Source organism: Scatophagus argus, chromosome 1, assembly GCF_020382885.2.
Source record: "Scatophagus argus isolate fScaArg1 chromosome 1, fScaArg1.pri, whole genome shotgun sequence".
Lineage (NCBI taxonomy): Eukaryota > Metazoa > Chordata > Actinopteri > Scatophagidae > Scatophagus > Scatophagus argus.
The window spans coordinates 2,227,058-2,371,236 of record NC_058493.1 but is presented as its reverse complement, the minus strand read 5'-3'; the positions used below and the strand labels follow the sequence as shown (position 1 = coordinate 2,371,236).

General features: G+C 40.1%; 4 protein-coding genes across 6 annotated transcripts; 2 read left to right on the top strand and 2 right to left on the bottom strand.

Moving 5' to 3' along the window:
- Positions 1-23,745: 23,745 nt before the first annotated feature.
- mthfs (5,10-methenyltetrahydrofolate synthetase (5-formyltetrahydrofolate cyclo-ligase)) lies at positions 23,746-30,799 on the bottom strand. 2 transcript variants are annotated; one of them, XM_046389608.1, is made up of 3 exons: positions 30,679-30,799; positions 28,679-28,943; positions 23,746-24,415 (listed from the first exon to the last, which is right to left on the bottom strand). In XM_046389608.1, the coding sequence occupies exons 2-3, from the start codon at positions 28,887-28,889 to the stop codon at positions 24,189-24,191; spliced, it is 438 nt and encodes a 145-aa protein (XP_046245564.1). In that variant the 5' UTR covers positions 28,890-28,943; positions 30,679-30,799; the 3' UTR covers positions 23,746-24,188. The 2 variants fall into 2 exon arrangements, with proteins under 2 accessions (XP_046245564.1, XP_046245475.1); XM_046389519.1 differs by lacking the exon at positions 30,679-30,799 and adding an exon at positions 30,307-30,672.
- A 1,900-nt stretch (positions 30,800-32,699) lies between these two features.
- fah (fumarylacetoacetate hydrolase (fumarylacetoacetase)) lies at positions 32,700-52,842 on the top strand. Its single transcript, XM_046389391.1, has 14 exons — positions 32,700-32,855; positions 33,385-33,495; positions 33,856-33,977; positions 34,897-34,946; positions 35,744-35,834; positions 40,434-40,531; positions 40,952-41,004; positions 41,207-41,306; positions 47,533-47,663; positions 48,765-48,840; positions 49,891-49,937; positions 51,039-51,140; positions 51,642-51,759; positions 52,466-52,842. Exons 1-14 carry the CDS (start codon positions 32,775-32,777, stop codon positions 52,540-52,542), a joined length of 1,257 nt encoding a protein of 418 aa, XP_046245347.1. The 5' UTR covers positions 32,700-32,774; the 3' UTR covers positions 52,543-52,842.
- Positions 52,843-68,057: 15,215 nt separating this feature from the next.
- On the bottom strand, positions 68,058-84,794 carry LOC124059327 (cortexin domain-containing 1-like). The gene is made up of 2 exons (XM_046389264.1): positions 84,532-84,794; positions 68,058-69,078 (listed from the first exon to the last, which is right to left on the bottom strand). Exon 2 carries the CDS (start codon positions 69,007-69,009, stop codon positions 68,827-68,829), a length of 183 nt encoding a protein of 60 aa, XP_046245220.1. The 5' UTR covers positions 69,010-69,078; positions 84,532-84,794; the 3' UTR covers positions 68,058-68,826.
- A 2,256-nt stretch (positions 84,795-87,050) lies between these two features.
- Positions 87,051-142,466, top strand: arnt2 (aryl-hydrocarbon receptor nuclear translocator 2). Of its 2 annotated transcripts, XM_046389063.1 has the most exons (20): positions 87,051-87,573; positions 93,776-93,887; positions 99,556-99,603; positions 101,482-101,529; positions 103,305-103,518; positions 104,501-104,714; positions 108,410-108,512; positions 112,206-112,271; positions 113,380-113,465; positions 119,817-119,893; positions 120,141-120,275; positions 122,012-122,086; positions 126,440-126,591; positions 129,452-129,527; positions 129,985-130,108; positions 130,268-130,370; positions 130,521-130,659; positions 132,561-132,711; positions 140,142-140,287; positions 140,429-142,466. In XM_046389063.1, exons 1-20 carry the CDS (start codon positions 87,543-87,545, stop codon positions 140,525-140,527), a joined length of 2,199 nt encoding a protein of 732 aa, XP_046245019.1. In that variant the 5' UTR covers positions 87,051-87,542; the 3' UTR covers positions 140,528-142,466. The 2 variants fall into 2 exon arrangements, with proteins under 2 accessions (XP_046245019.1, XP_046245096.1); XM_046389140.1 differs by lacking the exon at positions 101,482-101,529 and having other exon boundaries at positions 87,054-87,573.
- Positions 142,467-144,179: the final 1,713 nt, after the last annotated feature.

The following is a 144,179-nucleotide window of genomic DNA, read 5'->3' as shown; positions in this document are numbered from 1 at the left end:
TTACATGGCAATAAAGTCTTTTCTGATTCTGATTCTGTGAGGAGTTTGCATGTTCTACTTGTGCCTCCGTGGGTTTTCTCCAGTCCCAAAAACAGGCCACTCTACATTGCCCAAGGATGTGAGTGCAATCATGTATGGTTGTCTGTCTTTGTGTGTCAGCCCTGCGATTAACTGGTGACCAGTCCAGGGTGTACCCTACCGTAGCATTAATGTGTTAATTTCAAGAACCTAAATGATGCAGTGCTTCTGTGTAATAAACCAAGAATGGCAGAGTCATCTATGACTGTGTCCCAATGCACAAAGGTCCATAAAGACATGGTTGGATGAGTTTGGCGTGGAAGAACTTGGCTGGACTACACAGAGTCCTGACCTCAATCCCATCAAACACCTTTGGAGATTGTGAGCTGGAACAAAAGTTATGATCCAGGCCTTTTGATCCAACATCAGTGCCTGACTTCACAAATACTGTAGTGCATGAATGAAAAGTTCCCACAGAAACACTCCAAAATCTTGTGGAAAGCCTTCCCAGAAGAGTGGAAGCTGTTATAGCTGCAAAGCTGTCTATGTATTTGGAATGCGATGTCATTGAAGTCCCTGTTGGTGCAATGATCAGATGACCTAATACTTTTGTCCATATATGGACAAAAGTACTACATCTAAGAACTACATCTACATCTAAGAAATAACAATGAACATATTATTCTTATATTTTTAGTAAGAAGGTGGTGAGACAAGATAGATGCTGATACAGTTTGGGAACAGATGATTCAGCCACTGAGTTTCTTTTTAGTGTCTCATGTTGCCGTGAAGACTCAAAGCGCTGATCGCCAGACCTCTTTGACACCACCTACGCACATCTCTAGGGTGACTTTAAGTTCTCCTCAATTAAGAGTATTCTTTCTGCTTCAGCTATTTTCATAAATCAAGCATAAAAACAGATGGATGGGGAAGTATAAAGTAAGATCCTATGTAAAGAAAAAAAAATGTAACCCTTTGGAATCCAGCTGTCAATAACAACTGATTTCCATCTGTTTTTGCCACATCAGGAGTGTGTCTTTAGAAAACTGGTCAGTTCGCCTTGGTCCCAAGTGAAAGTTTAAAAATGATATTATTTACTATTATTCATATCATCAACATATTAACATGACATGAGCACTTAATTCAAAGCATTGCTGAGCTGAGTACAGCTTCGCAGAGCCACCAACAAAGATGGTATTTGACACCAAACCTCATGTCAAAATCAGTATGGATAATATTTTAATTATTTTTAACAAAAGAGAAGGTTTCAGATTCACAACACAGATGTTATGTCCATTGACCATCATGGCTGCTTAGTTGTGCGATTTAGTGACAGTGATTTTAAATTAACTTGCTCTTATTTAAAATCATGATTAGGTCAGTATTTTTCCTCTTTCTTTGTAGATCTAAGAGAGCCATTAGTTTGTTTATGTAGTTCATTGTAGAACATCTATAATAAATGTTTTAGTTATCTGGAACTGTTGCCAACAACAAGTACTTTTTGCATGTTTCATGGGACAATCAAAGCATTTTGAAGATTTATTTTGTTTTTTGGCCAAGATTTTTAATTATCACATTTTATTGATATTGACCAGTGTGCTACTTGATAAAACAAAATGCTAAGCGTTAAGAAGCACTTTTTGCGAGCAAAAAGACAATAACTCATGACTGTTAGACCAGTGGAGCCAGAACATTTAATTCTACATAGAACAACACACAGAAAATGCAATCACAAACAGTCAGCCAATCATACAAATGCCGATCATGTTTTTAACTGTACTCACCTTGCCCTTTACTCAAATCCATCATCAAACTACTTTAATAGAATCGATTAACCAGATGAGAATATACATATATTCATATTAGCCTGAATTAGATAAGACACAGGTGAAGAACAGGGACCAGATGACAACGTGATATCAGACCACGATCAGACTGTGTGTTTCGATTAGAAAAAGACGAGGACCCCAGAAGGCAGACGCAGACAACAGGAGTAAAACGGAAAGAGGAATCTTCACTAACAAAATTATTTGCAACTATTTGAACTATTTGCAAATTTAGAGACCAAGCCACGGATCACATTTCTTTTCAAAGTAGAGGCCAACGCAGGAGCCGGACGACAGGTGAATACATGTGGTCTACTTGCAGGTGAGTACAAGAAATCCAAACAGTCCAAACAGAGAATCCAGAACAGGCTGGGTAAGTAAGGCAGAGCTAAGGCAGCAAACCTGAACAGAAGAAAAAGAGATTAGTCCAAAATCCAAAAACACAAACAAAGTAAATGCAGATATCAAGCCTGATGTGTATACCACAAAGACAGCATGGATGGTACAATCCAGCGAAGATGAAATGAGAGGACCAGTCTTTGAGTAGTTATGGGAGACAGTTGTGTTGATTAGGCAGAATGCAGAACAGATGTGCAGGAAGGGAGATGACTGGAGGACAGGAGCCACCCAGCTCTGCTCAGGTAAGGATGGCAGAGGGAGAGCAGGAGAAACACAGGGAAAAGCACATAGACAAAAAACAACAAGATTGGGGTAACATTATGGTTTCAGTCAAATATTGATCATCTCATTGTATTTTGTGATTCAAGTCACTGTGGATTTTTCAGTTTTAAACCAAGACGACAATCTTCCCCTCACCTTAATCAGGTGTCAGTCAGGGGTTGATCAGGGGTAATTGATTACATTTGTCCAGGGAAAGGGGCAGAGTTTTTCAAAGCAGAATTTGTGAGGGCTGGATACAGTTTCCTCCTGTAGTCCAACCTGTTCCCTGATGTCAACTCCAGCAAATGATCAGAGTTTAAAAAGAAAAATGTGACCCTGCAGGACTATGAACTATGAATAACAGACATTTTGGCTTGTTGCCATGGGTTGAAAAGTTAATAGATGGACTGGGCCTCTTCCACTAGTGAGTAACTTTGGATGTGCACATTTTCTTAATTTGTTAATGTTCTGCAGGTTGGATGGTAAGTTTTAGCAGGCCAGATGATGCCTGTGAGCCACCAGTTGATGATGACTGCAGCAGATTTGTGTGTAGCTATGTATGCATTTCCATTTGATTAATTCTGATTTCCTTAGATTTAATGACTGGTTCATGGGTATAATCATGTCTGGATGATTATGATTTTTATAGCATGACTAACCTTCCTAATTGCTTCATGAGTTATGTAATGAAAAGCTGACCATCTACAATTCTATGACAGCTGCTTCCCATATTAATCTTTGAGCCATGGGGGTGTCCAAGCAACACATAATTTAAGTGAGTAGAGGTCAGCATGATGGGCATGTGTTTCTAATCTGACTAGAATTTTTAACCTGTCACAGGCCCACAATTACTGCTATTTTAAAACCATAAATACTACCAAATCCTTTAGTTATCTAGCCATACCTTAACCATATATCACAGTTTCCATGCACTGACATTGCAGAGAGAGCTAATTTCAATTTTTGCAGAATCACACTATATAGACAAAAAAGGCCCCTGACGTCCAGTGAAGGGAGAACTAAATGCTTCTACTTTGGACAACGCTATGCTTCCAACTTTGTGGAAGGGAAGCCCACCCTCCACCCCAGCTCGACTACACCCCCATTCCACTGCATTATGAGCAAACCCCCCCTCACACACAACCACTCCAAAATCCCCCTGAAGGACTTCCCAGGAGAGTGGAAGCTGCCACAGCTGCACAGGGGCGACCAACTCCTCACTAATGTGCATGCACTTAAAATGCAATGTCACAAAAATCCTCATTGATGTAAAGGTCAGGTATCCCAATACTTTTGTCAATATAGTCTTCCTGAATTGACATTCTGACTGGTGATTGGTTTGTTTTTCCGTGTGTACATACTGTGTTTCATGCAGTGACTATATTTGGCAGTACAATTTAATATGTGATGGAACCCCACAGTCATCATCAGTCCCTGTGAGGCAGAGGAATCTACTCAGGGCAGACCTGCAGACAGAGAGTGAACTGGATATACTGTTTAGTCAATACTGCCTTTCAGTGGCTCGAGCGAGAGACCGGTTTGTGTTGAAATGTCCAAGATCATTTCTTAATGTTTAAGTAGAGTTAAATCTGATGATCTTGAGGGAAAATTTTCATGCTTGTACCCTATTTATGTTTTCTGTGGTTAACTAATCCAGGCTCTCCTTCCTACCACAGGATCATCTTAGAGTTTCCTCCAGAGACATTGCATGCATCCCTGCTAAATTATTCACAGGGCTGGTTGTAAAACATATGGCCACAGCAGTTTTTCCCACCTTCCTTCTGTCCTATTTTTCCATTGCTGTTGGAGACATTTCTCTGTGAGTTGGACCTGAGTGTGTTGCTAATTGAAAGAAATGAACCCAGTTTAGCTTGGCCCTCCTGCACCAATTTATGGAGTTGGTGCAGGTGTGTGTGTGTGAGAAGGTGAGAGAGAGAGATGAATAAATGAATCAGAAGGGGCCTGGACAGTTGTTAAGAACCGAGATTGAAAATCACTCCCTCATAAATCATGCAGCTGTTTCATTCTGGTGACAGGCACTGGACGTCTGTTAGCCCACATCACACTCGCACAGCACACCTTAGCTGTTGTTAACTAAACTCAGGAAAAGGTCAGAAAATAAAGGAATTTTGAAGAGTATTCTAAAAACATTTAAAAGAGAAAGAACCAAGACGGAAAACATGTATTCATTTTATGGTTCTCATAGTTTTGGAAAAATTTTGGAGTAAAGAACGAATAAGAAACTCTATGTATATTAATGGAATGGTACCTGGAAAGGACACTTGGTTCTAATTAAGAAAAATGGAATCAGTGTTCAGTTGGCTCTCTTCTAAATAATTAAGTAAGGGAAAATGCCGGACGACGTGTCCATTGTCAGGAATTAATGAACAATGTAGAGGCCAGAACCATCCTGATTATAGACAGCTCGAGGGGCATTATCCTACTTATACCATGGTCACTTAGCAAAGAAAAAAGTAAGACCATTAATTTATATTTCTCTGCATTTTGCAAGCAAAATCTCAAGTTTAACAAAAGTTGTCTCTGATAACACGAATACCTGGAACAATCATTCCCATCCCATGAGGCCAGAAAGCTAACGTTATGCCAACCAGATTTAAAGTCAGTAAATGTAATTTGACAGATATGTTTAACAAAAAGACTATCTGGCTATTCAGCCGCGTCACAGCTGTGCGCAAACAAACGATAGTCCATGTGTACTGTCAGACACAGCCTGAAATAGAGAGCTGAACAGTGAATGGAGTGTGAGATGATTGCTAATGTGGGTCTACAAAGTTCAGAGCGGCAGCGTCGGCCAGTGCAGCTTCTGCGTTACACTCACCATCCTGTGGTGAAGGACTTAACTCAGTGTTGGTAGTCACTTTTTTACTTTCATTTGGACTACTTAGTAGGTGTCTATTATCAAGAATTAATCAACACCCTGCAGCCAATCAGAATCAAGTATTCAGCAGACCATGGTTTAATGCCAGTTAATAGCTAGTATAACCTACAGTCTTTTGGGCAACTTAGAAACACACGCAGCTCTGGTCACATTATTAAACTTTTCATACTGTACTTTTCATCCTCTAAGATTAACCTTAGACCTCAGCACAGACTACTTTAACCGTAACCCTATACTAATTCTAAAGTAAAACTCTGAAGTGCTCGTGCTAACTGTGAAGGAACATCCTCACATGACAGGATTATCCTTTTTTCTAATCCTTGTGATGACATTTTGTCCTCATGAAGAAGAAACTACAAGGACAGACACATATGTTTCCAGAAATTCCTCTACCCTGTGTCTGTCTACCCGCCCACCAGCTACAGTAATTACATCGAGCCAGAGCAAACTCAGAGGGAATCTTGGCTGGGAAAAGAGGAAGCTGTTTGAGTTTTCGATTTCAAGGTCGGCCAGCAAGGTCTGAGTGAAAATCGAGGCAGTCTTGCAGAGAAGTACCATGGAGGAACAAGAGCAGACAATCCTTTGAGCACTGGGACTGCTTCATAATGAAACACTACGTGCCTTTGAGGCCCATTTCAGATGGGAGCCAGCCAAGCTTAGCAGCAGAGGTGTTACATGAAAGGATTTTCTGCATAACTGTCTATATTCTTATTTGCAACAGTTCTGCTGAAGGTGTGAGCGTACAGCAGTGCGCTGTGTGAGTGACCAAGGTCACCTCATATCAGGTGCTCTTGGGACACCGCATGTGAAACTGTGTCATGCATGAAACAGACACCACCGACAGCTGCTGACAATGCAGAAAGGCAGTGCTTTTTTGAAATCACTGAAAAAAATTCAATCGAAATAATTTAGCGGAGGAGAGAATCTGAGTTTGTTTGAGTCAAGAGGTGAGGATGAATCACTGTGTTCGGCTGTTGACGAGCACAAATAACAGTCTGTTTGAACAGTGAGTCTCAGGCTTTGTCAGAGTGCAGAGCAGCAGCTTGCCATCGCAGGCAGCAATTCTCTGCCACCGCATTAAACTGTTGATTCAATACTAGATGCTTTCCACAGAACTGTGCTGCTTTATTGTGCTTAGAGATGGAAATGTGCGCAGCATAAATAAATGAATTTCAAGTAGTGCTTAAGAACTCACTGAAAGCTTTCATTTCTTTTCTATTTGATCACACACATTTTGGGCCCTTCTAGCCTGCAGTCTACTGTAGTCTATTCTAGGTCTGCTGCCATCTTACATCTGGAACTACATCCTTAAAAAAAAAAATATGGGGAATACTGTCTTTGCCATCTGTTTGTGCTGAACTAGGAAAAACAGCATTTAAGTATGCTACTCTCTTTGCTTTCAATCAGCTGCAAAATTGTCTGAATCTTTAGGAGCTGGCTTCACGTTCTAAGTGTTTCGAAATGATTTGGGAGTAGGGACATTTGGCTGTGGATGTTTTGGAAGTCGAAAAATGTTTTTATTTTCTGATCCAGTCATTTTCTTCTTGCCTTCACTTTAATTGCTGCTTGTTTTATGCCTATAACTGTGTAACTATGCTGTTGCCTCTCTTGGCCAGGACTCAACTGAAGATTAATTAATTTGATTGGATCACTACAGAAACAAAGATTCTGATGAACAACGCTAAGGGTTGTTGGACTTTTGTCAACTGTTTTGTTGTGTCCTTTATCATCTCATCCAGACACAGAAGGAACCTTTTAGCATCTGTTTGAAAAGCATCAGGCTTTAGGACGACCCCAGCAATTGCACAGATTATAGATTATAATGCAAGGAAGTCGTTCCAGGTTCGAATCCCGGTCTGGGCCCTTCTATGTGGAGTTTGCATGTTCTCCCTGTGCCTGCGTGGGTTTTCTCTGGGTTCTCCGGCTTCCTCCCACAATACCAAAAACATGCACATTAGATTAATTGGCTACTCTACATTGCCCCTAGGTGAGAGTGTGAGAGTGTGTGGTTGTTTGTCTTTGTGTGTTGGCCCTGCGATTGACTGGCGACCAGTCCAGGGTGAACCCCGCCTCTCGCCCGTAGTCAGCTGGGATAGGCTCCAGCTCCCCCGCGACCCTGACGGATAAGCGGTATAGAAAATGGATGGATGGATGGATGCAAGGAAGTCCTGAATGGGGTTGACTTTCACTCTGCAGACCTGGAGTTTATTTCTTGTGTGGAACGAAACATCATTGATCTTTTCCTAAACCTAACCAAGTTGTTTTTGAGCCACAGCCGCCAGTGTCGAAACGTTGACAGGGTCGTCGCATTTTCAAAAACAGCTTAGGAATGTCTCAGGGATCACAGCAACGGCCTGCAGACTCCTCACGTCCCAACCTGATTGAGAATCTGTGGGATGCACGGGAATAAGCTGAAGCCACCCTCCCACAGGACCCAAAGGATCCTACAAAATATCAAGCAGGTGGCTTTAATGTTGCAGCTGATCAGTGCATGACAACCTGGTATGACAAAGTGTTGATATTTCTGTTTTTCCTGGTGAATTCGAGGCATGCAGCGGTGGGTGGCAGTTGTTGTGCCTACACTACTGGAAACAAAACAATGAGACTGAACAAAAAGCTGTCGCAACATCATTGTTAACTGAAGAAATCTGTCAGCTTTTAATAATTTATCCATCAGACACCGGTTAACAGCAGCGTGATGTAAATGTGCAATATTTAGCCTCAAAGCTAATTTTCATCTGTAGTTCAAAACAAAGCAAAAAACACATAATAACAGGACCAGGCATAAATAAATGTCAACATAATAACAGCTGTGGTATAACAGCACATGCTATGGTCATGATTTCACAACAAATGAAACTAAACTTCACGTATGGGTGCCATTTTAACCTTTATTACATATAAAGGTTAAAATGACATCTCCGACACCTGATTTTCAAAGGTGCAGATTAAAGGGACAGTTCACCCAACAAATCCATGTTTTGCCTCTTAACTGTAGTGCGGTTTATTCATCTAAAGTTGCAGAGTTTTGGAGATATGGCCTGCAGAGATGTCCGCCTCCTCTTGAATATAATGGAACTAGATGTCACTTCACTTGTGTTACTTTAAGTGCTAAAAAAAAATTGAAAATGTCAACAGCAATGTCTTTTTCCACAAATCATGACCTGGTTAGTGAGGATAATCCACAGAATAATAAGTTAATCAGTTACTCATGACTTTGGGAAAATGATTTCAGAGGGATGAAATGAAAAGATTTAGATAGATAAAGATTTATTCATGCTGTATGATGATGCTGGCTTCATCCTTAAATTGATGATCACAAACTGTTTGGTGCTATGTACTATTACTTATCATAATGACATTTAGTGAACTGTCATTGAGAAGTTATCATTTTAGATAAATGATTTACATTCCTGTGATCCTAAGATGATGAAGATTTTGATGATCACCAAGAGAATTTGAGCAAACAGTAATAATAAGATTAATTAAGGATGAATATAGATGAACATGTCTTCCGTTCTCCAGCTCATTATTATTCTCATAGATCTCACTTAACGGTGATTAACATTATTATTCTTACTGGGAGAAATGAAAGTATGACTGTGAAAGTAAGACAAGTGGCTCATTTAGCATTAACATATACTGGACCTTTTTTGAGAGTTTCTATGCTGACGCTGCAGCATTTTCATGTAAATGATTGTTATGGCAGTTCTTGAGCTATGAATCATAATAAAAGGGCCTCAGAAAACATAGAGGCCACCTAAATACTCCAGCGGGAGTTAGATTGTGAGGAGCTCAGAGGTGCTGCTGCTTTCTCAATTTTCTTGCTGTCTGCACAAATTAAACCATTCAGACATGCCTTATTAAAAAGCTATTCCTGTTCCTGCCTGTTCCTGCTCTGACACTTGAAATATTCACTCATTTCATTCCACTCCAAAACAATGGTGAATATAATAGAAATAGAACGGAGAAAAAGAAAGATAGGAATGCAGAAAATGTTGGCTATTTAAACAACAGAGCCACCAGTTGAGTTCTGGCGATATATAGTCACAATGATATATAAGTCTTTAGCATGAACTTTCCCTTGACAGTCAAGACATTCATTGTACAGTATGGTGCAGTGAACAAAGTATTTACAGCAAACAGATAAATTAAATACTCTTCCAGACACCAAGCTTGTCTTCTTGGGATCTTCAGAGACTCTGACATTAAGAGAACTACACAAAGACATGGCATTTTCACTCATTAAGTAATTTATTTACAATATGTACAGATATAATCAAGACAGAACAGCACTCAAATTGGTGTTGGGTGGTTGCTTTATCTGTTGGCATTCACTGCTTAATTTTAAGAGTGGCTTTTATCTGTTTTTGCAAATGTGAACATGGGCACAAAAACACCTACACTTTTATACAGGGTATGCTGGGCTTGAGATTGATTACAAAGCAATTAGAGTTTAAATGAGTGTTTAATGGCACCGTTAATGACACATGATTTATTCAAAATTATTAGGCGATACCTTGTGGCCAGACTGAACTCTTTCTGCACCAGTGCAGCCAGCAGACTGAGGACATTACAAAGCCATACTGCGATGCATTCAGCACTGACTCTGCCATGGTGCAGCTTTCCCCAAAAAGCAACACAAACCATTGAACAGTATTCATAAACACATCTGGACCGTCTCTGTTATATTACTAAGGTGCAATTATATTGCCGGCCTTTGTTAGAATATACTAACATACCAAGTTTCTTCCAGGGAACAAAAATGTCTCCAAAAACGTATATTTATATATTCATATATTGATGAAATTATTTTTTCATTACAAGATTAGACTAAGCTATAAGACCTAACTTTAGTTTTGAATTATCCACTGAAATATCTACACATATCACAAATGGGGTGGGGTGTATTTTGTACAGAATATGAATCCTGCAGGCTTTGATGATTTCCTGATTTTTTTTTTGTTCTTTTACAAAGCAATGTAGCAATGCAGGAAGACTTTCCTCTTTCACGTTCGAGATTTTTGAATTATCAAAAATTGATTCACAAATACATAAGAATGTTTGCCCATAAAAAGTGCAAATTGACTGAATAGATCTCCAGTCTCCAAAAGTATGAAGGGTGGTAAATTTTGGAATTTTATGCCAAAAAATAAATTTTGGGAAATATTTTTATTTTCTACCCTCATACAAATTATTGGAACCAATGGGAAATAGAGCATCTTTAAACATCAGTTTCACACAGATTTATAGTCTTAAATTATACAGTATTACAGACATCTTTATGTTTTTTGAATCGTGGGTAATAAATTGAATGGTAAATGGACTATCCTTATGTAGTGCTCTTCTTGTCCGAGTGACCAGTCAGAGCATTTTACAGCACGAGCCAGCATTCACCCTTTCACTCCCTCATTCATACACTGGTGGCAGGAGATGCCATGCAAGGTATAACCTGCTCATCAGAAGCAATAACCATTTACCATCACTAACACAACAATGGAGCCATCAGGAGCAATTCGTGCTTCGCTGTCTTGCCCAGGGACACTTTGACATGTAGACTGCAGGGGCCAGGAATTCCAATTAAGACAACAACTCTACTTTATAAGCCAGAAAGAATTCTACCTGATTAGTCATTGTGCTGGGAACTCCATGACCTGTGTGTTTTAGATGTTCCTCTCTTCCAGCACACCTGATTCAAAGATCAGCATCATCAAACTGTCATCAAGCTTTTCCTTTGAATCAGGTGTGTTGGAGCAGTGACGCATGTAGAGCAGGAGGTCACAGGACCTGGACTGAGAAACACAGGATTAGAGAAACATGATTTTGATATTTTTTATGTTATGTAATATATTTATGGTCTGGGCTGTCTTGCTGATGGCCCTTCATGTATTTATCATAACCATGAGTGAAGCCACCTCATAATTCTAGCTCAACATGATCACAATGTGCCAACAAACAAGTATACATAAGAAGATTTTAGCATCAAAGATTATGTCTTAGTATAATACAATTTTTATTTTTAATTTTACAATTTTTTTTTTAAATTCTGCAGATAAAGCACAATTCCTTATGATTCTTACTTTTATAAAAAAGAAGTACAATAATATATTTGTGCTTCATTCACTGAGGAAAACTGAAAAATGTGAACTTAAATTGTTTAAATTTTATTCAATTAATTAAAATAAATTAAATTGTATGCGAGTACTGGTGCATTTGTTCATATCCTAATTGTATCATAGCTCAGGGTGTAAAGTTTTCTAAATATTAAGTTACACTGGAGCAACCACATCCTGCACCAAGCCTTCTGTGGCTGTAGCAATATAAATGTGTGTGTGTGTGTGTGTGTGTGTGAGAGAGAGAGAGAGAGAGAGAGAGAGAGTGATGCAGATACATAATCCAGTTCCTCGAGATTTCTTCATTTTTCAAGATCATATCTTGCATTCTCATTATGCCCTTCTACATTTACTGCAGTATAAGTTATTGGAGTAAAGGCTGCAAGCAGGTTGATTGCCCTGCAGAGAGGCAAAAGGGGGAAAATTAAAATTTGTGAAACAAGTTTTCCCCCTCAAGGCTAGATGTGATCACATCAAATACAAAGCTGTACCCCCATTCACTCTGTGGGGGAGTTAAATACACCCTATGAGAAAGGAAGACAGAGAGGCCATAATGAAATAAAGCCACCCAAGGGGAAAAAGTTAATCTGCCAAGATTTCTCTACTATTCTGCTTCCATTAGCTTCCCCTTACTCCCAAGATCCCTTGGGTGTCGCTTTACAGATGTGTATTATTCCATTCAGTGGAGATGCAGATGATGATCCAAGCACTGTTAAGTGCCGATAATACGTCTGCACTGACTTGATTCGAGATGTAAGAGTGTTTTCGGAATAACAGATATGCCTACTGTAGAAATGGCAGAAAGAAAAAAATATTGCAGATAATCCCTCACCTTCTACTTCAGGGTTTCTCAGATGTTTCTTGTTCAAGATCCAAAGGATGTCAAAATTCATGATGATAACACTAAAATGAAAATGTGTCAGTGAATGAATATGTGTCAGTTTTGAATAATTTTAATGGGTACATTGGGTACAGAACATAAAGCATTAGAAATCAATAGCTTATTTGTTGTATCTCCTGGAAATCTTGATTACTGGAATGTTCTTGTGCAAAATATTGAAATACACTTGGTAAAAACTTATGTGCGTCTTGCTTGGGCTAATACGTGGCAACAAAACCCTAAATCAATCAGTATTTGTGAAATAAACAGAAATAAATATGAATGCAGCAACTGAAGTGAAAGGCTGTGAATTATTCAACACGACCCAGATAGCAGTCTTATAATTTGCTTGCCAGGATTGGCCAATATGAGTCAAATATGCAAAAATCAAATGTCCCAGTACCACCTGAGGCCGTGCCAATGCAAATATCCTTATCATCTAGTTAAAGCAGCCATACCTGATGCCTGGATTTCTGATTTCAATAGCACAATAACAGTGTGATGTTAGAATATAAAGCACCATGGCCCCTAAGGCAACCCCCATTTAACATAACTGTGGCAGCAGAGAGGAGACTGGGTTGTGTCATTGCAGGGATTATTTTTTCCTTATCTCATTTTAGGTTCATACTTGTCTTTTATATGAAATCAAACATGCTAAAGTTTGATATTGCAGCAATTTAGTATTGCACTTGCTAAAAGTTGTGGAACTGGAATCAGATTTCAAACGGGAATGATCAAAAGCACCAGAGAACAATGGAATGGAAATATGGGCAGTTTGTGATATGTCAGTCTTGACTAAAGGTTGGACCAATAGACAGATAAACTGATGTGGACTGAAAGGCTAAAACCATCACAGTTGTACATATGGTGTGTTAATTATCAGCCAGTTCTCTGATATTAATTTGTATATTATTCACAATGAGGATACTCAGTCACAGAGGTTCGTGTAAACAGATTAACCTAATTAAGACTGGAACTGGAATATGACCAGTGGTGGGATTAGTCTGCCATGTGTTCACACTCTGTCCTGCTGTGTTTATCCTGTGGTTTCAAACTGGCTTCAGCAAATTGCTGATGCTGCTATCAGTTCTGAGCAACATGGACCACCACACACTGCCATGAATAGGAGGAAGGGAAGGGAGCGAGGCAAGGAGAGACAAACAAAGGGCTGAAAATGACCACAGCCATACTCTGTGAAGGAATACCACTTTGTAAGAAGAATAAAGCCTGAAGTCAAAAGTATGCTTTTGAGTCTTAGCAGTTGTAGTGACTTGGCTAACGTGTTGGTAAACCACCACATATAATATTATTACGATGGAAACATGAATGTGTGTACATTCGTTGATAGCAACTCATTTAGCAGTCATCAGAGGGATTCATTGTAAACTCCATATTGAACCTTACCCTGAAAAATATGAATGCATTTTAGAATTCGTCAGAGTAGACAATATTAGATTCCAGATTGAACCAACTTCCCGTGACATTTGTCTCATCAAAACCATATCTCGATTCACATCCTGCCGTTTAGACATCATTGCATTTGGTCTCACCATCCTGTCCATTGTAAACAACTGCATTGTCTCTGGTTTTGCTCCCTCTTCAGTCAAACATTCTTTAATCCAACACCTTTTAAAGAAACCTGGTCTCGATCCCAGGCTTGTCATGAATTACAGACACTTTTTTTTTTTTTTTTATCCAAAATCCAAAAAAATATTTCCTCACAGCTCTTTGTTCAGTTGAGCAACAACTCCTTATTCAAAACATCCCGGCCTTGTTTTAAAGCCCTCCACAACACTGAAACTGCATTGATTAAGGTCATTAATGACATACTCATGACCTTGGATACTGATGACTCTTTGATCCTAGTCCTGTGTAAGTAAAGCATCTGATACAGTAGATCAGAGTATACTGTTTTAATCAGTAAGAATCTTGAGTAGGTCTTGGCAGCACCACCCTCCAATTCCTTTCTTCCTACATTTTAGATCGAACCTTTTCTGTTGTTGATGGTAACTTCCCCTTTTCGTCAGCCTATCTCACATGTGGTGTTCCCCAAGGGTATATCATTGGCCCTTTATTATTTCCAATCTATATGCTTACTATTGTTATTGTTGTTGTTGTGGACCCCAATAATTGGGACTTTAATTATCTATATATATTAAAGATCAACAATTCACCCAGTTAGTTGTTGAAGAAGTTGTGACTAAAGTCTGGCCAATATTACTATCGTGCTAACATTACTATACCCTTTTTTCAACATGGCTGAAAAGGGAAACAAAAACAACTAAACCCATTTATTATAAACACTGACTAATAGAAAATATGGGAAAGGAGGAATATGAGAAAGAAGAAGATGTGTGGAGAATGAGATGTGGGTGAAGAGAGGTGTAGGAAAAGTGATATGAGGGGATAATATATATATAAGAGTAAGGAAGTAGTTGACAGGAAGTATTGGTATGCTGAGACTGCCAATCAGCAGGGATTCTTCCCTCTCATCAAGATGGAGAGATGAAACTGCATACTACGCACCAACAAAATACTCCACACACACACACACACACACACATCCAAGGTTACAGTAAGTGATTGTGTGTGTTTGTTTGTGTCTGCTTACTAGCTTTTGAATGAACTGATTATTGACCTGCTCTCAGGTCTGGAACAGTTTGTTAGATTAATGATGAGAGAGCTGAAGAGCAGGAATATGACTGTAATAAACAGTTTGATGAACTGGGTTTAATGGTTGAACATGACATGGTGGGTGAGATGCCACTTCCTCAGGGGCGGAGATAGGTGCTGTGATACGGAGGAGGAAGTGTTAATGAAATCACAGCATCCAACAAATGTTATCAACTCCTTTTCCTTTCATGCCAGCTCTCCCGTTCCAGCACCTGAAATGACGCATTGTGACTGTTTTTTCATGTTCTATGCTTATATTATCGCACAGTTTGCATGAATACTCAATTCTGATTAGCTACAGGCTGTCTAATTTCTGATAATGGACATAGAGAATGATTTGAGGACATCATTAGTGCTCCCCAAAAGCGAAGCCAAAACATCTTGATCGCCCCCTGGTGACAAGTTCCAGTACAAGTCATACATCCCTTCCCTTCATGTTAGTATATGGGACATATACTAACAACCAAACTAAAAACTTAGGTCAAATAAATGTTTTCTATAGACACTGTCTATCATTTTAAGTTGTTCTTATCACTATGGCATATGTCAAATGTTGACAAATGACAAACCCTCAGGTGTTACTGGGGAAACCAACTTAATAGCTTAAGACTCTAAAGTTTGATTTCAAAAAGTATGACAATAAAAAAATAAACTATTTAATGGTGTTCTTTTCATAAGTGATCATAGCATGAGCAAGATAGTGCCCTTTCAAAAACCTTTAGTTTTTTATGAATTAGCACTACTTGCTTGTAAGCAAGCTACCTATCTAAATTTCAACATCACCAAAAGCAAAGTGCTGGTGGTGGACTTCCAGAGGAAAATTAGGGACCTTGTCCCAAACTCAACTGGACACCAAATACTGAGGCTGACACTAAAAGGTGGCATTAAATCACAGCAGATCACTTATTGGTCAGTTGGAACAATCAAAGTCATCTTATCATCTGGCCTCTTATGCAGGAGGTCAACTCTTTCGTCAGTCCCTTTTGTCAAACAAAGCTTGTCTCCTTATGGTCATAAACAACCACAAACTGAGGAGACGGGACACGAAATGTGTGTGTGTGTGCACAGTGAGTGTGCAGTTGAGCGAGCGAGAGAGAGAGAGAGAGTAGCAGAAGAGTGGCCGTGAATACAAATTAAGCAGAGGAGAACTTCAGCAGTTTGTATGTTGTCAGCTTGGCAGTAAAGTATCCTGCAGTAGGTGACAGGCATTGTGACTGTTAATAAATACTGCAGCTGTTGGAAAAGTGAACAGGGTTCCCCCAAATCCCCACGAACAAATCTGCCTGCTTTTAAGAGTGCTGTTTGTGGGGGAAATGCAAAATACATCTAGAGTTTAGGTACATTTCTTATGGGTTATGTACAGTCCCCAACAGTACCATACTGAAAGCACTGTGGTGGCAGAACAGCTTAAGGTATCACTAGCAGAGAAGAGCTGTTCTAATGGACAGACACGTCTCTCTAAATGGGACGTCCTCTCTGCCACAGTGCAACAATCTATACAAACTGTCACAACACAGTGAGGTTAGAGGCTGCATTTTTTACTGTGTACAAAGACACGACTTTTAAAGCAAAATGAGCAGACACTGAGATGCATCTGTCCCTCAGGAGTCAAGAAAACCAACCGAATTTACCAAATCTGTGATAGATGCATGGTTGTCACATAATTCCAAAACAAAGTTACCCACATCACTAGATCTAATCAGCACTACACACACATATTTTTTGCTATCAAGACAATTCCAACTGAAACCTGATACCAATATCCATTTCCCACATATCACATCAAAGCCCACAGACGTTGTTTTAATATAACCAACACTCAGTAAGGTCTATAGTAAGCTGTAAGTACTTTCTGATGAACTGTAAACATATTAAACCTTTTAGAAGTCAGGATGCAATGCATTTTACACAACATTTCTCTACAACATACATGCACATATACACACAGAGACATGCAATTGCATGAAAACACACAAAATACAGAAAATCAACAGAGGCAGAGGCAGCTTATCTCAGAAATGACACATGGCCAAATGTATGCAGTGGGAAAACTTGCAAGCTGCATTAGCTTGTTGTCTCATCACTCATGAGCTTTCCAAAAGCTGTCCTGCATACAGAAAGGTGCAACACATTTTCTTTTAGTCTTGGCTGTTGATCCTTGTGATTAATTGCTTTAATTAGATTTTATTTGTCCGTTTAATTTTACCTAAAATTAAAGTGTGTGGATGTCAAGAAATCCTACCCTTTGAGACTACCGCTAGCCAGCTTCCTGTTGGCTTCCAACACAGCTCTTCCAGACCTTCCAAATGTCATTGGACTGAATGGATCAAATTCTGATTATAAAAGTGTTTTTTCCAGACACTGGAATAATGATTTAACTTTTGTACAACTGCATCTTCAACTTGCAGCCAGAGCCAAGGATTGACCCACCAACCTTCCAAATAAGTGGATGACCTGCTCTGCTTCCGGTTGCTGTTGCCTAAACTTAACCTAAATTATTACTAGGCAGATCACATCAACAGAGTGACTTTGTTTTGGGGGAGTGTTATCACCTTTGTTAAACAATGTTCTGAATCCATCTTTGCTTTGAAATATTTCATGCACACACTTAAACTGGTCAACAACCAGCTCCAACACCATTATAACTAAACCCACAATATTATCTTTCAAGTGTTCTTCTTCTAAACACGATTAGTGCCGCTTTGGAGATTATATTAAATATGGAGAAATATGGAGTCCAGTTTCGACCTACATGTATGTTCCATACAGTAAAGGAGCCTTGAGACATGAACTCCTGACTATTGGTCATGTGTAATTTTTTTGTTTTGGTTTTGAAAGTGATAGTAGAATGTCATAGTGTATAAAACATTGCATAAAACATGTAATGTGACATAACCAACATTTGGTTTTACTTTGGAAAAGTGAAAGATGTGATGCTCAGAGAAAAAAATGCTGTAGTGCTGGACAGTGACAGTTGGCACTGTTATAAAATAAAACATTAACAAAATCTGTGATGTATGATAAATATTCATAACACAAAGTTAGCCCCCGCAGCTATGAACTAATAGACATTTATGACTTTAATGGTTGACTGAAACCCTAAGATTGATCACAGAGAGCAGTGTTCAAGCTAAAATTACCTGCAGTAAATAATTCAATGATGGAAATAACTCATGGTTGTGTCATGTGTGCAAAAGCCAGTTAACTCAGTCACGGCTGGAGAGGTTGCTACCAGGTTCTTAATTCATAAACAGTGACTGCAACACTGAAACAAACAAAGCACATTATCAGGTAATTTGTAAATGAAAGTTTTACTGAACTGATCACGACACACACAATAAAATACAATGATGAACAATTAATCAATGAAAGTGTTAGGGTTGTGTTTTGGGGCCTCCTGTTTGGTTCTGCTTGCATGTCCCCGTGTGTTTTCCTGCGTATTCCTGTTTCTCCTGCAGCAGAGCAGGGTGGGAGAGACCTACCTTTCTCTTGCCAACTCCGATATCCAGCTGAGACTCACCACCTGCAATCTACTCCACCCACTCATCAGATACTGAAGTACTGGCTCTTCCACTCCATCCCCGCCAGACTGTACCGTCATGTTGTTCAGTTACCTTCCACGCCAGAATTCAAGAGGTTTTGATTCCATATGTCCGTCTCTAATTTTCGTCTCCTGTGCTCTAGTTTCAATGTGTCCCCCCCAGCCTGCCCTGTCCCACTCTGCACCCCAGCGTCTCATCTGCCTCCCCGGCTTGTGGACTTCATCGATTTCTGCTCTCTCTTTTTTTGCAAACTCTCCGTGGCCACTGGCACTCACCTGCTACCTGGCTTCATCCTCCCAGGACCTACGTATTACCCTGCTGGAGGACCCTATAAAGACTCTCCAAGATAAGATTCTGTGAATTTGTTGGGTTTTTTTTTCTTGGAAAAGACTTCAATCCTAATTTTTGTAAAGACTGAATCCAGAGGAGTCTCTGTGAAAGTAGTTTTTAGTTCTTGTGAGATCTTCAGTTCCCTTTGCTATTTGCCTTGTGTCATGAGTGGCTTTCAGAATCAGAATCAGAATCAGAATTGTCTTTATTGTCATGTAAGTGAACAGAATCAGAATCAGAACTCCTTTATTTATAAAGGAATAAAGGAATATATAAATTCTTTTTCATACAGACATTGCATTTGCAGTTTTCCCGACCAAGAAAGAAAAGTGAAAGATATAAAAATAGGATAAACAAAAAACAAGATAAGTATAAATCTGAAATTACAGCTATTTAAATGTGTTAACAACCTAAAAATACAGCTATTTACATGTGTGAAACAATATATACATTGTATATATAAAAATATGTGTGTCCGTCAGTGCAGAGTTTAACAGTTTGATGGCGACAGGCAGGAATGATTTCCTGTGTCGCTCTGTGGTGCATCGTGGGATTCCACATTACTAGGAATTTGCCTTAGTGATTGGTGCATACATAAAACATAAAGGTGAGGTAGTACAAGAGTGAGGTAGTACAGAGTGGAAGTAGTGCAAGTAAGTGAAATAACAGTGCAGATGGTCAGCAGGTGGATCATGACAGGAGCATAGAACAGTGACTGTACTAAAGTAACTAAAGTGCAGAGCAGCATGTTAATCAGCTGGTGTTCAGCTGTCCAACAGCAGAGGGGAAGAAGCTGTTCTTGTGGCCTGAGGTTCTGGTCCGAATGGACCGTAACCTCCCATCTGAAGGGAGTTTCTCAAAGAGTCCATGTTCAGAGTGAGAAGGGTCAGCTGTGATCTGACCTGCACGCCTCAGAGTCCTGGAGGTGTACAGGTCTCGGAGAGATGGAAGGCTGCAGCCGATCACCTTCTCAGCAGACCTCACAGCACGCTGCAGTCTGTGCTTGTCCCTGGCAGTGGCCCCAGCGTACCACACTGTGATGGAGGAGGTGAGGATGGACTCAATGATGGCCGTGTAGGACTGAACCATCATCTTGACTGGCATCTTGAGTTTCCTCAGCTGCTGAAGGAAGAACATCCTCTGCTGGGCCCTTTTGATGAGGGAGCTGATGGTCAGCTCCCACTTGAGGTCCCGGGTGATGGTGGTACCCAGAAAGCGGAAGGAGTCCACCATGGAGATGGGGGTGTCTGTCAGGGTGAGGGGGAGCGATGGAGTTGGGACTGTCCGAAAATCTTTGATCATCTCTACTGTTTTCTGGGCGTTCAGCTCCAGGTGGTTGTTGCCGCACCAGGACACCAGACAGTCCACCTCCCTCCTGTAGGCAGACCCGTCCGAGATGAGTCCGATGAGGGTGGTGTCGTCTGCAAACTTTATCAGCTTGACAGACTGGTGGCCAGAGGTGCAGCAGATGGTGTAGAGCAGTGCTTCTCAATTATTTTCTGTTGCGCCCCCCCCCAGCAAGTAGAAAACAATTCGCGCCCCCCCCCACTCTCCGCCGCGACTATAAATAATAGTAATAATAATATGTAATAATATTTAATAATATGTAATAATAGGATGCTAACAATTCTCGCTGGTTTACTGAAGTAGCATTCACAAAGCGGGATGATTGTTGGCAATATTCGGCACGTTTTGGCTGAAAAAACTCCAGCGGCTTATCAGCATGATTGGGATGTAATGTCTTCAAGTGGGGCCTTAATTTATTTGGCTTCATGCTGTCCGCTGCCAGCATGTTTAGACACAGTAAACACACCGGTCTGTCGTCTCCCACTGCTGTCACAGTGAAGCCAAGCGCTACATATGCTTCATCATATTTCCTCGTCTTAGCTTTCGGGTGAGTTACTTTTGTCTCATTATCTTCGTCTCTCTCCGCCTTTCTTCTCATCCCTGTTAAAAATTTCTTCATGTTGTCTCTTAAGGGTTCGCTTACTGCACTTCATATCGCCGGCTCGGTGCAAAAAAGCCGCTACACCATAGAGCTAATACTCCCTGCGCACACTCTGACAATGAGAGCGCCACTGCCAACTACTGTAGTGGATGTGCAATTACACTTTATTCTAGTACGGCAAAAAAAGCATGTTCCCCAGGGTCACACGCGCCCCCCCTGGCATCGCACCGCGCCCCCCCAGGGGGGCGCGCCCCACTATTTGAGAAGCACTGGTGTAGAGGTAGAAGAGCAGAGGGGAAAGTACACAGCCCTGGGGGATTCCGGTGCTGATAGTCCCGGTGTCTGAGACATTCTTCCCAAGCCTGTGTGTGTATGTGTGAGTCAGATCAACTTATTTTTGTCCTGTGATGTGTGAATTTCTGTTCGTTGAGTTCCGTTCTCCTGTTCCTCGATCGAAATGCCTAGTTTCATTCCGTCCACAACCATGGAACCAATGATGAATGTGTGCTCTCCTGCGTGTGCCCTTTTAATTTATATTGAAAATTGAAGATGAACTTGTTAAGTGCTCCACTTATGTTACAAGAGTAAAGTCCTCTGTGTGATCTTTGATTAGAAACAGAGGAAACCAAAGAAACGGCAAACCACATGTTGTAGAATACACATAGTACACCTGTAGTCTGTGCCAGTACTGAGGTACTGAGGAAACAATCAGGTACGACTTGATAACTGATGAATCATTAATACTTCCTAATGGAGGACTATATGATGCTGGAGAAAAAACTGACAGATCCTGTTTCAGTGAATGCTTATGTAATGAGGCAGTAACTATGTTCTTGATGAACTCTGAACCAGTAGGTTAATGGCACAGCACTCGATAACCAATGGTTAGCAGTTAGTTCCTTGTTCATTTCTCATATGTTCCCTCCAAAAGTGCTACCCAGGGCAATAAAGGAAGAATGTTGCAGAAAGACTGAATGTAAGACACATGTGAAAGTTAGTCATTCTGTGATCCACAGCTGATTGAGATGGTGAAGGGACACTTCTGTTTCTTCTGACACAGGGCTGTTGATCCATGAGTGGACAGTAAATGTATTTGGAAAGGTCGGCGTTGTAGTTTGTCTGTATTTGTCGCAGCATAATGACTGTTTAACATGACAATACAAAACGTGTGGAGAAGCAAAGCCTTCTGTATCTGTGTATATTTATACACACACACACAGTCATGTTTTCATCAGTACTTGGGATATTACATAGACTTACTTGCCTAGTCATCATTATCATAATGTCTATCATTATCTACAGTTCCAATACTTCTGGTATTATTGCTGTTGCTATGCATCTCTGTTTGTGTGCTCCTTCTCTCACCCTCACCCCCCTCCCCCTTTCTCTCTCTCTCTCTCCCTCAACCTAACCGGTCAAGGCAGATGGCTGTCCATCTTGAGCTGGGGTCTGCTGGGTTTCTGCCTTCAAAAAGGCAATTTTTCCTTGCCACTGTCACCAAGTACTTGCTCATCAGGGAATGTTGGGTTCTCTGTATTACAATTTAATTAAAGAGTTTAGTCTAGACCTGATCTAATTGGAAAGTGTCATGAGATTTTGTTGTGAAATGGTACTATATAAATAAACTGAATTGAAATTGAATTAATCCTAACCCTGATCTTAAAGCAAGTCTTCACTGTAATATTTAATGATATACACTGTGGAGACTTGCATTTTGTCCCCATAAGGTGGGTCCTCATAACCACTGTAATACACATCCACACACACACACCTCACTTGAAGTATGTTCTCTGTGCCAGACAATATTTTTACATATTTATTTATAGTTGAATTTGTGCTTTAAAAAGTTTCATGTGCAAAAATAAACATATGGGTGCGTTAAGAAAACTACAGTATCTCATTCTACAGAAAAATGTATTTTCATTCTTTCTGCATGCTGCCATATTTTGTTCTTTACATTAAAATTTAGTAATTAATCAATGTACATTTTTTGCAGGTATTGCAAAACTTTTAAGCAGCACGACTAAACTTAACAACAAGCTTGTACATGGTTATTAAAAGCAGTCGGTGTTACATCAGTTCATCTAATTATTTAATTCAATACAAAAAAAAAAAGACTTTAAATTTTTGTTTTCTTACTTCACTTGTCTATGTGTATGTTTTCTGAACTTGCAGTGTGCTGAGCTCTCAGGGCTATCATGAAAAACAGCCTTTTTGTCTAGCCTCTACACTCAAGGAGGGAAAGCAGGGCATGGACCAGGCAGTTCAGACAGGGAGAACTGTTGACCAGGGCTGGGGGATACTGTTGAGTGGCAGAGCAAATGAACACATCCTCTGTGGAAGAGGCAGAAAAAGAAGACTCTAGGGGTGAGTGACCAAAGACCCCGAGATAGTCAAGAAGCTCTGTTGTGCTGAAAGGGTCCAGCTGAGGTTATTTGGGCACCTGATTAAGACAATTCTTGGACGTCTCCCTCTGACGTTTTTTTGGAATGACCACCTGTGAGGAGAGCCCAGGGTGGATCCAGAACATGCTGGAGGATAACATTTTGCCTGGAAAAGCATAGAAATCCCCCAGGAGCGGCTGGAAAACACTGCTGTGCGGAAGGATGACTGATACCTTGCTTAATTTGCTGACCCCAAATGAGCAGAAGAAAATGAATAGATGGATAGATAGATAGATGGATGGATACATAGTTTAAAAAATAATCTTCATTCAAGGTCCATTCCCTAGCTTTTTCCCTTCTGCATCTTATTGTACTTATTAGTGGATGGAGTTTGCTCACTTGTCCTCATGTACCCTAATTTAGTCATGTAATGACGGATGTCGAAGTCATTAAAAAGTACATTAAAACACAGTACACTTCCCAATACAACTTTATTTAAACTTCTTTTCAATTTAGTGTTGTAAGGGAATTCTTCATTTTTAAGTATTTGGTGGTTAGCCAAATCTGTCCTTTAACAGTGCAACAAAACAGGCACAAAGCATCAGGTTTCAACATCTTCAAAATAATATTAACAGCACCTGAATTAGTACCTTGACCCGTATAATTACATAATAGATTTTATTTTCACAAGTCATAGCAGAAAAAAATGAAATTAATAATGGAATTGGAAAATGGGCCATTCCAATGCATCACCGCTAGTCTTATTACCATTTACCTGCTACATCAAGACAAAACATGTGCAGTGAATAGAGTTTATCCATATTAAACAGAAAGGGAGGGTTAAACAGCTGGCTGACATTGGCATGTAAATGTAGTCAATTAAGAGTTGTTGGACCACCACTCGTGACTGATAAGCTATTCATCATCCTCATACAGGACTTCATCTATGAGCACATCATTGTCGCCAACAGGAATTTCCTGACACAGCTGCTGCTTGAAGGCCAAGGCGATGGTGTAAGGCTTTCCTTTGGGGTGTCTGATGCAGCGCTCTAAGTAGGTGTCATAGAAGCCCTTCCCTCTTCCCAGACGCTTCCCCAACTTGTCAAAACCCAGGCCTGGCATCAAGATCAGGTCCAAACCTCCTGAATAATGAGAGCAGAAAGTGTAATCAGTAATAAAAGTCTGGAAAATGTCTGTCTTTGCCTGTAAAAACGAACAACCAAACCTTGTCCAAGATGTTGCTGTGTGTATATATTTGTCTACAAATATCTCAGCTAAGGCTTCATAAGACATTCATCTGTAGTGTTTTGAAAATACAAACAGTGTCACGAGTTTACAGAATGAAACTGCAGAGTCACGCATCAACCACTACTACTTTTTTGGGACTACTACTTTCCACATGATCCTGACAGCAGTGAACCAGAATGCCTCTTTGATCCACTCTGAAATAACCAACAGCTATTTGATCCCTTTTTAATTCGGTGTTCTCTCCGAACCCCCAGAGAATCCTGATCCCCTGACTTTAACAACAGATCAGATCCATGTTTACAACTGTAAAAAGACCCATCATGTGAGTGGAAATGACTCATGTGCATTCAGCATCTCAGCAGTGAAGGCTACTGAAGTTCAACTGACAGTATAAATAAAGAATTCAGGTTTTCCATAAATGTTTTTCAGTTTACTGTCAGGGGGAATCAGAAAGAGAGACTTACAACACTGCTGCGCTGGTGGAGGTCAGTGTGAACCCTGTTGATTATTTGGACAGTATATGGTCAAATACAAACTCCAGATCAACAAGTCAACACGTTGCTGTAAAATGCGCCTCTGTAATCAGAAACACATCTCCCTTCAAATGACAATTCACAAGAGATGTCTCATTTCTCCAAAGATATCTCCTCATTTCCTCTCTCCTCACATTTGCAAAAGACACAAAGCAAGGAAAACATGGATGCAATTTAGGAAAAGTACCCTCTCTCTTTTTGATCTTCATAGTTTCTCTGGAGAATCCAAAATGTGGTAAGTAACCAAATGTGATCTCTTTGCTTTGATGCTCAGTATATACCGTGTGTGATATTTACTCAGTTCAACTAGTTTCCGGGTCTGAACAGCAAAGCCAATGCAGATTAGCCTTGAACCTGCATTTTTTGATTAGCGGGAGTTTTGAATAAGAAGTCTGACCGTATGTAAGCTTAGCTTAGGAGAAAATGAACCTAGTTCACACTTGATCTATTACCTCAGTCAACAGTTTCCCATTAAGGTTATGGTCTCAGTCACTAGTTCCATATCTTCACCACAGCATTATGTTCGTTTTGTAAATTCTGGTCCCATTTAGAGGAAAACAGACAATAAACACAGGCAAAACAGATGGCAATGGCCATAACGCCAAACTCAAAACTTTGAGAGAGTATTCCACAAACCAGTGGGTGACATCATGCTGGCTATGTCCTCTTCTTTCAACCTATGATAATGTAAGACATTTTAATTTTTGAGCCTGTGTGTTTCTGTTTATTTACAGCAGCACCCTCTAGCTGGCTGATCCAGAGTAACATTCCAGCGGTAACACTTTACTTGACGGGTGAGTACACAACACATTCATAGCAGCTGTCATAAATTGCTACCACAAAAACGGCAATGCTGCTTTGAGATCGTTGAACCTTTAGGTTATCGCCATTCTGTCTTCACTATTTATGAAAGGCTGGCTATGAATGTTGTGTTGTGTCTTACGAAACAGTCGTGAATGCTTTGTGAGCAATTTATGACAGCTGCTATGAATGTGTTATGTACCGTACTCACCCGTCAAGTGAAGTGTTACCGTTCCAGCTAACTGGCTAAATTTGGTAGCAGCTGTTGTTTCCCCATGTGAATGGCTAAAACGTGAGGGAGCAGTGATATAATGAAATAAAAAGTGGCATGAAATTATGAAAAGTGTTACTGGGGAAAAAAAATGTAATTATTTCATAATTATCTATTTATTTATAAGGGGGTTTTTCTTTGCCACTGTCTGCTTGCTCGGGGGTTCAGGCTCTGGGTCTCTGTAAAGCATCTAGAGACAATTTTGATTGTATAAGGTGCTGTATAAATAAAACTGAATTGAATTGAAATTGAAATCTATTTAACACTGAACACTTTAGGGATTCATACATTGCAACAGTCTTTGCAGTAATAAATCAAACATACTCTCGCAGCTCATCAGATAATGTACAGATGTTCTTTTCACCATCACTCATGAAGTTACTGGAAAACAAGATGGATTCGTGTGGTTATTTATTTAAAGTATTTTTACAGTAACTGTTTGCAGGATGAACTCACATACTGATTCACCCCTAAATCTTATTTATCAATTTAAGATTAATGGACTATGATGGATGGAGTTATATGTTCATGTGGTTATTGTGTCCTTCTCAACACTGTGTGACATTACAGTGGTTTTCATTGGAAATGTGCCCATAGTGCTGTTTGAAATATCACCACTACTTATGCAATACTGCAAAACACATGCAGCGTGTGGTGCTGAAATAAAATTGTATATTCGATTATATTTTTAATCTGTGCAAGTGACCTCTGGTGTTTACTTACAGTTTACTGCAAATGGCTTATTGCTAAATATCATTTTAAAATCTATGCTGTTCATTGAAGTTGGCATCTTATTATCACATACACAACCCATCAGACTGGTGAGACAAAACAAGACATTTTGTGACATTACTTTGAGCTTTGGGAAACATATGGATTCAGCTGAAATCTAAACATACAAAGCCAAAGTTCAGAGGCCTAGTGGCTGACACAGAGAAACGATGGCATAAAACACAGCTGTAGTCATTAGCTTCGTGATCACTCGGATCAAACCTGATGCTCCACTGAAACCAAATACAGGAATACAGATGTTTTAGTAAATGCAGAGGTCAGATTAACATACTGAGTGGATGGGGAACCATGCAAATAGGTTTTATCCCTTCAAGACCACACATAAACCTCTATAGAGGACCAACAGCTCTCTCTGCTGGTGAATCTCATCACATCAGACATACAGTGGATAAAATCAGAGATCAGAATTTCCAAAAAATCCTATTATGACAGCATGTGTCTCCTGCCAGGCTGCTGAGCGGGCCTATCAGCCCAAGAGTCAATCACAGTGGACAGCAGCAGAGGAGGTTATACCACCGTCTGGGTCAAAAGTGCTTAAAGCCAACTTTACTGACAGTCATCACCGGAGCAGAGAGCATCCAAAAAGAAAAGAGTGTGGACTCTGCTGCCATCCACTTCCATCACAGTACAGTGGTTTGTGGACACACTGAGTTCATGCTGTTGCTCCTCCATCATTTTATGGACACAAATGCAAAAGTGCACTGATTCAACTGACAACATGTAGGTCAACTTTTACTCAAATCATTCACTTTCTAGTCCTAAATAGAACATCAGCTCAGTCGTAGAAAGTCTACTTATGAATGACTCCTGATTGACTTGAATGGAGGACGGGATAATTGGAAACAAATATAAAAATAAACATCATTAACACTAACACCAAGCTGCAGGTAGAAGCCCTCCTCCTCACGTTCCCAACCCTCCTCAGGTTATTAGGACATGTGGTCCCTGCATGGGATCGGGTTCACCTGCTGAGGTGGTCGCCAATCCCCTCCCCACAACAAGCCGAGGATCCTGACTAGAGTGGCACCCAATCCAGCAATCCAATCCAGAGGAAGCAACTGGCTACTGAGAAGTTCAAAAAGATGAACTTTACCCAGACTGAGCCAGGCTTAGTTTCAAAAGTTCATTACAACCACAATTTCAGGTGCTGTTCTGACTGTTTTTTGATTTTTCCTAACAAAGGTCCGTCAGTAAAGTATTTTCATTTGGTTTTCTTTCAGGTTAGTTGCATCTCTTATTTTAGGGGGGAGGATTAATCTGGTTTATTGTCATTGTGCAAAGAATGATGTTCAACTCGTCCAACACTTCCATCTATCACAAGCTAATGTTAGCTGCCAACCTTGACAAACCTGAGAGCAGCCCAGTGGGTCAAGGCTTCTACTGGTGAGACCGTAAGACAGAAGACAGTGTGCATGAACAAGGTTCAGGTCTGCTTGGCTGCCATCATTATGTATGAATGGTAATGATTATTGGCACGTTAGCACTTAACACTGACAAAATAGATAAAACAACCACCATTGCTGATCATTTTTCTTGCACAAGGGTGTGATGAAAAAACAAAACTAACAAAAATTATAAATGCTTAAGCTGCTTAATTTCTTAAGCTGTTGCAGAGCTATTGTTACGATGCTGGATGCAGGCTATAAAGTATACTATAATGAAATTACTATGTATTTACCAATATCATACAGTAATATATACATATTCTACAGGGGTCAAAAGGATGCTTACCATTGGACCTTACAAGTTTCTTTTCTTACCCATAGCCAGTGCTTCCTCTCTGCTGTTGTCGTCTTGAGCAGGCTGTCGGATGTTCCAGGATGTCAGAGGAAGCGTCTCCATGTCCTGCAGACTGTTCAGTTTCAACATGTCCATGTGGCTGCTGCTGCTCTCATATCTGGGAATGAAGCAGCTTTTACCCAATTTAAAGACATCTTTGATGATTTCCTCAGTGCGCACTTCATCGTCCATGTTGAGAAACACTGCAATCCGCTTACAGGTTACATACTTGGGGTGTCTGAACAGCTGAAAGGAAAACGCAGAGAGAGGAAATCTCTGTCAGAGCCCAGGCGTAGTCAATATAAATAAATAAAATCAAGATATAATTTTACATGACTGACTACAAAGCTCTGTTCTTCTGTGTAAATAACATCTTAATTAGTCAGGTGCCCAATTAGTTAGCAAAAAATAACTGATAACCGTGTCTGACTGTTTTCAGATTTCAGCGATTTGACGAGTAAAATGTTATTACAGATAGAAATAATGGGTCTAACTACAGAAAGAAGAGTCAAATTGTGGTAAACTGGAACGCTTTTTTAATGCCGTTTTGTTGCCCCTTAAATGGTCTTCTCAGGCTTCCGGTGTACGGTGTTGAACTAGCCTCATGAGCTTAAATCCTAACCATTTCTACCCTTCCATATAAGGCTTCCACCTGAGCCATCTCAAACATTTTTCTCTGTTTATCTGTTCTTTTGTGGCATATTCGTGGCATCTGTCATGGCTTGCTGCATTTTAACAAACTGCATAGCTGTTATTTTTGTTATATGATGTGCCCCTTGTTTTTTTTTTCTTTATTTTTTTAAGGCAGAGTGCTGAAATGGAAAATAGTTTTATAGCTTCAACAAGCCTCCTATATTAGTTCAAGCTAAAGAATTTAATTATGAACCAAAATGCTGTTGCTGCTTTGGATGAATTAATTTGTACTGTTTATTAAAGACAATATTTGGTGCTTTTAATAGGGGAAACTTTGGACCGGCTATTGAGGTGAACATGAAATCAATTTGGAAACAGTGACTTCTATATGGCAAATAGTGGTAATATGGAGAGCGTAAAGACTAGTTACCAAGAGACACCAGTCACCAGACTCAATCTAAAAAAATGACAATTTAAGAGTTACAACATTTACCAGCAGTTATATAACAGCTAGGTCTGGACTTTATAACTTCGGTCAGGGTAGTTGAAGAACCTGTATCAAATCGGCATGATTTATAAGCACCCAAATCACTTTATTTCACTCAATTTTACTGGCTGACAGCGGTTTACCCTCATGATGTTCTCTCTTCCATTGTAACAACACTGAACGTAACATTGTATCTGAGAGCTTCATGTTACACGAAGTGTAAGCCGAATTCAGTATATTGAACACATGAATTAAAATAAAGTAATAGGTCACATTCAAACATATGCATGTCTTCATGTCTGTGAATTCAGTGAAAACGTTTGATGGGAGTTTGCACTGACGTTCACTCCAGTGCACCCAGGACAGGCGGCGGGAATAACGTTTCTGCTCTAGCCTATTTACAGTTATCGACACTCATAGACTCCAAAACCAATGGTTTATCATAGAAATAATTTGAAAATCTTCCAGTCGGCGTTAACTTTCCCTTACCTTCTGTGAAACGACTAGAGACTGTCGCTGTTTCTCCTCGTCACTCAGCGCTGCAACGCGTCGCTTTATTTCTTTCCTTAAACCTTGTTTTGCTGCACGCAAGGCGGCCATTGTGCCTACGGTAACTTTAAAACAAGTCACGTTAAAACGGTTATCTAACTACGAGCTCTGTGAAGTGTGCCCTGCATGTGTTTACTGGGAGAACGCGATTTCGAAATCTTTCGCTTTTTTGGCTTCATGTAGGCCCGACTTTCCAAGTCAAACAAGTTAAACATTAACAAGTTTATCACCACATGTAAGACGAACGATTAAAAAAAGTTAGTAATGATTGTAGATGTAAGAAATTCAGGAGACTGTACAGACTCCACGCACCGTGTACCACTGCGCTTGTCTGTGATGTCAGCAGCGTGCCGGAAGTTCAGCAAGTAAAGGGCCAATCTGTAGTCTTTCAGCTGTCTGTCCTAAATTACATCGAACTCCACTACCGTTCTGACTTATAGATAATTTTAACATATTATCAACAACAATAATAATAACATATGTTATGTAACCATAGTTTACATAACGTAACCATAACCACAGTGGACATTTTCATGCAGAACATGAATTTTTACTTTTAAATAAGCAGGAGTAGGATTTTGAAAGGAAAATCCTTATTTTAGCTGTATTTTCACACATTTTTTTAAAAAAAATACTGCCATCCTGTGTTTCTCCACTTTCAGTAGGTAAGCACGTACTTTACAGGTACTGGAACCACAGCTTGAACAGGACTGTGAACCCCAGTCTTCTCCGGACAGAATCAGAATCAGAAGCCTTTGTCATTGTACAAGGAATACAACGAAATTGTAACAGCCCTGGAGTGGTGTTATTCTAAATCTACATTTAAGTATGTAAAAGACAAGACAAGACAAGACAACTTTATTTGTATAGCCCATTTTTACAAACCCCTCCTGCAGAGAACTGCAGGAAGAGCTGCTGCTCTTCCTTGAAGTGTTTTACACGTACTTCTTAAAGATTTCTCATATTTTTCATATTTGTAGTTTTGGCTATATGACTGAATTGTGATAGATGCACTGTGGTAACCTGATTACTTTGTTCCACTGAAAAACATGCAGGTTATATTTTGTTTTAGGAAAGTCGCTGCCAGCAATCACACTGAAGTTACATCTCCCAAAGCTAAAAGTACTTGGTTTCATTATTTCTTGATGATGTGTCGTGTTACTCCTTACATGCTGCTGTCATGCAACTTTATAATGGCCCATTAGACAAGTGGATGGCGCTTCATGGTGTTGTAAAAGAAGAAGAAGAATAATTAAGAATCACTTTATTGACAGTATATATATTTTTACATACACACACTGAATTCGTCTTCTGCATTTGACCCATCCTTAGTTGAACACACACATGCAACACCCGGCAAATTACATGCAGTGAAACACACAGGGACCAACTTTAGGGTTAAGTGCCTTGCTCAAGGGCACATCAGTCAGCTAATGGGGGGGCATTTTCTCATTAATCACTCCACCACACCCAAATTTTTCCTGGCCGTCCAGTGTGGGAATCGAACCTGCGACCTTCCGATCACAAGTCGCTTCTCCAACCTCTAGGCCATGGCCTGCGCCCAGACACACACAACAAAGTAGTAAGAAAAAAGCAAACACAGGTAGCGAGCAGGTCTCTGCACATACATACACAACCACACACTTCAAGATAGATTTCTTCAAATCTCTGCATTGTTTTTCGTCCGCTTATTTCCTTTAAATCTTTTTAAAAATACTTATTTTTCTTTCATATTAACCTTTTTCTCTTATACTTAGGTTTCAAATTTTCTAATTTCTTTTAAACCAGGCCCACTCAACTGGCGGCTGGCGGGTCCACCCAGCCCGGAAGCATTCTCTGAGCGGCCCAAGCCAGCATTCACAAACCTGATCTAAGACAAAATATATGAAAACACGTCACACACATATGCTCAAAGATGTGATGAACATTGCTATTTTTGGCTACATTCATTTATGTTTGTTTAAAATTTGCCATTACCGAAATCTAAAAAAGTTTCAAAAACACCCATATTTATTGGTTTTAATCATATTGCATTACATAATTTGCATTGCATTTGAAATTGATTAGCCCTGCCTGAAACTACTGCTACGCTCCATCATCTGTTGGAATGATTTGGATTTTGTTTTTCCCTCATTAAGCTGCTCTTACGTAAGCATTTTCTCTCAGCTTTACTAACAGCAGACGAGGCTAATCAGTACCTAGACTACAGTTTTGCTTAGTCATTTACCAGGCTGGTTTGCATTAACTTTAAGGATCTGGATGAGGGTGGATACTCCAGGCAGCATGTGATTGGCTGTGCAGTGGGAGGCGGGCCTGTACAAAGTTACACATCTGGAAGTGCTTGCTGCTGCTGCTCAGTCATTCAGTACGTCAGTAAAGTTGAGTGGAGTCCCACTGCCTAAGAGAAGATGTCCTTCATAAAAATAGAGCCTACGTGTGATTTCTCCTTCCACAACCTCCCTTATGGGATTTTCTCCACAGCTGATAACGTAAGTGCAGTTTGCTTTTTATCTTTTAGGTATGCAAACAGATCAAACTTCACCGACACACGTTTAGTCAAGTCAGACACATTGAGGACTTGTGGTCATGATTTCCAAAATAAAACCTTCATTTAGTCTGTTAACAAAAAGATGATCTCTATTGGGTACTTCCTGTTTATTGTTGCAATTATAGTTTGCTGAGGTTTACTGAGATGAAGTGCGTTGAAGTGTGTATGGCAGTGCGCTGAGGGTTCCAACTCTTTCCACTGTCACCTGAAGTACTAAAGCCAGCACAAATTCTACATCCAATCAGCAAACACAAATAGAATGCAACAAATATTAATGAGAGAATACAATGTTGTATAACCACAGTCAGAAAAATACACAAAAAACTAAACTGCTCCACTTCAGTTGATTCAGGTTAACTCGTGGTTTGCTGGATGAAACCCAGAAAACTTCCAACCATCTGTTAGTTTCAAGGTAGTGGAAGGGTACTGTGGATCATCTGTAGTTATTATTGGTATTTCTATTTCCTCAGACCACACACCGCATTGGTGTTGCCATTGGAGACCAGATACTGGACCTCAGTGTGATCAAGACCTTGTTTCAGGGGCCTAAACTTTCCAAACATCAGGATGTCTTTGACCAGGTAAGTTTAATCACTAATGGTAATCAAAAGAGAGGCACTATAATCACTTTACTCTTTTACTCTGACATGAATTAGATGTACTGTGCAATGTCACAGTAGCTTTATAATTTTACTTAAGAAGCAGCATCTCCACAACAAGGACTGGAAGTGCCAAACATAAGAAGACACAATGTCATAATACAGAATGGCCATTGGCTGTATCTTATTTTAGAATTTACTTGAGCTGTTAAACAAATGTGTACAAAATGTACAGTGTTACATAAATGTTACATTACGTACTTGTAGCTCAACATTGCGCCAATTGTGGGAAGGGCAGCTTTATATATCATATTTTAATTGTTGTCTGTGTCTCCCTGCAAGCCCACACTGAATGCCTTCATGGCTCTTGGTTATGAAGCCTGGAGGGAGGCCAGGAGGACCTTGCAGGTGCTGCTGTCAGCCAGTGAGAGCACACTGAGGGATGATGTCAGCCTTCGGAGCAGGTCAGTCTGTGTAGAGTCTGTAGGTGCGCAAGTCTCTGCAGTGCACAGGCTTAGACTGTCTTCATCACATTATTGCTTTTTTTGTGGTTATGCTCTGGTCACACATCCCCGTCAAGGATGTCACAGCAGGTAAGCCCCATCAGCTGTTAAAGACAAACCACCCTGTGAGACCACACTGACTGGGGTGTGCTTAAAAGTTCTGAACAAGCTTAAATATTTCCAAAAACAAATAGCATTGCAGCAACTCATTTCTGTCTTGTGCGGTTTAGTGTTAGCTCACACCATATAATCAGTGTCATCCAACCCAGATGGAAATATTGAAATGCATATATTGATTGGACATTTGAAAATATGACTGCCTGATCAAATGAGTGTTGGCTGGAAAAGTAAGGACTGTTTCTGTGTCAGAAACAGAACTGTGAAACAATGAAAGAAAAATATATGTTTAGGAGTATCTGGCTCAAAGAATGAATTTCTAAATTACTGTAAGCTAATAAAGAGTGTGCAGAGGACGGATTTGTTCTTATACATTCCACGAGTAATTGGAAAGTCAAACGCACAATCTCTGTGACTATTAGAGGCCCTGTGTTAAACTCAGAATGTGGCTGTGCAAAAGAACCTTTCTTTTATGATTGTTGTTTTTTTTTAAAAAAAAATGTGTTCTTACTGATCTAACATTTTCTGTCACGTAATTGTAAAGGTAGTTTTGTATTGTATTATGTCCCATATGAACCATAACATATTTTAGACAGAAAGCCATTGGAAATGTCCTTGAAGTGTTCCGTAAAATAATTTCAAATCTCCTCGTCAGTCTGACATTATAAAGGGCTTAGCCTCATCTATTCACTGACTTATTCTTTCTTGAGCTTCTCACCTTTCTTCATCAGAGGTTTTTGTCTTTCTGTCCTTGTCTCTGCAGAGCATTTGTCCATCAGAGTGCAGCCACCATGCACCTTCCTGCTGACATAGGTGAGCCTCTCTGCAGGGTTAAAACTTCTGTTATCAAAGCTGTCTGTTTTAATATTCTCAGCAGACCACATGGTTGAATCCACACAGAGACATGTCCTTCCTCTTGGCGCTGTCTTCAAAATGACTGTGCTGATTGCATTTGTTTCAGTTAATGGTACTTCAAGACTTGTTATCATGTCCTCTGGGGACTTTTCCTGCTTTCGATTTAGCCTGCACACAAAAAGCCAAAATCATTTTTTATGGACCTAGCTTTGTGTGCAGAGGTGTTGTCACACTGAAAGAATAAACAGCCAAACACAAATTCTAGACATGAAGTTAGAAGAACGCAAAATCTAAAATATCATTGCATTCTGTAGTGTTAAGATTCCTTTTCATTGGAACAAAAAGGCACACACCGGGAAAAACAGGCAAAACGTACATGAAAGTATGTAGATAGTGATGTCCATATACTTTTAATCATGCCTTGTAAATTAAACCTATCACTCAGACTTGTAAACATACTTCTGAGCATTATTCTGTTAGATTTGTAACTTGCATAATGATAATTTTTTAGTCATTTGCTTATTTGTTCAGTAAATGTGAATGCAGAGAAAAGCTTTCACATGGTTCAGTGCACTGAAGGCATATGAGCACTAGAGGGCACTGTTTAACAGCATTCTACATGCTCTTTACTTCTGACGCCTCTCGCTCAGTCAGGTTTGTGCTGATAGGCCTGACTAACAAAAGAAGGGTGCAGGTAATAGATGTGAAGGTTCCAGCTTGTTCCGCTTATGAACTCCCCTCTCTGTTTTTCACAGGCGATTACACCGACTTTTACTCCTCCAGAGATCACGCCACCAACGTCGGCATCATGTTCCGGGGGAAGGAGAATGCTCTCATGCCAAATTGGTACAATATCAATCAGATCAGTGGTAAACTAACAGCTGTTGAGTGAATGAAAAAAAGACTTACTGAGGGGCATTGATACATTCCCAGAGCTGGGCAGATACTGAGGGACAGCTTGAAACAAATTGCTCAAGGCTCTCTGCAAACAGTGATATGTGGAGGGACACTACAAGGTTTCTCTAATTGATTTGGGCCTCAGAGCACCAGTGCGCATTCAGACTCTGCAGCAGGGCTCTGGGAGCATCCCTGCAGCACGCCTCAGTCACCTAGCACAGACAGCCTTCATTTATTCACAGGCTCGCGTGGGAAGAATGCGAAAGCTGCCAGAGGTAACTGTTTCCCTCTGAGTCCGACATGCTGCGCTCTGGTTAAGCAGGTGACTGGCAGGCTGGTCTTCCTGGCTGTCAGAGTCTCTCCCCGTGTCACATTTCAGAAGAGGATTTAGCGCTAGCTGTTCGATGATGGACCACATGTTTTTGAATCTGCTAGGGAAAGGAAGTCAACCTGAATACAATGTACATTAGTTAATTTTCAGTGCAAGAGGTTGATGAAATAGATCTAATCCAACATAACCTAAACCCAACAATATCCACAAAGAGAGAAAACAGCAACTATATGTTGAATGTTTGTCTCTATACATTCATTTTGGAAATTATTCTGATGGTGCAAAAGATTACCTCTGTCATCTTTTAATACTATTCAAATTTTAAGCTGTGATCTTTTAGTTTTCTCAACACTCAAAACATTATCTGATCACTTTATTCACATTTAAAGCCAGAAAAGGCTCAAATTATTATTTTTATAATAACAGCACCTCAGCTGAAAATGTGAAAACACTGTGGTGTCATAAAAGGGATCGCTTGGGAGTCATAGCTTGTCATTTGTAGCTGGTGAAACAGAGTTATTACTCAAATTTGTAGCTTCCATCGGTTTTAAAGAGCTTAGCAAGCTTCAGCTCATTGTGTAGTCCTCTGCTGCAGCAGGCACATGTTCTCAGCAATATCAACTGACTGCACTCTACTTGCTTAGCACCAAACAGCAGACACTTAGCAACTAGCTGGTCAAACAGTGTAGCATGGATCAGCTCAAGAGCCAGATATTTCTCTGAGGAGTTGGTAGAGGCAGAGAGAATCAATAAGAGAAGAGAATTAATGTTGCAATATGGACTTAAATTTGACAGGTAGACACATAAGTCCAAATGAATGAAAATGTTGCCCTGTGATGTGTTATTAAGCTGACTGAAAGATCGGTTTAGAAGGACGTGATGACATAAAGCAGGAGGGTCTGCCAGGGTCTGCAAGGGCCTGTGTGACATAAATGTTAACAGGAGGGCTTTCTCACTGAGCTTCTATTCATGTACCTCTAACTTGTTCTGAGAATGTGGACTTGTCCAGGTTTGTTCAAGTAGTCACTACAATACAAGGCCACCAAATATGAATACACTGGAGAATTAAGATGGATGCTGAATTTGAAGAGAGGCTGAATAAAGAGGTATGTTGCTACCTCAATCTGTACACTTCGGCTTTTCTTTGTTGGAACTGCGCTACAACAGACAAAGCAGCACCTTTTTCATTTGATTCATAGTGCACAGGTGAGGAATGTCTTTCTGTAGAAGCCGGTCTGCATATGCTGGGCGCTTGTCCTTCAAGTGGATTGTATTGTCAAAGAAACAAAAACAAACAAACAGTTATTGCAGGTTTACATAAGACACCATAGGAGAGGATTTACTGCTATTTCTGCAGTATTTTCAGTTTCAGTGGTGTTTGTGGGAGGAGAAAGTACTTGGTCAGTTTACCTCTCCGTCATTTTTCCCATCAGCCACCAGATGATTCAGTCTTTAAATATCAGACTCATACTATCTACTAATATCTAGGAATAGAGTATGGAGTATATCTACAGTATCTGCAAGTAAACACAGAAGAGGCTCACGTAAACTGTTGTAGTCCTAAAGAAGGATTAATGTATTTGTTTTAAACACCAGGCAGGCAAAACAGAATGACAGGAGGGCATTTTTGACTGTGAGCAGTCACTCCTGTGGCATTTCTGCTCTTCACTTCTCAGAGGTCACCTGAGCAGAGGGAGCCTCACGGTCTGAGGAGAGAAGCTGCTCTGTGGTCTGGTGGTACAGCAGCAGATGGCTTTTGGATCTCTTGTCAAACAGCAGCAGGGTGAACAGGCCGTGAGTAGGGTGGGTGTTGTCTTTTAGCGTCCTTTGGGCTCTTCCCTGATATCAGGGAATGTTATGGCCAGTTTTAAATTGTTTGTTCTCTGTGCACCACCCTGAAAAATCTTGGATGATGGGTGTACAGAGTGAACAGGAGGGAGCTGAGCACACAGCCCTGGGGCGCTATTATGTTCAGCACAGTGGACCAGCTGGGACTGCCAGTCGGAACCATGGTCTGGTTGTGGGGAAGTCCAATATCCCACTGCAGACTGATTACGTTTATTCCTCTGTATTGATGTGGCTGTGAGAAGGGGAGCACCTCCCTTCTCGCTGTCTCCCGCGATGGACGCTCTGTGATGACGTGGCCTGCGAGGCAGCGTCGAAGAAAAAAAGACTTTGTGGCACATGCACATGCGCACACACACAGAGATGGACTCTTTAACAGCGTGTACACATTTTAGTGCTTTGTGACATGTTTGGCGTGGCGTTCGTAATGGACGCTTCGGCGCCGGAAACACGGCCCGCCGCGTCCCTCGCTCACTACAAACACAACTCACCCGTGACAGTTCTCTCCTCGGTCTAGCATCCAAGCGTGTAGTGAGGTACTACTACTCGTCCCACTCTTCATCTGTCCGTTTTTAAAGACTCTGGTCCTTCAAACACTCACGTACACGTACTCACCTGCACTCCCGGTCCAGCTCTTCCTCTGCGGAAGCGCGCGCCGCTGCAGGGGCGGGCCTTATTGAGCGCGGGGCAAGGGAGCGCGTCCCACTGCACTCAGGGGTGTTTGTATTTCTTTATGGTGTTGGTTATGGAGTATTTATACAAAGTTATTGTGTGATGTGTGAATATATGGTGTGTGAATAAATGATATAGTGCATTGTTTATTTTGGTGTTGATTTATTATGATTAATAATATTGTATGGACCATTATGATTTTGGTGGTCCCCTTGATAATGGTTTGATCCAATTGGGCTCAACCAGCAGCCCTATTTAAGGGAGCCTCATTACACTTCTGAGGTTTTGGAGAGAAGTACTATGACTTGCTGTGTGTTTATGCTGGTGCCATTTTGTTCTTGTGTTTTGTCTGCTCTCAGACTGTGTGTAGAGAATTTGTGCTACAGGAAAATAAAAGCCTTTTTTTCCTGGCACCTGAAGCTTTGCTGCCTCCTGTTCCAAATCTCTTCCATCTCAATCCAAACTCGCCTACATCCCTTTATTCGGGGAAACCATTCTGGTCCCTCACAGTGGCCAGTCTGTGCACTTACGACCATCCTGTAGGATTGCTGTATTTTCATCTGTCCACACTTAAACAGTTTTTACTGATGGTTTGAGGCAACACAATATGGTCTGATTGACCAAATTGATTTGTGTCTGTTAGGAATGTTTGTGTAAATGTGATCCAAGATATTGTTGGTTTGATGCAGGAACAGTCTCTGAGTTCCTGCTGCTGAATTAGCCTAAGTGTTGTGTGATCCATTTTATTTTGCTGCAACAAGACATTAGCCTGAAGTGGGCTGGGGAGTGGAGTAGTCTTGTGTTAAAGCTGGATGAGCTTAGCTCTCTGCCCCTCTCTATGCCGTGGTCAGACCTCTTGTGATCACATTTGGTCTGGCTGGGTGGGAAGATTCTGTGGATAATCTCAAGGGCTGCTGCACTTAATCTGACCTATCAGTGCTTCTCAATTATTTTCTGTTGCACCCCCCCCAGCAAGAAGAAAACAATTCGCGCTCCCCCACCCCACTCTCCGCCGCAACTATAAATAATAGTAATAATAATATGTAATAATATTTAATAATATGATGCTAACAGTGCTCGCTGGTTTACTGAAGTAGCATTCACAAAGCGGGATGATTGTTTGCAATATTCGGCACGTTTTCGCTGAAAAAACTCCAGCGGCTTATCAGCATGATTGGGATGTAATGTCTTCAAGTGGCGCCTTAATTTATTTGGCTTCATGCTGTCCGCTGCCAACATTTTTAGACAGTAAACACACCGGTCTGTCGTCTCCCACTGTAGTCACAGTGAAGCCAAGCGTTACATATGCTTCGTCATATTTCCTCATCTTAGATTTCGGGTGAGTTACTTTTGTCTCATTATCTTCGTCTCTCTCCGCCTTTCTTTTCATCCCTGTTAAAAATTTCTTCTTGTTCTCTCTTAAGGGTTCGTTTACTGCACTTCATATCGCCTGCTTGGTGCAAAAAACCGCTACACCATAGAGCTAATACTCCCTGCGCACACTCTGACAATGAGAGCGCCACTGCCAACTACTGTAGTGGATGTGCAATTGCACTTTATTCTAGTACGGCAAAAAAAGCATGTTCTCCAGGGTCACACGCGCCGCCCCTGGCATCACACCATTATATCAATTGACAACAATCTACTTACTATGGTTGATGTAAAAACTGAACTTTGTGCTAACTTGAATATTATTTCAGGTTGAGGCTTCCAGTAGGATACCATGGAAGAGCATCTTCAGTGGTTGTTTCAGGGACCCCCATTCGCCGCCCCTCAGGCCAGATGAGACCTGACCAGAGTAAGATCCTTATGTTCACCAGCACATGTCTCTATTATTCTCCGAATCTATTTCGTACTCAGTTTAAAACATTATTAATCAGGTGTTTGTTACAAACACATCTTCCAGACTGGCATCTGAAACAAGTGCTCCATCTCATTGCATTCCTATCATTGTTTGACTCACGATGGAACGTTTCTTAACAAAAGGATAAAAATTGATGCTGCGGAATCAGAGATAACTTTAGTTTATTGTTACAGGTACTCTTTTTCCTTGTTACAACATGGTGACTACATTATCCACAAGTTTAGCAAGGACAAGCTGCAGGATGAGCGTTCTATGAACGTTATGAGGAAATATTTTTAACAGACATATGTGGCAAGTCGCAAAAATGACTCTTACAGCTGGTGATAACCATGTTTACCTTTTCTTCTCTCTCAGCAAAACCTCCAGTGTTTGGCCCATCTAAGCAGTTGGACATTGAGCTAGAGATGGTGATTATAGTGTTTACCTAATCTATTCACCTGTATGTTTGTAATATTTGAGCAGATGTTGAAATAACTTCATTTCAACATCTCAGTTGCCTGAGAAAAAGGCCAAAGTTGCTCTTACTTGCCCTTTGTTAGCCTTTGTTACATTCACTTTTGTACAATAGCCTTAGCCCCTGTTACATTTCCTGCATTTTTCTTTTATTAGGCCTTCTTTGTTGGAGGAGGGAATCAGCTCGGGGAGCCCATTCCCATCGAGAAAGCCCATGAACAAATCTTTGGCATGGTACTCATGAATGACTGGAGCGGTAAGAACCTTTGCATAAGACACCACACCACACCAACATCATCCATGTTCTATGTGCTTGTAGATGATATTCAGGCCCCCCACACATTCTGGCACACTTGAGATTATACACTATATAGACAAAAGTATCCAGACAAACCTCTTTATGGGGATGTTTTTCAGGGGTTGGGCTCGGACCCTTAGTTCCAGTGAAAGGAAATCTGAATGGTTCAGCATACCAAGACATTTTGGACAATGCTATGCTTCCAACTTTGTAGCAACAGTTTGGGAAAGGTCCTTTTCTATTCCAGCATGACTGTGTCCCAGTGCACAAAGCAAAGTCCATAAAGACATGGTTAGATGACTTTGGTGTGGAGGAACTTGACTGGCCCACACAGAGTCCTGACCTCAACTCCACTGAACACCTTTGGGATGAACTGGAACAGAGATTGTGAGCCAGGACTTTTTGTCCAACATCAGTGTCTGACCTCACAGAGGCCATAGTGCATGAATGGGCAAAAATTCCCACAGAAACACTCCAAAAAATGTGGAAAATCTTCCCAGAAGAGTGGAAGCTGTTACAGCTGTCAAGCTGTCTGTGTATCTAGAATGCATTAAAGTCCCTGTTGGTGTAATGGTGAATACTATTGTTCCAATACTGATATCATGAAAGTAACTAAAGCAGGTGAAGCAGGTATTTAACATACAGAACGGATAATAATATCAGTAAAGTATGGTTTGTGTGACTCTTGTGATGGTTGAACTAGTTCTGTGACAAAGCCGATGTTACTCCGCCAAACCAACGGCACTAATTAGCAGCGACGTTTCACTTAGAAGCACACTTGCTCCTTAATTTAGCTCTGCATTATACATGTTGATGCAGTCAGTTCAAATTTAGTGAGATGGAAATGACTTCAGATTAAATGGCAGAGTCTGTCCTCATCAAAACATGAGTGGGAATATGTATTATTGATTTAGATGGAAACCTCCTGAGAGGACGAGGATGTTGCTGTTGCTCTCCGACTGTCATTCTCTCTAATATCCCCTTTTCATTTCTGCTTCAGTCCTACCCTGTCCCTGCCAGCAGAAGTAAATTAAAACCAGCATTACAAGAAAAATATCAATTATATATCACCAGAAAAAGAATCTTACTTTGCGTTGTTTTAAGTTTAGCCTGTCTCCTTTGATACAAAGTACCATGATGATGCCAAGTGTCCTGTGAGAATCAGTTTCAAACATTATGAGAACTGTATTAAACATGAGGAGGGTGAAAGCGTAAGTTGCACTGGAGTAGCATGTAACCAGACGTCCGGCTTGGCTCATGAAATGAAACGATACATGACGAAAATGTTGTTTATTTCCATTTATTGTTAGAATAGACAGTGTTGTAAAAGGCTTTGAGTGAAAGTCTTAAAATACATGATATTAACTGTACTTCAGTATCAAAAATACAAGTAAAACTAAATAATATTATATAATCATGTAAAATTGATATATTCTGATTATTGGAATCAGGGAGGGGCCAACTCCACACCAGTGTCCATGCACTTAGAATGCATTGTCACCCAAGTCCCCATCTGTGTAATGGTCAGGTGTCCCAATACTTTTTTTTGATTCCACCCAGACTTTTATAGTGTATAAAGATAATCCTTCATTAGTCCTGCAGTGGGGAATTTCAAGTAACAGGAAATTAAATCACTCGAGTACCTCTAAGTTTAAGCATAGTACTTGACTAAATGTAGGCTACTTACATCCCATCACTAAGTACAGAGATGTAATTATTCACTTCCATCCTGTGTCTTCACTGTTATATGACAGCCCAGCCTTGTTCAGTGTCTCAGTTCACTATGGCAGCACTTTGTAATTACTCCACTGTCTGAAGCCAGTCAGACTCTGATTTAGGAGGTCATTTAGAGCATACAGTGTGTGGCATTTCAACAGCAACAACTTATTTTTATTTTCTTTTATTAGTCTTTTGGCAGAGACAACATTAGCCTTGTGTGTAGAAAGAACAGCAGCAGCTATTACTGCTTTATGGCCCACGACAAAGTGAAGAGTGAGAGGGAAAACAAAAGTGACGTTCTCATTAAGGACTGAGTCGACACCTTCAGCTCCGACTGGGACTGCATGTACAGCACAACAGCAGCATTACATGTGGAGTGCAGCACGTCCGCTCACACATACAGAATATGAGTTGTTTGTTTGTTTGTTTATGAACACAGTAAATTTTACTGTAGAGCAGAAATACACGACAGTTAATACAGCAGTTTTAAAATGTTCCTGTCCCCAGTGGGTGAAATTCTGATAATTCATGTTGGTTATGTCGGTCACGTTATGAAAATGTTTCCGGTGTTTTACGGCTTCTTCTTTTCTCACGTCTCTTTAAGTGATAGTATTACAGCGGTGGTTGTTTTGGAGGCTTGCTTGCAGACACATTCCTCTCACTCACAACAGATGATTTATAATGATGTCTTCACAGCACCTGATTCAAGAGAGTCTGAAGGAATGAAAATGTAGCATGTCTCTATCTTGTAATTTCTCAGTGGCCACAGTTACTGCTGTTCATGTTGTCTCACTTAAGCATTTTTATGTGTGTATTTTTTTTATTTATATATATTTTTTCAATTTTTCAGTTTTGGCAAAGTTCTGAGTAGAAATGAAGCATAATTAGAACTCATCAAGGAATCAGAGGTGTGTCCTGACTGTTTGACCAGAGTGGCCCAAGAGGGGTGCTGACTTTGCATTAATTTACCATTAATCATATGTATTCTAATAACTGACATTACTCTCTTCTTCATTGTTTGCTTGTTTATTCATTATCCATCCATCTGTTTTGGATTTCATTTTCTACACCACTTTATCAGGGTGGCAGGAGGGGGAGCTGGAGCCTATCCCAGCTGACTTGTTGAGAGATGGGGTACACCCTGGACTGGTCACCAGTCATTCACGGGGCCAACATACAAAGACAGACAACTGCACACACACTCACATTTAAGAAGAACCAATTAACCTAATGTGAATGTTTTTAGGATTGTGGGAGGAAACTGGAGAAAACCTCCACACAGAAGTCATATCACACATCACATTAATTTAGCTTATACTTTTATTCGAGGGACTTACTTTAAGTGTAATCCTATCAATGACAACACATCTAAGTTGGACCATACGGAAACTTTTGAATTCACTCTTAAATGAACACAGTTTTTGTGTGCACACTAGGCAACACGTTCTGCAGAGTGAATGTAACACATACTTCTGCATGATAGACCTCAGCTGTTGTTTTTCTTTTCCTCTCTCCCTCACCACCTCACAGTGTGAAAGATTTTTCTGTCTGACATTTCTGCTGAATGTGCAGCTTGAAAACAAACTGACATTGCTTTCATTTTGTACTCGCCGAAGCCCTCAGGAGATCAGCCTGTTCAGAGTTCACTGCAGGCTCTTTGTGAATGTTTGCCATCCGAAATTTCTAGTTAAATGCCGTTTTACCTCTTCCCCTCTGTCCTCAGTGATGCAGTGGTTTAATTGAGTAGTAATTTTTATAAAGGCTCACAGTGGGTGAAGGGATGGCTCGGCCAATGAGGCATGTCTGTCTGAGAGGACGGATGAAAATACTGAGAGCAGACTGGCATTAAAGTTCTTTCAGTGAAGGATGATGTCACTGTTGCTCCATTAGCTTCGCGGTGGAGGACATCTATGGGAACACAGAGATGTAGGACGATTCTGGCATTACTGAACATTTCAAAGTTACATTGCATTTGTGTGAGATGTGCAATACATACTACATACTAACTGTATAAAGTTTGCACCAGGACTACAACCAAATACAATAACATTAAGACAGAAACGGGTTATGCACTCTGTACATCACTGAACAGCAAGTTCAGGCAATCACCTCCACTCTGAAGTGATCAGTTCTCTTTTTTGCTTTACTCCAATTGTCAGAGTATATCATCTGGGAGAATTTATTCCAGGGTGTCGGAAAGGAGGCCGACACTTTGTTAGCAACCGTCAAACTGCAGTTTCAGGAGGAACAAGTCTGCAGAGTCTGAAGTCTGTGCTTAAGTGTCTTGGAGTCTTGTGCACTAGTGACAGGATGACAAGAGGATTTGTGCGGTGTCTGCAGTATCACAGGCACTGAACCAAACCAGTAGACAAAGCTTTCGTTTTACCAGTTCATTTGCATTCCTCATGTGCGGTCATTTGGTGGTGACTGAAAGAATGAGATTGCAGATGCAAGCAGCACAAACTGAGTAGACCTCCTTCACATCGAAAGGGGCAAACTGAGGTGGTTCAGAATCTGATTAGGATGCCTCCTTTTTGGAGGTAGGAGAGGAGACTCTGAGGGGTTTTTTTTCTATCTATCTCATCTGCTCTGGGATAGGAATACCTCAGGAGGAATTGGAAAATGTTGCTTGGGAGAGGGACGTGTGGAACACCCTGCTCTGCTGTTGAAATCATGACTCGACCACAAATGAGATGGATGGAGATCTCTGTTTTGCTGACATGCCTGAAAACTATACTGGTACTCACTGATACTGCTGCTGTTTAAATAAGATTTCCAAATTTCCACTCCAGCATCCACCTGTAGGCTTTACTCTATAGTAAGTGGTTATAATTTTCACTCTTCACTTTCTGCTGTGCTTAGCTTGGGGCTTCCTAATGGAGACCGCTGAGGTCAGAGCCCTGACACCAAACATCAGCACTGTACATATTTGTTTTATTATATATTTATTTTGTCCAGGTATGAGCACCTTATGAACTTCCTTTTGCATTGTATGGTCTTAAAATAGTACAACAGTGGCACACTTAAACATCACTTGTTATTTAGCATTTGTTTGGGTTTGAGCATATTATTTTTCCAGTGTGAACCTGCAAAACCTGCTTAGAGTTAATATGCAGTATGGCACTGAAGCACAAGCCTGAATTCCAGCCAGATTCAGTCACAAAAATCAGAACTTGAAGTTTGACTTGGAATTAATGCTGTGACTTAATTAAGATGTGATTGCAAATACATTCACAAGTGTCAGGTTTTAATCAGATAAAACCTTGAAGTAAAGGAGACGGGCCTTGTGTCGACCTTCACATTTAATATTTCATTGTTCGGTTGGTGCATTGAAATAACCTGATCTCAGCGGTTTTGAAATACCATTAAGGGAAATGATAAGGGGAAGCAGCCATTTCTGCTTGTCACTGTTTGCACAGAACAAGCTTCATTTTAAAGCAAAAATGAAGCTGAATGTAAAGTGTTGCTGTGTTGTAAATGTTTGTTAGACTTTGTTGAACTACCTCCTTTCTCAACCGTTACCTACCACACTTACTAATTTATTTATATTGTTTGTATTTACTCATTAATATACTCTTAAATATTTAGGATTTTTAATATGGGCTTTCTACTTGTAACAATGTGGGTTTTTTTAATTATTGTAGTATTACTTTTATGTAATTAAAGAATTTGTGTACTTCCTCAACTTCTGTGTAACAGTGAGGTTGGGCTTAGATGAGTCCAGATTAAAGAGCAAAAAGTCATTCATACCATTTAATGACTTTATGTGTGTGTGTTTGTATGCTTGGGCAGGCTCAGATGCTCTCCTGCAGTGCACATTGCCAGGATATTTTTCAGCCTTGGACACAAGGCCTGTTTGAGTCTGCAGCAACCTTTGTCAGGGAATCAGTTTGCATCACATTCAGAGTGTTCAAATATCTCCTAGATTAAACCTGCAGTGCCGAGTTTTTGTCTCCCCCTTCTGGCAGTGAGATGAATTACACACACACACACACACACTGTAGCCTACCCCATGCTTGCTCCCCCCTTTCAGCTCTGGCAAATCAGTCTATGCTGGAAAAACTCATTGTCACCAGAGTGAGAAAATCTCCACAGAATCCAGATTTTAAAATGCTGCTGTACTGCAAAATCCAGAGAGATTTATCTTGCAGCACACATTGTGTTGTTTGGATTGAGAAAATGCACCTGTCACTTGCACACAGGGACAGATTTTATTGGGATCAATTTCCCTGTTCTCCTAGATTAATATGATCCTTTTCATTAACAAGGAAATATCTTGATTTTAGAATGAATCAAATTTTAACCTTTTTTTTTAAACTTGCTTTGCAGAAATGTTGAAGTCACCGCAATTCCTGGTGTCCTGGTAGTTTGGCCAACTTTCTTCTGTGAAACTAAACTTTTGTACTGCTGCCTTACATGACCATAACCTGCCAATTTATACAATAATATTTGTGTTCATTTTCAGCCAGGGACATCCAGGCGTGGGAGTATGTTCCTCTGGGTCCTTTCCTGGGGAAGAACTTCGGGACATCGATCTCACCGTGGGTCGTCCCCATGGAGGCGCTGTTACCCTTTGTAGAACCCAACCCCATCCAGGTTAGTACAAGAGTCACAACCTGAACCACTAAAGATCAGCACCTGATGGTGACTTCAGATGGCCAAGACCCCAGGTTGAATTCTGTTTCCCCACTTCCTGATGTGGACCACTTTGACTCACTGTCCTTGCATAATGCTTGCAGGCTTCTCTTTCAAAACAGAGAAACTGTTCTGTGCAGCGGGAGGTGGAGACATGCTGCTGTGTCCCCACCCATACACCCGTCTCAGCCAGTTGTGAGCTCAGCTGTCAATCTTGATGCTTCACTCGCTTTGCTTGCATTCTGCAGCATCAAATTACTAATTAAAACAAAACTCATCAGAAAAATGAAGTCGTGAACATACATCAGCTTGATAAGAACTACCCAAATGACAGAAACCATCTTTTGGTTTTCAGTTTAGTTCATGTCCCATCAGCTAACATGGAGTAGGAGGGGTTTATGACCTCTACTGCAGCCAGTCAGCAGGGAGCAATAGAGACCTTTTGGCTTCACGTTGAGGGAGCTCTCTAGTCGTCCATCTTTATATACTGTCAAGAGACGGACATTATCATCATTGCAATATTCACAGCTGGAGCTTGCTGTGAAAGTAATACACTGAGAGAGGACAATGAAAACAAAGTGAGGACAACATGTATTAAAAAAAAAAAACAAAACTTGAAGTGTGGCAGACAGGGACAGATCAAATATTGATTTCTATACAAAAGTATACTTGAGTCAAAGACTACAAAACTGAACACAAAAAATGCAGCAGAGTGAGTTCAACCACCCACCCCTGCAGTGAAGACTTTCATAGTGTAGTTAAAACTGTGTGTAACACAGCACAATTCAGCCTGGGGAAAGTCTTACAATGTGGAGCTGAGTCTAACATGTAAACGTGGGTACATCTGTACACACATCTGTGCATAAACCTGACAACAACATGGGCTTTGCTCTCTTGCCATCGGATAAACATATAATTTAATAAATAAAATATACTGTCCTGTGTAACTAAAATCTGCCAATTTTAAAATTCGACCTGAAATCAGATTTTTCCTCTCTCCATTATTCTGCTGCATGTAGTGACCATTTTTGTCTTGCTCATTTTGCTTCTCCTCTTCTGAAGGATCCAGAGCCCCTCCCCTACCTGCAACATCATGACGCATACACTTTCAACATTAACCTGTTCGTGTCACTAAAAGGTACTGCACACAAATGACTATCAACTTGGATGGCTTCACACTGTACTTGGGTGGTTAAACACACATTCACACACAGCTATACACACACACACACTGCTTAGCAGTAAAAGTCCTGAGTGATCCATGGTAAGGAGCAGCTATTAAATTATTTTTATGCTCCCACCCCCACTATCGCTTTCTCCATCACTCTCTCACTCATGCTGTTTAATCTTTTACCACCTGTATTTTCCACCACTCACTTGTGAAGGTGTCCCATGCCTCCCACACATATGTATGATGAACCTAATGCTCAGACACACTGTACACAGACAGTGTTACAAGCAGGGATGTGGAGGGGGATAAGCCCTTGGAGTAGAAACAGCAGAAAATTAGATATTTTATATGCATTATACAGACAAAAGTATCCAGACACACCTCTTTATGGGGCTGTTTTTCAGGGGTTGGGCTCAGCCCCTTACTCCTGGTGAAGGGAAATCTTAATGCCTCAGCATACCAAGACATTTTGGACAATGCTATGCTTCCAACTTTGTGGCAACAGTTTGGTGAAGGCCCTTTTCTATTCCAGCATGACTGTGCCCCAGTGCACAAAGCAATTACTCATATGGTAATGGTATATAATATTTAGTTGCTAATTACTTTTTGTCATGTCTCAGTGATGATGGGGAAGAGGCAGCAGACTGACATGCCACCCTCCCCTAACGCTGGACGAAGACATTGAAGACACTGAAGTGCTAGAAGCGAATGCATTCAGATATCTTTAGGTTGCCTTTGCCTCTAGCACATCAACTACCGTGACCCGGATGACTGAGAACCTACACTGACACCGTGGACATTGTTGGGTGATAAGCCCTTGAGACTGACTGACTGACTGACTGCACAAATGCTGATATTGTCCATTTTCTCAAGCAGTGCTGACTTGACATTTTCAAGAACCCCAAAACAAAAATCCCAGCAAAGTTATTAAGTTTCTGCATAATCACACAAAGAACTGAACATATCACATGAGTATGTGTTTCAGAAAGAGTGAATTGTTGCTGTTTGTTCTTCAAGGACAGGGCATGGTAGAGGCAGCAACCATCTGCAAGTCAAACTTCAAGGTAAGAGCTTGCTGTGCTAACACTGTAGCATAAACAGGTGAATCACATGCAGGTACGACAATCAAACATCAGCACCATCATAAATATAACACATACATGACATACAACGTGCATCACACCAAAACACCGGATACATGCACATCACAATAAACAACAAAAAAACAGAAAGAAAGAAAGAAAAGCATTAATGTTCATTTAGACATGGTGCTTTGGAGTCAACAAACAAAAGGGGACCTGTAGGGCTGCAACTAATTATTATGTTCATTATCAAATAATCTCATGATTTTTTTTTTGTAATTATTATCTTATTATTCACTTATTTATTGATATTTTCATCATATTATTTCATTTAGTATATGAAATAATAAGGAGGTTTTAGCATTTTTTTCCTGAACTAGTTTTAACTGATTGATTAATAAAAAGCACAAGATAACACAAATGGCAGTAGAAATGCACGGTGGTGCAGTGGTTAGCAGAGTTTGCATGTTCTCCCTGTGCCTGCGTGGGTTTTCTCCGGGTTCTCCGGCTTCCTCCCATAATACCAAAAACATGCACATTAGGTTAATTGGCTACTCTAAATTGCCCCTAGGTGTGAGTGTGAGAGTGTGTGGTTGTCTGTCTTTGTGTGTTGGCCCTGCGATTGAGTGGCGACCAGTCCAGGGTGAACCCCGCCTCTCGCCCGTAGTCAGCTGGGATAGGCTCCAGCTCCCCCACAACCCTGACGGATAAGCGGTATAGAAAATGGATGGATGGAAAAGTAATAAAACATTCAAGCTTGTTACGACTGAAAAGTTTTGGGGTTTTTTTCTGTTGTTTTCTGGTAACCTGTGAAGTGATGTGAACAGCTAACACCTTTAAATCCTCTGAACAATCAGTTATGGCCTGCTCAAGGCAGGGTGCGTTTCAGTTTGAATTCTCCTCTCCAACCTTGGGCCTTGGGTTCAAATGAAAATTTAGATTTTTCCTCCCCACCCTGGTAATTATAGTGCAGCTCCTAACTGTTTTTTGATCACTGGGTAGATTGCTAGACGAAGGCTTTGTCAATTTTGTATTACAGTTCCGAGTCAGTAAGTCATACGTCATTTGTAATTCTGTCTCAAGTACATGTACTGGAGCATGAAGCAGCAGCTGACCCACCACACAGTCAACGGCTGCAACGTCAGACCAGGAGACCTGCTGGCTTCTGGCACCATCAGTGGACCTGTGAGTATCTGCATGTACACTGTAATCAGAGCCTGACAAACTGCAGTTCAGATTAATTCATAATAGATGATAATAGATTAATGTGTGCTTGTGTATGTGAAGACATACTCTATTGGACATGATAGAGGATTTGTGGTTAAATAAAGTCTTACATTTCACTCTTATAATGTTGAATTGAATATCTCTCTATGCAGTAAGGCAGGTTCTGAACCCCAATGTGTCTCCATTTTTGTGGCTTTTTCTCAATTTTATAAATATAAATTAATTTATTGAACCCCTCTCTTTTCTTTCTCATGTAAAGAATTTTGTAATGTCTGTTTGTATGTCTGGCACGCCATAGATCTGACATAGTGATACAGAGCATAGATATGCTTTTTCTTCTTTTGACTAATTCTAAAGATGCTGTAAACCAGTAAAATGCATGCACATAGGTGCTTCTAAAGTCTCAGCTTCATGTTGGAAGGTGAATTATTTCCAACCGCATGCCCTGTATGCTAACAGGATCCAGAGAGTTTTGGCTCCATGCTGGAGCTATCATGGAGGGGATCTAAGAGCATCGATCTGGGAGGTGGAGAAACCAGAACCTTCCTGAAGGACGGAGATGAGGTCACCATCACAGGTTAGAGTGAACCTTCACCACAGCCATAAAAAAGGACAAAAGTAAATCAAACGTATTAAAGCTTCACCAGGGCAGACAATGGGGAAATACAGACAATACAAACACCATAACAGCTGCAGCCCAAAGACACACACACTACGGCAAGAGAAACTGCAGTTTTTACACACACACACATACATACACAACACTGTGTCACTAAGCAACACAATAGTTGTTGACATTCATTGAGCTCATCCATCAACTAATTTGTTGTTGTATTCACCTTTTCGAGCCATATGCTCTGAGCCACTGTGACATGTAGCCTGTCCAGACTGTTGCTCCCTTCACTCCACAGACTGTAATAAGTAGTCCCTGACAGAGACTTCTGTTCTTCCAGTTTCTTCCCCCCATCTCCTCTCTGTATGCTGTTCCTGTCATGGTTTAGCCCCTTGCTACCCAGTTATCTATCAAACACTGGCCCATCCACTCAGAGGCTCGCAGAGTGAAGAAACATCTCTAACATTTATAATTTAAGACCTTTTTCTGTCTTTAATTTATCAAAAGTATTAATAATAGATTTAAGCTTTAGTTTGACAGAATTTTTGACTGCAAAAGGACATGACATCTGTGATTTCACCTGTGCTTACCTAATAAGAGCATACTGATGATCACATCTGTAATCCTATTTTAATAATTAATGTGAGATCCCCTCTCTTCCTGTGTTCAGGTTACTGTCAAGGAGATGGGTACAGGGTGGGCTTTGGATCCTGTATGGGAACCATCCTCCCTGCCCTGCAGCACTGAAAGACACTATTGGACACTGTTTGGAGTATCAGTGACTGGAAGATAAACTTACACACATTATCTCACATTGCTCTGATGTTCACTGTCCATGAATGAAGATGATCGTTGACCTTTCAGAGTCTCAGTACGTGTCACGTCGGGGACACAGCAGGAGAGTTGTATCGTTTTGTGGCCTTGTTACTGCAATATTCAGAGGGATTCTCCCACATCACTTCACAGTGTTACTGCTGTACCAGGATCAGTATTATTTTATGTGTTTTGTCTCCTGATTTATAATGAAATCATCCATTTCTAATCTAATGGTCTTTGTGTCTTGGTTTGTTTTCCTGTCCACTCGCTGTGCCCATCAGATATCAGTGGTCTTTAATCACAGCTGCGTTCAGAATTTCCTCTTGACACTCATTTAGTGAGAAACGTTTGCTTTTACTTTTAAACACGGGTTTGATGGTATTCTATGTTTTTGTGCAAACTCCAACCAACAGTAAATTGGTCTATTAATTAAGTACTGTGAATACATGCAAAGCCTAATTGTCCTCCATGCCAGAGATCCATTGTTGTGCAAAAACTGTTGAAATCGCTGAGCCGCACCATTGCATTGGAAAATCCAATAGGTTTCTCGCAAAGTAGGATTTTTATTCTTTTAATATGAAAGGAATTTTCCCTGGTGTCAAGGTGAAGAGCAAAAAAAAAAAAGTAAGAGAAAATCAAATATTGCAAAAGTCAAGCAAGCAAAAAAAAATTACAATTAAAAAAATGCAATACAGTATATTCTAAAGAGAAAAGAGTACAATGCTCAATGTGAGTAAAATGGAACATACATATTACTGACTAAGAATGTGAACATGTATAGATTACAGTATTTAATGATTATTTTGAGTTTTTACTGATTTGAGTTGGTTTGTATTGAGGCTCTCAGGCTAGAAGGTGTTATATTCTGTACAAATTGTAAGATCAACAAAAAGAAGCTGAAAGAAAATAGGAAAACTTGCAAGCTTCTAGTGCACCACCACATCCTGTCCCACTGCTGATCAGCTGCTGGTCTCCAGCCTTCATAGCTCTGTCTGTCCCATCGATTTTATCTGAAGTCCCTGATTGTGCAAATGTTCTACACTAACATCACAAAAAAAGAACAGAATTATTTAAAAAACAAAATTACATTGCTACAGCAGGCTATTCCTCTAAAAGATCACAATTTTAATAATACAGAATAAAGAAATAATAAAAAACAACTGAGGGGTGGACTAACGTGTTGTTGGTTTTCATCTTTTTATGGAGTCTAATGAGGAAAAATACAGAACAACAGTGTACACCTTTAAGCACGACTGCTGTAATTAAGCAGATTCAAACGGAAAGGCTGACTCACGTTTAAACAGACAAGATGTGATGAATAAATAATCAGTCAGAATAAAAACTGCTGCCAGTAATAGTGGATGAAACTGGTCTTACTGCAGCAGATGATCTGTCTGGATCTTTGTCTTTCTGCCTCTTTGCATTATGGATACAAATGTACTGCAGTGCACTGGCACTGGACTGGCAGGGACTTATTAAAAGTCATCAGCGCTCTAAATGTTATGGCTGAGTTAGCTCAGGGGGATGACAGCTGTGTTCTATGTCTATTCCTAATGCATTTGTGCTGCTGTAGCTTCATGCATGTCTGAGTGCATTAGGGACTTGTTTGCATGTTTTCACTGTTCCCTGTCAGTTGTGTGGTTGGGAGGAATGATCATGTCCTGCAGCAGCTTGCAGGGAGTTCAGAAACATCTGGACCCACAGAGAAAGCACCAGTGTAACGAGCAGCAAAGCTCCAACGGTTCTACCATGGCCATGGATGTAGAAACTAAAGTAGAACTGATAGAAGAAGAAATCTTTCAACCTCAATCGTTTATGATTACCACTGTGCTATCCCAAAAATACACCTGGACAGTGAATGGTAATGAACAGGATAGGCTTCTAAAATTAACTAAACTACTAAGATAAAAGTCTGCTCCAGTGCAGCACTGGTCAGAGTGGACTGCACCACAAGGTAACAGTAAAAAGGTACCTTCAGGGATGCTGAGGTCGCATCAGGTGTGAGTTCCCTATGAACTCATACTACGAAAGGTTTTTAGTTTTAACCACCTAACTCACAAAAGAGAGTTAATAAATAAAGAAGGGCTGTAACATTGATATTAATATGGCTGGCTAAAATAATTAAATCACATGTAAGAACAATGGATGATAAAGAAAAAAAAATCTGAGACTTTGGGTATAAAACCTGATGTAGATCTGGAAGAACGATGATAACCACTACAGTCATCATTAACCTCAGTGGGGTGGTAATTAAACCGTCTATGAAACACTTCACCATCTCATCCACTTAACCTGGGCTGACTAAAATACTTACATATGGGGGGCATATCTCACAAATCACATTCCTACATTTCTCTTTTTAAAAGACAAAATCAATCTAATCAGAAGTAATAAAAATCATCAACCAGAGAGAACTCTAACGTTAAAAAGCTGAGTCTAACTGAGATAGACAGCAAAAACGGGGTGTCTGTCAGAGGTGAAAATGAACACCTAAGAAATGAGAAAGATAGATACACTACATAGAAAAAAAGGATTCTGACACATCTCTTAATTATTGAATTCAGGCGTGGTTTGGGGCTGTTTTTCAGGGGTTGGACTCCAGTGAAGACAAATGTTAATGCTTCAGCATACCAAGACATTTTGGACAATACGACCTGGAGCAGACATTGTGGGCCGGACCTTTTGATCCAACATCGGTGCCCGACCACACAAATGCTCTACTGCATGAACGGGCAGAAATTTCCACAGAAACACTCCAAAATCTTGTGGCCTTCCCAGAAGAGTGGAAGCTGTTAGAGCTGCAAAGCTGTCTGTCTGAGTCCTTAAGTGTGTGCATGATAAGAGCATATGATACCAGAAATGATACGGACATAATTATAAGTGTTAAGAAATGGGAGCTTTAGTTTTTGTACCCAAGAAAACAAGAATGCAAATTCTTTTTTGCAATTCTATCACCCACCATAGCTTCTCCTACAAGCTCACAAGGGTGAGTGAAGAGTGGGCAGTTAGTTGGTCTCCATCAGATGCCTGAGCTGATATATCTCAACAATATTCCACATGACGATATTCCATATGAGGTGTTGCAGTGGTTATTAGTTCCCCCTCTCTCTCTCTGTGTGTGTGTGTGTGTGTGTGTGTGTGTTAATGATGGAGCAGGTGGAATTCCTGCCGTGAAGCTTTCTCCCCGCAGGCTAAGAATGTCAACGGGGTAGACTTAGAGATGAAAGCAGGAATTATCCTCAGTGAATTGGTAAAATATCAAGAGCTGTGGAAACCTCTAAGATCAGACTGCTGACTTTGGGTTGCTCTGTCTGCTGGCATTCAATTAATCCCCTCAAACTGCACAGAGAGAACATCCATTTCTTATTGACGCTAAACAGAAAACCCACACACATCAGCTGACATCTAAGTCAGTTTCTTTGCAGTATTTTTGTTGAAATCCTTTATTTAGGTCTTTGAAGGACTCTTCCAGTCTTTTTAGCAGTTGCAGTCTTTAACATATTTGGTTCATCCTCACTACTCTCATCAACATAATGCCCAGACACAGCAGAGATCTCTTTTCAGTAGACGAAGTTAGAGAGTAGATGGTGAACATATTTGGAGCATTTAGATGTAAAGCTAAAATGAGTGACTAATGCACAAACTGTATATTCTTCAGAAAGAGAATACTAATGTCGCTGTCACTCCATTTGCAATTTGCCACCCCATGCTTCTTGGGTCTATGTGTAAATGCACCCAAAAAGCACTAAAATCTGATCAACTTGTAGAGATTTCAAAAAGATGTAAATGCATCATTCCCCCAAAGACACTTAACATTGCTCCTCCTATGTCAGCAGAAGGTCTGTGGAAATAGTCCCTCCACAGCCTGTCTCCTGCGACAATGGCAGCTAAAGAGACACTGAAATAACCCATAATTCTAACATAAAGGACATATCAGATTCTAAAGTGTATTTCTGAACCAAAAGAGTTTACCATCTCATCTCTAGACAACCATCTGTTATCACATGACCCTACTGAAGCCACATGTAATGTGGTTGAAAGCTCAGAAAAATCTATACAGAGGACTCTCATTTGAACAAAATGTCAAAAATGGACTTCCATGCTAAAATAAACACTATTTGGGCACATCTCTATATTACTGAATACAGGTGTGGTATGGGATGGTTTTCAGGGGTTGGGCTAAGAAGAAGGGAAATCTTAATGTTTCAGCATACCAGTTCATTTTGGACAATGCTATGCTTAAACTTTGTGGCAACAGTTTGTTGAAGGCCCTTTTCTATTCCAGCATGACTGTGTCCCAGTGCACAAAGCAAAGCTCCATAAAGACATGGTTGGATGAGTTTGGTGTGGAAGAACTTGACTGGCCTGCACAGTCCTGACCTCAACTCCAACACTTTTCAGATGAACTGGAACAGAGATTGTGAGCCAGGCCTTTTGATCCAACATCAGTGTCTGACCTCACAAATGCTCTACTGCATGAATGGGCAAAAATTCCCAGAGAAACACTTCAAATTCTTGTGAAAAGCCTTCCCAGAAGAGTGGAAGCTGTTATAGCTGCAAAGCCATCTATGTGTAAAATGCAATGTCCCTGTTGGTGTAATGGTCAGGTGTCTGTATTTACTTTTGTCCATATAGTGTATATACTGGAAGGGCTGCTGGATGTGTCTTCCAGCAAAAAGCCACAGACGTCTGCAATTTAGAGTGACAGTGTTTCTCCTGAAGACAAAGTGAAATGTAAAGAAGTGAGGAGAAGGTGAGAGCTCTTTACATGTTACTGAACTGTTGTGCCAGCATATTGCTGGAAATAGATGCTTTTTATTTGTTTGTGAACACTGAAAGGAGAATTCTAGTGAGGCTATTTTAGGTGGCAGATCTGCTGATGCGCCAGCAACTTAAAAACACCTCAGTACCCAGAACTCCATCAATAACAGCAAATCTGTGCTGGTCAATAGACTAGGGTCAGTTCGAGGGTCAGTGGTGGTCTGAGGTTTAGCCTAGAAATCTTTCAGTGAATCTGGGGTCATGTGCCATATGAATAAAAGTGACCATATCAAGAGTTCTGAGTAGTTGCCTCTTTCTCCCAGCCAAACTCCACTCATCTCTCAATAAATATTATACCATGCACCTCCCTGAGTGTCTCAGGGGAAAAGCATGACTCTCCCTCCACCATAAATATTTTTTTTATATTCACACCAAAGGTATTATTGGAGCCAATGCAACAAGCACACACCAGAAAGGGAATGAGAGTTGTCACTGAAAACAAATAGCTAATTTCTTAATCAAAATGCAAATACTCCTTCAGTTGCATCATCACGCAAACTGTGTCCAACCTAAGTATGGCAAAATCTTCAGTCAGATATGAAATAAAAATGTCCTGATATCACTGAAGTCCATGCCTAAGAGCTGCTTTATTACAAGCAGTTCCACAGAATAAACCTGGAATCCATGTGAAACAACTGATCTGGGTAGATGTGAAGCAGAACACTAAACATTACCACCAGACCAAAGATGCAGTTGTGAACATCACTCCCTCAATCTAAAGACAGAATTATCAGTTCAGCTATTGTGATGCACAGCCTGCTGTGGACAACAAACAGAACATCAGTACTGATGTTTCTGAGAAATCCTGGATACATTCAGTAAGACCTGAATGACATTATTGTAAGATTTGGACAGAAATCAAACATGTTTCAGACCTGACTGAGATACCAAGTGTTACAAAAGGTACAAAAACAGAAGCTGACACTAAACTCAAGACACCAGAAGGCAACGTTCAATGGTTTAATACAATCCAAACAGTGATAGGGTGAAGTCTGTGGTAAGAATAATAACCAACACAAAAAACTGTACTTATTCTGAACAGAAACTTAGATGCTGAGGTGATTTAACCAAAAAAACAATAGGCAAACAGGAAACAAGGGCGACTCAGCAGAGTAGAACACCTAAGTAAATAACCTGAGCAAAAAACAGGAAACCAGACTGACACCGAAGAGTAAAAAAACAAAGTGATTAACTACAGCTGAAAGGGTGAATCTGAAGAGTGTGTTGTCTAATGAACAGGAATAGCTCCAGTCAAACAGGTGAACAGAGGTGAGCGAGGGTAAGGATGAGGGAGGCAGATGGACCCGAGGCAGAGAAAACAGGAGTGAGCAAAAAGCTGACTTCACAAAGCTCAGAAACACTGAAGAGAGCCTGAAAGGTTGTCACTGCTAAGGGTGACCAAATGATCTGGCAGAGATGGACTGGAAGTTAATAGGTGAGTGCGTGGAGGTGGAGGTGTGCAGGTGGAGGCACGGGAGGGAGAACACGCCCAGCTCTGGTACAGGACAGACGATGAAAGAGGACACACACAAAAGGAGGAGCACAGAGGTAGAAGGACAGGAGAGAAAGCTAGCAGATGCTAACACAAGTTTAGTGAGTCCTAAAGTCGTGTTGTCCCTTCCCAAAGCCAAAATAATGAACCTGACCTGTGCTCAGGTGCCCATTTTTGCAACATCTCCACCCCTCTAACAAATAGCAGTCCCTTCTCCCTTCTCCATTTCCCATACAGCTACGGTGTGTGAAAAATGCGGCGTGGTGGTGGTGGTGATGAATGGTAAAAGAGTCCTGGCTGTGATGAAACCATTTGGGGCTTAGGCCCTGTGAGTCTGCCACTATGTGTGCATGTGTTTGTGTGCATAAAGCCTGGGAGGAAATGAGGAGAGAGGAAATGGGAATTTTTATGGCGTCACCCCTGAATGCAATTTGCAATCCAAACTTGGTGGTGTATGGTCTGCCAAGAACTTGACAGACTGCTGCAGAGAAATGAGCGACAGTGAAAATGGATGGTTTTTGCAGCGGTCCTGGCCTGATTAACTGACGCTCTGTGATGGAAAATAAACCACTCCCTGCAAAACAGCTGGCAGATTATTAAGCTAACTCTCTAACCAGACTGACAGACTGTGAAAATGAGACTTTCACGGAATAAAGCCTTTCCAAGTGTTGTTTACACTTACAAGTCAGAGCTTTCTGTTTTGTTATTTTTGAATTTGAATTTTCCTTGGGATCAATAAAGTATCTATCTATCTATCTATTTTTGATAATTCAGACTCTGAAAAGCTTCTGATAACAATTAGTAAAAGTTTTCTTTTTTGCATTTTATTATATTTATCCCAATATACCTTGCTGTGCACACTGTAGAGTGTTGCTGTATTTCATAGTTTTCATTCATGTTCTGGTAGGACATGTAAATTGGTGAGGTGAAGGTTTAAATTCTACAGTTTGTTTTTGTTTTTTGTTTTTTGTTTTTTTTTGTTATATTTTTTCATTTGTACATGCTGTGGGAAGAACTTTCATGGCTTTTATCCTTAGAAATGTTTGGTCTTATCTCACATCTGCAGATTAATTCCATTGCCAATATGTTCACTGAAGTTAGACATGACACAAGATGAACCTTGCTTTTATTATCATCTCTGCCATATTGACGCTGCACTCTTCTGGTTTCACATTTGATGCAGTTTCCTGTTTGCGTTTAGTCTCTTTTCAAAGCCAGGTCAGTCACGTCCTGGACAACATCTGAGTACTGAACACACAGACAAGAAATTGATATTGATCTGAAATGGCAAACCAATGTATTTTCCAAAATGTCAGAGTTTGCTGCAGTAGATGTTTACCCCTTCAGCCTCTAGTTTAGTAAAATGTCAGCAAAGCAACATAACTGAGTAGGATATTTTTGGGTATTTTTCCACCTCAGCCTGAGGGCCCTTCAACCACATAATCCATTCTTCTCCCCACCCTCACCCTACCACCCCATCCTGGCTTGAAGTCATGTTCCTAGCTGTTTTGGAGCTTTGGAGAACCCATGTCGGTGTAATTATTCAGGCACTTTCTGCTCTCCAGGACCCACAGGGAGTTTACACTTCACCCCTCCCTTCCTGTTGAATCTTGGGCTCTCAGTGAGGTCCCTGTGATTTGCTGTAGAGAATTTAGAGGACAATTTCACACCGGAGAAGGAAGCATGTGACAGATACTTTTGAGGTAACAGAAGCCAGACTCCTGACTTGCTGTAGTTTTGTCAGTCACATTATAGACAGAGGTATTCTCAGACAACCAGACATCTGGCAGGTCTATACATTATGGCATTCTAGAGGAGAATGAAAGAGTGTGTGTATCCAACTCTTTTTGTGAATGCTTGTATCAAAAAGAAAATAATCACACAATCATAAATTGAAGTTGAAATTACAGGCATCTCATGTTTGTTTTACTTAGATTTCAGATTTTAGATTTCAGAAGGAGACTTTGTTAAACTTTTAGAATTAAAAAGTTGGATTTACTGCAACTAGTCTCTCCTTGTCCCTGTTAATCGTTGACTGGAGGGGAAATACAGTATAATTTGCTTCATGAATGTACAGACAGGACAGGGAAGAAAGAAGACACCAGAGGGAAACAAGCAGGTCTCTGGTGTGCAATGATTTCAGTGAGTGGTGACACAAACCTGTCGTTGCTCACTAGCTTACAGTTAATGTATAGTAAGGTAATCTGGCTGTCTGGGGTGAATAAACACAAATGATGCAGTGGTCAGACTTGCCTGAGTAATGTAAGTCATAGTTTTGCTTTGTCTCCTGTGTGAACAAAAGCAAAATTCGATTTTTTTATGGGGGGGGGGGGAATAATTGGTTGTCCATGTTGTCAAACACAGGCCTTTGGTTTGGTGATGTATGATTCCATGACTCTATGTCTCCATAAATTGTTTTTAAACCAGATAATGTTTTATGGGAATTTCTTGGTTTGTTCTTACAACTAAAATATTAATATTAGAAACTGGTTAAATATGTGGTTATGCGTGGCATTTATAGGCTGTAATATCAAATCAAAGAACTGTAACAAGGGAGCTGCAGAGTTGGTAATAATCTACCCAAAAGATACCATTCACATTGCACATCTTATCCATTAAACCAGCACGTGTCATTACTTGATTGGCATTTCCTTTGCCTATTTGTTTTAAGCACACTGAAGCATGGTACAGTCAAACAAAAAGTGGGGGGAATGTTTAATGACAATAAATATAGTGATATATTCATCTTGTTGTTGTTTGTGAGTAAATGATTTATTGTTTCTGATTAGTGTCACGTTGCTGAAAAAGGAAATTAAAAAATGTCTCTGGCAACAGTAAAAGTAAGGATTGTAACACACCATTAAACGGCAGAACATCAAAATCAATTCTCATTTTCATCTGGTGAGTTATGGGCTGTGCAGGAACCATTGCGTTCCTGACTCTGGCCTCTGATCGAGAGTCATATTTCCTATTTTTACCTCCAAGGAATATATATGCACAACCACATACACATTTACACACACGCACACACATATATATATATTAATACGATAAGATAAGGTATTAATAAGATTAATACCTGGAACAATCATTCACATCACATAAGGTTCCAATGTAATGGAAACATTGTTCACTATTCCGGTAAATAGGATGAACCGCTGATGTGACTTGGCAATGAGACAGAGATATTTAGATAGATTTCTACTCTGCTCTGCTCTGCCTCTGAGCGAGAAAGCTAGCATTATGCCAGTAAGGTTCAAAGTTTTTTAATTCGACAGTATGTTTAACAACAAGACTATCTAACTATGTACCCATGCTATTGTCCCCAAATCAATGTCAAGATTTTCACTAACAAATAGTAGTCTATATGTACTGCTAGCTCACCCCTCTGTCCAATGACAGAGAGTGGAACAGTGAATGGGATGTGAGATGGTCACTAATGTGAAATACTACTACTTCAGTGTAGAGGATTTTGCAGCCAGTGACAAGACAGTTTGACTTCAAATATTTAATAGGTGTCCATTGTAAGGAATTAATTGACACCCTGCAGCCAATCAGAGTTGAGTATTCACCCAGACCATGGTACAAACAGTACACCAGGCTACAAACAGCAGCATATCACTTGTAACACTGCAAAGGTTTCCAGTGAATTACAGCCTGGCTACATTATGGCATTTGTAGGAGATGAAGCTGCTTTACGGGAAATTATTTTGTACTACAGGATAAAAGAAAACAAAATATCTGTGTCTCTGATACACACTATTACACAGACATGATACTGTGTAATAGTAGATGTTTTTCTCCAGAAATGAGCGCTGTGAAACTTAAAAAAAAATACACTCTCCCTGCTCTCTGAAATATTTATTGAGGATTAATTGTACATTTAATAATGTGACATAGGCTATTTAGACATTCTGTGCTAGATCTGTGCTTTAAAATTTGGTATAGACATTTACTATGAGGGAATTTTTGTTCCAGGTCAAGGACCAAGAATACTGTGAGGTTCTGTGACGTAGTGAGCAAGAAAAAAGGTACTGTGAAGGTATAAAATATGAACGGTATGCAAAGGTTAAAAACATCATTGACTGTTTTTACTTGAAAATCATCCGCTGAATTATGATTCATCAGTTTTCCTCTCTTCCCTGTGTGACTGCTGATCAGAGCCCAGTCAGGTGGACTTCAGTGCTTGTTACACAGCCTATAATTGAGAAACTCTTCAGATAAAAATGAGAATTGATTTTAACGTTCTGCCATTTAAATGATGTATTACAAACACTGTGGCGGAAAAATGGGAAACAATAAATCATTTGCTCACAAAGAAAGGGACTCCATTTATAGTCATCAAACAGTGCCACACAGACAAAACTGTTAACTGTGATTTGCATATTAAAACAGCAAATAAAACAGCAATAACCTTCAGTAAAGCAATGACATTCAGCATATGATTTATTAGTTTTACACCATGCTATGGATTGGGCTTTGAACTCTGAGATCTGCCACACTGAGATCAGTCAAAGTTTCGTCAACAATAATCACACTCAGCTTGTGGTGGTGCTGTGTGTTATTTTTCTTTGGCACTTTCTTAGCGATCAGGTATGAGTTTACATGCTTAGCTCTGTATCGATGCCATTCAGCAGGAGCACTGACAAGCTTGAGTCCCAAGAGTTCTCCTAAAGCAGTCCTTTAGAAGAACTCTTGGGACTCCTGCTGCTCTTGTAATCCCTCTCTTGTCCAGGGCCCACAGCTGTCACAAAGGGAAGCCTGCAGATTTTGAAGCCGCCATTGACAGGCTAGCACAAAGGTATGCAATGCAGCTGCCTTTAAGTTTGAGTGAGACAACATCAGCTGTTCGTCAACACCAGACCAAAACTGGTCGATGCATCGAAGCCACTTTTCATCATGTTGTTTTTGTCTGTCAGTATAAGGAAGAGTGAGTTTTGTGGTCGTCTGCCCGCTCATGCATGGAGAAAGTATGATATCGAGTGCACTGTGAAATAAATTAGAATTTAGAAAAATGACCATATTGACATACAAAATGTTAGACTTGCATAAAATGATGACATGTACTCTACTCAAGAAAATATTCTTGTAATGACTTTGTAGAATGATGTTTGTGCAAAGTTTGTTACTATAAGGCTGTTTTCAGTGTCATCAATTATTATTATTGTTATTGTTGTTGTTTTACCTTTTTTACCTGTAACCTTATCTGTTAACTTATATGATATGAATTTGAGTAGTTCTGACCAATAAAAAATTTGTTTCAATATTTGACTGCGATTGTCTTCATAAAATGGTATAATTAAGTTCTCTGGCACTCACGCCATTGAAATCTGGATTGGTGTGAAATATTCACTTATGCAGAACTTGCAGCAAGATGTAAATGCCAGAGAGATGTTAGCAGGAGGCACTCACACACCCTCATGCATACTGAATGCTGTAAACGGTGCCCTGTGCCACCTTAAGCATGCTCAACATGAGGGGCAGGCCAACCTTTTTCGTAGACTGAGCTGAAGCAGACAGCACTCTGCCAGCACGCAGACAAGGTTAAGAGCAAGAGAGAACCAGGACACAGTTTAACTGTCAAGGCAAATTAAATCACTGTTTTCCATTCTCACAGTGTAGACCTCATTATCATAATATACTGTATGTACCTTGAACTTGACCTTCAAAGCCCTGTGGATGGTTGAATGTGCAGGATATGCCCTTGACTCTGAGTATAACTGGAGATTTTCATCTCTGCACCATTTGACCTATTATGAGAGACAGAGGTTGATGTAAAAAGCCTCGGGGCTGGCAGATGGTTCCCCATGGATAAGCACTGACTGAAATTACATCAGGCTTCTGCTGTGACCCAATTACATCTCCAAAATAACATGAAATTAGCTTCCGGTTTTATTTATGTTCAGTTATGATGCACACAAAAAACAGGTACTTTTGGCAGTGTTGTAATTCACGATCATCTTTATTGTACTGCATTCCAGTCTTTTTTCAGATGTGGCTCCCCTCTGGATCCTTCACTCACTCGCTCATTTGTTCATTCACTCATATGCCAGTTAAATGCCCCCTAATGGAGGCCTAGCAAAGTCTGCAGATACAACATGGAATATAGGCTGCTTTATGAATTACGTTCCCGCTGAATCCGGCTGCATCACAGCTGCCTGTCTACAATACAGCAATACAGCTATGGCGCAGCTGTGGTGCAGCTCAGTCAGGGCTGTTGCAGGTTCACTGAAATTATAAACCATATGTTTTAGTTTCAGTGGACACATTTCCTGCAAGCACACATGTGTTTTCAGCTCATTTGTATGTAGTAACACATGTTTTGTGGCTGTACTTAGTCAAATAAGATGTCTGATAGCTTAAACGGAAAAATATGTTAAATACTAAATTCACCTGTGAGGATCACACATTTTCTTACCAAATGTTGCCTGTGATACAGTTTTATTCTTCACCAAACTCCAAAGAGAACAAAGATAAAGAGATTTCAGAGCCAAAAAACCCTCCCTCCCTGTCTACCTTTTTCCATCTCTCTCTCCTCCTTCTCTGTCTTGCTCACTACTTATGAACTCTAGTTTAACAGTATTTCAGACAAGATCTGTAACAAATGAATCTCATCAAGTCAATTTCCAATCAGTACAGGCATTTATATAAATTCACAGAGAATTAGAACATAGAACATTAGAAACATAAGCTTCTGGGGCATCAAAATAGTGAAATTGAGAATCAAGCTGTGTAATTACCCAGAACGATGCAGACTTGTCCGGTGAACACTGGGAATTACTTTCACTCTTCTCCACTCTGCATTACCGCTGAACTACATAGGATGCTTCACCTCACTGTTATGCAGCACATTAAACAGGTTATTTCAAAACCTACAGTCAATTTTCAAGTCAAGAGTATCAGTAAACTGCTGACTTCCACACTGACCCCCCACCTTCACCTTCATTGTTTTTCCTGGATATCTGAGATCACCAGAAAGGAAAAAGCACTGCTATTTAACCCTGCCGCCTTAAGAGGAGCATAATGTGCCATTTTCCCATCCAAAATATGTTTATTTGTCCAAGGAATTTTAGATAAAGGGACTCAGAGGCTGATGTGGAACTCAGCATTGTGCTAAATGGCTCTGTGATTTACTGTAAGCATAGGCACTTCATAACATGCAACTGACAGTCATTTCATAGATGACAAATGCTGTCTATGCAGATACATAAGTCAGAGGCAGATTCAGTTAACAGCAATAAGAACATCTCAGCTCATTCCAAACTAATGGATGATTGAGGCAAAGCAAACAAGGGCAATTTTGTAAATAGAAGCAATGGTGTGTGGGTGGAACAGTTCATACTGCCATGGGCTGTGACATATTGGACAGAGCAAGAAGCCTGTTTTGCAGGCTTTGTTTTGTGTGTGTGTGTGTGTGTGTGTGTGTGTGTGTGTGTGTGTGTGTGTGTGTGTGTGTGTGCACTTCTTTCAGGAACAGGAGACAACATACTGTGGCAGTAGCACATAATCAAGCATGACTACTATTGTGAAGGCTGAATGGCTACAGACTGAGCATGAACGCTCAGTAGGTACACTGAACACTGAATCTCAAGCAAGTACAAGTCAGTTAAGTTCTATTAGAAAGTAATTTGTTATAAAACATACAAAATCTGCCTGTGTGGTTTACAGCAAAATCCACTGACAAGGGCCTCCCTACATTTTACGGATATCTTAAATGGCTGAAAGGGACACTCCGCTGATTTGGTATCATGTTTCCATAAGCAGAAGAAGAGGTTATATCTTGTTATATCTTGACTTTTAGCACCTAGCATAGGTCAATCTCCAAACGATCCTACACTTCCCAAAATGAAAATGAATAGTGATTTTTGTTAGGCTCATCCTCTCTTTTAATTCCTTCCGGTTCTGCTCCAGAAGTAAGAAAACCTCATTCAAGCACTAGAACATGACTTGACTTAAGAGGTGCAGTTAATTCAATTTGTCCAGACGTTAAAGGTAATTAAAAAATAATTAATACAATGAATTTTTAGCCTTTAAAATGTACAATATCCCATTGACAGAAGAGGCCAGTTAAACGTCTGTGACTGGCTTCTGTCTGTAATAACCGTAGGACAGAGATGACTTTGTGGCGTACATTTTTGCGTACGGTACAGTGATTAAAGCCAAAGTTGGAAAGAATTATGTCATAAAAGAACTATGGAGGATATTCTCTCTTTTTAAGGTACAGCTACTTACTATAAGCTTTACTATAAGAAAGCTGAAATTTTCAATAGCGAGTACTGTAGTAGGTAAAGTCAGTGGAGTGCCCCTTCAAACTATTCTTAAGGAAATGATTTAGTTCTGGTTTTTGCTCAGTTTAACCATTGAGTGATGACAACATTCATTGTCATTGTGGTTGTTGCCCCTGGAATATCCTCAAGCATCTATGTCAACACTGTGCGAAGCAAAAAGCCAGGCTCCAATTATACACTATCTCGAAGCTTATTAACCAAAGCACACTGGTGCTAATGTACACAGTATTTTGTCAACACAAAAAGGCTAACTTCAACGACTGAACAGCCCAATCTCTTGTTGCTTGTCTGTATTCCATTATAGGATGATTCTGGTTTCTCCTTACTTGGGCCTTATCTTAATTTTGAGCATCATTACTACTGATGCACCAATAAAATTTGAAATGTTGTGGTAGAATAACAGAACAAAGTCTAGCATGATAAGAAACACAAGCACATCAGTCAGGTTTTAAGAGTTCAGACTTTAGCTATAGCTAAGAGTTTAACCAGATTATCAAAATGGTTAGCGCTGATCTTAGAAATGAACTCGGTGAGTACGTCAATCTATCTATCTGCTATCGAAGCTAACTCTGGTTGTTATCAACCAGAGTTATGCTTTAAGTTAGGCTAACAAGTAACACCATCAATGTCAAACTATATTAATGTTTATCTTTTTATCTACTAATTTTGTCATGATAGGTTGTCTGCATATGGGCCACTTGTATTTTTGTTCCATTTTCCAGTGGTGTAGAAACTGTAAAAGCAAAGCCCCAGAACAAGTTTTGCTGCTTTTCTTCTTCATGTTCATCTTCTGGTCTTTCCAGGCTGTACATATGTAAAGGGAAAGTGCGATCGGTCAACGATGGCGCCCAATTACCATTACTGATTATGTTTTTTTTTTTCCAACAGGAATGTAAGGCAGCCCTGGGGCTCCTGAAGACATCTCTAGGTAGATACAAAAAGCCAAGCTTATGTGCTTTACTCTCTAGATGTAATAATGTCACTCCATCAATGGCTTTGTTGGTAGAACTGCAGCTCCCCTTTTTTCTCTTCATAGTGACTCCATGTGTGGACAAAATCTTGACATTTTGTCCATCAAATATACATCAAACCAGGTTTGGGGTTTTCATGTTCATGTCTGGTTGTATGTATATGTCTGACCCAGAATGATCTGTATAGTACCAGAGAGGGTTTTTCTACCGTTACCAATGCAGAGTGCTCTGTGGTATTATAAAAATGTCTTTCAGAACATGTACTGACATAAAAACAGTTTCGGAAAGTATCAGGAAATGGTTCAGGGCCTCAAAACACAGCAGAACCAGAAAGTGTTCAAGTAAAAGATGTTATTTGCCAGGAAAATATGATTACTCTTGAGCGCCGCCTTTATCATTTCAGAATAACTGAAATCCTTTAAATTGGTATTATTAAAAGAAAAATACTTAAAATTTATTTTGTTCATTTTTTTTAATTTTGGAAATGAAATATGTAATTATGGAGTCATATAGTTTTCACACAGAGGCATCACTTCACTACCTTTGAAGAATCCTCCTTTTCTGCATGGAGACTTTGCTGATTTGTCATGTATCATTGCCCAGAGGAACACATACATGTTATGCATGTGTATGCTTGAGTGTATCAGTCATCCAGGTGCTGTTCCTCCCATGTGGAGGTAGGGATAGCACTGTAGGGGTCCATGATCACCTTTGCGCATCGAATGATCATGGCCACCAGCAGCAGGCAGAGAAAGGCGATGCAGGCCAGAGTCAGGCCTTGGTCCACATCCACGAAGGCTGGCTCTGTAGTGCCCTCCACCTCCATGGCTGATGCTGTCTGCTGCTGCTGTCCTCAGACACGCCCACACACCCTGCTACCATCCTGAAGACCTGACTGGAGACATGCAGAGAGAGGAGGAAGATGTGTATGTTAGGTCATATAGAGGACAGAGGGATGTGAAAAGTCAGGGACTAAAGACAAGAATGTCCTGTATATCAGAGGCCACATTCAAGTCACGGCTAATTGTATTTTTCTGTGAATCTCATCATTTCCCTCGAATGTTAGAGGTGATTTCCAATCAATATGTTGAAGGGTGGAGTTTTTTGCAGTTTTCTTCTGCTTCCATCACTCTGGGATCAGTATTTTCCATAGCAACACACTGAGAAGAAACATGCTCCAGTTTGTTCCAGAAAATTTTATGAATGTTGCATTATAGTCTTTTAGCATGGGTTTATAAGGAGATATAATACAAAGTCAAACTTAGCAGTAGCAATATGAATGCGTACAAACAAGGGATAATGGTAGGCCCATATGTATGTATTATCATGGACCTTTCAGCCACTAGGAATGTGGTTAATTACATTCAATGAAAAATATAATTAGTCTAACATACAATATCAAACCTTGGTACAGGCAGAACATAAATTCACATAAAGACACAATACTGCAAATAATACTTGTGAAATGTGAAATATGATCCACTTTGATGCCAGAGCCTGGGATTATGTGTCATCTTAGAATACAAAATTAATGTTGGCTTTTTTAAAAACCATATTTATGCATCATGATGATTTTTTATAACAACTCAACAACAAACAAATCTTTGAGCAGACCCCGGCTCTAGATGGGCCATCTGTCTTGGCCGTTCAGGTTGTGGGAGAGGGAGAGAGGGAACACAGACAGAGATGCATAGCAATAGCAATAATAAAAGAGTAATGGGATGCTAAAAAACAACGTTAACAATAATATTCATAATAGTAATAGTAATGATAATTATAATAAAGATGCAGAAATGTAACAGTCGGTGTTAAGCAGAACCACAGCAGGCGGTCCAGACAAGATCCATGAGGACCTATGAGACAAGAAAGCACAAAGACTTCAGGGAAGAAGTCAAGTTAGTGATGTGCATTGATGGGGCATGAATTTGTGTGGAAGGAGAATTAGAGGAGGAGAGAGAAGCACAGTGCATCATGGGGGATCGCCGGCAGTCTAAGTCTATAGCAGCATAACTAGGGATGAGCCTGAGCCAGCTGTAACTATAAGCTTTATCAAAAAGAAAGGTTTTAAGTGAGGGCGAGAGAGGGCGACACCGGAAGATAGCTCCATAGGAAAGGAGCTTGATAACTAAAGGCTGTGGTTCCTGTTCTACTTTTGCTGACTCCAGGGACCACAAGTAGCCCTGCATCCTGGAAGCATAGAGTTCTAGTCGGATGATAAAGTACTATGAGCTCTTTGAGATAAGATGGCACTTGACCATTTAGGGCTTTGTATGTGAGGAGGAGAATACAGTCAGCCAGTGTAGAGAAGCCAAAAGAGGAGAAATATGTTCTCTAATATTATTCTGCTTTTTAATGACGTACAATAAATAAATAAAATTTAATAAATGTAGAAATGGTAGGAATTAACCTCAAAGACTCTTCAGAGACTTTGAATCTTTGTATTGTTCCTCAAATAAAGCATGAAAACTCTGATTTTTGCACATACTTTTACCTTAATTACAGTTGTAGGTAGGCAACAGTGAAGACAAAGAAGCAAATCTGAGCATAGGTAGGATTCATAACTGATAGGAGTATACATGACATAAGCTGTACCTCTGTGTTGTGAGCTATTTATGAAGGAGGATAAAGAGTAAAACACAGTAAAACAGCTACTGCTTTATGAAAAATAGAAGAATTTATTGGTATTGATTGCAAGTGCAAACAAACAGGTTCTGTCAAAATCAGGTGAAATGGGATTCAGCGGTGGAAATAGATTCATTATCAGTGCTGCACTGACTCAGCAGATGAGGCTGAGAGAAGGTTCTCTGACAAACTAAAGTTAGTTTATGGTTTTCACAGAGAAATCAGGTCCTGTTTAGCATGCAGTTGAGCTTTGAACCCCTGCATGTTCTGGTTTAGATGGACTGGATTAAGTTCATTTACATGTCAGTGACAAATATGAGCTCAAGATAAATACAGAATGCCGGTCTGTAATAAATGCCTTTAAATCATTAGATCTTATTAATCTTATTAATTGTCATGTACCAATTGTATCATTGTACCACTATTTCTACTGTATATCATGGCTGAGATACTTGGAATAGGGTCTGTTAATCGCAGTAGTTGTGTGCCATAGGGTGAAGTATGAGGAGGAGATGACTTAAGACGTGGGAGCCTGTGTGGGTTGGTAAGTATCAGACTGGTGACGTAGTTATGAGCCTCATTTTAGAATGGGAGAAGATAGATGGGGGAGTTAGAAAGATTTGATTTAGGGTCATTTTATTGCCAGGTTTGTGTTTAGTTACAGCGGAATAGACTACATTGATAAAATGCTACTAGCTCTTGTGGTACTATTACTTTATAAAACATTTGAAGATTGTAATACATAAACAACTTCCTCACATCATTGTTAGTCAGTATCTTATAATGGCGTGTATAATGAAGGGCTAAGCCTGAAAAGGAATGAAGCACATAGTGAGTGAATGAATCACTTCATTTGTGATACTGACTCTGCCTCACAAAGCTGCTGGCATGGTTCTGCACTTTTATGGACTTATTATGTATGGGCTTAAGTACAGTTCTGAGGTACGTGTACTTCAACTGACTGTTTCCATTTTTTGCTGCATTACACTTCAACTCCACTCCATTCAGAAACAGCAGTACTTACTGCTTACCTTGCCATCTCTCCACCTTATACAGCAACATGTTTACATATTGCATGCATCAATAAAAATAATACATTTTTTTTTCTTTTTTATTTTTGAATCCAGGACTTTTACTTGTGTTTATTGTTATTTGTGCTATTTCTTCTAAAACATCTGAATGCTCCTTGAACCACTGTAGGCTGAAAGTGGTGTGAAAGAGCTTCACAGCTGTGCCTTCCCAAAGTCAGCCTTTATTTCCAGCTCTGTCTCTCTGCCTCACTGACGCAATCTCCATCCTGCACTTCCAGAGAAGGGACTTTATCAGTGTGTGTGTGTTTGTTCGCGGTAAAACACTCACACGATTGCTGCTTGTTAATCACCCTAGTCAATTATAGGTGGGCTTTTGGTTGGTTGTCATTATATATTACAGCTTGAGTGATAACACAGACAGACAGCATTCATCTTGGCCAGCAGCTCTCAGCTTCACCAGTTCACCTTCTCTCTGTCTCCACTTTCCTACTTCTGCAACCAAATTGACTTTCTGCTTCACAATCTCACCTCAGCTTCATGCATCAGCAAATTTATAAGTCGGGGCAATCCTACACTCACATTGAGTTACATGAAAAAAATACAGCATAAACTTACTTTGCTAATCAAATCAAGGCTAGGAGCAAGTGACTCAAGCTCTCAAGAGCACTTCAGCGTTATTAGAGTCGAATTTTGCATTTAAATATCTTGAAACACTGTAATACTTTTGGCTAAGAAATAAACACAACACCAAAAGAAGTCTAGAGTATATCACTTAAAATATCTAAATGGAGTGGTTCAGCATGCCATACTGTATTTAATAAGGTGGAAGAACTGGTAATGAGTAAGATCATCTGACATTTGTTTATTTGTCATCTTACCCACAGTCAGATAGGATGGTTGATCAGTTTGACGGCAGGACTACAAGTTATTTGTAATTATTTTAATAATTACATTATAGTTGATATAATTATTTGTTTGGGAAGTGAAAAAATATCATCATTATCATAACATCTAACAGAGAGAGAGAGAGAACACAGACTGAAAAGATGCAGCACAGTATTAAAATATGTGGTACACGTAGTAACTTAAGTGGTTTGCTGAGGAAGTTTATGATAACGTTACTTGTCTTTTGTTTTCCTGTTGGACCTGGGAAGTCAAAGCCTACATCAGCTCTGACAGTGTAGTTACTAACCAGCTGCTCACTGTGTGTTGCAGATAGCTTTGCATCTATCTACAGTTCAGTCAGTCAGTCTGTGTCACATGGTTGCAGATATCACACTGGACAAATGGACAGCTATTTAAGGGCGTTCTAGCAAACTTACTAAGCTGCTAAACTTAGCTTGCTGGAGAAGATTAGCCTAGCATCCACCTGTTAGCCCTGTAACTTAGCCTATAGCCTATTGTTGGCAGAGAAGAAGTACGTCTACCTTTTGAGTGACTGTTTTGATTTGCATCTCCACCTGACATGAATTTACATAGTCTGTAAGACTGCTCTACTTTGCAGATCTAGTTAGCTCCATTGTTAGCACTATTGGCAATGTCTGCTATTTAATCTACCTCTAAAGTTAGCTTTCGGTGTTTGACCACTCATTGCTGTCCCCTGACCCCAACATGGATTTGGAAGCTGAAGTAGACGAAAAGGTGCTGCTAAGCTATTGGTCGTGTTTCTCCAGCCATAAAAACAAAAGTGCTGTGTGTTAGCCTTTCACAGTCAGTAAAGATCCAACCAAGATGATCTGTAAAGTGTGCAAAAGTAACTGCAGCAGAGGCAAACATATTAATATTCAGCAGATTCCAGGTACAAGGTTTAAATTTTAATGCTGTTGTGTAAGTTTTACATATGCACTTATAAAAAATTATAAGCACTTATTATTGCTTATAAATGCTTTATAATACAACAATAGATTTAGAATTATTATGGTATTGTTAACACTTGTATCGTCTTTCAACAAATGTCGAGTAATGTCAAGTAAGCATCTTATACTTCTAAGCACCTTATTACATATAAATTAACAATTAATTCAAGAACCCAAGAAAAGTGTTATCCAAATAATAATTTGATCTATTGTTAGGATGTTTAGGAACAGAAATTTGCAGTGGTTTTCTTTGGTGAAACTTGGCAGTGCTGCCACACCGGTCTCAGTGTAAGATAAAGTGCTTTTTGTCAGATTATGCTGAAGGATTGTATGCCCTCAGAGCAACAAAAAGCCATCCAGGAAAGAGGATAATCTTTTTCTTGCCCAGCCAAAAGCATTTTGTGCCAAAGCTGTAAGTCAGTGGAACTCTCCCATGTGTCCCTGCCTTATGTAGCCCATTCATCAGTTTAATTAGAAGTCCATTGAAGAGCCATTACCATTGATCACCACATGGCACAAGAGAGACTCCATCTGATTTTTTTTAACTTGTGTATAAATTACTGCCTCTGTCGCATGTAAACAAAACTTGAAACACCTCCCACTAATATTGCAGCATTAATATCATACAGCCAGTGTCCAACAACAAATGTCTAGCCATGTCTCTCTAGCAGGTTAACCACACAAAGGGCATAAAAATGAGCCTGTTTTGAGAGACTGAGTTCATCCCAAATTAGGCAGAATCTACCGCTAACCTTACTTGATCCAGGCTCCTGAGGCTTCAAAATATGTTTACAAGAAGACGGAAAACAGCTGTCTGAATTTTAAATATATTTTAAATATATTTTTATACTATATTTAGCTCAGTAGTAAACACACAGGTCATTCAAGGTGTGAACAGCCACAGATCTGTTAAACCCTAACCAGTGCTGGCTCGTTGGTCCACCGGTCAGCCCATCTTAGTTTGCGTACACAAAGCTGTGGTTTTACATACAACCATTTAGACATGCAGGGGATCAAAACAAAGGCTGTTTTGGTGGTGTCTTTCCATTAACTTACTGTGGGGAGAACCTCAGTAACACGTGGCTGGCGTTGGGTCGTCCCTGCTATCATTGAGTTATGTGTAAAGTCCTTTCTAGTTTCAAACTAATAATTAACTCATTAAATCAGTGTAGTTCACTTATAAAATATTAACCATGTAGTGGTGCCAGAGATAATGTAATGGGATCACCAAGGCACAGTATTTCCATTCAGATACATTCAATATTTGGGCAAGGTTCTTGAAACCTATCCCACTGGTCTGCTGTACCTAATCCATATGTACTTCCTGTTTCATTCATATCATATTATTTTTGTAGTTTGGAGTGTTGGAGTGCGTTTGGAGTACTGCACTCCACATCCCTGAGGCTGTGAGACTGTTTCAAAGAGATTCGCCTTTCAGGAAATAGTTGAAAATTGAATCTGCTTTGTGAAGTAGTTTGACAGAATAATCCTTGAGATGTTTCTGTTCAGGTCTGTGAATAACAAAAGGCGGGTTGGAATTTTGTCAGAGAACAGAGAAGAGAGTTCAGAGGGGAAGTTTTAGAGTATTACCCTTTCGTTTGGACAAATGTGATACTGATATTAACATCTAGGTCCAAGTCCACCACAGCCAGGCTCCTTTGAGTGCTGCAGTAATCTGCTTCTTCCCTCCTCTAGTTCTCTTGTGATTCACAGGGGTGAAAATTTGTGGCCTGCACTCCCATTCATCACATCCCATCTGCTAGCCCAAGGGAAGAAAAGGAAATAAATGTGTGTGTGTGTGTGTGTGTGTGTGTGTGTGTGTGTGTGTGAACATGCACATGTTCTTGCTTCGTAGGACCAGAACTCTGATTAACCAACAGAGTGAGGACATTTTTAGAAAGTTAAGATATTTTGGTCAGTCAGTCAATTTTAAAGGGCTGTTTGAAGGTTAAGACTTGTGTGACTCTGCATCCAGATTTCCTTAAAAAATATGCTCACTGATTTTATTTTCTCATACCCCTAATTCTCACTAATGCCCTCGAATAGCCAAACACTAGACCAGCACTCTGCTGAGAGATCAAGATGTGAACAACAGGGAAGTGGAGGGAAGTTTGAGGACGTGATACGGTATGAGTGGTGTTGGGCAACAAGACAAAATCAAGGAGGACATCCTTAAAAGAATTCATCCTCTTATAAGCTGTATCAGTTAATTAGAGCAATTTTCCATATTTTGTCTAATGTATACTGATGGCTTTGGAACTCAGGAAAGTCAGGGAAAGAAGTTTTTTTTAAACTTGTCCATAATAATACATAAGTATGGTGGGACAAGTATTGATGTGAGTGAGAAGAAGAAGGCGTATGGTGAGACACAGCCCACATCTGCTGTATTTGCCGCATTCATTGACTTGTCTTTGTGCTGAGCAGAGCCAGATGGGAGGAGAGAAACCCCTTGAGGAGGACTGGTGTCATTCTCCTTCTGCCCCCACCATCTCCCCCCTCTCCTGCCCACTGTGTGTTTGCTCTGCTGTCCAGGGGCCATCGAAGTCGGCCTTTCACCCTCCCTCGCACTTTTCTTCTTCAGGCTGAACGGAGCTGAAGTGGGAGCTGGTGAGGAAAAAGACAAAGTCCACCCTCTAATTCCCACAAACGAGGCTTCAGTGGAAATGCTGCAGTGCTTCAGATCAGCTGGACCCCCAGAGCAGATATAAAACACACAGGGAAGGCTGAAGCTCTACGGTCTTCACATGCCTCAGCATCCTGTAACTGTCGCTGAAGTCACAGGTAGTGACCTCCACTGAAATGAGTATCCACCTTTGTTGCTCCTCTTTACCAGTTTATATTGATTATGACCAGTGATTGGCTTGTCATTAAAGAAAAATTCCTGTTTATTAAAATTCTTTTAGCTCTGGCCATCAAGCCTACTAGTAATACTACACATTATACACACAGATCTTATGACTAAGATCTGTGACCATTGTGACATCACTAGGAAGAAATCTTACAGGTCAAGAATACGAGGGACCACATACTTATTATCATCTTGAAATATAATACATTTATGAGAGATAACGAGAGAAAAATGATATAATGAAGAGTTCAGTCAGGTAGACTGAGGCAGCTGCTAAGAACATGCGGGCCCCAAAGTACAGTCGAAAAGTTTCTACCTAAACTTCATCAGAGGTTCTTTGTTTTAGCTTGTTTTAGCTGGGGATAACTGATCCAAGACTTGAGGCGCGAAAGATGACAAAAATAGTTGTGTAACAAATGTGTGTGTGGATTGACTATTTATTTCCACCATACGTGTGGTGATTGTGGAGAGACAAACAAACATGGTTTGGTGACTTTTATTTTGTTGATATGGTTTGAATAAAATATGCTTTACGAATCAGTTTATCAATTAACAAGGCTAGCTGCTTAGCATGCCAGCTGGCCTGCCTCGTACTTATCATAATGTCATATCTTAAAAATTGCAACATCATAGTTTTGACATCAACACGAAATCCAGAGCTCCCTCTGGGCAGGTAAAAAATAAACTGCCACCACTGCCCCAGGAAATGGCCTAGTTTGATCCATGTGGTGCATCAGCATTGAGGAGTTCTGCTGAGCTACTTCCACCCGGAACACGCTGCATATGTTTCCCTCTGCATGATGGGTACCGCACTGAACTGGTGTGTCTCATACACATGTGGTTATCTTTTCTACACTGAGTTTATGATGACTTGATTTTTATTTACTCCATTTCAGAGAGAGAGAGAAGAGAGGGAGAGAGACTACGACCTGGGCCACTGAGACTGCTATTATATCATTTACAGTACAGAGCTGCAGCATGGTAATGTGTAAACCATCTGTTGCCTTTTTGCTTATGTCCAATATTACATCTAATTACATCAAAAGAGAAGGCAGGAGGTCATGTAGGTGTTCAGCTTAGTCATGTTGTTCATCCATTCATTTTCTATAGCACTTGTCTGTCAGGGTCGCGGGGTCATGTTGTTCAGTTTATTGTTTTGCTTAAGGAAATCTTGTTTGAAGCAATGCTTCTTGAAGGATAGAGAGTGGAAAGGTTCTGAGTAGAATCCCCAGAAAGGGTTGCCTGGGACCATTAGGCTCCAGACAAGTTCTCTGAAGAACCTCTCATAAAAGATTGAGCTATTTACAGATTCCAAGTTTCACAGTTCTGTGCACTTTATAAAGGGTTCCACCAGAAACCAAAAGCTGAAGATTCCTATATGGTTGTAAGGTTCTAAGCACTTTTATTTCTGTATGGAACAATATGGATTGAAAAATTATTACCATGTGCATTCACAATCCAAAAATCAAAATATATAGTTGGAAGTAGAGTCCTATAATAGCCCTGTTAATACAATGGGATATTTTAATCCATCTGCCATTTTCTCAGACCCCAAAATGCTTGAATATTCCTTTAAGATCCCATCAGCCAGCTCTCAGGGGCCAAGTAACAACAGTTATGTCCCTGAGGATACACTCACAATCACACACTAATACATACAGGAGAGCACAGTACATACACACCGTGACATGCAGTGAGAAGAGTGAGCAGAGCAGTGAGCAGTAAGCTTTGATCAGTCAGAATGACTCATCCACTCACACACGCACAGTAACCAGTGAGTGTGACATACACACTCCATCAGGTCGACTCCACGCTGCAGAAATTATTTTCCAGGAAACCTGCTTGTAGCATTTGTTCATTTACCATAGAAACTTGAAAATGATGAGATGCTGAAGTGGTGACTGCAATAAATATGTGATAAAATCTGCACATTACCGTGCAGGTGTATATTTCAAAGTAAAATAGGAAAACCATGAACAAATGACAAGTATCATAATTGATATTTTCAATACATTAAATAGTATTAAACTGCCTTTTCCCAGTCCATCCTTGAAATCCACTCCCATGTAAATTCAGTTAACTAGCAGCTTTTCTTTGCAGGCACAAACAACAAACAGTGGAATTTATCTCTGGCCCTGGTTTTGATATTCTCACTGTCCTTTCTCTTTGGACAACGTCAAGTAACATACTGTATATAACAGTGGCTGAAAGCCTTTGCTTGTTGTAAAGGTAAAGCTAAATCAAAGTACAATTGGTTAACTCTCTAAAACAACTCCAAACCACAAATGTATTTATGTGTAGTGGCCCAGTAGGATTTTTGTCTGGTTGGGAGATAAAACATCATCCATCTAAATAACCCTGCTGTTTGGAGTTGGTGTGCAGGTGTTAGTCCTTCACTCAGGGCCATTTTTAGGCATTTAGGTGAGCTATGTAGCTGCCGAGGTACCAACAGATAGAGAGATTCAAAAAATACTCTCTTTACATTGGCCCTGATGCTAAGACACAACACTAACTCTCACTGTCATGTCATTAACTGAAACTATGGCTGCGTCTTACTTAACAGTGCGTTAATCTGCTCTTACCACTGCAGATAATCTCATTATCACAAAGGTTACTGTGATGGTTCAACTCTGAAACTATAATGAAACTGAGGGTCTCCATTTTGAGGACTGTTAAACGCTGATCACACCGAGCTATGCATGAGTGAGTCACAAACAGAAATAGTATCAGTAGCTTCACTTGATGATATGAACATGAACAATGTCATCGTCTTCATCTTAAAATGTCAAGAAGACATCCAGATGTGAAAGTCAGATGCTGATAAATACCAACAGGTCAATGCACAAACAAAGATGACCCCTCTTATACAGTTTCTGCCCAGTAGTATGCATTATACAACTCTACAAACAATGAAGCACTGATTACTGACCTTGCATTCTCATTATAGACTATGGTAGCACAATCTAATGGTGTTAAACAAGACCTTCATTATGGTATTTGTTGCATCTGTTAATTGTATCTTTATCTTTGTAGTACAACATGGTTACACATAGCTGAGTCCACTGCAACATGGACAGCCAGCATTAGAAGCATATTTTATGTACTGAAGGTCCTTCGAGTAGAGCAACCAATAGGAATACACTGCAGCCTGTCCAGTATCAGGTTAGTGATTCATGTTCTTACTGTACTCCAGCAGATTAGATTTGAAATGAAAAAGTGAACACAACATTGGTTTCTTTATAAACATCTGAAGGGCCAACAGTCTCACATGAAGGGACTCATATTGGACACATGGTCAGTCCTGCTAGCAAAACACTGAACAGAGAAGCTCAGATCAAACAAAGCACAGAGGGAGTTTGATTTCCTTTTCAGCTCAGTACCCCATTAATCCACTATATATTTACATAATAAGTATTTGTTTGGTCCTATGGCTCTAAGTTCAAAACTCATTTAGAATCTTTAATATGTAACCTTATATATATTAAATATAAACATTTTTCAGAAGTATGTGGAACTGAGGAATTTCAAACGTACTGTGGGGTTCAATTTAACTTTGTTGTTCTCTCCTTATATATCTCAGTCATATCTCTTTGTATTAACAAGACCTGACCCCATACTGTGTATTGCAGCCACATTTACAGTGACTGGGCTTTTGTCAGTGTCTACCAGGACCTCTCGGGCCTGAATCAGTGATGGCAATCTTTTCTAAATAGGCCATTGATCTTAATGGAGTGACACTGTGTTTCTGCCAGCAGTCCTCTCAACTATTACTTTCATCGCTGATGACCCTGGACGTCCCTCCTCACCAGAGGCAAACAAATCACTGAAAAACTGCATGCAGCCACTCTTGGTGTTGTGAAAGTCTTTACACCTTATCCGAAGTCCAGGGTGCCATTTATATGCGTTATTCCAAGGTGACATACTGTATCATTTCTACTGCTTTCTGCTACTAGTGTAACAAATACCAACACAACAGGAATGAATACGTCTACTAGTACTACTACTACAATGTCAAGTGCTCAGTTTACACAATGTGATAACCTCAGTCTTTCAATAAATGCCCAAAAAGTGCTTTTTGGCAAGTTTTTGGCCATTAAAGGGTCTGTTCATCTGATCTGGAGGAACTGTTATTTCTGTATTTATATATATACAAGCACCATGGCTTCTGCAACTGTTTTTACATCACCACTATTACTGTTATATTATGCTTATTATTAATTACACTAATGAAACATATATTTATAAACAATGATTTGAATCTTCCCCCTGCCCTCATATTCATCAGGAGGTCAGAAGTGGAGGGTGTCACCTGTGTCCTCCCTCTGTGTGCACATCAGCGAGGACTGAGCACCACTGTCCTCTGCACCTTCCACAGGTGGAGTATTCAGAGCGTTCTGGCTGCTTCCATCAGCACCCGGTACAGCTGCTGCTCTGCTGCGGACCGCGAGTCTCTCCCCTCTCTGCAAAGCATCTTCAACACATGATGACTCAGAAAAGCACAGAGGAGCATCGAAGATCCTAAGATCCCACTCACCCCGGTCACAGACTCTTCTCAATGCTGCTGTTTGGCAGACATTACCGGAGCTTCCGGGCATGGACTACCAGACCTCTAAACAGTGTCTTCCCCTCAGCCATTAGACTTTTAAACCAGTAGTTTCTATCATATCATCTCCTTCACCTACTCTGCACACTGATATTGCACACATGGTCTGATACTGCACACATAAATACTGTTTCCTGCACACGTAAATACTGTTTCCTGCACATGTAAATACTGTTTCCTGCACATGTATATACTGTTTCCATAATGTATATAATGTTTCCCTTTTTCTTCTCTTATTTTCTTCTATTTTACTTATTATTTGTGTTTTTATTTATTTATTTTAAGTCTACTTGGAGTTTCTTGTCTGCCTACTAGCATTTCATTGCTCAGATGACCCTTTGTTGATACTGTGTATATGACAGTTAACCTCTTTGAATCTTGAATCTGCGTCTCTTGCTTGTGAACATTTTGCAGCATTTAGCAGAGCTTCCCTCCTGGGCTTGTTTGTGAATGTTGTGTTCATGTGTTCATCGCATGTAGTGACAGATCACGACATCACCAGGAATTAATAAAGAAAAAAATGCCATGCCAAATCAATAGCTAATGCTATAGGAGTGTTTATCTCTGTGGTTATGTGAGCATTGTGGGTCATAGTGGAGAATACACAATTTAAGCATACAAACCCAGTAACAATTTTTTTTAAAGTGTTTAACAAAGTTACATGGTTGAAAGTAGGTGGGTGTAGTTGGGGCATGAATGAGGGTCAGTAAGATAGAAATGAGTTTTTTGTGGACTGGATGGAAGGAAAGAGCCTTCCTTGAAGAGGTCCTCAGAGTGCTTGGATTTCCACCACTGTCTTTCGTGGAGGTGGTTTATAGGATGGTTTTGTCAGCATGCACTGTGTTAGACAACAATGTCACTGGAGGGGACGGGTGAGCCTGCCAAGAGGGGAGAGGACAGAGAGAGTCTGGAGGGGAGGACAAAGTAGAGAGCACGGTCAGTGGCAGAGTGAGAAGGAGTCAGGAAAGGGGACAGCTGACGGGACGGATGAGGCATAATGTATGAAAAGCTATTTGCTGGATATTCATTTATTCATCCCTGCAGTTAACATGAATAAATTCTGAGTACAAAATGCTTGTACAGGGTTTTTTAATCTCTGTTGCCTCAGTCACACTGTAATATACAAATACACAAGAGACAACAGTTTGTATAAACTGATCTGAGATGAGAAGAATCTCCTCTGCAACACAATATTGGCTCCTTCGGTTTCTTACTACAGTAAACTGATTTTATTGTCTTTGTGCATATAGATGAGCTCTTTGCATGTCATAGTTTGTGCTGCTGCTGTGTTAATCTGGCAGCATTTCAGTTCTTAGATCTACATATACTCTTGTGCTTGATCCAACCAGTTCCTACAAATAATATCATGACGCCCATCCATCAGTCACTCAGTCTTCAACTTTTAGCGACACAGATCTAAGATTTATTGGTTAGCTAGCTAGCAACAGCATGGTATGTCGTACATACTGCATTGTTCATGATGCAGAATTTAGATACTGGACCTGCAATCACTTGTGGCAGACAAGAGGTGTGTGGTTGTGTTTGTATCCACAGGCCATCATTTATCATTTATCATTTATTTATTGGTAAATCAAGATTTTAAATTAAACCTAACTGTTCTCACATCTACCAGGCAGTGGACAGACTTCCAACTATCCTTCACAGCTTCACAGCTTCACCTACCAACACAAACAAGGCAAGACAAGCTGCACTGCGTGTCTTGCTTGAGGTCAGGCTTGACTTTTCCTTGTGCATTAATTATGAAATGAAACGAAAGCTGTTAAAATAGCTACAGATAATGAATATTATCAGTCGTCACCCTCAGTCTGTCTCTACTTTTCTAACCCGTCTGCTAAAGCAGCATGTTTCCTTTTTAAAAAGGTTTAAATGAAGCAGATAATGGAGTAGGGATATGTAAAAAGGATATTTAATGATGCTGCTCAGAGAGGAAAACTAAAGTGCAGACACAGCAATGATAAAACTGTTGTGTTCAAACTCAGTCATTCAAAATGGGCTGTCACTGTTACAGTTGCTTCAGTCATCTTTTTCCCCCTCCTGTAGAATATCAGCTTCAGCTCTGCTCTGCATTGCATTGGTTAGCTGTAACTCTCAAGTCCACGCTCTCAATTTCTGCAGTCATGACAATCATAACACATTTAAATCATAAACACAGCCGCTTCTGATAAGCGTTGAAATGCGTTAATCTTTTGTTCCAACTGGACTTAAGATAAGATAAGATGAACTTTATTGATCCCGCAGTGGGGAAATTCACTTGTTGTGGCAGCTCACAAGAACAGAAGAAGAGTGCAAAAAGCAAAAAGTGTGCAAAAACAGTTACAAAAAAATATCAAGGTAAAATAAATGAACAATTTACAAGGCACAGTAAAAACAGTACAATATACAGCTATATACAAGTCCTCATAAGGGAGGAAAAGAGGACTAGACCATAGAAGTATATAGTCTAACGGACTATATAATTCACTTCCTGGACTGTATGTCATTATCCCACATTACCTAAAACCACACGACTCGACTACCACAACCACTGGCATTATTCGAACACAGGGCTGGTTTTGGTCTAAATCCCCTCTGAGAAGTTACAGAAGGTCAGTGTTTGAAAATGAAATTGAAAGCTGGAAAACTTTTCATATATCAAGAGAAGAACAAGTGAGGTTTGTCATTTGTACCCCCTCCAATCGTTGTTTACAACAATTCCAAACAGCAAAACAGACTACAACTAGCTAATAAGGAGACTAAACTAGAGGAAGGAGAGTATCAATGTTGGACAGGTAGACACAAAAACAACTCCAAATGAGTTACATGTCAAATTTGTAAGCACTGTCCTCACAGTTTGTTCCACTGCCACTAAAAGCTCAGAAAACTATGGGTCATTTTGGAAGGGAAAACAAACAATAATAACAAAAAGAATGATTAGCGCACACTGAATCGATAACATCTTTGATTATTATTATTATGCAAGCTATTTATCCCAGCTATAGTGACAATAATGTGCTTCTGATGTCCCTGTGGTGCTTAGCAGTCACCAGAAAGTTGCCTTTTCACCAGCCGAGGAATATTTAGCTGAACCAAATTCAGGACTGAACAGTCCAGTCCAGAAGAGGAGAAGTACAATCACAGTTAGTATTTACACTGCTGATTCTGCCCTCAAATCACACCTAATATCCTCAAAGCACAAATGAATATTGCACACTTATAAAAGCCTCTTAGATATCTGCTAGAAAATCCCCACACAGACACTTCAGAACACAAACGACTGTAATCACCCAGCACAGCCTGTGTGACACCACGCGCTGACAAATGGACAACTATTGCCTGTTCAGTGCAGAGAAAGAAAGAAGCCAGAGACAAGAATCTGAGGATTTCCTACCTGCTTCCCTCACATTCTGCACTGCTGCTGGAGGTAGGACGGCTCCCGGTCTGCACTGAGGAACCGCTACAAAAGAGAAGGAGGGGAGGGAGACAGGTGAGGAGTCGCGGGAGGGTGTCAAGTTTATGGGAAGCATGGATGGAAGGCGGGCAGATGGATGAAGAGTTGGGGGGAAAGAGTCACTGGTGGCTGCTGCATCCCCTCCCTGCATACTGAGCCCCACAAACAGAGCAGAGCAGAGTGCTGCACACATCCACATCCTGCTCCTGCTCCTGCAGCTGCCTGACTGTGCAGCAAGTGTGTATGGCATCACATCTCAGCTTGGGTTGTGAGGTTTCTCTGAAACATGTGTGTAGTCTTGTCACGAGACAACCAATTCCTAGTTTTTTGTTTTTTTTTCTTCTGTATTTGGAATTATATCTTCACTTTAGGACTAAGATTAGAATTAAGATTAGATTTAATTAGGGTAAAGGTTAAAGCTGCATTAAATGAGAAGTGTGGTAATGTTCTATATATTTTTTCTTATTGCCAGCATATCCCACGTGCATGCAATGAATCGACTCTATTAGCACTGCCTGTGTATCCAGAACCTGATTTTTTGTGGCATAGAGCTCCTTCATTGTTCAAAAGGTGTTAAAAATACATCAGTGGACCACGCAGTTGGACTGGGTGACATGTTCCTTCATTACCATGAACACACACACTAACTGTACTAACTGAACAAAAGATTATTTTGACTCAATCCCACATACATTGTCCTGCTGCCAGAAAGAAGAGCGCCAAATGTGTACTAATTCGCTGCTGAAAATACTCAAACGGAGTATTCCCACTTGTTTAAATACACAGTATGTCACTTCTGCCATTAGTCTCTTAGCAAATCATGGGATCATGGAAGTTGTTGTCTTCACTGGTTAACAGCCATCGCTGCTGATGAAAATGTGGCAGAAATGTTCACAAACAAGATAAACTGTTATTATTTTACTTTACATTTAGTCACACACGCCGTCTTCCTTTCTTGCTCTCTGACTCAATCCCTGAAATTAAAGAGAAGGCGACCAAATGAAAGGCATCATTAGCTTGAGCAAAACCGAAGATTTCTCTGGGTTTGAATAACATTTCTTTTACAGAGATATTAACTCATTTTTAAAAAATGACGCTATGTACTTTTTAACCATTTTCAATACCAAATACCTTCCTTCAGAAGGAACCAATGGGTTCCAAGCTGAGAGCCACAGGCAGGGCAGGAAAGTCGTAAAGTATTCAGAGACGGACTAACACATTGTTGCTTTGAGAGTTTTACGAGATTTGCTGACAGTTAGTTAGTTAGGACTTAGTGTAGAGCGAAACAGAGCTAAAACAAACACAGGCCTTAAATTCTGCTGGATCTAAGTAAACAGTTTGCAACATTTTAATTACCTCAGGGGTCCCAAAAGCTCAAGGCTTACTACAGATCAACTGGTTTGTGCTAATACTTTTGAAAATTTATTTAAGAATACACAGCACTAAGGCACGCTATCGACTTGTAAAAGCAGGGCTTGTAAAGACCTTCTCCTAACAAGACATACAAAAACCCTGAATAGGTGTTGTCAGTCTCGGTGTACTTGTATATAGGCTGATGGACTGATGGACTAATGGAACATACATTAACAACCAAACAAATCCAGATGATGTTACTGTGAACTGAGTTGGACATTTAGTGTTTTTCATGATGGTCAAACTTTGTCATTAATTGTAATTACCTTGTTCACAGTGAGGAGATAATTTCGCCTGGCTGATCTGCTGTAAGGGCACTTACTTTTGGACCTTTTAGTGGACCTCATCTAAACAAAACCTGGAAAGAATCTGAAGCAAACCTATGAAGTATTAGCAATGAATAACATCTTTACCTGTATTCTTCATGGTTTATTAGAAACTGTGAGATTGATATCTTATAAAGCATTATTGAATTATTTAAATGACTTTTTAACAACCAATAAAACTCGAAAGCAGACTAGAAAGCGACTCCTATTTACTATAAGGAAGTTACACCTCATCCTGCTGCAACATTAATGTGTGAATAAGGATTAGATTATATAATAACACTGACAGAGGGCATTCTGCACCATGAGTACTTTTCTTGACTTTAATTACTTAATTATCAGATCAAACAAATGGAACGACGAGTGGTTAACAGATATTTTTAAAAGCAGGATGTTTCTCATGATGGAAAATATTTGCAGTGTATACTTTTACTTAAGCGAATGATCAGAATACTTCTTCCGCCTGAATCAACAGGCAACTTTCCACCCGTTCTTAACTGTGACTTTACAGAAAATGATTCCAGAACGACTTCCAATTTTATATACCTACTGTAATATATTTATGGACGGGCTGTCATGTTTAAAAGATGACGTCTTAGCAAACTGCTGTGGGCTGTTTGTACTTAAGGTTTCGCGTGTGAGAAAGTTGCTGAAGTTTCTTTGAGCGAGGAGCTTATCCACGCTGCCCACCAGTGGTGGGAATGACAGACAGACAGACAGACAGACAGGTCCACTTCTGGCCAGCTTTTTGCGGCAGGAGGAAGATATACCACATTAGAAAGTGAAAACATCTTGTCACGAACTACATAACAAACAAATCATCCAAACATAATCACTATGTAGCATTCCGTTTAAAACGCCATGCATATTTACATCCATCACTGCACCAGTCACACCGTATAACATTAATTTATTCAAGCAACCCTAAAATCTCGCGGTGCTACCATTCAGACATCTTGCATTTTATTAAGTCTGGTCTTGGAGAAAAAAACCGCTAAGTATACGCCACATCAATATTCCTCGCAGGAACCGGCTTTTGTTAATCGTTTGAATCCAGGTTAGTTTCCTCCGTGTTAACGGATGTGAGGCGGTTGGACCGAGCCTCGCGTGCCAATCCCGCGGAGTTTAGACCGTCTCTCACGGGGGCTCTCGAGCCGTATTGTGCGTCATCTCCATCGCTGCCGTTTTGTTATTTTTCTCCGCTGAGGAAACATGGCAACTCCCGCCGCGGTCAACCCGTCCGGTAAGTCATTATCCAGTGTGCTGGTGAAGAGGAAACTGAATGCTTGCTTATGTTAAATGAATAATTTGCAAAAAGAAGCTGGGTTTTGTTTAGACTGTTGCTCAAGAGGGCTTGAAACACCGACAGGCCGCCGAAGCCTGGCTTCAGCATCCATCCCCCTTCCCCCACTGAACCGCCGTTCACAACACTGCTATTCTTCACAGCTTTGCGGCCAGTATCCCCCAATGTTAAAACGACTTAGTTGTTGTCAGTGTATATGCTTTATGTCCACTTTGTATCGTATTTGTGTCCGTCATTTTCCCCGTATAGCTAGGCTAATGTTCTCATTTCGTAGAGTCTTTGGGTCCCTCGCGTTGATACAAAAGGTTATTTTGCATATCATTGCCATACGTTACAGCATTGCCCTTTATTACATAGCATGCATTTGAACATGTGTTGCCCAAAAAGAGAAGCATACTTAGAGCGTCACTTAAATTTGTATTTGTTTCATCCTCGCCTGTTGATTCCTTATGGCATAGAAAGGGTTTCAATTTGTTCGCCCTGCCGTGTACCGCTTTAGTTGGACAGAGCCAAATGCTAAACCGTATTGAAAAATCTGCCAGCGCTGTGACATTTCCTATTGCCTTGAATTAGCGACACAAGATAACGTGGCTTAAACATAACACAATTCGTTTTGAATCATTGTATCATTCGGCATTTAGCCACTATGACATCAAAAACGCACATTTTAATGATAACTAAACTTCAAGAATCCATGCTTAATGTCGACTCAGTTCTTTCCCTCGGTGTCCACTGGAGAATTGTATGAATAAGTAACATATGTTTGGGAATTTAATTAAAATACGTTGTCCTTGGTGGTTCGCATGTTTGCCGATTTACTAAAATTCCCTGTTAATATGTATACAAGTGTTATGTGAAACTCTTAAGTGCTATGTAGATTTCCGGCTAAACAAAGAAAATGTAAATTGTTGAATGTTTAAATAGAGTCTGGCGCGATGTTCAGTGCTGAGTTGTTGAGGAAGATTTTGCTCAGATGACTTCAGGAGAACTGGTTTATACAGCAAACAGTGTGAGTCTCAGTAAAATTTTATTTTATGTGCCTTAATAAATTTTTAACCCCAGATTAGATAATGTAACCACTGAAAATTAAGTTTTATAAATATTCTGTAACCATCTTGCTGTCATTATTTGAGCTTGGTTAATGAGCTTGGTTATTGCACAGTATTCAGAGAATGCATTTTATCATTGGAATATGGCCTCAGTGAAATGCTTTGCCAATACATGTAATGAATTACAGTTATTAAATAATTGTACATAATGTGCAGTAGCAATCGTGTAATGTGACTGTATGTGAATATATGTTATAAAAGATTCCACAATTCAGCTTCCGACAGGACCTAATAAGTATCTGGGCAAAAGAAACACAGAGGGTAACACAGAAATCTGTCCAAATTGGGAAGGAGTGGCAAAGTAATTATTCTTGTGTAAAAGACAGAGTCTCTGAGCTTCTGAAACTTCCATGTGAAAACAGGTCAGCCGTACTCTACCTCTTGCTCACTTCATTGCCAATGTAAATGAAAAGGGAATATAAATAAAGAATTGGGTGCTTATTAGCACCTTGGCTGCATACAGAGTGTTGAGATGAGGTCTTGTTAGAATGAACAATGAACAGATGAGAAAATAACCCTGTCAGGTTTAACAAAGGCACTGTGAGAAGACAAAATAAAATCCCCCACTTTTAGTCAGTGCAGATGAGAGACATATATCTTGTATGGCATCAGCAGCAAATCCTCCAGACCAGGGACAATCCTGTTGTTTATTATTGTCTGCAAGATATGTTTTTGGTAATGTAATGCCCCACTCAGATGTTTGGCAGAAGCATTCAGTGAGAGCTACGTGCACCTTGCCTATCCAGTGATGACACCCAGTTAGAATTAAGTCATGCCTAATGCTGCTGCTGCTGCTGTTGTTGCCAGAGGAAGACAAAGTTAGCCTGCTGATCTGTGATCAGCTTTACTGTTTCCCCTGGCATGGCGCTATGGTTTGGTGTGTTGACCTCAGACCAGATACCCATGCATGTGGGAATGCTGTGTCACTGCAGGATTATCTCAATCTGGCTGTCACCCAGATCCAATTGGTGTAAGAGCATGTGAAACATGACAAGTGAAATGATCTAATGAGGGTTGCGTGTTTGGAGAGGACAGAGGTGATTTCAGCGACATAGATTTTGATAATTGAATAATTATTCAAATCATTTATCAAGCAAAAATGCCCGACATTCTTTGATTATAGATTGTGAATTGTTAGGATTTGCTGCTTTCCTTTGTTCTTTGTTTCTCTGTTTTTTATGCTCTCTGCAGTTGGGTGGGAAAAAAAGTGCGTATATGGGTTGGAAAATATGGGCATACCAGTTATCTGCAAAATCCAATGTCATGAATCCCTCTTTTAGGTGTGTACATTTTAAGAGTTTTGTTCATTTATCTTAATAAAAAGGATTTTCTATTGAAAATTTGTTATAGTTTAACAAAGTGTGGAATAGAAAAAATCCAGACACTCTTCATAAATTAATTCAAAACATGTTTCTGTTTGATCCTTTCACTTTAATACATTAAATGCAAAGTGCAAAGAAAATACATAATGAATACCACCGGCTCACCCAATCCTACCCTGTCTCTCAGTAATGTGTGTTGTTCAGTTGCACCGTGAATGTGTGATACAACAACAGACACAGCATGGAGAGAGAGAGAGACCAGTTAATGCGTACAGGTGGCAAGGAAACATCAAATTATGGTAGATTCTGGTTAAAATACCAATCTAGTGTCTTGAAACTATTTGTTGGTCTCAAAAACAGTCTAAATACCCAGCCGATGATCTATAATAATGTGAATCAAATAGAAGGGTAACTCCCTGAGCAGGTAAGGGTTTTTTAATGGTGAATTAAAAAACCCTTACCCTTAATTTAATGATGAATTTTAAAACAAGTTTCAGTATTTGTTGATAAATTAACCACATGTCAAGATAGTCTGAGGCATTGTTAAATAATTTCTGAGCAATGACATAAAAACAACCTGGATTACAAATTTGGAAACAGACAGGTCAGTAATTGTTGAGCAGAGATACACATTAGTTACATCCAATTCCTTTGGTTTGGATTTAGTTGGTTCGTTTTTTTGTAATTAAGAAACTATTTTGTGTTTTCGGTGCGTATTCCTTTTGGAGTATGTATTGTCCTTTTTGAATGGTAAATGTCCCTAGGCTGTTTTGATAGACTTGATGGTTGGTGAAAAGACTGGAGGGAAGGAAGAAAGAAAGGATGACAGGGAAAAGAGAGAGAGTGGAAACAACCTTGTGTGAGGGGGAGCAGTGATTGAAAAGGAGAAAGTATGCAACTCCCCCTGGTCTCCCAACAGGCTCATTAATGCATTTGACCTCAGGGCTTTTCAGCTTTGACTGTCTGAAGATGTACTGTGCATGTGACTGAGTTTAAACCAGGCTTCTGATCCACTGTAGCCGTGTGTCTTTAAGATGCTGCACCAAAGGCAACCACCACAGACACTTTACCATACTTTTAAAGGAATGTAGACTTTGCCATTATCTTTATTAATAAAGCAAGATGGAAGACTGTTGACTTAGGTGCTGCATGCTACTACTTAAGCTTCGTTGTGAGAGACAGACTTTTTGATATGGACAGCAAGTAGAGTGTGTCGGAAACTGTCAAGTAGGAATGTGCCATGTTTTGTCATTTATGATAAAATAAGGCTTGGTATAAATCTTGATAAAATGATTGATTTACAGTATTTGTTTTCCACATTTTCCAAGTATTTACATCAGAATCAGAATTCAGAATCAGAATTGCCTTTATTGCTTTGTAAGTGAAGAGGCTTCACATTACTAGGAATTGGTCTTGTTGATTGGTGCATACATAGAACGTAAGAACGAGTAACATATAATAATAGAATAAAATAAAATAGAATAAAGTAAAACAAGATAAAATAAGGTAAGTAAAATAAATATGTTTCTGGAGGTAGTACAAACGTGAGGTAGCACTGTACAGGAATGGAAATAGTGCAAGTAGGTGAGGTAATGTCATGTCTATATACGGCAGCAACACACGCCTAAACAAAGTGAAGGTAGCTGCTACTTTGAAGGAGTTAGTTGCAAAAATGGAACAGCTACGGTTACGTGGAAGTGGGTGGATAACATGAACCTTTAGAGAACAAGAGCAGAGGCACCACATCCTCTATCATCAAGAAAATATACTGGCCACGAGACGAATTGCATCAGAATCTGATTCAGCTCAGTTCACAGTGATTAATCACATTGCACTCTTGCATCAAGCAGCATGTTGTGGAAAAAATAAACAGTTTGACTTTATTACAGGTTGGAAATAAGAGAAGGTAAGGTGGCAGTCAGTCATATTGAGGTGAGAGGAAGAAAGTGGCCACACAAAAATAGTGGACTTTTTGTTACATATACCCAATTTTGGTATCAGCATCAGCCCCAGAAATCAAGTAATGATGAGGCTGCTTTAGGAGAAAGGCAGCAGTGTGTGTGTGTGTGTGTGCTGTTCCTACCAGGCTGATTGGCTGCACTGATTGTCAGATGAAGCTGTCCCTTCATCAGATTACACTACCTTTGAACACTGTTTCTCATAGCCACTTCATGAATGAATGATTGAAGACTGCTCCTTGGAAGGCCATGCACTGCAGTGTGTGTGTGTGTGTGTGTTCTTCTGGAAGCAAAGACGGGGGGTAGAATGCACACTGTATCAAATATTAACTATGTTACTTGGTGCACAGGGGCATACCGGAGGGTTTGTTTGGCCTATCTATTGCATCTAGCTGAATGAGTGAGTGAGTGAATAGAGTGGAAAGATGGAGGGGAAAACAGCAAGATAAACAGCACGAATTTGAGTGAGGAAGAAAGTAATGTAGTGGCAGTTAGAGAGAAAGAAAGGCAAATAGATTAAGATGGAGACTGAATTGGCATGTTGCATAATTCCCCTCAGCCATAATGACGGCCAGCATAGTGGCTTCATATTGAAGAGCAAGAATCTGCTTCATTACTGAATAGAAGCTTACATAAGGGCCTCTGCAGAAAATCCATCTGATGATATTTCTAAAACAGGCTGCTAACTAGAGCCACAGGCTACACCGTGTAGGTTTGTTCTTTACAGATCCCAGTCTTCTTATGGAATATGGTGACAGACTTTCTAAAATAGACTTTCGGAGGGTTTTCCCATTCCTAGTCCCCATATAAAGGGCCTGATATTTATTATTTTAATCCAAATTTGCAGTACTTTGAAGTGTGAAGTACTCACAGTGGAAAGTCATTGATGGGTTATGTCAGTTCTCTGGAGGAACCAACTAGACCAGTTCATCAGTAAATAATTCTTAGTTTTCTTAGGTAGACTGCCAAGCTTTCTGGTTCTAGCCTCACAGGTGAACACTTCAAAACATGCCACTTGATTGTTGTATTGTAAATATTTTCACCATTTTCAAACTTTTTGAAGGATTAGTTAGTTAGTTGCAGCTGTACATTGACTTTTAGGCCATGGAAACTCCTAGCTCCCGACGCAGTATGCGTAATGGAGCTGATGACAGTCATCACTACATAGGCTTGCCATCCATGTGTTGTGATATTTACTCAAATATATGAAATTGCATAGTAAAAAAAGTTAGTAAAATGGTAAACTCATGCTGTTGTTAAAATTTGTGGCTGTGGTTTATGGCTGCCTCCATTATACAGCCCCTCCAGGAAGCACTTAAAACATCTCAACATGCATTGCAATTTTTTTCAAATACTGCCGCGAAATCAGGCGTTTTGGGCCGCAACAATCACAAAAAATGTCCGCGAAATCCTGGAGGACTTCTCAACTCTCAACAGCTCGAAAAATAAAGATCAGCCCCACCATTTTTGAGTTTGATCTTCAGAGAATCAGATTTATTTGTTTAGGTAGATCTAAATAACTGTACATCTCTAATAATTTCAGACGGACTAAAAACATTTTTTTTTTTTGCATGGGTGGGGTATGCTGTTTGCTGATTAATCGACTTTTGAAGATCATAATGAAAAACTTAAGAACTTAAGGAAATGTTCATAATATTTATAAATGTTATTCAAATGTGACACGTTGTAAGTGTAATGGTGCTCCTTTGTGGTTTCTGCTAATCCTGTGCTGGTTTGCTCTTGTGTCATCCAGAGATGGGCAGTGAGTTGCCAGGTACAGTAGCGATGCCAGGAGCGGTTGGGGCCAGCCAGGTGAGGATGGGAGGAAGCGTGCCAGCCCGTGGGGGCAAGAGGAGATCAGGAGGGTGAGTAGCTGTTGCATTTAACCAATACAAATACATTTATTAATATTCAGTAATTTGGCAGCAGGCTCTGTCTGTCTCTCAACTGGAACATCAGCTCGTAACTTGTTAAACAGTAGCATTAGATGCTGATATCTCTCTTTCTCTTATTACGATGTCGGAAGGATCAACATGTCAATCATTCATATTGTCATGATGTGTGTGAAGCAGCTAGAGAACTTCATACTTTCATTCACTTTGTTTCTTTTTTTCTAAAATTAGCTATCAGCTTCTTGGCTTTGTGGAGGTTGAACAGTAGGTTGTTGTCTGTGCACCACTTTCAAGATTGCTGGTTTCCTCTCAATATAATCTCTCATCTTTGTAATATATGTTACAGTTTATATATTTTAATACTTATTCTATTTAATGCAGTATTATATTTTATATAGTTAGTTTATAGTATATAGTTTATATTTTACTTCCTATTTTTCAACTGCTGCACTAAGTCCCAGATTCTAATTAGATCTTGTTCCAATTATGTATTAAGTAAAAAGAAAATTCACATCTGTATGAGAGCTGTTGGAGGGAGCCTAATTGCCAGTGCCTGCTTTATTGTAATTGTTGTGTACATGACATTATAAACTTGAACTTAATTAACTATTCATTGAAGCTTTAATCTTGCCGGTATTGTTTTCTGTCACCTAGCAGCAGGGTGAGTGTTTCACAGTGGTCTTTTTGGAGAGGTGAAATGTGTGTGGGTGTTTAGGGACTGTCTTCTTCACCGGTTCTTCTTATTCAATATTGCACATTTTGTCTGCTATTGGAGACAAAAAGTAGTGTGGACAGTATTGTACGTATTGTTTTGGTGTTACAATTTGGATAGAGAGCTTTTAGACTGAGAGGGAGAGTGATGTCAAAACTCTCTCATCAATGGAATCCCATTTAACAAGTAAATGGAATTTTTGGTGTGTGTATGGGGGAGGGGGCACTGTACATGAATTCAATACCTTGTAAACTAATTCTCAGGGGCCAAAGCAATGCATTTAACCCATGCACATGCATTAGGCCTACATAAACATGAATAAATAATAGCGAGCTGGAGCAAGGCAAGTGTGTGTGTGTGTGTATGTATGTAGATGAGCCAGGTTATGGTTGAGTAAGAAGATCCTATGATAACAGCAGAGCCACGTGGTGCGTGAAGCCATATCATGCACACAATCTGAGTAGTGACAGCAGCCTAGATGTGGGGGAGGGGACTTTAGTAAACACACCATTCAGTGGGTTAACTTGCCCTCAGGTTCTAGTAGGCCTTTTCCTATAAGCTGCTTTCCTAATAGACCCTTACCTAAGTCCCACTCCTCGAACACAGCTTTGCCAGTCATAGCATAGCTTCGACCAGCTCCAATCAGGGTCTGACGGTTCCACAGACTCTCACACATTCCTTTCAGATTTTCTTCATTTTCTGATTGGGATTTGTGAATTCTCATGAAGGTCAGGTCAAACATACCTGAGGCACATGTAATGGAAGGAGATTTCTTTTAGTTCATTAAATCAGTCCTTAACTAGCATTCCTGCATGTCGTCAACTACTGAAGGTCTGCTGAACGTATATAGATGCTTTTGTTTTTTAATTACTGTAACAGTGAATAAAAACCCACCCTGCTTTATAGAAACATTGTTGTTACACTTTGGTTCTATGTTTACATACTGTGGTCTGTAAATACCCAATGGGTACATACAATGTGGAGCTGTGACAAGGTCTGCAATAGCTGCGACGTAATCCTTGTTGGCCATTTTGATTGTCAAAGTCACTGACGAGCGCAGATTTTTATGTGTGTGTCCGACAACATTATGGAAAGCATCCTGGCAGAGGTAGATTTTTTAGATTTTTAGAATCCATTGAGAGAACTGTAACAACAGAGGGTGGAGCTTAATCAAAGGGTCAGTTGTAATGTAAATGAGAAAGCTCATTTCCATCATCTGGGCAGTGGATTAAGGAAACCTAATTTCCCCATCTAGGTTCCTCCTGGAGAGCTCAGATTTCTTCGCCATGCATATGTGTAACAGGTCTTCCAAAGTACATACGAAGTAATGTTGTAACTGATGTGCATGAGAAGACTGCAGACAGCTGGAAGTAGCTGAATGAAGGAAAAGACATCAGCGATGCATCCTTGTATTTGACATTACTCCAACCAAAGCCCTCTGACACTGAAACTAACACAAAGTAGCCTCAAGAAGTCTGAGTCAGTTTTCACTGATTAACTTTTCACTATTTGGTAACTTCAGACACTCAAGTGTCTGAAGAGTAAGGAATATGTTATGATGTTTGTTATTATTTAATACTGCTAACACTGCACTCAACGGACAATAGACCTGATGAATCTTGTGATAAGTCTGAGAGCACTGTGCCCCTGGAAGTGTTTTGTCAGAGGTCTCAGCCCAAGATTTAATCAAGTTTGTTGGATTTTCGGTTAGATTTGTTCATTTGATGGCGGAGACAGTGGTGAGTATATAATAAGATTAACATTTGTGAGAACTGAGAAATCACAGAAGAAGTTACGGGTGCAAGAGTAAAATTGGAGTCAAACAGGAGTGAAATTGGAAGTTGAAAATGTGCAGTATTTCTTCCTGCATGCGTTATGTTGGTATTATATATTTATTGTGCTAACAATGAAGCTAAAGAGATCTTCCTGTCTACAAAGTAGACCAGTCTAACAGTCACTCAAAAGGTACATGTACTTCTTCTCTGCCAACAATAGGCTATAGGCTAAGTTACAGGGCTAACAGGTGGATGCTAGGCTAATCTTCTCCAGCAAGCTAAGTTTAGCGGCTTAGTAAGTTTGCTAGAACGCCCTTAAATAGCTGTCCATTTGTCCAGTGTGATATCTGCAACCATGTGACACAGACTGACTGACTGAACTGTAGATAGATGCAAAGCTATCTGCAACACACAGTGAGCAGCTGGTTAGTAACTACACTGTCAGAGCTGATGTAGGCTTTGACTTCCCAGGTCCAACAGGAAAACAAAAGACAAGTAACGTTATCATAAACTTCCTCAGCAAACCACTTAAGTTACTACGTGTACCACATTTTGCTTATATTTTCAGGCTGTGCACTTTTTTTCTCCTCCACTTCAATTGTCTTCCTGTCGTGTCAACAGAAGCAGGCTTATCACATACACCCACTGCACTTACAGAAACACCAACTATTAGTTTAGTTTTTTTCACCTTTCATAACCTATATTATTACCTATATTATTATAATATTTTTTTGTAATAAAAAAATTGTAATGTAAAAAAACTAATAAATAAATCTTAATTAAACCGATTATCTATGCAGAATACTGTATTCAGATTTGGCTCCACCTCCACCAATGATTTGACCTGTTTTCATTGAAGAATACCACCAAAGCACCACTAACAAATGCAGCTTGATGTGACTTGGAACAACCAAGAAAGGTTATAGTATACACTGTTTTTGACTGCACACTGACAACAAATTATGACAACAGTTTTTCATTCACTCAACCCAGATTTTAAACAACCACTCCAGCATTTCTCTGTTTGGCTGCTGATGAAATGTTCTCAAAAGGAGGGGATATCCTCCATTGTTCCTGTGTACTTGAGTCGGGTTGAGGATGATGTCACAGCAGTTTGACCCAACTTTGCTACGATGACCAAAGACTCAGAGTTACCATGTTGCTGACACTACAGCTAACTAAGGCCTGCAGCCAGACAACAAACCAGGACCAGCAAAGGAATCCACGTGCAAAAGCAACAAACATGTTCATTTCTGGCTGGTTGCATTAGCGATCTGGTTGTCTCTTTGGCAGTAGCGGCAGCAATAATTGTCTGTTTCCACTTGAAGAAGTTAAAATAAGATAAAAAGATGAAAGTGGAAAAGATAATCACGCAAAGAGCTTGATGTTTGAAAGTGTTTGCACATTTTTTCATCTCAATGATATCAGTGAAATTAATGCAGTCATTGTACAGTGTTTCAGTTGTTTTAGGTGGAGCAGTGGTGATGTTGCGGCCATAAAATGTAACAGTATTGTTAGAGTTATAAAGCTAAGCAGAATGAGGGTGAGTTAAAGTAGACTGTTAGTGAATTTGTCCATAAACCTGAACCATTCAACCAGTGGCTCCAGAATAGTAATTAAGCTTGATGGTTTCTCTGAAAATGTTAATAGTGCTTTGTCTACATGAGGACAATGTATGCAGAGGCACAAACAGGGCGTGCATCTCAGTGCTCTGTGTCACGCTGCTCTGCCTTCTATTTCCATCACCCTTTTGGGTTTCCACTTCAGTCAACTCTGTAGTTTATTGTACAAGACTGCATTTGTAAAATGTAGCAGCCTACTATGTTGTTATACTACGAGGCTGTTTGTACTGAGCTGACACATCTGATAATAATGTTCTTTAAAGCACGCTTTAATTTTCTCAAAAAAACAATTCCTTTTTTATCATAATTACTGTCTTGTCTGTTGCATGCAAGCTCCTGAATAGTTTCTTCAGATGCATTGATGTTGACCACCAACATCTGGATTTTGTCTTCAGTGGGAAAGGGTACAATTGTCATTCATTTCCAGGTCATATGACTGCAGTAGGTAGGGATATTTAACAGCTCCAGCTCTGATTGGTTGTAATGGAAACACCCGGGTGGACATGCTAATCTCTTCCTCTTTTCTGACGTGATGCTAGGACACATGTTGAACTCATGAAATTTGGCGCATAAATATTTTTCCATCTGTCTCTGTTAATGTAGTACTTGAACATCCTTCAGTCGAGGTTGAGTTTGACAGAGAGACAGAAGTTAAAGATGTCAAAAAGGATCCACTGTACCATTATCACCGTGCTGCGTGTCAGCACCAGTTTGGTACTGCACAAGTAGCTCTCTGTGGCCACTTCCGCAGTCAGCTGATAATGTAAAATGTTGTTGTTTAGGACTTAGTCTTAACATTTGGATACAGTGAGTTATATGATCTGCTCCTTTCTGCTGTTCCCTTTTTTCCCAGCGTGCTTGTGACCAGAAAGGAGGAGTAAAAATTGGCAGGAGTAGAAAGTGGCTCATCACTTTTCTGTGGTGACATGCTGAAGTCAAACCATCGACTGTGTAATTAGGATTGTTTAAAAAGTTATGATACCAGTACCAATACCTGTTCCCTTAAAGTGATACACACAGTAGAGTACTAGTTTATTTATTTATTTATTATTGTTGTTTTGGTGGCATCTCGTTCATGTTGAACTGCCACCTCCATCAAATGCACCACTTCACTTGACCATCACAGATGTTGAATCAAAGAATGATAACAATAATAATAATTAGAGTAGAATTTTATTTTATATCTGGGTAGATAAAGGATCAAATGCATTTATTGTTTAGCTGGAGAAATTAAAATACTTCTTGGAACTGGGTTTGGGTCTAATGTCTCAGTGTATTAAGTTATATTATACTCAGCTGTGGGAACTATCCAGTACTGGCCAGGTAAACACACTGATCGTGTCTGCAGAAACACCTTTGTCACTTTACAACAGCAGAACCAAATGAAGAATAACTCTGTCACTTCAAACTGATGTCTGCGCTTTACCTCCGTCTGTAGTCATCTCTGTGGATGTTTTTGATTTCTTTAGTCATGAGAGATCACCGTCAGCTCTCAGTCTAACAGAAGTACGTTTCCTGTGGTTTTTTCTCAGAATGGACTTTGATGACGAAGACGGAGAGGGACCTAGCAAATTTTCAAGGTGAGACCGCCGAAAGCACATAGCACTGGTCCTGTCTGACCTGTGTGGAATGTTTTGAACTAGTTCACAAAGTCATACAGATCTTGTTTTAGGGTATCCGCAGGTAAGATTAATTAAAGATCTTAGGATGAATGTTTTTAAATAGTTGGAAGTCATTTTTCACCATGGTCTTTGAATTTGAAAATTGGTTAGTAATACGGTGTGCATGCATGTTGCCAAACAGGAAATTTAAAATGCATTTAAAATATCTCACAAAATCCAAATTTGTTTTTGAGAACCCTGCAGATACTCTCTGTAACATTGACTGTTGCGTGGACATCTCATGACTTAATTTTTATTTGCCTCCATTAGAAATACAGTGCTCTGCTGTGTATCCAAGTCTTTCTGTCACTGCATCTCAACCGTCCTTTCACATTTTATTTAATTTATCTCAACTTGTTTTCCTTTTCTTCCTTCTCATATTGTGCAGTGTGTAAGTCTGTAGGATATACAGTAAGTGCTTTGTTTCTGAGCTGACAACAGTGGATTTGTTGCTGCCAAGTTGAGTAGTAGCAGTGGGGAGGAGGAGCTGCTCTCTGCTGAACACAGGAGGAACTGCACTCTTATTAATGGACAGCAGTGTAACATGTATGATTTATCTGGCTACAGCAAAGCTTCAAAATCAAGCTGTGAAAGGGTTTGCCACTGTACATGCACTTTGTACATATGTTATTCCCATAAAACAATTCACTGCTGTTTTCCCTAGCCCTGCTTCCCAATTTGTAACACACTGATTCACAGAGACTAATAAATATTGGCAAAGAAGACCAGTTCAATGTTTTTGGGGTGTTTCGGGGAAGAAATTGAAATACACTTTTTAGGTTGTAGCAAGGAGCTGAAAGGGACAAATGAATGCTAATTTAAATTCTGAGAATTTAGAAAGGTTCTTTTTAAAAAAATATTTGAACAGTGTAAATTTAATATGCTATGTAAATTTTAACAAAAATTCAGTAGTAGTTAAGATCTAGAACAATCTACACTTAAACTGTTAATTTCCTCAAATGACCATTGTGGTATTGTTCATTTGGTTTCATCAAATGTTTAAAACATATCTGAATGTCTCACCATCCATGTTGTTGCCTGGAAAAAAAACCCTTGAAGGTATTTAGGATCCTGATGCAAGATACGGAAAAACAGAAAGAAAGCTTTAATGTCATAAAGCTAAATTCAGAACAATAAAAACAAAAGAAGCAGACATGGGCAAATCAAAAAAACAAAAAACAAACTAGAAAGACAGAGAACACAGACAGGACTACTGAGGGAAAACACAAGCAGCAAATATGACAAAGTGATGAAAGAGCAGGGCTGAATACACAGGAGATTGATCAGGGCAGGTGAAACTACCTGGACACTCACAAAGAGAGGAAGTGTAAAAACATGGCCCATGAGAAGCATTCAGAATAAAACAGGAATTAACTTAAACCCCAAACTATGACAGCTGCCTTGTTGTCACAGTTTGCTTTACAGTCTATTGTAAAGCAGAGTCCAGTGATGTCATCTCACCCTACGATGTCAGCAGATAAGTTTGGTAGTTAATCTAACCAATAAGAACAAAAGCCACAACTCTAAAAACATAACAACCAAGAATGTAGAATAGCATAGTTTAATAAGTAACCTAACCCTCCTCAAGTGGAACAGAACAGCTGTACCGGTTACACCAGCCATTGGCACCCTGTTTTTTCCACTTTTGCCCATGTTGTTACCATCAAACTCTGAATCATCTACTCACATGCATTAACCATTGCATGATATGAATATGGATAGTGATGTTGCTACATGATGCTTTTCATCTGTTTATTTGTATGCTGTGTTACATGCTGTGTCCTGTCTTCTCTGTAGGTATGATGATGATCAGATTCCTGGTGGGGATAAGGAGAGATACGCCAGGTAGGCTTAGCCAGCTGGGGCCACAGAGGATTTTCCATTGACTCAGGGATCAACAGACCTGCACTTTTTACATCTGCTTTTATCTGAACAAACTGAAATACTAACAACACATGGTAGGGTTTATATACCAATAAATTAGCTCAATATTGGTATATTAGTGTTAACCGTCAATATGAAAGTTCTTATCACCCACTTTTTTTTTGTTATGTGTCATATCAGATGTCTGATATGTCAGATGCCACTCAGAGAAATGTCCCAGCAACATACTGAAACGTTGCCTCCCACGTTTTAGCACTGTATCCTATGATCATAGACATCAACATAATTAGCCCAAGATATGAGCTCCCTGGGTGCTCAGTTTTCACATTGCTAATTGAAAAGCTTGTGTGAAGCTTGTAGATGAACCAACATGTTCATCTTTATTATGATATACAGTATATAGCAAGACTGAATACACGCCCATGCATTATCACTTAAACTTCAAAATTCAATCATTCAAACTATGTCCTCTGAGAATAATTGTAATAGTTTCAGTTTATAATGTAGGACATGGTACAAGGATTACTGTGGCACTGTTGTTCTTGTGACTACTCAGACGTTACGGAGGACAAAGCTTTCCCAAAAAGCAAGAAAGGAAGCCATGAAAAGATGAGCATCGGCAGCACGTTCCTTGGTCACACAAAAATAAATTCCTGGATCGGATAGATTCTAGCATGCTTGACATGGACCAGGCCAAGACTGCCACAGTGACCACATAGCACCATGTGGGGCTGCATGAGTGCCAAAGTTGTTGGGGAGCGGACATTTATATTAAATTTGTATAGCCAAATACTGAAAAGATGAGTCTCAAGAAGCTTGGCAGGAAAGGGATTTAATGATAACAAACGCTATGTTTTTAAAAGGGGAATAAAGCGAAAACTATGAGATGATTTGAATCCGATAGAATACCTTTGGAGGTCTTTGAAAGCAGAAAGCAGTGCAATACAATCTGTCCAGCAAAGAGCAACTGAAACGAATCATCTGTGATGGATGGCACAACATCTCTCTATGCACGACTGGTGTCATCCATACCCAGCAGGATCAAATGTGTCATCAAACATAAGGGTGGATTTAGAAAAAAAAAATAATAAAAGAAGACTGATGACCAGTGAGCTGACTTTTGTTAAATTAGTCAACAAACATTTATGTTTACCAAAGTAATTGGCTTCATTCCTCCGGTTAACATGCCAAATTGTGCAGAGGTGTAACATATTTGTAAAAATATGGGACAATAATGAACTGACAACTTCAGAGCTTAGCGAGAAGTGTCAGTTTCTATATTAACAGGTTTATTACGTGCAAACATCTAAAAGCCTTTCTTGCCGTAACCTTGTGTGTTCCTGCCGGCTGCTGCCTCTTCTGAAGAAACATCCTAACAAGCAAAGTAAAATGTCTCATGAAAGAACTCGCTGAATGACCTTCGGTTTTCCCTCAGAGGAAGACACAACACAAGAAGTATCTGAAAATGTGAAAATATAAGCTTACAAGCACCTTTTTTCAACTGGGCGACATCAGTTGTTCAAGACAACTGATGCCCTGAAGCTGTCGCTTGTAAAGAGTGAGATGTAATGGTTAAATCAGCCCTCCAGTGTTTCATTTTCAGACTAAAATAGATCATAGTTTGCAGTTTAAACCAAAGACTGGAGAGAGAAATCATGATCAGATGCATCATTGCTGTTGATCATCACCAGCCTGCACCCTCTCCAAGCATCCAACTGCCCTTTTCTCTGTTTTAGAGAGAACCACAGTGAGATTGAGCGACGCAGACGCAACAAAATGACCCAGTACATCACTGAGCTGTCAGACATGGTCCCAACCTGCAGCGCCCTGGCCCGAAAGCCTGATAAGCTGACCATATTGCGTATGGCTGTCTCCCATATGAAATCCATGAGGGGCACTGGCAACACATCGACTGACGGGGCCTACAAGCCCTCCTTTCTCACTGAACAGGTCTGTACTGTCAGAGACCCAAAGCTTTATCATAGATCATTTACAAATAGGAAACATGCTCATCCTTATCCTCATTGTTTTTCTTTTATCATTTCACTGCATTGAATCACAGCACTGATCGACGGAAAAGAAGTGAAAACCAATTTCTCCAAATTCACATACACAAAATAATTGTGGAAATGCTCAGTTTGGGGAGCGAGATAAACATTTTCTATCCAGCTCCCTACGTGACTGCGTAAATGCATATCTGTCACTTATCAGTATCTACATTTATACTGATAAACTGTATCTATGTGCTGTGTGCATTTATTTCTGCACAGGCTTGATCAGTTAGGTCAAAAAACCTAATGAGTGTATGTAGCACTCTTTTGTGTAATACATTTCCCTCAGGGGAACAGTCCCTTAATGGACAAGGTCCTCTACTTTTCTGAAGACAAAAGAGATCTGCCTTCTTGTTATTATTGAACTTCAAAGCTGCACAACAAAAGCACTACAGTAACAGGGTTCAGTAAGCTTGAAAGTGCTTACTGTGGGACACTCAGTGACCTGTGTTACCAAAGCTGCTCACTGCATGAGTCCTGCGAATTTTCCGAGAAACTGCAACAGTTTTGGCAATGGGAAAACTGGAAAATGACTCCCTGGGCAGATCACTACCTACTAATCTAGAGAGTGGTTTGAGACACACCCTGAGACAGATCAGTGTCTGATGTCCTGATTTGTAATGGCAATATACATTTAAGACCATAACCGCTTTGCAATTCACAGCCTGTTCTGTCACCATTCAACAAGTTCATTATGTCTTTTTGACGTACTCAGGTTTTGAGTTAAAGATAATGAGGGTACAGTGCTCCTTAAAACTTATCTGACTCGTACACTTGTATAATTATGTTAATTAGTGAGTGTTAGACAGCATACAGCAAAATATAAATAGGCTACCTCCTCCTCTTGCCTGTGTGCTCATGTACCACCCTGCTCCCTGTAGGAGCTGAAACATTTGATCCTGGAGGCGGCGGACGGCTTCCTGTTCGTGGTTGCTGCAGAGACGGGTCGGGTGATCTACGTGTCGGACTCTGTGACACCAGTGCTGAACCAAACCCAGTCAGAGTGGTTTGGCAGCACTCTATATGAGCAGGTCCACCCTGACGATGTGGAAAAGCTACGGGAACAGCTCAGTACTTCAGAGAACTCCATGACAGGTAGAGGTTGTCACAAAGAATTTTCTTACAGCTGAATATTGTTGTTTTTTCTTTTTCTTTTTTTTTTTTGTTAATTACTGCAGTGATCACACATCTAAATCCCAGTCTAGAATGAAAATATTCTGGATTTGCTCTGTTTTTCAGCACAGACTCTCTTTGGTGTTATTCTTGGTTTTTTTTGTGCCACTGGGTTGACTCACTGAACGTCTGTCATTGAACAACGGCTCTCACTCACTCCTCAAAGGCAGACCATTAAACCAGGAAAATAAAACGACAAAAATCCAGCTGGCCATCTCTGATAGCAGATATATCTGTCTGCACTCCTACCTGTCGGGTACTACCACTTGTTTCATTTGTCACAGTGATGCATGTGGAATCGGCCTTTTTCATGGCAGACATTTTAACTTGCCGTAGCAGGAAAAGCTGTGGTTGAAGTTCACATCTGTCGGTCTTTGCTTTTAGAGGGATTACATTGATAATTTACTTTAGTAAGAAAGCTTTTGTTGTGCTTACAGTAACAGATCAGCGTCTGGTAGGCCTCGACGTGCAGGAGAGAAACCAGACCCACATGATGGAGGGATTTCAAGCTTGACTGAGATAATGATCTGAATAGTGTAAGCTAATAAGGCGGAATTCTCAAATCAAATGAACATAGTTGCCATGAGAGGTCCCTTATGTGAAACCGGTTGTATAATGTTTTCTGCTACTTTTTTGGGCTCCTCAGCCTCTGCCTCAATTTAGACCCTTTTTTCAACCATTTTTAATGTATTAAGTGATTTCTTCCATGTCTTGTATCTTTCATATCAGGGGATAATTCTATAAGGGTGTACAATGATTGTGTTATAAGGCACTTAGGACTGTGAAAGTGACATTTTAAAATGTAAAAATCTCAGACATGCTAATAGTGCTCACTAGAGGGCAGCATTGTCTTGTAAATTCCTCTGCAGCCTTTCAGTGGAGCCTCTGAGTTTGTATTTGAATTTGTTGGTCTTTCCATCTGACACTGAAAACCCAGCATGGGGCATGTAACCCACATAACACAGTAAGACTTGAAAGATGAGAATACACACAAGAGTATATGCCTATGCACATCCTATCAAATCCCACCATTTCTCAGAGTTGATAGTGGAACTAAAGCAGTATGTTTTGGAGACTTTTCCTCTTTCTGCTTCTCACAGTTTGAACTTTGTTGCGTGTCTGTTACAGGAATGTTTTTTTTAACTTGCTGGCTTGGAAGGTCTGAACAGCATTAATCAGCCACAAGTGGAACAAATGATTGTTTGCTGCACACCAGTTGTTACTCTCAGTAGTTCAGTGTGGGAATAATAAGTGATCTGTTTACTGTTTTGGAATGTTTGGGTGAGGGAGGGGGGCCAGGGGTATTACAAATGTGGTGATCCCTGCATTTTATTAGCTAGTATTCGATATTTGCGTTTAATATTTTTTTTTGGAACTTAAGATTGCCTTTATGACCAATATCATTGGATGATGGTGGAGTAGCATCAAATTCAGCAAAGAGGACAGGTTTTAAACATATGTCATTTCTGCCTAAAGGTGTCAACCAAAACGGTAGGCAATTTTGACTGTTTAGGGGACTCTTGAGAGGAACTATTCACTGGAGAGCTCCCTGAGAACTTAATACCCTCAGAGGCTTTTTTTCCTCTTTGCATTCACACCACCAATAGGAAGGCAGAACGGGCATTAGCCAGCCAACGGTTGGTATGGTAATGTCACTTGTGCACTACATATAATAACAACAACAATTTGACAGGCACTTATGTGCGTTTTGTTCCATTTTTTTTAAGGCTATAGTTACAGGCTGGGTGGTGCAGTGGTTAGCACTGTTGCCTCATAGCAAGAGGGTTCTAGGTTTGAATCCCAGTCTGGGCCCTTCTATGTGGAGTTTGCATGTTCTCCCTGTCCCTGCGTGGGTTTTCTCCAGGTTCTCCGGCTTCCTCCCACAATACCAAAGACAGAGGCTAATTAGCTACTCTACATTGCTCCTAGCTGTGTGTGCGTGGTTGTCTGTCTTTGTGTGTGTCAGGCCTGTGATTGACTGACAACCAGTCCAGGGTGTACCCCGCCTCTCCCATAGCCCCCCACGACCTTGCCGGATAAGCGGTATAGAAAATGGATGAATGGATAGGTACAAGCTGTTGTTTACACAGCTAACATTTCACACAGGATTTTAAAATATCATAACAACATAATATTGTTCAGAAAACAGAAGATGGCTCCAGAAGATGTACAAATGTTTTCACAGTAGTACAAATCATGACTAGTAAATGGATGCTGATGTTTAAAACAGGTTCATAAAAGCTGGAGTTGGAGTGCCAGAGAATAGCATGTGCTTGTTTTGTTTGTTTCCTGTGTTCTTTGGGCAAGGTTTCGATGATGTATCTCGTCTGTTATGTGTTTACCATGGTCATCAGGCTTCTCTCGTCTGTCTGCATCTGCTTGAAACAACATCATAGTCATGTGCTTGCGTGTGAAGTTCCAGTCAGCTTCATATTTGTGAGATACTGAGAATTCCTTTTCCATCTGGAAGGGATCAGACACATTCTAATGACCATGGAGACTGATTATGCAGGTTATGGTAACAGAGCCAAGCTGTCGGGTCTCACCTTCCTCTTTGCCTCCATCCTGCACAAACTGAACCTTAATGTGAGCCATAATCCTACACCAAACCACTTCAACCATGTGACCCTTGGAGGTCCTTGGAGCAATTGTTCTGTGTCCCATAGCAAAATAAGATTCTTAATTCGATTCACAAAGGCTGCCAGTTACAAAATTATTAAGATCTGCTTATCATATATTTAAGTGTTGATGGTTCTTAAATTGAAAAATTGAACCGTATCAAGACTTAGAGAGTCTTTGCAAACTCTCAGTGCTGTCGAGACCTCAGTGTGGTGTTGGTGTAGGTCTCTTTTGGCAGCTACAGTGATCAGCTGTCTTCACATGAATTCCTCTCTTTTCATCTCTGCCTCAATGCCAGGAAATGGCTGGGTACTTAGCTCACACAAATGGCATTTTGATGTTCATCACAGTCTCATAAATTTGCTCTCTAAGAGCCTTTTACTTAGAGTCCATTAGAACAGTATCTCTTATGTGATGGACATGACACAGTTTGGTTAAATACTGTAGACTAATACTACCTGAATTTATTCTAATGGGACATTTTACTTATGTCTGAACAGGTATACAGGTAACAGTGTTCGGCTTTGGTGCACAAACTGAGTTAGTGACAATAAATAAGATATTTTGGATGTCCATCTGTGAAAGTTAAAAAATGGCTGTGCTCTACAGTGACACTGTCAGTCAGTCATGAGGTCAGCCTGTCAGACTGTGTTGTCCACTGCAAATTCTGGGCATCTGGCTAAATTGCTATGACATTTATTAAGGATACAGTCTGTAGAAAATGGTCTCTGACACAGATTTTATTCTTTGTGGCTAATGTGGCTAAAAGCATAAATATGTGACAAATGAGAGCCTCAACAATAAGCTGAGGAAGATTTTTTTTTTGTTTCTTAAAACTTAAACTGAATTCTCCAGCAATCTTACTTTGGTATGTTTTCAGGTTATGCTTCCATCCCATGTGAACACAGTTTCTTTTGGGAATTTCTCTGAATTTGGCACCATTGTCCGCTCAAGGATGAACTGCCGAGAGAGTATGTTTGACCTTTGTGTGTTAACAGGACGGATTCTGGACCTGAAGACAGGGACGGTGAAGAAGGAGGGACAGCAGTCCTCCATGAGGATGTGCATGGGCTCACGACGTTCCTTCATCTGCCGCATGAGGTGTGTGTGACTCTGTGAATAAGTGTATGTGTTCTAATTTCGGTTCTGTGGAACAAAAAGTTTTATGACATCCAAACTTTTTTTTCCCCCGGACATCTGCCATGAGGTGTTCGTTGTAACTCCATGGAGGCTACAGGAAGGTCTAATGTGCACAATGTGGTTCCTGATTTATTTTCATGAATAACAATGTTTTAAAAGCACAAACAGCGTCATTAAAAAGGTTGAGTGATATTTTTAGTGATGAACACGGTGCACTGTCATACTGCTTTGATCATGTACTAAAAGTCTAGTTCTTGTGCGTGTATACATTGTTTTTAATGAATCATTCTGTCAGTAATAGATTGAGATAATGACTCAATGAAATGAATTAGATTTAGCTAAAATGAAGTATGTTGAAAACAAATGAGTCCTCTGATATAAGGTCACTGATATAAGGCCATATTACAGTAAATTTGAAACATTTGACATGCCAGTAAGCTGAAAGGGTTCACAGTGGTAAACAGCAGGTGCTCAAGTAATGTGACAGGCAGTCAGCAGCATGGAGCGCACAAAGTGACAGCCATTATACGTTTGCAAAGACATGAACGGCAGTTTTCTTTATTTCACTTGCTTCATGCCCCTGCTGAGTTATTTCTGATTAGCCCCCACTGTTGGCTAATGTGTGGACCTGTGTCAAACTGTCAGGGTGAGTCAAAGGCAGAGAAAGAAACTAGATGGAAGATTCCAGCAGAGGTGAAAAGTAGGGTGGAGTATTCTGTTATTTTGAAACAGTATGTCCACTTCATTTCATTTCGCCCTGTGTCATGCTGACAGAAGTGCACCCATGGCACTGACCTGACCTTTCCTTCAGCGCTTTCTCAACTGTGACTTATTCTGTGGCATTGTGTTGTGTGATGAAACTGCACAGTTAAGAGTGGCCTTGCATTATGACCAACCCAAGACACACCTGTTTAGTGATCATGTTGTTTAATCAACATGTGGATATGCCTCACCTGTTAGGTTGATGGATTGTCTTGGCAAAGGAGAAGTGCTCACTAACATGGATTTCAAAACATTGTGGGAGAAATAAGACATAAACCTACTACTGGCAACCTATGAAAATACCTGAACACAAATTTTGCCTCATCTCTTGTTCATCTTGTCGTTTCATAAGTAAATAGACCTGTATCTTATCTTATCTTACAACATGACTAGGCTACACTTTTCAGATTCAGTTTTATTTTTTTCTTTTACATGGATTGTATGTAGTGAGTGGCCCACTAGTGGAAGCCACAGGATGAGGTGTTGATGTGAACAAGGGTCACAGTTCTTTTCCTTTTACTGAGACGTGGAGTTTAAAAGGTGCAGTTTGTATTTTGTTGATGACATGTAGTAGAATTGATAAGTTCAAATGTGTTCAACAGCAGAATTGCTGTTCTGTAACAGTGGCTTAGGACCTACACAGCTAAGACTATGCACACACCAGGCTACTTAAAACCACAAAGCTATAGTACAATAAATGATGCATACCTGCCTTTTAAATGGAGATGTTCATGGACCCATAACCTATTTCACAGCGTGTGAACCTCAAGTCATATGCCTTTTGATCTTGACGTAATGGCAGGGATATTTCTGCTCACCAGAAGTTGTTGGTGAAATGACTGCTGTTTCCATACTTGACAGATAAGTAGACTTAGCTCGCCATCTGTATTCTAATAATTATTGCCGTCTGTTGGATGGATCACCCGATGTCCTCTTCATAGCTTCTGACCCTTTACAAACTCAGTTTCTTGTCTCCTGCCTTGTGCTCTTTGTCAGAGTATCGTGCAGTTTATCCCACAGCCCTCATTACTTGTTGGCTACAAACTGCATCAAAGCTTTGATTTCGTCAAGGGCTTGGAATAGTTCATGTTTACTTTAACAAAATAACACACCTTTTCCATTTTTGCTGGCAAGTTGTGGTCATGTTAGTGTAGAGTCACCACGGGGCTGCTTTGTCCTTTCTTTGTCTGGATCACAAGGAAGTGCAAGTTGCATGAGAACCACAGAGTGTTGTGTTCCTTGGAATTTGTTGGACTGGCCTGTTATTCTGTTCTGTTGCTATTCCAGGCTCTGCATAATTCAAACAACATGCCGCCGGGGCACTGAAAGAGACTGCAAGCAAACTAGTGAAACGCAACTACTTCTGTGGCACGTCATAAAAGCATTATCAGCAGGCTAACATTTCAGGGAAATGATTATTAGATCCAGGCAGGCTTGTATAATGTTCACCCATCCAGGCAGGCCTTTCCACAGAAAAACACCTGTTGACTGTACCACTCAAGAAAATACAACAGGAGGCAATAGCTGCCTGCAGCATGCACACGTCAGTCTGGAACCTGTTTGACTTGTGGTTCATTCTGCACTGAGCTGAGATGACAAGTAATCACACCTCTTTCAGCCATGGTACAAAACAGACCTTTACCACTTGCAGAGTGTTGTCACTCACCCATGGGAAATGGTAATGAGGACCTCATTTCAGTGTATTATTTGGTGTTGGTGGTGCAACATATACAATTTAAACATTGTTTATTGTTGTCTGGAAATTATTGAGTTGTATTATTAAGGTGATTGCTTTGCAGTGATCATGATGGAGCCATACCTTTGCCCGACAGCACTGCATTAGCCTGCAGCTCTGCTCAGGGACAGTGTGAAGATGAAATTGAATGGGGTCATTGTCCACAAATAAGCAAAATCTATGTACTAGAACATGACTAGAACATGATGTTATCAATGTGAACATTTGTTTTTAGAGTTTCAGAAAAGCTACTACTATTACTTAGCGTTTTGCACCCTAGATGAGCATAAACTACAGTTTATGAACTTCTTTGTAAACTACAAAAATGTGACATTATCAGCTGTCTTATTGGTATTGTCCATGAGAAGCATGTTAAAAAAATGGTTATCTGTACTACCTGAACAAAAAAAACACCATTTCATTCATTCCTGATAAATACAATAAGATTAATTAATAAAATGAGGCAGATAAATTCGATAAACCACACTGAATGAAAAGCTGGGCTGATGGTTGAAGATTTACATTTCCAGCTCCTTCCAGGTCCTCAGGCAGAATGCTTCAGCAGCTCAGAGCATAAAACCTGAAAGGTTTTTCTCCTGCACTTTTTAACAACTAACAGACTGTGGCTGATATGTAACTTCTGTGATAAAGCAGATAGGAAAGCATTACAGTAATCCAACCAGCTCGATATGAAAGTGTGCATTGGAAAAATGTAAGTTTTATACTGGTTTAGCCGTACAAGGTTTGTGACATCTAGACATTATTATCTAAAATACATGTAAAAAGAAAATCAGTCAGTCTTATGTCATCAGTTGACAGAGCCACCACTTGCGGGGACAAAAGAAGTGGGCCTAAAGCCATCAATCAACGAGTCATCAATGGAATTCATCAATGTATAATGTAATTGAATTGGATTGCCCACAATCATAAAATTAGACCTTCATGAAAAGAACCATTGTGTTTTTTCTATGTGGCATTTGACGTTAATGAAACAGTATCACATTATATTACATGAGCAGCTGCAGCTGGCCTCTACCCTGCAGTGTGGGGCTCTCAGACACAGGTTGTGCTGAAGCAGCTGTGTGTGTGCGTTGCCTCCTTTGTGTTCCGTGACTGTAATGTATGCTGTTGTCTTAATTCTGTGTTTCTATTTGCAGGTGCGGCAGCGCTCCTCTGGATCACATCTCCCTAAACCGTCTGTCGAACATGAGGAAGAGATACAGGTACAGGAACCTGGTCTCTAATCATTGTTGGGATCCACTTTCTGCCTCACCCTCCTGTCTGTCTTCTCTCCTCTCTCTTCACGCTCCCATCAATGTTGACTTGTGCCTCACCTGAGGGATGCTGATAAACATGGCCACACCTGTACACAGCAGTGCAGGATGGTGTCTTATTGCCACCACCTACCTAGCCTCTTGATTAAACATTCTTTTTAAATAGAAACTTAAAGAGAAAAAAAAACTCTTTTGTCATTGAAAATGATGCAACAGGGCTTAATGAGCTCTTGTGGCCCCCTCTTTGTTTATATCTCTCTAAATTTGAGGTTAGCTCAACATTCATCAAATACACCAGTGATTCCCAACTAGGGCTACTTGTACCCTTTGGAGTATTTCTGTTGTTGCCAAGGGGTACTTGGAAAGCCTGAAAAGAAGCTCAATTTGTGCATATATGCACTTATTGAGTCAGCTGTAACCCCTGATACAGATATAACCCCCATACATAACTCGCAAGCAAGCAGAAGTAACAAGTAAATGGTTGAAAAAGTGAGCTGGAAGTCATGAAACTTTAACTAATTATCTACTTACTGAATTTCATCCATTTATTCATAACTAATAGCAATGCTTAAATGTTGAAGTAGATCAAACTGAACTGATCATTTAGAGTTCAGCAGTATGAAAAAAAGTCTAACATCTGCTTTAAAATCAACTCAAATAAAGAAATGTGGAACAAGACAGGTGGTGTTGCTGAAGAGGTGCTTCAGTTCATCTGACAGGACTGTTGGGTATGTTAGAGAAAAAGGTTGGGAACCGCTGATGCACACAACCTCATGTATTTAAAGACAGTCGTGCAGTATGGCCCCATGTAAACTCTGACTCACCATTTTCATTATTGGCCATTTGTAGTTTGCTGGCTTTTATTTACAATGTTTAGACTTTTTTTTATGTTAACAGAGAAAATAAATCAGCCTTTTGATGTAATCCATATACACAAACAGATTCACACATTAGCTTTGCATTACACCCCAAATATACAATATTGAAACAGGCTGTGTCTGAGTACCTAACATGCTGCTGGTGTGTGTGTGTGTCTGTGTTTGTGTTTGATGGACAGGAATGGTCTTGGACCCTCAAAAGAAGGAGAGGCTCAGTACTCCGTGGTGCATTGCACTGGTTACATCAAAGCATGGCCCCCTGCAGGTAAGCAAACACACACAGTTGATGCTTTTGTCTCTGTCCCTGCTTAACCCAAACTTCACCTCACGGCACGAGTCCCTGCCCAGTGCAAGTGTGGCCTGGTCTAACTTAAAGCAGCTGTGGCCTCTGCGCAGCTCTAGACCTGGACTTGGATTCAACCTTAAGTTCACATCAGCCTGTGTGGTTTTGGGAACTGTCCAATATGCATGAGTGGAGTGGTCGGATTCAGAGCAGCTTTTTTGGAAGTGTGTGATGTCTGACAAGAGTCAGATTCCAAGCAAACATTTCCTATGTTTGTCTTTGTGTGACTGCTGGCGTGTTTCTTGTGGCTCTGTGCCGGCCATTGCTGCATACAGAGGTATTATGTTTTTGGGTTATCTGTCTCTGTCCCATTTGTGTCAATGCAGTGTCTTAGGAACGCCTTAAGGGACTCTCTTTAAATTTGGTGTAAACGTTCTGATTAGAATAATTGAACTGATTAGATTTTGCTTGGCTAAAGGTCGCTGTGATCTCACAAAACACATTTTTTATCTGTAACTCAAGAATTCGACTATTTTTAGAGTACGACTAATGATGACAAAATTCCACACAAATGTCTAAAACATAAAATGATGCAGTGATGACATTTTATATTCAAGGGTTCAGATCACCTTCACGGTGACATCCTAATGTTTTCTGTCCATTATTCAGCTGCATAACTCAGGAACAGAAGGGCAGATTGTAACCAGGTTTCACATTTGGTCATATACTGAACTGATGCCACTAATTTTGTGTCACCATGCCACCATGAAACTGTGCTGATTGTTTAGACCATCTGTGCTGCGGGGTTGAAGGTGTGAGTGAAGCATCCACCTTTTAGAGTTTGTAGCTTCTTCTTGAAGATTTATAGTCCACCACAGGTTTATAGGTTTTAATGACACTGAGCTTCAGGTGATTGTTGTTGTACCATGTGATGAAGCTCTCTGTCAGTCACTACATACAGTAGATTATATGAGTCTGGACAGACATGGATGGAAACAGCAACTTGACTGGTGCATGTATCTTTCAGCTGACAGTTTGGTTGTTCACTGTCACAAGCTTGTGTGTTGAGTGTGTCTCCTGTAGCAGAAACTTTCCAGGAACCCCAGGTGTTCCTCCTCTTCTGTTTTTCTTTTTTTTCCTGTCTCATTCCTGTTTTTCCTTTCCTGTACTCTCGGGAAGCGGAGTCATACAAGTCAGCATATCTACAAGTTTTCTCCAGTGGTTTTCGTGCTGCCTCTAAGTATCACTCTGTGTTCTGAAACGCAACTGAAGTTCAAACCGAAGTGAATTTTGCAAAATTTGCTGCTCTTTTTTACTCACATATTTTGATCCCATTCACATTCTGAAATTAGGTCTTTCTCCCCAGTCAAATGTCTGCTTTTGCTTAATGAAACATTTACTTCCTGTAGGTTTGAAACTTGGTTGTAAAAGGTTTTTAGATTGCCTCTTTATGATGAGAGAGTGTGAGAGTCAGAATACATATCTGTTAAAATGCTTTCACACCTGATGGCATGGGCGAGCAGTGAGGGTCCCCAGTGTCAGACTAGCTAAATGTAATGAATTGTAACATGTTTTTATTGTGGGAAAGAAGTGACTCCATTCCTGATTGTCTCAGTGACAATCTGCTGGTGATTCACAAGACTGGTTTTGAGTTGTGTGTAACGACATGAACCTCAGTGCTTTCATGGAGTTGGTTAATGAAACAGGAACTAGCATTGTTTTACCACCAATCGGGTGGCAGTCGTGTATCTGTTAGCAGCCCATCCATCCATCCATCCATCCATCCATCCTTCCATCCTTCCATCCTTCCAATCATCTAGGGAAGGCTGGCTGCAGCTTTTTCTTTCTGTGTTTTGTTTTTGTGAGCAAGCAACATTCATATTATTCCTATCATTGATATGTGAGATGGTTGTAGGTAGTTAATAATATTAGATTTATTTTAGAGGTGCACCGATTTTCTTGACTCGATTCTGATTTCCGATTTTTTTTTTGTAAGTGTGACCTGGTGATACCAGTTTTTGCCGATCTCTCCATTATCATTTTCTTTCTAAGAACTAGAATTGACAGCATGTACAAACAAAAATCAACTTTCTTCAATGGAAAATTTTAATTTCATAATAAAAGAAATTTTTAAATTCTGCAGTTTCCTCTCAAAATGAAGTTCAGTTCAGTTCAATTCAATTTTATTTAAAGCGCCAATTCATAACAGTTATCTCAAGACGCTTTACAAGTGTGTAAACAACAACAACAACAAAAACAACCAAAAAAGAAGAGAATCAGGGAGAAACAGGTCCAAGGGCAAAACCCCCCACACTGAGTAAGCATATGGTGACAGTGGCGAGGAAAAACTTCCTTTTAACAGGCAGAAACCTCGAGCAGAACCAGACTCAGTGTAGACGGCCTTCTGCTGTGACCGCCTGGGAGGAAGAGGAGGGAGAGGAGAGACAGGGAGATGGAGAGAGACAGGAGAGGGGGAGATAGAGGGGGGTGATGGTGTTTTAAGTGTCTGATTAGGTTTGTTGCTCCGAACATTTTAGTGGTTCGCCCCCCCACATTTTACTTTGGCCTTGCATGTATTACAAATGATGTCTTCTTCATTCACAGTGAAGCATATCCACACTAAAGACACGTTAGCGTGCGGCTGTGTTATTACCTGCACCACTGTGTGTGCATGTGTAAAAGGGATCGGCTTGGAATAGAAAGATACTCGAGGCTAAGCGGCCAGTCTCTGGTCTGGTCCCAGAACACTGAAAACGACTCTGGTCTCTGGCCGGTCGACTGGTGCATGTCTAATTTTTTTAAGTGTGTGTTTTTGCCAATGTGGAATAACAAGTATGTGAGAGAGTGGAAGGAAAATGTCCCTGAGGTGTAAGAGCTGCAGACAGTACTGAGACAAAGACCAACACGTTGTTGGTTTGGGGCTCACAGGAGAGTTGCTGATAATGACAAAAGCTAGACTAGCACAAAACATGGTAGGATTACCTACTGCACTCCAAATGTCAACTGAAACCTTCCAGCAAGATTTCTCTAAAATCTAAAAAATAAATTCTTCAAAAAAATTTCAGACGATATACCTTTCAGACGTGTTCTTAGCTGCCGTATACTATAAGATCTCAGCTTCATACCATGCATCAGTGTAACTGTAGTAATGTGTGGATCTGAAAACACACGAGGCCTTAGATGCACTCTCTGAGTTCATCACACACACACTGCAGTGTTTACAGAGACAGAGATTGGAATGTGTGTATTCACTCTCAAACCCAGCGTCTAGGACACTAATGTGGTGGGTTGAACAACTGAACTGAACAACATCAAGCAAAACACAACTAAATCCTCTGTCCCTCTCCTAACTTTGAGTTCACCTTGGAATATTTCCAAGTATAACACACACACACACACACCATATGTGTTTTGAAATTAATGACACATGGTTCACTTCCTTGCACTAAAAATACTCCTTTGGAATGTTCTGGATACAGCTCTGCTGGCAGATGGTCGTTAAACAAGACACACGCATACACTCATAAATCACAGATGGATAACAGAGAGACACGCGCTGCAGACACAGATACAATAAGTTGCATATTGAGCTGCTGCTGTTGCTGACTGAACTGTGTTAAAAGAGAGGAATGTAGCCATGAATGATGACAGAGTCATGATTTTTGTTTTCATGTGGAGAGGAGCTCATGGCTCCTCTTTTTTTTCTGTGGTGAATTGTTACTGTTTCAGCAGAATAAAATGCCTACTCTGCAATTACTGCATATTAAACAGCCTCCAGGTAAATCAGAGTCTGATTAGTGATCTTTGATATATTTTTATAGACTCTTCCCTGTGGCCTTCAGATTGGCTGTGGATGTTCCTTGGTTTCATTCACATTATCTTGGTTTTTCAAGGTCGCGTAGTATCTTTATGTGGGTAATATATTGTATGGTAGTTATAGATAGGAAGAAAATGATGGTATGGATGTTACAAGAAGTGAACAACAAATCACTGAAGACCGCAGAAACAGTCATCCAATTTTTTTTTAGGCCCAACTTGAGTTCTTTATTGACCAATACAGAGTTTGACCCAATACTTAAAATTAACTAAAAGTTGTATAATAATAACAGTTTTAATAACGGTATTAGCAGTCAGCTAAACAGAAGATCTATCACACTGTTGAAGTTGTTGGAACTACGAAGACAGTGCACTCTGGTTGTACATTTGTGTTACAGACTGACTCAAGCCATATTTGGCGACATACAGGCCCTGGCAGCACTGAAACTGCACAGCAGACTTGTTTAATATTGGCCTGTTACCAAGCTACCGACAGAATTTATGTTAACAAGCGATCGCTGATGTGAGCTTCGTTTTAGCCGGTTGGCCTAACACCAATCTTTGGGATCAGTTCAGGACATCTAAACTAAAAAGACGACAGAGCACCTTCAACAAGTCACCCAGTAAGAAACGCCAGTGCAGCATGAATATTCTGAATACCAATGCACAGATCCACTCAACAACTCAGCAAGTAAAACATAAAATGCATATGTAGCAAATATATGTATCATTTCACAATTTAATCGTTTCTGTGTTGATTGCAAAAATCAGAAAACAAAACTTCAAAAGATTTCAGAAAGAGGCAAGTCGTGTTTTGTGTCTGGCTCTAATTTAAATGTGTGCGGCACACAGATCTCCTATCCTTGTTTAAACCCAGAACAGACCGGTCAGTGTGCCGTGTGGCAGCCGCCCCTCTAACAGCTCAGGCCTGGTGCCAGGCCATGTGGCAGCCACCCCTCACCCTGACATCTCTCTATACATCAGTGCATGTGTGTAAATTAACCACAGAGTGAAATAATTTCATTTCCTCCACAGTATTAAATATGCTTCTTCTGCCATTTTATTTTTCTTCTTCTTCTTCTTTCTTCTTCTCTTCTTTTGCTAGCACATTACTAAAGGGGGGCTTAATAGTAACGCTGCAACATAACATTAACTTTAACTTAACTTAACTTTAACATTTACTTTCATTATCCATTATTCTCTCTGTTATTTTCATGGTTGATTCATTAATCAGGTAGTCTATATAAAAATTGTCAAAAATGGTCACAATAACTTCTGAGAGTCCAAAGTGGCGTCTTCAAATAGTTTTTTTGTTATCCTGCCAGGAGTCAACACATCTCAAGTTTCCAAGTCAAGGAGGACAAAATACTCACATCGTACTTATTTGTCTCACATAAAGAAAATATTTTCCACCACACAGCAGACGTTCGTCGTTTTTTGCATGAAAAATGAAGCAGCCATCTAACAAAAATAATCAGCTGATTATTGAAGCTCCAGTCAAATACCTAAGAGTAATGTCTGTGATGTAAAACACATCTAGGTTTTACTGTGCTAATATGTAACAAACTGAACTGAACTGAAACAGGCTGCTTGGTGGAAATGGCCTCAATTTCTTGGCACCAACATGAGTGAAATAACATAAAACATGTTACTTATTATTTTTCATAAAAGACCAGTTCTGATCCTCCATATGAATGATTTCAACTTAGTCTCAAATCCTAACAGGTTTTGATAGAAGTGGTTGAATATGTATTACGCAAAAGTGATCTGTTTCCCCAGAGAAAAGCCATAGAATATTAACATGTGCAGCTATGTAGTGTGAGCTTCTGTGGTCAGAGTTCTCAACACATGGAACATTGTGTGATGGTGCAAATTATGTAAAGTACCATTTGAAGTTTGCATTGTGGGGCCAGACCACTGACACATACAAATATGGACGATGCGTCTCCACTTCCTCTGACTATACAAGAGTGAAGCCAAAATATCCCAGACATTGCTGGCATCTTGTGCTGGTAATTTCATCTGGAGTGTGTTCAGTAATGATCTGGCACTGGAGACACGGTATCAACTCCCCGCCATCCATGCCTGATGCAATGGTGAGCAGGTGTCAATCTGTTATAAGTCTAGAGTTTTTAGTTTGACCCATGTCTTTTTTGCTATCATAACTTTCTTTCTTGAAACTTATTGAGACGCACTACGTTTAATGGGAGAGAAGCCATCAAAATTGGATTGATTTGTCTGCTTGTGTCTTTGTTTCTCCCTCCCTGCTGAGTCATCGTATTAGACAGAGAGGAGCAAGTTTGAATATTTGTTTGAATGAGTCTGGTATTGTGGCTGAAATCTGTCTTGTAGCGTGAAGGCTTAATGGTGAAAACATCTCAGCCAGTTGATTACCTCTCACTGCTGCAAAGTTCAAGTAGCAAATGGAAAAACAAGCGGTTGCACTTTATCAGATATGTCTGTTAAAAGGCACTCATGTTTCACACCTCTCTCCCTCTCTGACTTTCTTTTCCTCAGGTATGACTATACCAGATGAAGACACAGAGGCAGGTCAGACTGGAAAATACTGCCTAGTTGCCATTGGAAGACTGCAGGTTTGTGTGGTGGTGCTGTCAGTTGAACCACCTGCCCCTCTGTACACTGTATTTTTCAAACACTCATCATTTCAACGTATTACAGCTAAATATGCTGCCTCCATCTGAGGGAGAGATAGCCTGACAAGCGCAGCAGCCAGCAGTTCTTTTTTTTGCTACTGACGGGCTCAGACTCTAATTAACACTCAGAATCAGCGCTGCCTCAGTGACGTATCATAAATATGTGTGTGTGCCCTCCTTCCCTCAGGTGACCAGCTCTCCGGTCTCTATGGATATGAACGGCCTGTCGGTGCCCACAGAGTTCCTGTCGCGTCACAACTCGGATGGTGTCATCACTTTTGTCGACCCGCGCTGCATCAATGTCATTGGTTACCAGCCTCAGGTTAGGAGGGGATTCATAATTCATAATGGTAGCGTAGGTAGTAGTGTTATCATCTGTTTCATGCAAGGGAACTTTGCTTTGACCTTGTAACATGTTCATATCGGATGTTAACATCATTAAATTTTCATGACCTTTTTGCTTCTTTTCTGTGTGATAAATTTACTTCAATGACAGAGAGAAACAGGCCTTCATTTGAAACAGGCTTATATTAGACTATATTAAAATTTACAAGTGTAGGGAGATTTGTACAAGTATACAAAAAGAACACTTACATTTAATGAAGAGTGAAAAGGTAACCAGATGAACTGTTAAGCAAAAGATCCACAAGGCCTAACATCTGGACTGGATTATTTGCACAGTATTATCATGTGCATATATATTATTAAGATGACATCAATATTTATATATTTTTAACATCACATTAATTGGCAGTTATCTGACAGTTTACGGTTTGAGTGAAGTAAGTAAACAGACTAAAATATATTGCTGCTTTGACCAAAGAGTGAAAATGTAAAAGAGAAGTGGTCAGTTGTTATGACCCACTCAAATTACAAACACTTGTTTTCAATCACTTTGACTTTTAAAGTTCAATTAATTCACTAAGACTCCGTTGTTCTCCAGTCACGCTATGGGTTCAGATCAACTCCTCATGTTCCACAGGACGAGCAAATTCCATGACTAAGCAATACTAAACATGATCAGCTATGCATGGAAGTTACTGAGTGTTAACAGTGGAAATAAGCAGACTAGGATGAAAAAGATGTGTTGCGTGCACTGGTGTGTCATACACATTCCTGTGGCCGCTCAGCTTGTGCCTTTGTTGCCTGATTCTCTCATTACTCAACAACAAATCACAGTATCAGAGTGTTATATTTCTGTTACATTATTCATCAGAACAAACATGCATACTGTGTACATACATACATGTTATTTCTTTTTGTGGTGTACTGTGGCTCAGTGGGAGCACCCCCCCTCAATTTTGTTGTACCATGTACAATGACAATAAAGACTATTCTATTCTATACACATACTCCTGTGTAGAGGAGCAGCTCAAACCTGCAGTAGTCTTGCAGAGAATTTTGCTGCAAAACATTTATCTTACTTTTAAAATTATGTCACCTCCATTATAACACCTACAGATACTTCTCACCTTTAAGGACAAGGTTTGTACTCAGTCTTTAAATCACTTTCATACCTCAGATAACCTGCATTTACTATGTTGACATGATTCTTTTAAAACCAGGGAAGCAGAAAATACTTAGTTTGAAGTTGTTGTAATTAATTTACCTCAAAATCACATTCAGATATAATGTCTACAAAACAAGGCCAGTTCATCTCTTATGTGCGTGATTCTGTGGCTCCAGCTACTACTACTAATACTTATTCTGTCCGAGTTTCAGATGTAAGATTTGTCATTGACAATCTATTTACCAGAAATCAAATCTATGGACGTTACAATATAGTATGTAATGCCCATAGTATGTATCACACACAGTACTTGTATGTATGTGTCAATATTTTGTTTTTTATTGTATATTATGCCTTCAGTGCTTATTCCTATTCTGTCCTGAGATCCTGCAACACTCAAATTTCCCATTAGGGGATCAATAAAGGATTATCTTTTCCTATCCTACAATCCTACTACAATATGCAGCCTGATTTTCTATGCTGGTGTATTTATTTGGTGAAGCACATTTTTAAAATTTCTTTTAACTGACTGGTATGCTGTCTTGTAGGACCTGCTGGGGAAAGATATTCTGGAGTTCTGCCATCCTGAGGACCAAAGTCACTTGAGAGAAAGTTTCCAACAGGTAAGACCAGTTTGTAGCTGTGCTCTCGATCAGATGAGAGGCAGTTCGGACACCACTAGTTTTGGACAGTAAGCTTTTTTTGAAACGGGAAAACATGCGGGGGGCCGATACTTTTTATAGATACTGTACATTTAAAACAGTCAGCAGAGTTCTGCTGCTCTGATCCCCAGAGGCAGACCATTCCATAGTGTAGGAACACAGAATACAGAAAAAGCTCAGTCACCCCGACTCTTGAACTTTGAGCAGTCATGATCTGGTGACCTGAGAGGTATGGAGTACCTGCATGGGATGGACAGCTCACTGAGATATGGCAGAGCCACATTATGTTTGCTTTAAATGTCATTAGAAGGATTTTAAATTTAATAAATTTATCTACGCCACTGTAACTAAGCCAGCACTGGGCTTATGTAGTGCTGTGCTTTTTGTCAGCTCACACAGCTACAGTAACTAATCTGAAAGTGAGTCACTGCGATGCTTTAACAGGATTCTCAAGTTAATTTGCTGAAGGTTTCAGTCTGAAGACCAGACTAAACTAAAGTGGCGGATTTCATTTTTAGCCACATTAAATCACGATTAAGCAAAGCCAATTTATTTTGTTGTACATTAAAATGCTAAGAAGGACTTCGAAAGTACTTTGGGTCATCATAAAAAGATTTAATAAACGATGTTAGACACATTTAAGATGCAGAGAAAACCAGAGCAATGGGCTGTGATATAAGGCAATATGACTTTAGAGCTAACTGATTAAACTGAAGCGAATCACAGTTTTTCCAACGAAGAGTGACAAACAGCATTAATCTGTTTATCATATTTGAACCACTGAGGATCAAAGGTATTTACAAATTTATTACCAGTTGTAAAGGTGATTAAATTATTGCTATGATGATATACATGAAAATTGAACTCAAAGACTCAGACTCCTGAAACTAAAGTGTTGGTCCCCGTTGAACCACAGACACAACGGTCACGCAGTGGTGTTACAGTTGGGGTTTTGTTAAATTCACAAACAGGGCTAAAACACAAGATTTGATAGAAGCTTTATCAATCTGAGAGTAAAGCGAATCAGTCTAGGTATTTTATCAACCTGGAACTGCATGCAGTACAGAACTGGACTTTGTTTAGACTGCCAGCCCAAGTCCAGATTATATCCAGATTGATTTTTAGAAAGTCTGTACAGCAAAAAAATAAAATCAAATGCAAATCAGATTTGGAGGTGGTTTGAAATGTGATTCAAATTAGATTTCTAAAGATGTGTCTCACTCGGATATCAAAGTGTCCTTCGTGTCATTCACAACGTGACACAGCAGTGGCGCTAACACCAGAGAGACAGAAGAGCATCAGAGTAGCAGAGTAGTATGTAGGACAGCACAGAGATCAACAGCCCATCGACAGATGATGAAATCATTTGTGAGAGCAAGTCGATGGATCTCCATTTCGCACGCTTCCGCACCATCAGCGCATGTAGATACTGATGCCTGCATCGTTACCACAGCAGTTCTTGCAGATAGGTTGGTGATGTCTGTAGACAAATCCCATCTGATCACTTGCGTGTAACAGTGAAGAAGGTCTGTTTTAAAAATTTGATAGGAGAAACAAATCTGATTTGCCTGCAGTCTGAGTGGTTCATGGCTGTCCACATAAACAGCAGTTGTTACCTTTATTGCCATAACAAATCCACTCTGAATACATAAAACTCTCCACAGACATATAAAAGCTCCTTGTCACTCTCAGCAGCTTGGTGGGAAAGTTCACCAACACCAAGAATGTTTCCCTTCTCAGCTGCTCTCCGTGGAAGGCTCTGGCTCTGTTCCAGTAATGTACACACAGTCCATCAACACTTTGGTGATTCAAGTGTATTCTTCAAGTAGCAGACATGTTACCCTTCATCAAGCATGTTTCAGTTTGGTTGGACTGACAGGAGTGCTTTCAGGCTGAATGATTAGGTTCACTGATTATGCTTTTTGCATATGTCTGCTAATATTTAGACTTCTCAATCACTGGTAGAGTTCATTCTGATTATAAGTAGGTCAACTGCAATTCCCCCACATGTCACATAACTTTGCCTAATACATACAACTTGATTAGCTGATTAAAAAAACCTTTGTCTTCTTTGATCTGGGCCTCTGGATTATTAGATGGTTGCTGCGTTTGATCTAGTGTTCTGGTTTGTTTGAGTTTGTTGTCTGTTAGGCCTCGTTCAAAACAATTCAGGTTTTGTGGCGATTAGCACGGGGATGTGCTGCAGCATAGGAGGACATATCTGGTGTCAGGGTTTGGCCTGTGCGCCCTCACTGAATAGTGCCTTTTTGGCTCCTGATTTGGAAGCAACAGCTCTTCGAGAGAAGCTTTCTCCATAAACAACAAGTTTGCAGAGTATCTCTTCTCGCTTGCTGGTGCAGTCCCCTGGCAACACAAGGTTATTTGAGGCACCAAACAACACTGTAGAAACTTTGGGTAGTTTGGCTAACCTGAATGTTTCTGCTTATGTGTGGGTGTGTGTGTTTTTGTTTTTTTAATGAAAATATCTGCTAAACCCTGACATGTGTCATGTCAACCAGCACTAAGAAAACTTCCATTTTAAGTGATATAGTAGAAGACTACATTTATAGTGTTATTTCAGAAATTCAATTCAGTTCCGTTCAATTTAATTTACTTATATAACACCAAATCACAACAACAGTTGTCTCATGACACTTTCCAATCAGAGCAGGTCGAGACCAAACTCTTAATTTGATTTTTAGAGAGACCTAACAAAACCCCCATGAGCAAGCACTTTGTGACAGTGGCGAGGAAAAACTTCTTTAAAAAAACTTCCATAAACCTCAGAGCAGACCCCGGCTCAGTGTGGACCTTGACCGTCTGGGTTGTAAGAGAGAGAGCGAGAGAGACGAGGGCAAGAGGGTGGGGGGGTACACAGACAAAACAGACATAACAAACAGACATTGGAGAGACAATGACCGTATTAACAATAATGATTTTGATAGTAGTAGTAATAATAATGCTGAAATATAACTGATGGTAACAGTCGGCGGTGTCAAGCAGGACCACAGCAGGGGATCCAGACATGATCCATGGGAACCTGAGAGATGAGAAAGCACAAAGACTCCAGGGAAGAAGTCAAGTTAGTGACATGCATTGATGGCACATGAATATGTGTGGAAGGAGAATTAGAAGAGGAGAAAGAAGCTCAGTGCATCATGGGAGATCTCTAGCAGTCTCAGCCTATAGCAGCCCTAACTATAAGCTTTATCAAAAAGGAAGAGTTTAAATCTGTCTACGCAGAGAGGATGTCTGCCTCCCGGACCGAAGATGGAAAATGATTAGATGACGATATCAGTGAATGTGGTTGATGAAGGTGAGTGGGAGAAAAGCTGCCCAGATAACTGCCTGGTCCTACAGCTGTTTCCAGTGCTTGTGCATTTGAAGGTAGGTCAGTACCAGTTGAGGTTAGGAGGTGTTGAATTTCGTCTCTAATGAGTAAAATGTTAGCATTAAGAAAGGTCATTAACTCTCTGTCAGCCTGGCTACTGTGCTGAAGAGAAACCTGGGGTCGTTCTTATTTTCTTCCATTAACACTGAGTAATAGGCTGCTCTGGTATTCCGTAGAGCCTTTCTGTATGATTTGAGACCATCATGCCAGGTCATCTGAAAACTCACTTATAACTTATAAATTTTGCTTGAACAGCAATACTTTCAACCAACTGATTGCTGGCTTATGTGATTGGCCACCGCAGTGTGACTTCATGTTGTGTTTCTCAAAAGGTTTCTTTTTCCGGCAACCCCTGTGGTGTGCTGCAGCTTAAATGCCCTACTCAGGGAGGGAAAGGTGTTTTCACCGCATGCCCTGATTTGGTCTTATGTAGACAAAGAGACTCCAGCATCTGCCCTATTTATCAGAAAAATAGCATTGTTCCGACTTCACAGCTGAACTTAACCAGAAGGACCAGAAGGTTTCCTATCTTCACCCTCCTCCGTTCCGTGTTTGTTCTGTGGTCTCTGCACTCCGAATGGAATGAAAAAGTCCCTATTTCTGTGATCATACTAATTACACTAATTCCACACTAATAATTACACTCTTTAAGGTTCCCCTCTCCCTCTGTTCTTGATCTCTAGTTCTGCTAAAATTGTTAAGTTCAGACTTGATTACATTATAGCTAATGAAATGTTTTACTCTCAGATGAGCACAGTGGAAATTGTCCACTACCAATCAGTAAGTAGTAATGAGAAGTAAAATACATCAGGCTGTGATCACGGTAGCTTCAATGCCTGCTGCTCTTTTCACCTCCAGACCGAGCTGGATGATTAAAACGTATTAGACACAGCAGTATTAATCTGTTTTTTCTCCCTGTGCAGGTGGTGAAGTTGAAGGGTCAGGTCCTGTCTGTAATGTATCGTTTCCGAATGAAGAACAGGGAGTGGATGCTGATCCGAACCAGCAGCTTCACCTTCCAGAACCCGTACTCTGACGAGATAGAGTACATCATCTGCACCAACACCAATGTCAAGTATGTTCATCTTACTCATTTTGATTTCATGTTATTCTTGGTGTTGTGGATATATTCTTTCACATGACACAAGCTGTTGCAGTAGCTCTCAAAGTGTGATGAAATCTCCACTATATGTTCAATGCCCCACTTTTCTTGGAGGATACTTGCTAATAAAAATTGCAAAAGGCAACATTTTCTCTGCCTCATACACACACCTGCACAGACAGCAGATGTAGAAAATTTCAGTTTCTTCCCGTAAACCTCGCTGGTATTTATTCATATCTTATCTGCTGTTGAAAGGGCCACAGTGATGGAGGTAACATTACTCCTAAAGGCCTGAATATACTTCAGAACAGATGCACACACAGACGACTGCAGGCGCTGCAGAAATAGTTCTGTTTATGCTACTTTCTGCAGTCAGCTTGGGGGATCCACACAGGCAGCAGAATGGCCTTAGCTGATTCATTCAGAAAAAAAAAAAAACGACAACAACAACACATTAAAGCTTGTGAAATGGCCATCATTTTTGGTGAACTTACTTAAAGGTATAATATGCAGGAATTTCCTAAAACAGAATGTGATTTGGATTTAAGGTGCTGTGCTGTGTTAAATGAAGGTGTGGAGTCTCTGTGCTACTGAGTTGCTTATTGTCAGAGAATGGAGCTCAGGCCCCACAGCGCAGCTCTGAGATACAAATACGCTCACAGTCTAGCAGACAACTTCACTGCGTCATTAATGTAATTAAACCCATACATAGTACTGCCTGTCTGCACACGGGATGACGACTGTGAGTTGAACTTAGAATTTGTTGTGACAATACTTGCGAGCCCTGCACAGCCAATGGTATGCACAGTTGTTTGGCACAGCCCTTCATCTGAGCACTGATCAACATCAGTCAGAGACTCACACTGTATACTGTAAGTAGTCAGATTTCCACTCAGTGTCCCTTCACATTCACAGTCTTCACATTCCATGTACAGCTGTCATCTTTAGATTATCAGTGTAAACATACAGCTAATTGCTTTTATTCACGTGTGTGTGTGTGTGTGTGTGTGTCGGAAGCATGAATCACTGCCAAACAGTACCCTCAGGCTTAGTGTTTACAGAATACGTGTTAGATTTATGAGGTCACTGTAAAAAATAATGGATGTTGTTTATCAGAATATCAAAAAGTTCAAAAGCAGATGGCTTTCCACAGTTCCTCACAAGATGATGAATACTTTAGTGTTGCCTCTGTGTGCGTGTGTGTGTACACAGATATATGTTATGTTCAAGTGGGAACACAGTAGGCAGTTCCCTTCTGCTGCTGAGATTATACTTTAATGAACTGTATGTTGAAGTTAAAAGTCAAGTTAGATATTGTCATTTTGTTATTGTTGAATATGAAGCATATTAATTGGTAAGATTTGGCTCAAAAGACAAACTCTGAGTTGATAATCACCAACTTTCTGTTTATGGAATTGTGATAAACTCTTAAATTGAACTCTACTCTTAAATTATTCTTGGCAGCTTAAGAGCCAGATAGTTTCATTTTTAATATGGATGTGAAATGACATTACAGTTGGCAAACTGTGTGATGTTTTATAACATGTTCTCTGATAAATAGTCTGTAACTTGTGCACTTTGCTAGATTACACTTAAATTTTTTATTCATTCACATTCACTTTCTCTTTTTCACTCTTCTTTTTTTGTAATTTATCAACAGTGTTTATTTTATTTTATTTTGATAATTAGTTTGAGTATGTATGTAGTAAGTATGGGGGTGGTACATTGGAGAAAAAGGTTGGTAATCACTGGTCTGGAGTAAATAATACTAATTAGATCCTTTTTGTGAATACTTACTGTCTAGAATTTTTAGTTTTTCACAGAATTGAATATTTTTTTTGCTTTTCACCAACTTTATTTATTGAAAAACTTTTGCTGCAGTTGAATGGCCTAAATCATAAATAATTTATCAAGAATTTGTACTCGGGAATCAGAAATTTGTGCACTTAGAATAATAATTAATACACACTAATTAACTAATATAAAGTACACAAATGCAGCTGTGGCTCAGGAGCCCCACGGTGGTTCAAACCCCACAGTGAGTGTGTGTATGTGTGTGTGTGTGTGTGTGTGTGTGAATGACTGAGATAGTTGGAAAGCTCTGTTTTATTCCTGATGATTTAGATGAGCTATATAAATGTCCATTTACCGTTACATTAAAAGTGTATCTTTTTTGCTCACAAATGAACTCTTTTTAACCTCATGGCACCTGTCTGGGTTTGTACCTGTACCTATGTTAATAATAGGAAAAAATGAGAGGACTAATTTTTTAGTAACATCATTCTTACTACAAGTATAGTCTTATCTGATGAATCGTCATTTCTGAAATGTTTGTAGTTTGTAGTTTGTTATCTTAAATAGAATGGGGGTGTAAACCATCTGAAGAGCTGCTGCTATCAGTGGAAGTTTAAAAAAAATTTTTTTTTTCCAGTTTCCCTCTGTGTGAACACAGTTTGATGAAGCAGGATGACATCATCAAACTGTACCATGAATGATCATGCGTAATAAGCCAGCAGGAATATAGACATGATCAAAAGGCAAAAATGTAGCTTTTTAATCATCCTCCACACAATTGTACATGATACTCTTCTATCTATGCTCAGCCTTGTTCTTCTCTGACTTCTTGGTTTATTATGATGTCAGTGGTATATTGGTGTCTCCTTGCCCCCAAAAACAACTATCATCTACAGTAATTACATGCATCATTACATTAGCTCTTATTTATCATGTTAGTTATTATGTATGTAGTATGTTATTTTCTTGATATTGGCAGGTTCAGTAGTGATTGGAATGTGAGCTGCTGATGGTGTATATGGTGTGTTGTGTGTTGCAGGCAGCTACAGCAGCAGCAGCAGGCAGAACTGGAGGTTCACCAGAGAGATGGACTTACTGCCTACGATCTTTCCCAGGTAAAACCCCCTGCTTTAGAACCTCTCCACGACTCACAGTAGCTTGTTAGAAAGATGCCATCAGACTTGATTAGTTGAAATAAGTGAACACAATCACAGTTATAGCAAATGTTACCAGATATAGCAGAGGTTTGTGTACAGTCGTACTCAGAAAAAGACCTTTCTTTGTCCTTTGAAGCGATGTTGTGTAATGTATTTGCATAACACAGACATTATAAGAGTTTATAATAAGAGTTCAAACAGTACTGTAAGGCCAGTATTTCAGTAGAGTACAACAAAACCCCATTTTGTTTTGTTACTTGGCTTGTATTGGCTACAGATACAATCCCAGCTTGTGAGACGTCTGTTGAACTTTTGTCCGTCCAGGTATGCGAATTGGTTGTGCTGACATTAACTCGTATGCCTTCCGCCCTCCTAACACCCCCACCCACCACTACCCCTTCACCCTCACCCTCAGGTGCCTGTGGCCAGCGTCAGCAGTGGAGTCCATGAGGCAGGGAAGAATATTGACAAGACAGAGGCCCTGTTCTCCCAGGAAAGAGACCCTCGCTTTGCTGAGATGTACACCAGCATCTCTGGCTGTACGATACACACTGAAACACACACACACAAATGCATAAGTACATCCTGACGGCTTCTTTTTGTCGCCTGCTCTCTTCTCATTCATTTCTGTAATGCTAACCTTGGCCTGGATGTTTTGTTTTGTTTGTTTTCTTCTGGGATTTTTTTGGTGTGTGTAGCGGGAGATAAGAAGATGATGGTTCCCTCCTCCACGGCTGGAGGACAGCAGCTCTACTCACAGAGCTCCCCCTTTCAGCAGGGACACTCTGGCAAAAGCTTCAGGTATGTGTTACTGATGTGTCTTAGTGTATGTAATGCTCAGCACCTTACACACATAAGTCACTCAGTGTGATGGTAATGTGTCTCTTTGGAGAAATGTAAAGCCTTGCTGAGCTTCATATTTTGTTCTCTTTTGTTTGTTTGCACACACAGTTCTTCTGTGATCCATGTCCCCGGTGTGAACGACATCCAGCCATCAGGCTCGTCCAATCAGAATCTAGCTCAAATCACCAGACAGCTCAACCCAGGCCAGGTGGCATGGTCAGGCAATCGACCCCCTTTCTCTGGACAGGTAACACACACGCACTTAAACCGTGTGTATTGCTGAAGTGAAACCATTGCCTTTTGTGTCAAAAAGAAAGTCAACAATTTCAATGGCTGCAATGATGTCATACCCATTTTAACTGCTCCTCTGGTACCTTAGACTCCCATTTGAGCTGCCCATTAACAGTGTGTGTGTGTGTGTGTGTGTGTGTGTGTGTGTGTGTGTGTGTGTGTCCTTCACAACCTTGCTAAGAGAATGTGCCAAGCATATGTTTCTTAAAAGGTTCATCAATCTTGCTTACATATTGCCGCACTAGTCAAGACATTCCAGTGGACTTAATTTCTTTTAGTTGTGTAGCCTCTACATGCATCACAATGACCTGAGTCAGATGAGATTTGTGGAAAACTAGACTGGATGTTTTGATCATACAGTTCTGCAATGCAGTTGCCCAATATTGGAAAAGCCCATTACCCCAAACTATTGACAACACTAAGTTGTTTTGGAAGAATGAAAGAAGACTCACTTTAAGACGTGGTTTTTTAACCACAGAAAGCCCGCAAAATGCATGTCAGTCTGATGTTCTTGCAACAGCTGGATGCTTGAATTAAAGAGGTAAAGAATCCTCAGTCTGTAGCTCATCAGAATGTTGTCTTCAACAGCAGCAAACCTGTCTCTATTTTATTGTACAATACTGATATCGTATTCGGTTATATCGTATATCGGTTAATTTTTTTTAAGATGCTCTAGCTGTTGTGTTGTGGGTGTTGCTTAACACAGAAACAGGGTACTCTCCCAGATAATGTAATGATCATGTCAGTTTGTGTAAGGAGCACCTGAGAAATCACGTAGTATCTGTATCTGTTCATTTCAGCATGGTGGCTGGCTCTCCCACACTCAGGCGCTTCAGCTGCCTTGGACAGTCCAGTCAGAAGTTCAGTTCAGTTCCTAAATTCAACCGGAGAAACTTAAGAAAAAAATTAAAGTGAACTAATTTAAGCTGCAGATTCTAAAATTCTCTTGACAGTGTAATATTTCACTGTCAAGAGACGTTTGGAATTAGCTGTGAGGGTTTTGAGAATGTTCTTACTGAAATGCATCTTGGGAGTCATAGTTAATTTCTCCACAATTTGTGAAAAAAAAAAATGCACTGCTGATGTGAAAAATAGCTAGCAGTTTGAACTACACCAAGCGAAAGTTGTTGCATAAATGTAGAGTGCTGTGGAACAGCTTTGGGTAAGACTGTTGGGTAAGATTTCCCGGAAAAGGGAAATTATTTTCACTTGAATGTGTTTGGACAGACTACAGTCCTGCATGCAAAGGACACAGCCCCCTTAATCACTGGATTTGGAGGACTGTGATGGCTCTTTGTTGCTGGCAGGAGGTCCTGCAAAATAGTTCTCAGTGCTGGCAAATCAGATAATGTCAGCCATACGTTACTGGTAAATTACTGTGTAATATGGATCCTGTATTACTGTCTTTGGCCTTAAATAACACAACAGTCAGTGCTGGGGTTTGTTTGTTTTGTTTTGTTTTGTGTTTCTTATGAACACTCGTTATTGGTCGTGCTAACCAGGAACTGAAAATGTCAGCAAAATGGAGAGGAAACTTTTTCCAGATGAAATCATTTTAAACATCAATGGCAAACGGCAAATTCGGCAGAGCTCAGCTGTCAAACAGCAAAGGAGCATCATGTTGATGTGTCACTGTGTACATTATTTATCATCCATAATAATGGATATTAACTTCTTTAATTTACTTACAATGAAAGTTCAAACTTGTCTATTGAAGGAATGACTAAGTGTTTTCAGAAAACTTGATTAAAAATGATGAGTGTGGTGTGAGTGTGTGGTGTTAAGCTGAGCCTCAAGCTGACTGTAGAGTTAACACCCCTGATATGCTGTATATTAACTGGTATCTGTGCTTTCCAGTCCAGTAAAGCCCAGTCCAGTCCATTTGGTATTGGTTCTGGCCACAGCTACCAGACTGACCCAGCCTCCTACAGTCCCCTGTCGTCCCCGGCCACTTCCTCCCCCAGCGGCAACGCCTACTCAGGACTGACAAACCGCAGCACAGCTTTTGGTGAGCCCGTGTTTATCACCCAGTGATCTATAATAATGTCTTCTGTTGATTGTGAATTTTTGACTCGTTAATCATACAGAATTGACTGCTGATCATTATCTTGCCGTACACTCGCTGTAAGCCAGTCAGCAACACCGAGGTGTGTGTTGCCTCTGACTGAGCTCCTCACTCGTCAGGGACTCTGGTTACCTACCTCCACAAACTCTGCTTTATGTTACAGAGCATTAATGGATTTGTTGTGGATATCTGCTTGTGTCTGTATACTTCTGTCTGCAAACAAAATATTTGGAACATAATGACAATGGCACAGTGTGTGAGAAGCATACTACATCATAGACTCTGCTCTATCGATGATCTTCTAAGGTTGGAAATACATTTAAATAAAAATCGCAGCATTACAAATGGATACAAAATAAGAGCCAATCAGTTAAATTTCATTCTTATACAATACACCAGACCAATGTTTGGATGTGTATAACTAAAGAATTGTATCTGTCTATCTATCTATCATAAAAATTATAATTAGATACATTTAATATATATATTAGAATAACCAGAATAATAGAAAATTAATAGAAAACTTTGACTCATCTCTTTTAGTAAGGTCTGGCTGTGTGTTTTTCAAAACCCTGGACAACACATGTGGCATCTTGACAGCATTTCTGTTTTGGAAAGTGGAACGAACAGTACAGTTGAAATGTGTAGCTCTCCCTGTGTTGTCACCTTCTCCAGGGCACAGAGGTGAGGCGAAATTGAAAAGTGGCTGCAACCACAGCAAATAGCTGAGCCAGCAAAAAAACAAAACAAACAACAACAAAGGGTAATAAAGGGACAAAACAGTTTCAAGACAGAATTAAATGTTGTCAAAGAAGCTTTTACATGGAGGAAACCACTAAAGGAAGGAAACATGATTCAAAGATTGCAGTGCTTCTTCTTGACGGGTCATACACTCACAAATGATAAACTTGGCTTCTCGGATATATGACTCTCACTTTGTTATGAACTTACTGATGTTTGTTGCTAGACAGAGCAGCTAGTCACCAGCAGATAATGTTACAGCAAAATATTATGGTATGTATAGAATGACGTGTTCAGCTCATTCATGGTGGTGGGCTCACTAGTGACACCGCCATTGTTTTTATTTACAGAAATGAATATGGCACAGGCTTTTCCTAAACCATAACTGAGAAAAAGAAAAGAACACAAAAAAGATAATATTTAGTCTGTCGCCTCTGTTTGATTCCTACAGTTTGGAGGTGAGTAACTATGCTGTTAATGACATGCTACCTCGCTTTTGTTTTATTTTATAATCCATTTACAAGTGTTTTTTGCATTGAAATCAGAGAATATAAAATTGAAGAATATATTGTAGCTATTGTGTAGATTATAAAATTAGTTTTCCATGAGGACACATCATAGCAACAACCTGTCAGTGGAACTTTTGATGTTCTGAATTCTGTGTTGTAGTTCGAGTATCATTTTCAACATGTGGACCAGTAGAATACAAATGTGAGCGTCCATTAGCTTCGCCATTTATGTCACAAATTGTAATCTACGAACAATCCAAATTGTTTCCACCTGTCCTGTCTCTGTAAGGCAGGCATGTCAAACCGGTCCACAGGAGGGCCGGTGTGGCTGGAGGTTTTCTTTCCAACCAAGTAGCAGCACACCAGACTTGACTCATTTAATCAACTGATCTCCGTCTTCAGACAGTTGATTGGTCAAACGGTGTGCTCTTGGTTGGTTGGCACAAAAACCTGCAGCCACACCGGCCCTCCTGTGGACCGGTTTGACACATGTGCTGTAAGGGCATCATTAACGTTCTTTTACTAATTTGCCTATGCAGCAGCACTCAAGTTTATTCTTGGTGGTAAAATGAGGATTGGCAGGTACTTCATTCCTTTTTTCAAAAACTTTCAGGTACCGAACATTTATACCTCAGTGTGCTGCTGAGCTCAGAAAGATCTTTTAACATGCTGTTGAAGCATACCAGCAACATCAATCACCAACATCTCTGTAGTGTGCATCTAAATTTATGCTTGATTAATACATTCTAATTACTTACTACTAAGTAGTCAGTGTGTGGTGTGCACACCTCAACAAATCACATGAAACCAGTATAAACTGAAAATCAACACTGTAGTCCTTAGGAGTCTCATCCTCACCTAGGAATGAGAATCGACAATGGGTTCCGACTCAGAACTGGTTCCAACTAAACGATTCCATCGGTACGCCTCCAACGTTATCGATTCTTCTTAACGATTCTCTCATTTCCCTGCACGACGTTTTCCGTTTTTCCCGAAATTTTGCGTGGCGGTACATTTGCGTCGCGCTCTCTGCAACGACTCAGATCTTCAACCACACCACCAGGCAGCATGATGGGGAGGAGAAAGCGATCTAAAGCCTGGCTCCATTTCACCAAACCAGATGAAAATTCTGCCACGTGTAATCAGTGCAATGCTGTAACATCGTGTAAGGGTGCAAAAACCAGCAACATGCTAACACATTTGTCTTTAAGAACCAAGAATGTCATGTGATCGACCGCCTGCGTACGAGTGCTAACGTATTCCTTACACACTGCTAACGTATTTTATATCCCTTTTAAGAAAAGGAGTGTTAAGGAATAATTTTGGTTAAATCTGGTTTAAGCTTGCAGTAAATTAAATCAACAATATGTCATCGTGGCATACATGACTATTTTTCTAAAGAGGACTCGTATGTCCATTGTTACTTCATTTACAGTATCCTTTTTAAGAAAAGGAGTGTTAAGCTGTAATTTAGCATGTTCAAGTGTTAAATATCTATTCCTGTTTTTATTACTTATTGCATCAGTCTAATTTATTTAGACTATATTTTATTTCTACGCTATGTCTTGTCAAGGTGTTGTTCAGTATGTTCGAGTTGAATATGTTCATGACATAATTTTGGGAAAAAAATAAAATGGTTGCTTTTGGTGCAGAAGACTGTGTAGAACTCCTTTTTTGACATTCAATGAACTACTCAGGAAGAAAGAGAATTGATAAGGAATTGGATTGATATGCAGAATCGACAATGGCATTGATATTGATAAAAACTTGTCAATTCCCACCCCCAGCTGTAACACACAAACTGCAGCAGCCTACACTGCTTTTCTGAACTTGCTTTGCTGGCTGTCACATAAGGGATCAACACCCATCCCATTCACTGTTCAACTCCCTACTTCAGGCTGCGGCTGACAGTACTCGTGGACTTTCATTTGTTGATGCAAATCTTTAATTGATTTTGGGGGCAGTGACACAGCTGGATAGTGTTGTTGTGAAACATGCTGTCAAATTATATTTACTGTTTCTTAACCATACACAATGTTATTGAATCTTTCTAGAATAACGTTAGTGTTCTAGAAGGTCCATTTATTCCCGATGAAGAACACTTCATTGGGAATTATCCTTTATATAATGAGTAGCAATTACACCGTGTCAAAGAAAGAAAACATCGTTGATATCTTCATACCTCAGCAGCCTCAGGTGACAGTTGTCATGTATTCAGTTCTATTAGGAAATCCATTTCTCAGCTTTAAAGCTTTACTGGCTTATTTTTGACCTGCTACAGAGGTAATTACATGGATGGGGAAGCAAAGCACACAGAGCCAAAATCATTTATTAACAGTTCCATGCAGTATTATTATACATCATTCTTTATGGACTTTTTTCCCCCCTACCTCACGCTATCTTAACAGTTTATTCGTGAATAACACAGCCAGGTTGCGTCTGAGTGCTTCTGAACGCTGCTTGATAAAATCTTCTCTAATGGAGTGGCACAAAATGTTGTGTCAGAGTGGGTTCATTGAGTCGTCTACATGCTGGGGTATTCTCAGAAATTAGTCAAAATTCAGATCTTCATTAAATTCCAATTCAACTGCCTGCTTAGAAACTCAATAGCAGTATTTGAGAGTGTCTCAAGAATATATTTGGCTCAACCATAAGCTGTGAGCATGAGAAAGAGTGGTCATGTGCTGCTCAGAGACTATGACGTTGCACACAGACAAAACAAAAAAAACCCGTACAGAAAGGCTGTGGATGTTGGGAAGCGTATTTATTTACCAGGTGTAGTGCGTCAAACAAAAAGATGCAAGTTTGCTTCATACAACTGTGTTACACAAGCATTTGCAGAGATGTTGTTGTAGACTAATTTAAGTGTTTGTGACTGCGTATCATACCACAGTGTCAAGCATAAAATGGTAGAGATTGACCTTAGAAACTCAATATCCTCTTTAACCCCAGAGGACACATTCATTTAAACATACACAACCTCCTACACACACTACACTCTTCACGCTACGCTCTGCTGTCTTACTACTCGTTACTCTTGAAGGCATGAACTTTTAATCCCCTAGAAAGTGACCACAAGCGATGTTACACACACACACAAAAAAATATGTTTCTTAAAGGAATTTGAATTATTGTGCAATTATTTGTGCAGTTCATAGTGCAGTTTAGATTGTGAAAACCCACCAGGAAAGCATGCCATAGATCAGTGAGTCTTTCTTCATTTCTTTCTGTCTTTCATCGGTTGGTTGATTGTTAAAGGCGTAATATGTAACATTTGCACATTAAAATGTCTGAGAACAACTAGACCTTTGCTGCACCACCTGACCACTACTGCACAGACTGACACGCTGAGAATAATTAGCAGAAATTACAAGAATTTCTTCAGTTATTGTTGAAGAATTGTCCACAGTTGAGAAATTTCACTCTGAATCAAAGTAGCTGTCCGACCAGCTGACCGACGTCTTCCTGCTCGTGTGGCTAAAAGTGGAAGTATAGGACGTGAAAAGTTGTGGATGCTTGAGTGCGTGTTCAGTCGGTGATGGCTCATCAGCCAGCTGCTTAGGCCCCCTGCCGTTTGTTGTCCACATTTAGGAATGAAGCATGTCCAGCATGCACTGCCACTTGATGGCCTTTTAATGGACTCACACATTAGCCAAATGGATTATCTCCCGAAACAGCCTCATTTATTCATTCTTTATTTCCTCTCTTTTGTTCATTGAGGAACATTTTCTGCATTTGATTATGACAGTACATATATTGTTACTCGGTTGGTGTCAGTGACGGTCAGTGCTATTCATTGGCTCTGTTGTTGCATTTGTTTTTCAGTGTTCTTTTGATGATAAGCTCTTGTTTTTTTTCTTATCTTGTCTGCTTTCCATTTCACGTGTACACAGCCTGCTGTGTGTTTGGTTAATTACTTTTCTGTCTCTATTTTTTACATGTGCTCTCTTTCCTCTCCCCATCAGCAGCTCAGACCCTTGCTTGCTTGCTTCTTGCGTGGAGATGAGATGAGCATTTTCGTTTATTATTGTGAAACAGCGAGAATGGTCCTCTGCAGGGAGAGGCACACAGCTTACTAATCTGCTTTGCTGTGATAGACTCAGTAGACTCTCAAAACAGCCTTGCGGGGAAAGTGCGTGTATGCGTGTGAATATTTGTAGATTGATATATCATGTAGAAGTGTGTAGCTGCTGCTCAGCGTTGTCAGTCAGGGAATGTGATTGTCGGTGCATGAGTGAGAGAGTTCATAAAGCTCACACTCTTACTATTATCTGAATGTGTTGTTAGAGACTTCAGAGAAACTTTTTATGTAAATTTCAACTACAACTTCTCAAAGAGTCATTAGTTATTGAAATACTTCAGCTGCTAAGAAACACATGCATTTATTTGACATAGGACTATATCAGAGACAGGCCCTCTGTGTTCTTTAGAGCAGTCAGTCCTGTTTGATAAGTAGCCTCAGTTTGATGAGCTGCTCCTGTATTAACTTGCTGATGGCGTAAATGCAGTATTTCTTCCACGTACATCCTCTTCGGATGTGGTGTTATAGTATAGTGGAGTGTAAGCTTTGGCTGAGTAGACACTAGGCATCGCAAAATTACAGTTAAGCGACCAGTGACTCACTGGGACAGCTAAAGAGTTTTTTAACATTCACACACTGTAATTTTTACTAATTTAAGGAGCAAAACATTTGCACTACAGATTGTTGTAGATGAAACAGTGACGGGCAGAGGTGTACTCCTGTGCAGAGAACAAGGTAGAAACTTATAACTGCTGCGATAGTGGGCCAGGTGCATGTTGCATTGAATCTAAGAACATTTGCGGTGATTGGCTGCTAGCAAAACCAAACAAATAGTCTTTTTTTTTTTCCATATGTGGGTACAAACAGAGTGAAATGCAGGAATCGTTTGACTGGACAAGTTTTGTTCTTGCTTGGCACTGGATCTTTTATTGTTAGATAGATAGATACTTTATTGATCCTGAGGAAAATTCATCTTAAAGCACAGATTCCCAGCAGTAGTTGTGTTGCTTATATGAAATGTTAGATGTTTTGAACTGCTGGTCAGAGCAACAGAAACCATTGCCACTCTGGGCCCCTGCAGCTGGCACAAGAGTGTCATCCTTCACAAAACGGGGTGTATCCAATAGTCGTGTCGCGTAACAACTGCTGAAGTGTGTGCTAGTGTGGGAGGAAAACATCTGTAACTTCTGACTTCTCTAATACCAACCTCCTCCCACGCTGATGCAAGTTCAGCATCATCTGTTTGCGTTACAGAATGTGAGCAGTGACAGTTTGATAAAGCTCCTTCAACTCGAAAACCACATATTGTACTGGGGAATATTAGAGAATTAGTCTCTGTCATCTACTCACTTTATTCACTTTCTTTCTGCTGTGTAGATGATATGCTCCAAACTAATATCTCAAGGGCAAAATACCCACCGTGCCTTAGCACACACAGCAATCCAGGATCTCACTGAACTATTACTGACTCTTTACTGTTACTGAAACTTGTGTTGCCACTACAAATAGGATTAAAGCTAATTAATATTTTCTTCATTGATTCATTAACTGAACTGATCATGTAGTGTGACAGAAAACAGTTTCAAATGCAGCAAACCCAGTGGATGTCTTTTAATAAGTTGTTTAGCCTGACTACAGAGATTCAGTTTATAATAATGCCATTAATATTTCAGCATTAATATTTCACCTAAAGATGTTAAAATATAATATGTAACATTTCCACATCAAAATGTCTAAAAAGCGCCATATCTTTGTTATATATTTATGTACTTACATCATCCCAAAACTGTTTCCAGACATGTCCAAACCCAAAGAAATCTGTAATTTTATTCAGGGTCGTGGTGTGTTTCATTTGGTTGTCCGTCACTGCAACTTCCTGGAGATAGTCAGGTTGAGGAAGGAAGTTGTGTCAAAGTTGTGTATTTGCACCCCACCTTGTTCACTACAGCGGTGGCGACACACCCCCAGTCTGTATGTAGGATTTTGTTTAGGTTTTGTTTTTTGTTTAATACCCAGGTCCAGCTCCTGTGATGTCTGGATGTCCAGGAATCTCAGGGAATAATGGTCATATCATATGTGTGTGTGTGTGTGTGTGTTTGCAGATGTGTCAGGGGAGAGCAGTCAGAGTGGAGCCCAGTTCCAGGGTCGTCCCAGTGAGGTCTGGTCCCAGTGGCAGAACCAGCATCACTCCCAGCAGGCCGGGGAACAGCACACACACCCCAACCCCAGCCAGACAGAAGTCTTCCAGGTAACACACGCACACACACACACTGAGACGCGCTCACGTAGTGTGTGAGCGCTTCTTCCAGCTGCAGGCTGCTGTCCAGTGTACACAGATATGTAATATGTCTGATAAGATCTGTGACTAACCCTCCCTGTGTCTCTGCAGGACATGTTACCCATGGCTGGAGATCCCACCCAGGGAACAGCCAACTACAACATTGAGGACTTCGCTGACCTCGGCATGTTCCCGCCTTTCTCCGAGTAAAATCCCCCTCCCCTGATCTCTCTCCCTCTCAGAACTGGACTGATGTTTGCATTCATCTCATCTTCACTCATTTTTCTATATTGCTGGATCACCAACAGACAGTTGATGTGCAGCACGGTGAATGTCTGGGTACACTTGTCATTCGCACACATATAAACACACAGTCCCCTAACGTTTGGGTTCCGAGGCCTGCAGTATGTATCTGTGAACATACGCATACCTCATCGCTGCAAAGAGGATCCCTGCTGTCGGATGGAAGGAACATCAGCCAACCTGTGTGAGCTCTTTGTCTGTTTATGTGTCTGTCAGTAATCAGCGCTTTGAACAAATGGCAGAGCCTGGGACATTCTAATCGCTGGGACTGTTACCAGAACGGTTCGCTCACAAGTGAAAGTGCAGTCAGTATCTATTAAAACGCCACCCGATGGATAGTCAGGTGGAGTTTCTCAGTCCACAAAACATTTCTAGAGCTTCACAGCAACAACCACTGAAAAGCCTGGGGACTTTTAAAACATGATAAACAACCCCAAAATAAAAGAAAAAAAACGGATCATGCGGCTGATCCAGTGTAATCCAAGTCTCTGGAAGCTGAGATCTCATATTGATTTAAAAAGACTTTATTTACACCCCTTTCTCGATATGAAATTGTCGCTGTAGCCACTAAGCTAAAAGCGATAGCACGGACCCCGTCCCACATGGGAGCACATCACGAGATGTGACACAAGCTTCTGTGTAGCAGGTAAAAACGTGCTGATCCCGTCATCCACCGCATGTACACTTGCTTTTTCGCTGAATTGTTCCTTTAAACTCTCAGCATCAGCATGACCAGAGGAGGTCAGTCAGATGACTACAGCTCTACTTGGCGGAGACCAAGATTCTCTTTTGGATCGGACAAAGTGAAACTTTTTCTATTTTGGAAACCTGTATCGTTGTGACATTATATTTGTCAGCACTTCCCGTCCCCTTTGACACTTGTAGTATTCATTCCTCAACAGGATTGACATTAAGTAATGTCTATTATTCTTTCCAAATTGTGTTATGCAGATGTTTTACAGATGTTTCTGGACAGCTGAATCTGAAGTTCATTACTGCAGTAAATCGACTTAAAAAGTGATTTCTTGAGTAAACAAGACAGTGGTGATGTAGAGTTCTGCCCACGGTGTTCATTTAACTGTAATGATACAAAGAAACACCATGGTAATTAATCATTACTTATCTGCTGAGGAATTTAGCCTTGTACTGCTCCAGAATAGTTACCCAAAGGTATCAGAGTTCTTGCTCAACTGTGGCTGTAACTCAGGAGAACATGATTTCAAAACATGGACAGGCTCTGTGCATGTGTAAAATGTAAGATGTGAGTGCCCATAGTCCTAAGCATGATGTGTTCATTTAAACAATTCATACCACAGTGAGGTAATAACACGCAGTGGGTCACACATTTAGGCTGCCTGTGTCATCAGTCAGTAGGCCCTCACAGCTCACACAGGCTGCTTTAGTGTCGGTTCAGTAGTCATGTTGAAGTCCATTTATGAATAATGAGCAATTAATAATCAGTGTGTTTCCTATGTGTGCATGTGTGTGAGAAAACAGAACAAAGTGTGGACACGCAGCACAGTGAGTCAGCCACAGATTGTGTATTAGTGATGCACAGGCAGTTTTCCTGACATCCACGCTCCAAATACCTTAATGAGAGAGCCAATTCACACCCCCAAACTCACAAAGACATGCGCTAATCAACCACTCACTTACAGCACAGGAAGACCAAGAGAGCAGTAGCTGACCAGTCACCTCCTCTGGCAGTAATTGCAGAGAGCATCTGCCAACAACACCGTTGATATACATGCCAGGAAGCCCCACATTCACACAGTGAGATGTATGGGAGTGTTGAAGATGTACACCTCCATCGGCCTAGTGCAGCCTCTTGCACGCCATCGCTGACTCTGCTGGACAGCAGCAGGAGAGGAGAAGCTGCTGCTGTCCTCATCCTCTCCATTAACCTTATTGTGTAAACTATATGTAGTGATGCCCTGATGCGACTGTAGAAGGATTCTGTGTATTCATTCGGGAAAAAAAAAAAATTCAGCTCATCGCAGACCGTTGCTAAGCTAAGGCTTAAAGTGCACTTCATGAAGCTAACTGCTTATCTCACCAGCCTGCTTTTAAAAAGGGAAAAACCGCCATACCGTTCAAGCAAAGTGCAGTATTTACTAGTGTATTTGGTGTTCTTCAGCTCTGCCTACTTAATTTTATTACTTTATAGTCTTTTCAACAATTAAGAGACTGAATAATACTTTCTAGCGGGGGAGCTTTTACATGATAGATTGTATAATGTCTCTGACAGACTGATGGGAGAACAGACAACAGAGTCCTTTTGCTAAAGATCTCAAATTGATGTGTTTTTTTTGTAAATAATGTGACTTTTTATGTCGACCCGTGTTACTTTCACACAGTATATGTTTTTTGTGTAGGTTTTAATGATACTATGTGCAATGTGAGTACATATTTAACTATTGGTATTTAGTTAGTCTGTTAATTGTACATTGAGTTCTAGGCCTGTATAAATTGTGTAAATGTGCCCCATTATTTTTGTGTAACAAATTGTGCTTGTGATAATAAATTCTTATTGGTTACGTGGCTTCCATTCAAAGTTTTAGTCTTCCATTATTCACGCATGGCTTTTTAAAAGGCAAAATCTTTCATTGTGATTTTCTTTGTCTTAAAAAATAGAGAAAACAAGTAAAACGAGGTTGTCTCTGCCATGATGTTCCAGATTAAACTAACCGATGTCATGGTAACTCATTTCACAATTATTGTGGCCTAATGAATACGTAATAGATACAGCAATACATGTGTCAAAGAAAATGCGATCAGTTAAACTTAGTCATTAACTTTGGTTCTTGTGTGTTTTGTCTCTTGGGAAATGAACCTGACAGATGATAAACTAAAGATCCACAAGACCTGGATACGCACTGGATTGTTTGCTAGGGTTGATATTGTTTACATTTGAACTAGAGCAGTGCCAGTACCTGGACTTTGGCATTGGTACCTAATAGTAGTTTTTTTTTTCTGCACTTAGCTCTCTCTGTTATAACAAAAACTCAATTTGTTGTTAAAAAGGTAAAAAAATAAGTCACCTAATGTAACACCTTAATTACTTAAAAGCAGGAAGTTGTTCAAAGTTAAATACACTGCACTCAACCTGGATAACAGGACTAAAATAAACAAGCTGATGGAAAAACAGCACACTTTGTTGTGCACAATAATTAGCCTGCCTTATTCAAAGATAAAAGACCTGTTGCTGTTGTAACTACCACAGTTTTTGCATACTGTGTTAAATTCCCCCCAAAATAGCATGCAATTTAGGTACTGTTGGTTTCATACTAAGATTATGGAGAAACAGAAAAGTTGTGAACACAACACTGATGTCATCACCTTTTAAGCAGGTATGCTGAACTTGTTAGCAGTTATACGTAGTCTTTTTGCTCTGTTTTTGGTCTCTACCAACTCCCGAGGGAAATATCTGCTCTTTTTCTTTTGTACCTGATCTCTTCATCTCTTCATCCTTCATCATCATCAATATCTCCCAGCTGTCCAACAGTATCTGCAACATTAAAGCTGTGTGTCCATCAGGAAACTTTGGTAAACCACTGGC

Coding starts and splice junctions, on each gene's coding strand:
- mthfs (XM_046389519.1), bottom strand. CDS start 30,417: ATGGCCGCCTTGCGTGCAGCAAAACAAGGTTTAAGGAAAGAAATAAAG. Junction 28,944..30,306: donor CTCTAGTCGTTTCACAGAAG/GTAAGGGAAAGT, acceptor TTTTCCTTTCAG/CTGTTCAGACACCCCAAGTA. Junction 24,416..28,678: donor AGAGGAAGCACTGGCTATGG/GTAAGAAAAGAA, acceptor CTCATTATTCAG/GAGGTTTGGACCTGATCTTG.
- fah (XM_046389391.1), top strand. CDS start 32,775: ATGTCCTTCATAAAAATAGAGCCTACGTGTGATTTCTCCTTCCACAAC. Junction 40,532..40,951: donor CCAGATGAGACCTGACCAGA/GTAAGATCCTTA, acceptor CTTCTCTCTCAG/CAAAACCTCCAGTGTTTGGC. Junction 51,760..52,465: donor AGATGAGGTCACCATCACAG/GTTAGAGTGAAC, acceptor TCCTGTGTTCAG/GTTACTGTCAAGGAGATGGG.
- LOC124059327 (XM_046389264.1), bottom strand. CDS start 69,009: ATGGAGGTGGAGGGCACTACAGAGCCAGCCTTCGTGGATGTGGACCAA.
- arnt2 (XM_046389063.1), top strand. CDS start 87,543: ATGGCAACTCCCGCCGCGGTCAACCCGTCCG. Junction 103,519..104,500: donor CCTCCTTTCTCACTGAACAG/GTCTGTACTGTC, acceptor TGCTCCCTGTAG/GAGCTGAAACATTTGATCCT. Junction 119,894..120,140: donor TTGCCATTGGAAGACTGCAG/GTTTGTGTGGTG, acceptor TCCTTCCCTCAG/GTGACCAGCTCTCCGGTCTC.